This window comes from Trichosurus vulpecula, chromosome 2 (genome assembly GCF_011100635.1).
Source record: "Trichosurus vulpecula isolate mTriVul1 chromosome 2, mTriVul1.pri, whole genome shotgun sequence".
Lineage (NCBI taxonomy): Eukaryota > Metazoa > Chordata > Mammalia > Diprotodontia > Phalangeridae > Trichosurus > Trichosurus vulpecula.
This window is the reverse complement of record NC_050574.1, coordinates 329,404,277-329,548,455: the sequence shown is the minus strand read 5'-3', so window position 1 is coordinate 329,548,455 and position 144,179 is coordinate 329,404,277. Positions and strand designations below refer to the sequence as shown.

Genomic DNA, 144,179 nt, shown 5'->3' with positions numbered 1-144,179 from the left:
AAAGGTCACAAAGCTTTTGCTTTCAGCCTTCCAGGGACAGGAACCCTCTTCTTAAAGAGGCAGTTCCTCCACTTCTGCACAGCTCTTAAATGTTAGGAAGTTTTTCCTTACATCATGCTTCCTTTCCGTAGCTTTTACCCACCACTTCTAGTTTTGCCTACTAGGGACCCGGCACAGTAAGTATAAATCAGCTTTCACAAAGCAAATCTTCAAATACTTGAAGATGGTTACCATGTTAACCCTTAAGTCTTCTGTTCTCTAGACTCTTTCAAAACCAACTCAATCCTGGCTTTGTTTCCAAGATCCATACCATCTTGGTCCCCCCACCCCCACCCCCCATGTGTGGTTACTGATTATTTTGTCAATCGACAAGCATTTATTGCTGACTACGTAGCAAGCTCTGGCCTTAGTGCTGAGGATACAAAACAAAAGGTGCAACCATCTGCCCTTGAAAAGCTCCCATTCTGACAGGAAACAAGAAAATGTGTACATATATAAGTATATAGAGAATATAAATAATCATTTAACTTTATCCTGAGAGAATGTACTTTGTAAAAAGGGTTTGTGGCATGCATAGTAATACACAGGAGGCCCAGATGAGATGTGAGGAGGCAAAGGACAAGGGGATTATCCCCTTCCTAGTTTTGGTCACTAAGCTTCCATTAATTCAGCTGAAAATCCAGTCAGCTTTTGTACTAGTGTTCTCTGAGCCTGTGGGCCACTAAGAGCCATGCAGAGTGGGTGAACATTCATTACCTGTTGTCCATCCACACCTATTCCATTTGTTTGTGCACAATTTATCTATTTTAATACAAGCACAAAACTTTACATTTATCCTTATTCAACTTAATCTTATTTGATTCAGGTCATAGTTCCAGCTGGCCACGATTATTCTATTTTGCTCGAAAAATTTTTTTTGATACATTTTTGATATAACAGAAACTTCCTAACAAACTCTTTTTTAAAGTACACTCTCCAGGAAAAAATTAATTAAAAATATTAATACTGATTAATATTAATGTTATTAATATACACTTATATGTGTATATATGTGTAGCTATTTTCGTGTCTCCTGTCAGAATGTGAGCTTCTGAGGGCAGGGGTTATTTGATTTCTGTTTTGTATCCCTAGGACTTAACACAGTGCTTGGCACACAGTAAGCACTTAATAAGTGCTTACTGATTGACTAAATAAGAGACAACAAAATTCTTTAACTTGAGGAGTATGAAACAAATAGCGACCACTCGATGGTAATGATCACGGGAGAACCTGGCGTCCACCCTTAACCAGGTGGTTAACCACCCTTCCCGACTCTGTCATTTGAGAAGGATGCTCCGCTGATAACAAACTTTGAACAACACAGGGAGAAGGATACTTGTGACATCCTAATACAAGTACAATACGGCTTCTTCCCTAGCGGCAGCTAAGAGCATGAAGAGCTTCTTTACCCTCAGAGGCTCAACCTTCTATGGGAAGAGCTTCACGTCTTGTTTTTTAAAACTGTCTTGATAAGTATATTTTAACATAATTGGTTTCCATTTATAGAATTTTAACTTATACATTCAGAAACATTCTACAAAAAGATCCATAGGTTTTACTGGTCTGCCAAAGGGGATCATGACACAGGAAATATTAAGCAGCCCTGCTTCTAAAGGTTTGCTGGTCCATCCTACCTTCCTACTCTGTTTTCTGTTAACTCTGTCCTCCAACACAGATTAGCATCCTCTGTCTTTCTTTGAATTCTTTTTATTGTTTTCCCTTTAAAATACATACTTCCTAGAACTAAGATCTGTCAATCCTGCTAATACCTCTTGGGGATATCTCATGGGACTAACTGCTGTTGGAAAAATGTCTCCTTTTTCCCCCAGGAGGCTCCTTCATGAGCATTTATCCACAGTGGGTTTTCCTGCTTTTTTGTTTCCTGTGTCTTTTCCCAATCTTCTCTCATGAATTAACTGTTATTTAGTTGCTTTTCCTGATGCATAAGAATTTTAATTAGCATGTTTCTGAAAAAATCTGAAGGCAACCAAAAGTTATTGCCTGAGAAAAGTTCTTATGTAGAAATCCAAATTCTTGACAGTTCTCATTTCTTCTTCTTTCTCCATCTAGCTCTTAACATTAGCTACAGATTTCCCTCTCTCCATTCCAGTTCCACATCATAGCATCTTCTCTACTTTCCTCACAAGGCTGTTGTGAGGATAAAATGAGAAACTAAATATGAAGGTGTCTTGAAATGCCAAAGGTGTTAAATGTAAAGTAGTATTAAAATGTTTAGTAACTAAAATAAATATTCACATGTTCTAAATATATTAATAAAGCTACATCACTTGCCTGGTTGATTTTCCAATATTCTACAATCTGAACTGCGTTGAAATTCACCACTTATGTGCCAATTGAATTCTTGATTGAATGGACAGTAGTCAGCAATTTCCACGGAGCCCCCATAATAAGGCAAATCTTCCACAGGTATTCCATTGAGGGCATCAAAATACTACCAAAAAGGATAGAAAAGACAGAGGTGAGAGGAGCTTGTGAAGTCTTCTGTGTAAAACACTCAAAATGCAAAGCAAATTTGTGGCACCATGACCAGACAGTCATCCAACGTAAAAGTTTCCATGTACAAAGAAGTAAAGAAAGAGAGGTTTGCACAAAGAACTGCAAACCTTCCACAAACAGTTTGTTTGTTTGATTTAAAGTAGAGCACCTCAGATTTAACACAGAGCCCTCAGGCTGCCCTTTCTCTCTGGGCCTCCTTTTGAATCTTAAGGTGGACAATGAAGGCAGGTTCATTCTCATAGTGCTGCCCCAAAGAAGAAAACTGTTACCTGATACTCCTGGGGCAAAGGCTTGGGGAACTTCTGCAGGTTACACACAGCAACTGCTCTCCGGTCTTGCCTGCAGGTTAGCTGCAATGGATTACTTCTGAGTGTGTCACAATAGGGGGCTAGCACTTGTCTCCTGACCACAAAAAGAAGTACTGGGACTTAGAAAATGGCAGTTGTCTATCATGCCTCTTCCATAAAAACTCCAATACATTTACACAGTTTCAAAGGAATTAAATTCTAGAACTGGATCAAAACTTATTTTTCAAAATGCTCTAAATCACTACTGATTAGAGAAATGCAAATCAAAACAACTCTTAGGTACCACATCTCTCCTGTCAGATTGGCTAACATGATAAAACAGGAAAATCATAAATGCTGGAGAGGATGTGGGAAAATTGGAACACTGATGCATTGCTGGTGAAATCGTGAACTGATCCAACCATTCTGGAGAACAATTTGGAACTTTGCCCAAAGGGCTATAAAAATGTGCATACCCTTTGACACAGCAATACCATTTCTAGGGCTATATCCCAAATAAATCATACAAGTGGGGAAAGGACCCATTTGTTCAAAAATATTAATAGCAGCTCTTTCTGTGGTGGCAAAGAACTGGAAATCAATGGGATGCCCATCAATGCGGGAATGTTGTGATATATGAATGTAATGGAATACTACTGTGCTATAAGAAGTGAGGAGTAGACAGACTTCATAATAACCTGGAAAGACTTATATGATCTGATGCTGAGTGAGGGGAGCAGAACCAGGAGAACATTACACACGTTTACAAACACATGGTATCTCTGACACTAACTCTGATAGACTTGGCTCTTCTCAGCAATGCAAGGTTCTAACACAACTCCAAGAGACTCATGGTGAAAAAAAAAATTCACATCCAGATTAAGAATTACGGAGTCTGAATGCAGATTGAAGCAAACTATTTGCTCTCTTTTTTTTTGTTTGTTTTTGTTTCTGTTTTGTTTCTTCTTTCTCATGGTTCATTCCACTGGTTATAATTCCTCTTTACAGCTTGACTATTGTGAAAATATGTTTAGTGTGAAGGTATATGTAGAACCTATATTGGATTGCATGCCTTCTTGGGTGGGGAGGGGGAGGGGGAGAAAATTTGAAACTTAAAAACTTGAGGACCTGAATGTTGTAAACCAAAAATAAAAATAAATTAATAAAAAACTTCTTTTTTCAAAGAAAAAGGAGGCTTAATTAACAAGAAAAATGCCTCTTAGAATTGCAATTTATCACAACCTCCAGAAGCTAAGAGAAATCACAAAACTAATCATTTCTAGGAAGGACTGAGAGCACTCCACTTTACAAAATTCTTAGGGAAGAACAATGCATAATTTCCCACAGCAACATATTACAGTGTCTCAGATATTTAGTGTTAATAGTTCTTGCCTATAACTTAAATTTCTTATACTACAGTGTAAGAACTCATTCCTATGTTTCTCTGTCCTTGGTGAGAAGAATACAATTACTTTAGTTTGCTGATAAAAAATAACTTTTAGTTAAATATATAAAATGACTATGTAGGAATTAAGGTTAAGTTGTAAAAAAAAATTAATTCTAAAATTGTGAGGTCATAGAGTTTAGTATTTGTGGTTTATACTTCACCTTGGTTTTCAAATAAGCCAAATAGTGATTTAGAAGATAAAGAATTTTAGCTGTATTAAAAGACAAGCCAAATACACACACAGAGCAGTTTTTTCTGTGTGGAGATTCAGACAGCTAGGAGTGGACTTGGTCCTGCCTATTACCTTCTGTGCTTCCTAAGCTCAATTGACCTCTTCTCTCCATAAGTATTCCAAGCAGAAGGCCCTGTGAACAAGAGCAGTCACTACAGGTCAGATTCACAGAAGCCAATTATCTATACTTATGATACCCAGGACCCTGAAAAAAGCTTTAGGGCAGCAGCCAAAATGGTAGCTGGGAACTGACTTCTGTTTTACTGTTCCTAGCCTTAACTGCTCTACAAATAGAAGACTGAAAGGCTTAAAAGACAAGGGAAGAACTTCTTTGAAGGGGGACCCACAGTTTCAGGTTTTTGAAAAATAAGAAAAAGGAAATCCCCTTGTGCTGCTAATTGCAAATAATCTCAAAGTGTGATACTCAAAGCAGAAAAGTCTCTAAGAACCTCATATGATGACCTTGTTCTGAAGTACCCTCATGCTTCATTAGTAGTGAATTCACACCACTGGCTCAGTCACTGACTGCTGGCAAGACGAGAAGGCATGTGAAAAAACATTTTAACTGTAAAGCTGTATAGAAATGTCAACTGTTCTGATTATGTGGCATTTTGCATTATGAACACAATCCTATGCTAAAAGATCCAAAACAGTAATAAAAACCCATCACCTCAGATGTCTAACTACCAATACCAAATGTTTAGGCAACAAACAAAAGCAACTAGCAGTCGTGATGCAAAGGATTAATTAGCCCTCACAGGTGCCACTGAGATTGGATAGGATGAAGCCCATGACTGGACCACACCTCTTGAAGGGTGTACCTTACTCAAAATACACAGAATAGGTAAAGGGAGGAGGGGTAGCATCAAATATTAAAAAGACATATTTAAAGGAGGGAATCCAGCAATCAGAGAGGGAAAGAATCATGGGGAATATTTGGATAAAAAGTCAAAGAAAGGAGAAAAAATTATTTTTGTCAATGTGTACCAGTGGCCACCTGAAGAGACAGAGGAAGGAGATAAGGAGAGTGAAAAACAGATTACAAGCACAGCACAAAGAGGCATGACACAGCAGTGATAGGGCCATCAGCTGTCGTAAACATCTGCCAGCGCCCTCTGTCAAGAAGAGAGCAGCTAACAAATTCTGAACTTGTCTTGGTGATAATTTCATCTTTCAAATGATGAAGACGTGTGCGAAAATGCTATTCTGCCTCTGGTCCAGATCCAGGGAAAAACTGATTGTTGAGTGAGAATGATGGTAACCTTGAAGAGAAATGACCAGTCCATCCTAGAGTCTCTGACAGAGGAGAAGAAGTGTAAGAGGCAGTCTAACAAGCTCCTTACATTCTGGAAAAGTAGATTTCGAAGAGACCAGAGCAAAGATCGTTAGGATGCCATGGATGAAAATGTTTCATAGGAAGGTATCCTAGGAGGGATGGAAGATGCTCAAAAAATGAAATTATGAAAATACAAAGGAAAACAATTCCAGTGAGTAGGAAAAATGAGGTATACCAAAGAAGGTCAATGTGGATGCATAGGGTACTCACCCAAATGACAGATTTTAAAGAGAAATGTAGGGAAAACTGAAACAAGACCAGGAAAGAAAGAAATTACTGCAAGAAGATGACATGGTCTTAGAAAAATGACATTTAGGATGCTAAAGCTTAGAGTGCTGAAGGAAGCTAAGGACTCAAAAAGGGATCTTTGCTCTATATTAGGAGAAGAAGGAAGAGTGAGGAAGGAAGAAGACCTTTGCTTAGCTGGTTGGATTGGGATAATGATAACTAAAAACAGAAAGAAGGCAGAGCATTCCTAAATTCTTACCCATTTCTTTTTCTGCAAATGAGAACAACTTTTATGCTGGAAATGACAGAACATAACAGATCAACGGGAAGTTGACCCACAAGATTAAGTGAGGAATCAAAAAGAGAATACTTAGGTCCCCAGATGAATTCCAGTCATCTGCCTCAGATGAACTGCATCCTGAGCAACTAAAAGAGCTGACAGATATGACTGCTGAGCCATGGTCCGTGATCAGGAGAGATCACTGAAAATGGAAGCGGGACAAGGCAAGGCAAACATCTTAATCTACAAAAAAGGAAAGAGAACTGCAAACTACAGGCCAGTGGGCTTGACTTTGATTCCTGGGAAAACTATGGAAGGGATCATTAGAGAGCTGGTTGCTGAGTATTCAGAAAGGGAAGTGACCATTCCAAAGAGCCAGCAGAGCCGCAAGACGAGCAGCTTAGGCCAGGCTTAACTTCATTTCCTTTCTCGACAGAGTTACTGAACTAGCAGAGAAGGCCATGCATATGGTTTACCTAGTTTTTGGCAAAGATTTTGACAATGCTACAATTCTGGTGGAGAAAATGGAGAGACATGGATTAGACAATAATACCATTGGATAGATTCAGAATTCACTGGATGACTGGTTGTCAACAGTTTAATGTTAACAGAAGTCTCTAGTGGAGTGGCTCGGGGATCTAGGCTTGGCTCTGGGCAGTGTAACGTCTTACGGATGATCCAGACAAAGGCAGAAATGTTATTTTTTGCAGATGACACCCAGCTAAGAAGGAGAGCTAATACACTGGATGACAATCAGGATCCTGACAGACTAGAGCACTGAGCTGAATTTAAAGAAATAAACTAAGCAGGGATAAATGTAAAGCCTTGTGTCTGGGTATAAAAAAATCAAATTCACAATGTGAGATGAGGGAGGCATGGCGAGGAAGCAATCATTCTGAAAAAGACTGAGGTTTTTTAACGGACGATAAGCTCAATATGAATCATTAATAGCAGCGTGATATGGCAGCCAAAAATCCTAATATGACCTGGGGTTGCATCAAGAGGGATAGAGCTTCCAGGACTAGGGAGGCGATGGTCTCACTGCACTCTGCCCTGCTCAGGCCTCACGTTGAATATTATGCTCAGTCCACAGCACCCCAGTTTAAGGAGGACACTAACAGGCTGCAGAGTACCACAGGAAGTAACCAAGATAGCAAAGAACCTTGAGCCCATGACATTGGAGGACTGTTTGAAGGAACTATGTATGATCAACCGAAAGAAAAGAAGAATCAGAGGGGGAGATGGCAGTTGTCTCCAAGAACCTGAAGGACTATCATGTAATGAGGGATTAGGCTTGTTCTATTTGGTCCCAGAAGGAAGAACACGGTGTAAAAGTTGCAAAAAAGAAATATTCAGTCCTGATGCCAAGAAAACCTTTTTACCAAGCAGAGCTGCCCCAAAGTAGAGTGGGCTGCTTCAAAAAGTGGTGGATTCTCTCCTCTTGGGAGCCTTCAGTCAGGGACTGGATGACCCTGTGGTAGTTATGTTATAGCTGAGATTCCTTTTGTAAATGGGTTGGCCTAGATGGCTGTGCGGTCCCCTTCTAACTTTCCCATTTGTTCGATATGCTCAAATTTTACACACATATATGTTTTTGTATATCACATTAATCAAAAACAGAAATAACAAATCTGAATTCTACTCTATTTTCTCCCTATATTTAGTGCAAAGGCAAAATTACAGAAAACCTGTAGAACATTTATTTAAACATTCTAGATTTTATTAATCATTTTCACAGAACCTAACAGCTATACATTTGAAAAGATTTGTCATTTTAGGCTCAAGAAAATCAGAAATTAAATAAATAACCACATTCAGTTTAAGGAAAACACTTTCTTACTTTTGTCTTTGCTGATCAATCCAGAATTTACAACTCTTCATGACAAAGTCGCAGCCCTTACCACGGCCCCAGTCCAAGGTCTCAGCCATGCTGTAATTAGCTTTATACCAGCTGTGAAAATATTTTAAATAAGGTAACTGTCATTACTGTGGTTTTAGAAAATGTCTGCTACATCTAGCACAAATCTTAACAATGAAGTAAGTAATCAAGAACTGTTCTTAATTAAGTCAATAAACTTTGGTAAACTACCATGATTAGAAATCATTTACTGAGGACTATGTGGACGGCACTGTGTGCTACTTCAGTCTTGTGATCTGGATTCTCATAGTTACAACAAGAGACTTTTCCTACTGTGTAATACAAAAATAAATTTCTTGAGGGGAGAGGGGACAAGAGGATAGAGGTGCTAACTAGAAGTATTTTAGGAGAGAGAATTGTGGGACTAGGGGGAGAGAAGAAGAAAACAGAAAAGCACTGGTCATCTTGCTCCCCCTCCAAACTAACTCACTGTCCCATACCTTCTGTTCCAATGATCCTGACAACATCATGGTTATTTAAAGCTCCACAAGGAGACATCCCAGCTACCCTGATAATGCCTGCAAAAATTCAGAAACTGCAATGTCGCATTTAACACAAGAGACTGATGGCAAATAGAGCTGTAGTTGGAACTGTCATTCTTTGTAGAAGACTGCCATGTTGTCCAGATAGTTATACCTACCCTCTAAATATTACTGCTCATTAGCCCATTGACAATTACTTGGAGATCATCCTTTCCCCATTCACCCCCTGTTGCTCAACTGCTACTTCATGAACAGGACGTAACTTGAGATCCTAGGACTTCCTGCAGACAAACCTAAAAGCACTATTTTTTTATTTTGTGAATTATCATGTAGATAATAGGCTGATGAGAGTACCGAGCACACAATGCAAGCTGTTCACAAACTCAGTCTTCTTTTCTGGGGTTCCTTCTTCCTCTACAGTATAGGAGGTACTTGATTAAGAATAAAACATACTAGAAAAAAAGCTTTCTATAGAGTTTTCACGGGAAAAATATTATTTTCAGGTATTCCTCTTAGACACTCAGAAATACTCTTCTAATCCAGTGTGAAAAAAGCTATTTAAAAGCTCTGCCATTTCAGTGAATGAAATATTATAATGGACCACCACAGAGGCCTCTCACACAGTGCTTCTTCCTCTCCCCATTATTGGCGTCAAAAAGAGACATAAATATTTATAAAAGGGGAAAGGGCAGGTAGCTAGACAGGAGACAAGCACGGCTGCGAGGGCTACTCTGGATTGGACAGTTTGCTTCTTGAGTAGTGATAGCGAATAAATGCTGTAGTTTTCTCGTTGTTGTTTAGTCATTTCAGTCCTGACTCTTTGTGACCCCATTTAGAATTTTCTTGGAAGAGATACTGGAATGGTTTGCCATTTCCCCCTCCAGCTCATTTTATAGATGAGGAAACTGAGGCAAATAGGGTTAGGTGAATTGCTCAGAGTCACAAGGCTAAAAAGTGTCTGAGGCCAGATTTGAACTCAGGAAGATGAGTTTTTCTGACTCTAGGCCTAATGCTCCATCTACAACACCACCAAGGAATTATGAGGGGAAACAACATGTACAAAAATTAAAATGAACAAAATATGTAAAAAATAAACACAAGGTAAATTTTTTATGGGGAGTGCAATAGGAGTTGGGAAGATAAGGAAGGAATCCATGTAGAAAATGTCACTTAAGCAGTTTTGAAGGAAAGAGATGGTAGCAATGAAACAGGAATATATTCTTGGCATGGAAGATATATATGAAATACCATTAACTATTTAGTCTTAGGCAAAGCAGTGCTCACCAGGAGAGGACCATTAATTTTACAGCTATCCTGCCTCATTTCTATCTTTACTTAAGCATGGTTTGGAGTGGTCTCTGGTTTCATTCAAATTTCGAATATAGACCAATTTTAGGTTATCTGTTGGCTACACACACACACACACACACACACACACACACACACAAACACACACACGCACGCGTGCACACACACACACACAATATTTAAATGATTAATTCTGCTTCAAAGGTAATATTTCAATGTCAAATATATTCAAAGGTTCACCATATCACAATGTCTTGCCATAAATCCTGGTATACAGTTAACTCAAGAAACAACATCATGGCAGGATCTCATCTTACCCTGTGTCCTCCATTAATGCTAAGGTTATTCGAGAGAGGACTCGATTCTGTGTGTGAGAGCCGGTCATTGCTTCATTCTGAAAACCACAAGAAGTTTAGTAAGCCACAGAAAAGAAGTAGCACCAAGGTTGGCCAAGGTCTTACAGGAAACATTTAATTTTAATTGCCTTAAGTCAATTAACCTCTCAGGACCTAAGACTGTCATCTGTAAAATGAGGTGATTGGACTAAATGGTTTCTATGGCTTTTTCCAGGTCTAAAATTTCCTGAGATTATAATGATCATTATCTTTAAATTATGAGAGGAGGCAACTTACTTAAAAAAAGTGGGGAAAAAAACCCACAAATTTTCTAAAACAAAACAAAATAGAATCACTTAAAAGAAAGGAAGTCTATCTTCTTCCTCAAACCTTTTAAAACTTTTACCATGGACAGCTTCCCTAGAATGAAAAGCTAATGACATTTGCAATTATTTGAATCAAACACAAATGTAACTCTTTCAAAAAAAAAAGGAATACTTCTAAAAAAAGCTACAATAGATAAAGCTTTCTTTTGGCAAAGTAAAGCAAAAGACTGATCTAACTGAGGGGATGGGCCTCCCCCCCAAGATGTGTGCACAAGAAATGACATAAGGAAAAAGAGGGAAGTGAGGATTCACTTTGGTTTGAATTACTTGATTCATTTCTCAGCGACTCTCAACTCTGAGGAGCTGAGGTAACATACGGCAGCTAAAAACAGGAGCATTTTCTTGCTACAGCTCACAGTCGGGAGAAAGGAAGAAGCTGATGGAAACACCATGTCCTCAAGTTCTCTACCCCAGCATATAACTTTTATTTCTGCCAAATGGGCTAGCGCACTAAAAAGACTGACCTGAAAACCAAACCAAACCAAACCTGTTTTTAGGGAAAACACTCTTACTGCCGTACCTCAGGGATCCATAACTTCACTGGAATGGGATCCTTTCTACATACTACCATTGCCCTATGCCTTAGTAGATGGCCTTTGTGAATTACTGAGCCCTAACTAAATCATCACTTGTGGCCGATCTTCTAGCTCTAAAGCCATCTGTGCTCAGATGTACTGAGATCTCAGAAGAAGAAAAATAGCATTTTGCCAGGTCCCTATTCAAAGTTTTTCCAGCTTAGTTAAGGACTTGCAGAACTGGTGTTCTGCTGGTAGAACCTTCAAGAACCCACTGTTCTCCAAACCATGATGAGATATCAAAGCATGACTTTCATGGAATTTATGGGAAAAGAAGGCACAGGCAACTAAAAAGGCACATAATAACACTGGATGAAATGTTTCAATAATTTTCATAAGTTTCCTATCTCATCCTATTTAGGGGTTACACAGATTTTTAATTAGAAGCTTGATCTTGGTAAATATTAAACCTAATCTACAGTACTACAAACTCTGGTAATAACTTTTTAAAAAAAATTTTTGTTCATAAAAACTGACCTCTAATAACCGTTTTTCCCAGTGGTTCAGCTCAGTGCCTAGACCACCTTGATTTTCAAGTTCCATTCCTTCCAGAATTGGACAATTAAAATGTTTCCGAGCTTCTTCCTAAGAAACAAAACAAATATAAACCTCATTAAATTATTACAATATGTGATACACTTTTTATAATTTTATAAACAGCAAAAAGGATGCTGAATTTTTCATTGCAATGGAAAGCAATACTGAGGAAAAACAGTATTTAAAATAAATCTTCTATGCTGTCACAATCATCTTTAGTATTTTTCTTTTTCTACTTATTATATTGTGTCCCTGCCCATTTAAAGATTTTGGTTTGGGCCATATCAATTTCAAAAAGGTTACAAATTTGTCTGGATTGCAGTCTACTAATTAATGGTACTATTTTGGATAGTTTGTGTGTGTGTCTGCGTGTGTGTCTGTGTGTGTGTCTGTGTCTGTGTGTGCACGCGCGCGTGCGTCTGTGTCTGTGTCTGAGTCTGCATCTGTGTGTGTTGGGGATGGGGGAAGGTTTAAGGAATTTTGAGTTCTGGAATATCCAGATTTCCATTTACCCAGGCTACGGTACTATATTTACTTTATATTGTTTGTTCCACTAAAAACTATGGAGTAAGACTCCGAAGTTCAAAGAATATGCAACAATAATAGCAAAATAACTGGTGAGGGTGGTAGATAGTTCAAAGAATAAAAATACTTTAGCAATACTCACAACAACACGAGGTGTCACGAGAAGAAATACACTGTGCAGTATCATCTTACTACCCTGCACATCCCATAATCTGTCCAGTTTTCGAACCACCTTATCACTCCACTGATACAATCCAAGACTACAATTAAAATAAAACATTCAATTTTTCAAATTTACAGATATTTTAGGTACAAAAGTATGCATGAGAGTTAATCTAGGTTCCTTAGAAAATTATTGCTAACGGTCACTTGCACCAAATAGATGCCATTTCCTTTCTGGCAGGTACTTCTGACATACTACTTGTTCAGATTCATAGTCTATCTCTGTCTGGTCTGTTCTGTCTCTGACAGAAGCACCAAGAGAAACACCATGTAAAGGTCATGACTCTTCTCTTCAATATCAACTTTAAAGGTCAAGACCTTAGGGATACGCCCCCATTAAGAACACCTTCTCTTAGTAACTAACTTCGTTGTTCCTGTTCAGTTGTTTCAGTCTCAAACGACCCTCTTGTGATCCCATCTGAGGTTTTCTTGGTGAAGATACTGAAGCGGTTTGTCATTTCCTTCTCCAGCTCATTTCATAGATAAGGAACTGAGGCAAACAGAGTTAAGTGCCCAGGGTCACACAAGTAGTAAATGTTTGAGGCCAGATTTGAACTCTTGAAGATGAATATTACTGACTGCAGGCCCAGTGCTCTATCCACTATGCCAACTACCTGCCCCAAATAACGTATTTACTAGTAAGTATTTAGAGTAACTATTGTGGACCTAGCATGATTTCCTCATTTTCAGAATGTGAATAATTGCTGCACTACCTATTTTAAAGGTTTATTATGAGAATCAAATGAAATTAGGTTTGTAAAGTGCTTTGTAACGGCAAAGCACTATATAAATGTGAATTATTATTTTTATTAATCCTATCCAACGTTTTTGGATGAAAACACAGAGGGCTATGTTTATCGGAACTTCAGATAATAATAATAAAGAGGGGAAGGATACACTGCATATTGTCATCTCATCAATTAAAAAGTCAGCTCCAATGATGCAGACTGTAAACCATCCATGCCTGTCCATCCTGTGCAGTTCTTGTCTTGGTCCTCTTTAACTTCACCACAGGGAATCCACCCAATGTGCTGGAGGCCTTCCTTGCTTTCTCGTGACATTGCTGGTGCATCAGTGGAGCACTCTAGGGGCCCACCTATCATCACCTGGCCTTACCACATGATGAGCCCCTATCTTCCCTCTTTCATACAATTCCCTGATACTGTCATATACTCTTGTTCTTTAGAGGACCTCCCTGGTTAGGTCACATCTTGTTCACATGCACCACATGCCTCTCTACTACTCTCTGTGTGATATTCATTTTAAATTCTTCTGAGGAGGTTGTATTCCATGTCTCACTGTCATATAGAAACACAGGTCAAATAGGAGTTGGCCACAATGTCAGAGTACAGTCCAGGAACCAGTTGAATTCTCTCAACATTCCCCTCCAAGCAGTGTTAAAATAATGCCTCAAACCAAATCTTGGAGCGGTAGACCCAACAAAAGGTCAGAGAAGATATTTCCTAGCCTAAGACAACTTAGGAGGTCTATAGGAACTGCATATATATTCCCATAAGACTGTAAACAGTTTCATTCCATTGAGTCCTTCACAAGTATTCTTTCATGTTTACCTTTTACCTCCTATGAACCTAACAGAGGGATCAAAAAAAATTTTCTGAAGAAAGGTGGGATTTATAGCTAGGGCTTGAGGAAACTAGGGAAGCCTGGAGAAGGAAATGAGGAGGGAGAGCATTCCAGGCATGAATGACAGCCAGAAAAAACGCCCAGAATGGGGAAATGGAGGATCTTACATGAGGAGGACAGCAAGAAGACCAGTGTCACTGGATCAAAGATTACATAGAAGCGAATAAGAAGACTAAAAAGAAAGGAGGAGGCCAGGTTATAAGAGCTTTAAATATCAGAGCATCTTAGATGTGATCTTGGAGGTTATAGGGAGCCACTGAGGTTTACTGACAGGTCACGGTCAGACCTATGCTTTACAAAGATGAATCTGACAGCTGAGTGGGAGGATAAAGTGGGGAGGGGAGAGGCTTGAGACAGGGAGGCCAACCAACAGGCTACTGCAGTAGTGCAGACATGAGGTTCTGAGGGCCTACCAGAGCGGTGGAAGTATATCAGGAGAAGAAGAGGGCATACGTGAAAGAAATTACAAAGAAAAAGTCAATAATACCCGGCAACATTTTGGATATAGCGGGTTGAGAAAGAGGAGTAGAGAATGGCAATTAGGTTGTAAGCCTTGGTGACTGGGTACCCTGGACAGTATTGGGAAAGTCTGGAAGGGCAGAGGGCTCGGGGCGGGGTAAAGAAAATCAGTTCAGATTTGGACATGTTAAGTTTGAGATATCTACAGAACATCCCATTTAAGGTGTCCAACAGACAGTTGAAAATGCCAATCTAGAGGTTAGAAGAGAGGATAAATCGATCTGAGAACCATTATCACAGAAATGATAATTGAATCTACAGGAGTGGATGATATTAGCAAGTAAACTAGTATGGAGGAAGAAAATAAAAGGGTTCAGAACAGGGCCCTGAGTGACACCCACCATCAGCAGGCACAACCTGGGTGATGACCTAGTAAAGGAGACTGAGGAGTGGTCAGATACAGAAGGAAGAGAGTCAGGGGACAGTGGTGTCATAAACACCTAGAGAGAAGAGAGCATCAGAGAAGGGGACTGACAAGGTCAAAGGTTGTAGAGAGGTCAAGAAGGAAAAGGGCTGAGAAAAGATCGATTAGATTAGGCATTTAGGAGATCACTAGAGGGGCAGCTAGGTGGTGCAGTGAGTAGAGTCCCAGTCCTGAAGTCAAGAGGACCCGAGTTCAAATCTGGCCTCAGACACTTGACATTTACTGGCAAGTCACTTAACCCCTACTGCCTTTCAAAAAAAGAAAAAGAAAAAGAAGAAAGAGATGATTAGTAACTTTGGAGATAGTTTGGATTAAAGGATGAGGTTGGAAGTCAGACTGTAAGGAGTTAAGAAAGTGAAAAGAAAGGAGGTAGAGGCGCCTATTATCAACAGCCTTTGCAATATGGGATGATAGTTAGCAGGGACGAAAGGACCAAGTGAGAGTTTTCTGAGGATGAGAGAGATATGGGCATATTTGTAAGCAAAAGGGAAGGAGCCAGTAGACAGGGAGAGATAGAAAATAAGACAGAAGAGAGACGAGAAAGGGGGCAAACTGCTGGAAAGGATGGGATGGAAGGGGATCACTTGTGCATATGGACAGGTTTGCCCTGGCAAGGAGAAGGGCCACCTCTTCATGTGAGACAGGAGTGAAGGAGGAAACAGAGGCAGAAAGAATTTAGGTGCTGTGAGATAAGAAGGAAGGGACAAGAGGGAGCTCTAAGGGAATGGCCTCAATTTTTTCAGGGAAATACAAAGCAAGGTTCTAAGTAGAGAGGGTGTGGGGGAAGATGAAGCCATAGGAGGTTTAAAGAGGGGTGAAAAGTTTGCAAAAGGCTCTGTGGTGAACGGGACAGTGTGTTAATTAGGAATGAACAAGACTTAAATTCAAGCCTTTTCTTCTTCAAGCTAAACATCCCATTTTCTTAATTAATGCTTATAAGACATGATCTTGAGACTCTTCACCACCCTGACTCTAAACACTCTCTACTTTATCAATGTTCTCCCTAAAATATGGCTCCCAGAACTGAATACGACACCCAGTTATGGTCTAGCCCAGGCAAAGTACAAAAGGACTATCCCTTCCCTGGTCCCAACCACTATCCCACTTTTTGTTTTGTTCTGTTTTGTGTTGTTTTGACTGAGTCTTCCTATCTCAGCCAGGCTGGAAGTGCCGCGGCTTCTCATGGGCCTGAGCCCACTGCAGATCAGCACAGAGGCTTTAAGCTACGTCATTTCTGACTTGGGCCTGTTTGATCCTCCTTAGGCAGCCCTGTGGTCCCCTGCCTCTGAGAGCTTGCCATGCTGGTAACAAGATTTAGTGCAGAAACCCACTTAGCTTAATCTCCAAAAGTCAAGTGATCCACCAGTTTCAGCCTGACCATAGCAAGGATTACAAGCACCAGACCTGGCTCGCCTATCCCAACTTTAAATGCAGCCTACAATGACATTAGCTTTTATTGATTATCAGAACATAGGTACTGTTGACTTATACTCAAGTTTAAATCCATTACACTATCAGGTCTTCAGATGACTTCCTGTGTATCCATGCATCTCCCTCCTCTTATGCCTGTGAAATTGACAGTTTGAACCTCTATGGATTTTAAATTTATCCCCATTAAATTTCATCTTATTAGATGGCTTTGGATCCTTTCATGAAAATACAATAGCTATCCCTCTATGCCTTTATCCAAGTCACTGACAAAAAAAGTTAAGCCACACAGAGCCAAATGTAACTTCCAAGTCAACATCAAACCACTAATGGTTTGGCCATTTAACCAGTTCCAAATCCATTTAAATGCACTCATATAGCCCATACTTCTTGTCCACAAGAATAACATAGACCTTTTAAATGCTCTGCTAAAATCTAGGTATGTTATTGTATATGTCATCTGCATATCTCAGAGATGGATCTTTGACACAAAGTTAAACAGCTGAATGAAAAAGGGCTTATTCCTTTTTTTTTCAACACAAGTACCAGGAGAAGGGAGAAATAAAGTAGCAATACTCAATACTAAATGAAAGAGAATTATACTTAAGAATTATACCTAATTATACTTGAGAATTTGGTTGCTCTCAAAGTTTACTCTGAAAGTATTATTTATATTGATATTTATTTAATAAGTATTAGTTTAAATCTAACTTTCTAAAAATATTTTAATATAAAAGGTATGGAAATTTATGATTACAAGTTTATGACCAGTGTCATAGAAAATATGGAACTATTTACAATTGTTATTGGAATTTTTTATTTACTTTCCATACAATTGAACCTGAGCACCATGTTAATCTTTGTTCATGAAAATATTCCTGAATATATACTTAGGCTTAACATTTTTACCCAATGAAAGGAACAAAAATGAGAAAATAAATACCTGCTATTAAAAGGTGGTAAACCACTCGCATATCTTGAAGTCATAGGTTTTCCATCTTTATCATGGTAGAATGCAAAAAGCCCAGCAGAGAAACCCTAGGAAAAAAAAACCAACAACGACGAACCATGAAATACTTTAAAGAGACAATTATGTCAACTCTTGGATAAACATCAATTTATTACATACTAAGCTGTAATTGATACTGTAAAGAGCTAGTGAAGTATAGGACTATTTGCCATTACACTAAAAATGACTCAGCTATCCCTCTATCTTATAGTTCTCTGTTATCAGACTTTCAGTTTGGCAAAAGGGGATGTGAACATGGTAAAACTTTTTTTTGATTAAAGTAAATAGTTTAACCAGGGTCACAACTGTTCTCAGCAAGCTCCACTAATGCCTGTACCTCACTCAGGTGCTAATTGTGGAAACTAGTGCAAGCTGCCTTGGGGAAAAGCATGGTCTATAGAAGTCACAAGATTCAGGCCCCTTATGCACAGCTAGGCTTTGGTGCCCTGAGAGTTTCCATTTATACTCAGCATAATAACCATTTCACACAAGGGTATTCTTAGGTGCTTAAATTTCACCCTTGAAATATAGAAATCCCACAATGTTTTTAGTATCATAAAATATTTGATATGAAGGGTTATTTCCTATCAAGCACAAAACAAATCACTCTCTCACTATTACTTTATCATGACTCACTTTATACAACTAGAATGTGCAATAGCTAATATCCATAGTTGATGGATACTATTCATATAATTAACTTAATTCAACAAATTAATTAGGCAGCTCGTCTGTGCTGGCACTTTTGTTGTCAACCTATTTAACTATTGGTTCTTGTGTCATTAGGGACTTACACCCTAAATCTATCCAAGTAGTGTTTATTCTTTTGTTCCTACAACACTACTGGGTTTTTATATCGTTTTGATATGCTAAGACAACCTAATGCAAACTACTACAATGAGGAGAATTATAAAACTGAAAAAATAAATTTAAAACATGATTATGGTAGAGTTAAGAAAAAAACTACATTTAACTATATCCCTTTTAACAGACATTGAATACATATTCTGTCATCTTGTCAGGCTAAAAAATTCTACAAGCATTCAAAATTTTTACCAGTCAATCTCACATCCATACTGTGTTCAGTATATAAGTAATAGATGCGAGCATCAACAGCTTATATATATATATATAGATAGATAGATAGATAGATATGTATATATATATTTTTAAGATAGATATGTATATATATATTTTTAGGTCAGGAGACCTAAATTTGAAGCATGTCTCCAAATACAAAAGCTATGTGACTTAGATGTTACTTAAACTACTTGAACTAACTTCATCTGCCTTTTACTTGTGAGGAAAAAGATTCATAAACCTTAAAAGTACTGTATACTAGGATAGGAGAAATGCAACATGTCTATCACTTAGGAGATTTAGGGAGTTGCCTAAGGCATGGGGAGATCTGAACCTCAGGTCAGAGCTCAACACTCTATGTCCCCCTCAGGCTTCTCTAAAGTGCTACAGATAAAGGTATAGTCTTATAGTCTTACAATTAATAATGATAGTGATGATTTTAAAATGAATTGTCTACAGAATTGGTTTTTAAGAAATAAACCATTTTTTCCTAGGTTCTGAACCCCTCAGCATAGGCTTATTTGTAGAATTATTATTATGAAAAAACTATAACCAAATATTCCCTTTTGATCTTTTCTGCTTCTCAGCATAGTGAGTATAATACCACCTTCTTAGAATATTTTCCTTTTCTATGACTGGGAGATTCCGTTTCACTGGTTCACAAAATGAAAACATAATTTGACTCAGAATGACTTTATGGTGCAAATTCAGCACTTAGCTTAATTTGCTAAATCAAGGTAAAGTTTCATTTGGCTCAACTACATTTTTAATGATTAAACATTTTTAAAATTATGCAGATAGAGTATCAGAGTATATGTACAAGATACAGATTACGTAGGGAATATGGAGTAATAGAAAACATTAGTTTACAATTCATTAACATCTGTTTTCTAACCATGAGTTACAATAGAATAAGTGCCAGAACTGAGATTGTTTATTTTTTGTCTTTCCATCCTAGGCCTAGCACAGCACCTTTGCATATAATAGGTACTTAAGAAACACTCCTTAAATTGAAGTGAGTTAAGTCTATATATTCTTAAAGGGGAAAAATGCCAAAGATTCAAGAGTATTTTCTTTTAATTCCATGAGATTACTCCATTAAATATCATGTAAGATCTCCCTAATTATCCTCTAATTAGAAGGAAGTTATTTACAAATTACTGAAAAACCTGGAGCATAGGACACTCTGAAAGATTCTATTTTAACTGGGTATGGCAGTCTATAATCCCTATTACTGGGGAGGCTAAGGCTGGTAGAGTGCTTGAGCTCAGGAGTTGTGAGCTGCAGAACTAAGTCTGGCACCAATACAATGAGCTCATGGGAGATAAGAGCCACTAGGCTGCCTAAAGAGGGGTAAATAGGTCCACCTCAGAGACAGAGGAGGTCAAAGCTTTCGTGCTGATCAGCAGTGGGGTTGGCCCATGACTGGCTGCTGCACTTGCAGCCTTGGTGAGAGACCCAGTCTCAAAAATAAAATTTTTAAAAATACAGTTTTATTACCTTTAAGCCCCCCAAGTAACTATAAATAGACTATCAAAGTTTTGCCTTATCAAGGTCAGAAAGATGCTTGCTTAAATGAATACATACAAATTATGGAAAAGATAGGAAAACAGGTTTTTAAAAGTAATTAGACAGTTCCTTAGATCACAATTAAATTTTTCATTTTTTAAATATTTAAATCATTGATTTCTTAGCAAATACATTCCTTACAGATAATGCAAATGCACACGTGACCCCATCCTTGTCCTAATTATAAAGATTTTGAATGAGTAGAATCTTAATTAATAAAGTTTTATTATGGGACAGCTGGATGGCGCAATGGATAGAGCACTGGCTCTTGAATCAGGAAGACCTGAGTTCAAATTTGGCCTCAGACACAACACTTCTTAGTTGTGTGACCCTGACAACTCACCTAACCCCAATTCCCTCACCAAAACCCCCCCTCCCAAAATAGTTTTATTATATACAAATGTAAATGTAAAACCCCTTGGTTTCATATTAACAATAATTTATCAAGATGAAAGGGGAAGAGGTAAAGGATAAGAGAGGTAACCTTGACAAAGTGGCTAGAAAGTGGCTAGAAGACCCTCTGACTCATACTGGTTAATTAATGCTAGAGAAGTCACTTAATCTCTCAAATAATTCTCTAAGGCTACAAATTGCAGAACAAATGCCTACCTGCATTGGTAAAGGGAGTTTCCTCACTAATAGTTCTCAACATCAGAAAAATCACAAATACAATCTCTACCCCACCCTCACTCCCATCCCACAAAAAAGCAGGAGATAAGAGTATGAGGAAAAGAGCAACAGAATACATAATGTAACATATCTTCAAACAACAAAATTTACCAAGGCATGAATAATCTCATGTTTCACTGTTGACAACATTCCAATGAATTCCTGAGGTTGAGTAGAAATCATATTTGGACATAGGTTAGCATACCCTGCTACTGGCCTGTTAAAAAAGACAGTATGTTATGTGTTAAGCTGTAGAACAACATTAATTCATGATTTAACTATCTACAACTCAATTAGTGGCCACCATTTTGAGGCAAAAGAAGGCTGCTAAATATAAAACACACTTTTGTGCCAGAACATTTCTTACTGTCCCCTCCCTTAAGGAACAAGCTTTTATGTGCATGTTAATCACAATATCAACAATCAATAAATAATCAACACGCATCTATTAACTGCCTACCATGTATCAAGTGCTCAGAATGCAGATACAAAGAATAAAATAACCCCTACACTCAAGGAGAGAAAAATGCAGAAAGATATGAAGAGAACCAAGAGCAAGGACCTGGAATAGGGAGACCCTGGCACTTGGAAGAGCAGGAAAGGCTTCATGTGGAAGGTGGTGGTTGAAGTGCATCTTGAAGGATGTGAAGGATTCTGTGAGGCAGTGGTGAGGAGAGAGTGAACACAGGCATGAAATACAGCCAGTGAACAGAGATTGAAGATGGAATGCCATATATGAGGAACAGAAAGAAGGCCAGCATGGCTGGATCAGAGAGTTCAGGAGGGCAGGTAATGTCCAGAGATAGTGGAAAGGTAAGTTAAAACTAGGTTGCGAAGACTTTTAGAAGCTAAATTTGAGGAGGTGTTTAACAAATGCTAGTTGACACATTTGAGAAGCAATATGAAGCTGCTGGAGTTACTGAGTGGGACAGTGATACAATCAGATATGCATTTAAAGGAAAGTCACTTTGGCAGCTAAGTGGAGGGTGAATTGGAGTAGGGAAAGACTTGTAGCATGGCCTGAACTAGAATAACGGGTGTACAAATGGAGAGGTCAGATGCGAGTGATGTGGAAGTAGAAATGGTGAGATCTAGCAACTAACTGAATTTGTGAATAGCAAATGACGATGTCAAATTAGGAATCTGGAAGACTAGAAGGAATAGTGGTGCCTTCTGCAGAAATACCTACATTTGGAAGATAGGTGGGTTTGGGGGAAATATGAGTTCAGTATTAGACATGCTCAGTTTAAAATGTCTCTGGGACATTTACTTTGAAATATCCATTTAGGCCACTGGTGGGGAACGAAGCTAAGAGGACATAACAGGTTTGGATTTATAGATCTGGGAATCATCTGGGTAGAGCTGATAGTTAAAAACCATAGGAACTTATGAACTTACAAAGAGAAAAAGTGGAAGAGAAGGAAAAAAGGCCCAGGATAGCCTTGGGAACACTCACAAATAGGAAGTGTGATACAGATGATGAGTCAGCACAGGATACTGAGGAGTGGTCACACAGAGAGAAGAGCCAAGAGAGAATATTACCGTAAAAACCCCAATGTATCTAGGAGGAGAGAGTAATCAACAGCATCAAATGCAACAGAGGGGTCAAGAAGGATGAGACCTGAGGAAAGACTAATGATGTGGAAGTGAAAAGAAGGAAACACATGGGAAAACTGCTGTGGAAGTAAAATTGACATGGATTGGGTTGAGCCTAAGAAAGAGAGAAAAAAGTTAAAGACTCCTAGGTTTCAAGTCTAACTAACTAGAAAAAGTCGTATCCTCAACAGCCACAGGAAAATTCGGAAAGGACATGGTGGGAAGGGAACATCAGTTTTGGATGTTTTGAGATTGAGCATAATGGTGGCTACATCCAGAAGGCAGTGGAAATATAGGAATGGAGATCAGGAGAAGATTAGGTCTAGCCCTAAAGCTCTAGAAGTCATCTCCTCCGAGATAACTGAACCCATGGAAGGAAAGAAGAGTCCATGAAGCAGGAAGGGGGGAAAAAGAAGAGCATATGAAGTAATGACTGATGTGGAAAAAAGAAACTAACAAATACTACTTTAAAAAAAAAAAAGTCTGACATTGGTTCTCTCCTTCAGTCACACCACTGCTTCTAACCTGACAGCATGGCCCTGAAGGCAACAGAATAATGACCCACCTTGGAGAAGAAAGAAGTCTCTTTGATTACTTCAATAAACTGAAAATACCTCTCAGGTATACCTTTGACCAGTGACAAAGGAGAAATTTTGAAGGAAGTGGTCAAAGGGAGATTAAATGGTTTTAGGAAAATCTTCTCCAAGAGTCCTTGCCTTCCTAGCACAGAGTTAATGCAAATACTAAATAGTAACTGTTTCTCTTTTGGGCAGGGTCTTCCCCTGCCAGTTTGATTTTTTTTTTTGAGTTTTTGATTATACGGGCCATCCTTTGATTAACTTCTTAAAGAGGCCTATTCACTAAATGGGTGTTACCTCACTCAAAGTGAGAACCTGAAAACACCTTAGCCTGAAAGGGCCAGGGTCTCCCAATGCATCCTGGGCCATCTCTAGTCTTCCTGGTGAATATCTGGTCACTGGACCCCGATGGCTCTGGAGGAGAAAGTGAGGCTGGTGACCTTGCACAGCCCTCCCTCACTCAAATCAAAGGCAACTGCAAGTCATGTCATCAATTCCTCTTCAAGAATGAAGGACAAACACAACAACAACGAGACGTTGACATAAATGACTACTGTCCTGTTTGATGAAACAAACTATTAGACAAACTACTCTGAGACCCATAACTATATTTTATCAAATTGTGTAATCACATCTATTATTCAGGAATTCTGTAACTCTGACTCCAAAACAGCTTGGGTTGGAGAAAGGTTTTCAGAGTCAGTAGGTGGCTCTGTCCATCTTTAGTCCTCTCACTAAGCAGGAATTCTTAGATTAGAGCAATCTAAAATTAACAAGAATTGTTTCTGACAGGCTTATGCCCACAACCCAGAGTAAAGAATGTCCTTTCTCTGTGGGTAGTGATAGCAGTGCAAATAAATAAAGGAAAGAGCACCAATAAAACATATAAAATATACACAGAAGAATACAAAACAATTCAGAAAGAAACATAAATGGCAATTTTGTCACTACCTTGCTAAATTTAATATTATGAAACAAATTACATAGTATGCTCAAGGTATCATATACATCTCTTTTTTGTCATCTTTGTATACTAAAATATTGTTCATAGTAAAAAAAAGATTTTTTTTAAAGAAAGTAAAATTAGAAATAAAGTTTACCTGTCCATCTCTGCTTCTTGCTGGCAATAGGCTGCATAAGCAATAATATTTTCTTGGCTGCACCTCTCAGTGGTTAGAGCACTAACATACAGCACAAAGTCTGCATCCTTAATGCCCTCACTCTCTGGCAAGTCCGATGATCTACACAACCGTTCAGACTCACTACAACATTGCTGACCCAACAAAATTCAAGGGAAAACAAAAATAATGAAGCTGTTAGTTGACTCTTGAAAGCATACATAAAAACCCAAAATATAAATATGGTGCGGCTTTTCTATAACATGTCATTATCAAGGTTCCCATTTCATTGTATCACAGAATCTGAGCAGGAAATCTAGCCCCAGTCTCTTTTGTCTACTCATCTATCATGTCCCTAAATTTCCTAATGGATTTGTTTTACTTAAATCACTTGTTTCAATTACTAGAGTATTATTACTAGAGATTATATCTCTTTTAAGTCTCAACTAAAATATTACAAATGACTGGGATTCATGGAACATTGCAAGTGATCTTCAGAAAAGGGAGAAACAGAGACAAAACTTTAAATCAGATTGTTCCAAGATGATATTTAACAGAATCAATTAAAAAAAACCAACCAAACAATAGAGAGTCTATACCTGCATCAGTGGATGCTTTACTAAAAAGAGAATAGTAGATTTTCATTAAATTGCCTTAACAGAGCCTAGGATAATCTCCCAGAATATCTCTTAAGAAAAGGGATGGATGTTTGATTTTAATTCCACATTCTAAGACTTAAATCAAGCAATCTGACTGCATTTACATTGATGCGCAAATGCTAAAAAAAAGGCTTTTCTGAGGTCCAGCTGCAAGAAAATAATTATAAAATAAATGGTTTTTCATATACCACAGATATTTTGCCTAAGAAAGGAAGAGAGATTAAAACCCTTGCAAAGTAATTAGCAGTTATACTCTCTAAAATATGTTTTCCCATCTTGTTATTGAGAAATTCATATTAATTCTACTTTGTAATTTATTCCATATTGTATTGATTTTTATAATCGAGTCTGCATCTGCTTAAGTCCCCTTTCTGTGTCCTTGAATTGAGCTCAGGAATTTGGCTTTCCCTCTGAGTTAGCTTAAAAGTGTAATTAATGGGAAAAACTGTTATCCACTATGCCTTCAGCTCCTGGGATACTTCCAGGACATCAATTTGCTAACCTTCAAGCCCCACAAGTTAATTTAATACCTTCCCCAAAAGATATACCATCTGTCCTTGCGCGATTAGGGGAGTTTTTAGTTTGATCCCCTAGCAAAGCTTATAAGATGCAGATGGGTCCCATAAAGCAATTAACATTCCTAAATTGTCAGAAATGGGTGGCTAATAGCCCCCTGTGGGTGCTAGCCTGCTCTCCTTGATGTGATCAATCATGTTGTCTCCACCCCCATGATGCTCTCTACACTGTATTCCCCACCTACTCAACTCTGTTCTTTGCTCTCTTGTACTTCCCGAAACTATATAAAGGCAGGTAAGCTCTATCTCATGGTCTCCGGTCACGGGGGGCCACTGACCCATTCACTGGTCACTGCTAGCCTAACTAATAAACTGATAACACTCAGAACCTCGTCCCCCCTCACTTGAGCTCAATATTCAAATGCAACACTACCTGGGATGGGCATTATAATGGACAAAGATAAAGTGGCTCAGAGCTGAGGTTTTAACAGAAGGAAGAAAAACTCTGGCAAAAAGGAAAGAAATTCCACCTAACTTCATTATCACTGGAAAACTGATAAGAAGCCAATATTAGCTATTTCAATTGTAGTTTTAAAAAAAAATTATGAGAGGTATTTCTGATTCAAGCCATAGGGATTCAGGTCCCACTTCTGACACATCCCGGCTGTTTAACCCTGGGTAAGTCAGGGAACCTTCCCAGACTCTAAGTTCACAAAGTTCATAGATTATGAATGGCAGAGTTTTCACACTGTAACTTCCCTAACCCAATGAAATCATAGGTTCAGATAAAAAAAGAAGTTTAAAGCTTAAGAAAAGAATAAAGTTTTCCAGTGTTTAAAATCATATGAAAACATTACCCCATTAATAAGTGTAGGATGAAACTACCTGAAGATGCTCCTCAGGCACTCGGATGGGACCACACTTGGTATGCTCGGCACAAGAGTCTTTACAGTATCTGTGGGGGTCATTTCTCTTTCTTATATACTGGTTCGTTGCACATTGTCTTCAGTTCATTTGTACAGAAGTTATCATGAAAAGAAAAACAATTAAAAGAGTCATAACATTGGAAATCAAGTAGCTGCCCTATTGTGTCACTATTACTGCTCATTACTTTAGTAAGAAATATGAGTAATGTTACAAGTAAACCTTATAAATTCAACATTTAAAATATATGAGCTCTAATTCGTATAGCGAATATCAGGAAGCAAAAAAAGAAAAGAAAAGAAAAACGACCAATATCTCAGGCACTTTCTCTTGGCCTTATAATTGAGTTTCTAATTTGGAGCTTTTACACACACACACACACACACATACACACACACACACGTACATATACACACACACACACACATATATGTATACATACATATATATCATTACAACAGTATTGCCAGATTTCATTGTTTCTTGGGGTCTACAGCATCTACCTTCTGTGCTGAGGGAGAGGCACTACTCTACTACATTCATTCACAGTAGCTCATTAAATGCGTAACCTGTAGCCCAGTACCTGAAATTCTGGTTGTAGACAGATAGAATGGGCTCAGTCTCAGGAGATATCCCCCAAATCACTTTCTCTTTAGTTTATATTGGCCTCACCCAGAGTTGTCTCTGGGAAATCTCAGGATATATCCCAAATGGAATTCATGCTTCATGTCTATGTCCCCACAAATGTGGGTAAAGAGGTTCTCAGGGCCTGTATGAGCACCCAAGATAACACATTTACATAATCAGTACAGGATAGGTGTCATTTCTTTCCATACAAAATACAAAAAAAAAACAACCCTCAAACCATAAAGGACACATAAAAAATTAATGTAATTCTCCTACCTCTCTGGTGAATCTCATTTTCCCTAGTATCCTGCAGTCCTCCAGAATTATCACCCCACCCTGTGGTATGAACTCTTCCAGGAAGTGAAAATATTTGGAATTCTAAGAGTAGGTTAACCCCCAATATTCTGCCAAATCCTATTTTGTCCCAGAGATCCATACCAGCATTCAGTCTTACCATATCACACTTAGGGTTTGACTTATATAGAAGACAAAAACCCTTGGGGTTGCTAGATTGGTGATATTCTCCTCAAACTTGTATCATAACTGACAGCAACAGTGGAAGGCAAGGTCCAAGTCATTTGCTTCCCCTTCTTGTCACTAACATTTCCTTGCTGCTCATGCAGCTTCAGCGTACAGTCTTCTGTTCCGAGAGGCTGATGCTGCTGAAGAATTCCCCTTTCTCTCCAGAAAGCTGGATTCTCACTTTTGAAACTGAGGTTGCTAGAGAGAAACTTTGTGGCTGGTGCTACCCAGGAAGTTCTCTTCTCTTGCCAGAGGGCTGGATTCAAGGACTATAAAACCCGAGAACCATTCTCTTCTTTACCCAGAGGCTAGGGCCCAAGAATTCTCACCATTCGGAATATACTGTCCCACTTGCAACAGCTGCCTCAACTTGGGCTAGGAAGCTAAACCATTTCCTCTCAAAGGGTGAGGCCAAGAACTTGAGTTCCATTAACTCTCCTTCCATGCCAAGTGAGGGCATGTGCAACTACTATATTTCTTTGCCTCAAGGGAACATTAACATAGCCGGATGGGGGATCCTCTGTAACTCAGGACCCAGATCCAGGTCCAATGTTAGCTTCACTGTTCTCTGATCTGTCCTCCAAAAATGGAGAGAAAAGGAAAAGTCCAGGTCTGCAACTGAAGACTTCTTTTTATAGGCTAGCACAAAGGAGCATCTTCAGTCACAACAATTAAGCTGAATAATTCTCACTCATCACTGACACTTATTTCAATAAGATAACAAGGGGATGGAAGGTGTATCAAAGATACAATCAAAAGTCCCCTACAAATAGACTCATTATTTGGTATCATCATAGGATGAATTGGCTTGTTTATTTCCACTGGAACAGAATTTAATATGTTTTGCAAACTAAGGTTTGCAAATCTGGAAACATACTGGTTTGCTAGAAAGGGAAGCAAAGAGAATTATGAAAGACGTCATGGAAGACGTCTGGGCCTAAAAAAAAAGTAATATGCAAAGATCAAAAGCTGATGCTACCTAGAGAAGAAATCTGAATGAAGAGTGTTAGCAAAGACAAAGAGTAAGAAAATACACAGGATAACTTTAGCTAACAGTGAATAGAGCGTGCTTGGAATTTCAATGGCATATTTATATACTCGTTAATTTTTTATTTAATACCTGCTACATGTAAAAATTACTCGAATGTTCAGTTCAGTTGTTTTTCAGTCACGTCCAACTCTTTGTGACCCCATTTAGGGTTTTCTTGGCAGAGATACTGGAGGGGTTTGTCATTTCCTTCTCTGGCTCATTTTACAGATGAAGAACTAAGGCAAACAGGGTTAAGTTACTTGTCCAGGCTCACACAGCTAGGAAGTGTCTGAGGCCAGATCTGAACTCACGAAAATGAATCTTCCTGATTCCAAGCCCAGTACTCTATCCACTGTGCCACCTAGCTGCCCTACTTAAATGTAGTAGACATCTAATAAAATTTTAAATTGAATTGAATTACAAAACACTGCTAGGCACTAGTGAAGAAACTAAGATATGGTCTATATCCCTCAAAGAGTTAACATGAAAGGGTAATCGTGACAGAAAGGTAGAAAGGGTAGACAGGGTACAGAATCATGGAAGGTCTTAAAAACCATGTTAAGGAGTCTGAACTTTATACTATAGGCAACAGGGAAGCACTGAAGGCTCTTCAGATGTGGAGCTGTATGACCAGGGATATGAATACATTAGGAATATTAATCACAGTGGGCACCAAGAAGAAATGAGTCATCTAAATCAATAGAAAAAAAAAGAGAACCAGAATAAGATAGAATTGTGTAGGAGGGGAAAGGGATTCAAGAAAGTGGTAGTCAGTGTCAAATATTAAAGAAGCCATGGATGATGAAGACTATACTGAAGGCAAAGGGAAAAATAGTACAAACACTATGATCAAGATGCCTTAAAGATGTCACTAGGCCTGGTGGCACACACAACCATAATCCTTGCCACCAGAGAGGCTAGCGGACTACTTGAGTTTGGAACTTCTAAGCTACTGATTGGGCATCTCAATTCCGTATCAATATATTGAGCCTGCAGGAACCAGGAGATACCAAGACCTCGAGGGGCAAAGAAGCCAGGGCTGGAAACAGAGAAAGTCAGAACTTCTGTGCCAGTCAACAGTGAGATCAGGCCTATGAGTAGCTGCTACACATTCAGCCTGGGTGAGACTCAGTCTCTTAAAAAAAAATGAAAAAAGAAAGAAAAAAAACCAATCCACCCTATTAAATAATCAGTATTTATACAACATACCTGCTAAGCAAGATAGGGCCACCAGGTCTACGAACTCGAAATGTCTTCTCCAAATATGAAATAGCTTGTGGAAAAAGTTTATTCTAAATTAAAAACAAAAAACAAAAAGCCTTTATAATTCTAGTAGAAGAACACAGCAAATTTAAAGTGAAACCTAGGATAAATGACTGTGAAGTAAAGAGAAATTTTCTACTTCTGGAAATATAGAAGGCTAGGGAAGTAAAGAGTGAGGGGACAGAAAAGAAGTCCTCTAGGTATTTTCCTTGCTTTCCAGTTGAGTTTGAGATGAGATCATACCATTTGCAAATATAGTATGTTCACACTTTCTTCCACCTGCCCCCTATTTTAACTACAGAAGCAAAAAGTATAAGCCTTAAGCTTGTATATCTTAGTCAGGGACTGCAAGTGGAAATTCATGGAATACCATGGCCATGTCTATACCATTAAACAGGAAGAAATAATCAAAAGTCTCACACAAGAGACTCATCAGCTTTTAAGATTATATGTTGAAGTGATCTATTTGTTTCTATTTAGGGCAACACCCAGGTTTACAAACTAGGAATGAGCCGGTCCCACAACCAACTAAGAATATAAATATATTTTTTTCAATAATCTCAAGCAGCTAATCAGTTCATTAATACAAAAGCCTATCTCTTTAACACAAATATTCTCTCAGTGATGCCATGTCGCTATTAATCATGGCGTACCCAAAAATACAAACAGCCCCAAGGACAATGGAAAGATCATAGGATCACAGATTTAAGAGATAGAAGGGATCTTGAGGCCATCTAGTCTAACCCTCCAATTTTCCAGATAAGGAAACTGAAGCTCAGAGAGGTGGGTCAATAAACATTTATTAAGTGCCTATTATTATGTGCCAGATATGCGCCACTGGGATACAAATACAAAAAGAAGCTTATAATCCAACTGGAGAAGACAACACACAAAGGGAAGCTGACAAGGGGGTTGGGGAACTAGGGAAGGGAAAGTATGGGATGGAAAAGGCCAAAGGAGTGCAGCCAGATGGGAACTGCAGAGATAGCCACTTGGGCACCCTCCTTAAATGGAGGTTTGGGGAGATAGATCTCCACTCTCACCTCCACTCAGAGTGATCCCAGGGGCAGAGGGTACTGATAAGGTCTGGGTAACAACGCTGATGTGAACTTGCACGAGGTTTCTGAGGGCACGAGTGACTTGCCCATGGTCACACCACTAGTATCCAGGGCAAGAATGGAACCCAGGTCTCCCTGACTCTACATCTATCACTTCTGCCTCTATACCACACTGCGTCTTAATATGTGATGAGCACAAAGCAGCTGCCAATAATGACCTGTACGAAGGGAAGGAAAAAAAAGATGACTTCATGGATAAGTACAATTAGACAAGGAGGTAGGTAGTTCACATGATGAGTAAAACATAACAGAGAGGATGGCAGTGAGATGCTGCTGTGCCCAAGAAGCCTCTACCACACTGGGTAGGTCTATGCTGGAAGCACACAGCTAAAAGTCATAAAGACTAAGGAGAGGGGTGCTCTTACCTGCCCGTTAGGGCACTGAGCTTTCCATGTGGTATAGAGGGAACAGCTCTGGAACTGAAGCCAGGAATGACTGTCCCTGACAAATGCTAGCTGGGAGACCTCTTAGAGCTTCCTGAGAACAATGCTTTGACATTCCAAGTAACTGGTAAGGTCTTCTTCATCTTTCTGATGACTATTTAACTTTTTCCAACATTACAATGTTTGTTTAGAAGACTTAATTTACTTTAACTTCGCAACTTTTTTTTTCTTTTTTAAAATGTCTTTTTTTATTATGGATTTAGCAGTCATTAAACACATTTTGATAGATAAAGAGAAACAAAAAAAGAGGATCATTTATAAAACTGACTGCACCATTTACTGTGAATTATTGGCCTCAAATTAGAATACTGCTATTCTTCATAATAATGAAAGGAAAAGTTAGAAACCTGCAAAGACTGCTTCCCCGAGACTGCTCAGGACAGTTCAAGTCAGTGGACTAACCTCTTCCACAGAGTGCATCAGGAAAAATACTGGACTTAGACGGATGAGAAAACTATGTCCTACCTCTCACAACTGTGTGGGACCCTAAGGGAATCACTGAACTTCTCTGAACTTCAGAGTCAGCATCCTTAAAATAGGGACCATGATACCCTATATAGGAACTGACCTCATTAAGATTTTGTGAGTGCCCTACAAATGCTTTGCAAACCTTAAGGTATTACCCTAAATGTCTATTATGATTATTGCTGTAATGGTGTTCTCCAAGCACATCTTAGCAGAATTCCTTTCCATCCTTATCAGTATGGGCACACTCTGCTCCCATTAATTTAAAAAGAAACAGAATGCCAGTAAGAAAGCAGAAGCAATTATAGAGTATAAGAATTCATGAAAAAAATTAATAGATTATCAATAAAATTAGGTTCATTATTATTAACAATAATAATACCTTATATTTGTACGGCACATTATATAAATTAGAAAGTAATTTCATGTTATCTCATTTGATCCTTAAAACAACCATTTGAAGTCGATAAAGCAGATACTATCATCCCCATTTTATACAAAAAGAAACAAGATTTCCTGAGTGGAGAGAGGTATCCATTCTGGATTCATGTCTTGGTCTCTCTGGTAAGAATGATGAAATAGTGGCTTGCATCACTTTCCATTGTGATAATTTTCATATGTTTATATTTATCTGACAACAAGTTCTGCTACCAGAGTTTTTAGCTCTCTACTTGTCATATAAATACTACAACATAGTCTACATAGTCCACAAAGAGTCTCCTAAGCCTTCAAGAATTCTTCTAGAAAGTGATAACATTCTACAGGTCTCCAGCAGCCAAGCACAGTAATCCTGGTTAAGGATAAAGAAATAGCCAAGGCTTTAGACAGACAAGTCTAATAATATCCTAATCCTCCCTAATGAGATATTATAACCCTTTTAAAACGTCCTTGTTACTGAGATGTCAGGGGAAGTCCTGAAATTTCTCTTGTGCTACCTGATCCATATTCCACCAATACCTTTTGATCAGTTGTTCATGGAAAGGGCAACATGCATTACTTACCTTTACAAGGTGCCTTTTCTCTGAAAGCAACCTGAAAAAGAAGACATAAGAATATAAAAAAATCCCATATTGGAAATTAGCAGAGAAGAAAAAAATATGGCAACAGTCAACACTGGAGGGGTTTTAGATAGACAGGCCCACGCATATCCTGTTGGTGGAGCTGTGAATTTGTCCAACCATTTTGGAAAGCAATCTGGAATTATCAATCACTCAATCAATAAGCACTTATTAATCATCTACTCTGTGCCAAGCACTGGGCTAGCTGTTAGATATAAAGGAAAAAATGAAAAAGTTCCTCCCAACAAGCAGCTTGCAGGAGACAGCACGTACATATACAGAAATAAACAACACAGATACAAGGCAATTTTGGGAGAGATCATACTGGCATCCGGGAGGATCAAGAAAGGCTTCAAAAAGCACTTGAACTGAAGTAAGGTCTTAAAAGAAACTAGGAATTCCAAGAGAGAGAGGTGAGGGGAGAACACACTCCAGGCATAGGGGAGATGGCCATTCCAAAGGGTCAGAAATGGAGTGTCGTGTTCAGAAAAGTAAGAAGGCCATGCTGACTAAGGCATAGATTTCAGGCTCTTTTCACTAGAGATCCCATTGCTAGGCATCTATGTCCAAGAGGTCAATGATTAAAATAAAAATTCCAAACAAACCCTCCAAATTTTAGCACAGCAATTACTACAGTCTCCAAAAAAAGGGAAACAAAGTAGATGGTCATTGATTGGTGAAGACATTGAGGGGATCAGAACAGCAAGTGCTTAATTATGGGAATTGAGTGAACCATACTGACTCCATCTTGTGACTCAATTCTGGCACTAGCTTAGTTTCAATTCAGTAATGGATCTAGTCCAATTTCTGTCTTGTGAGAAAACTTTATTCAACTGTGGGAATTGGGAGAAAACCTTGTTGCATCATTTGAACCTAGCCCTGCATGGCTGGGAAACTGAACCACCGCTGCCTGCTGCTTAGAGACCCTTAACCAAGGACCTAGGTTATGCTAACCAGAAACTCAGTCAGATGCAAAGGTGAATGCAAGTTGTTTTTTCTCAAGCAATCTCAAGCAATACATGTACGTCTTATCTGAAAATTGGCCCCAAACTGATCAATCGGCTATTGTTTCCACATTCCTTTTAGATACACATGGGGAGAGTGGGACATGTTTTTTTCTAAATTCAGGAACTGCACCTGTTTGCTCTCCCCCTCCCAACTTGGAAAGTTCCTAATCTTTCATCCAATTAGAAACTGAATTACAAAATATTATATTGTTTTCTTTTAATTAATTGGCCTTATTTGATGATTGTTTTTAATGTATAAAAAGTATGTCTCCCCCAGTATTCTGGGTCCAGCCCTAAGCTGAGGAAGCAGCCTGGTCCTGATGTGCTAGGCAATTGACATGAACTGCTTAATACACTAATATGCTTGGAAGAGCAAACCCTTGTTTTCCTCAATCATTTCATCTTTCACCACTCATGGAGGAATGGATAGACAAATGGTGGCACACGAGAGTAATGCAATATGCATCATAACAATTAATGAACATGAAGAACATAAGCCTTATATGAGCTAATACAAAATAAAATAAGCAGAACTAAGAAAACAATATACATACTAACTACAGCAATGTAAATAGAAAGAAAAAAATCGAACTGAATTCTGTGAAATTATAATGTATAAATTCGGCCTCAAAGAAGATCTACAAGAAGGCCCCCTGCTCCCTCCTTTCTTTGTACTGATGTAGAACTATGAATGTAGAATGCTGCACGCAATGTCAGACGTGGTTGATATGCTAGTTTGTTTTGTTAAACTGTTTTGTGCTCTTTATTCTTTGTTATAAGGACATGCAGGTGATATTCAAAAAACCCCACTAAAACCTTTTTCTAATTAAAAAAAAAAGCACATTCTTTGGTATCACTAATGGTGTATCTCCAGTCCATCTCCTACAGTGCAAAAAAAGAGTATCAAATAACATGTCAACACCTGAGGCTTCCTCACCCTGGAACATTCATCTACACCTTTGGCCTTCCAAACTTGGGACATCGCTCTATGACGCTTGCCCTCTTTTCTCATTGGTGAGATCCACCTGGAGCCTTCATTCTGTGGAGGGGCCTAGGCCAGCCCTTGTTCTCCTTCTGGCCCAGTTACTTGCTTGCTTCCAGACTTCAAAACCATTCCCTTCCTCTGCCCCCAAAACCTGGGTACCAACCCTTCCTCTAATCTCCTTTTCAGTTTCCTTTATTGTCTTCCCCTTTAGAATATACCTTGAGGACAGAGACTGTCTTTGTATCTCCTTTCATTTGTATCCCCAGTACTTAGGACCCTGCACAGAGCAAGCAAGGAATAAACCTTGTACTCTTCCTTTCTTCCTGTTTTCCATATTTTTTAATCTCAAAAGCCTAGGGATAGACTCAAAACAACCTTAATTTCCATTAGCAACAAATGGTGGATATATTCTTAATTTATCTGGCTCCTTCAAACCATTTATATTTTTATTTTTTACCAGGGTAAAGAATCCTACAAGTTTATTCCCCAATGTATAAGTTAGTAACTCCTTTTATTTTTAACCCTGTAATACTATGTAATTCAAAAGATATGCCGCAGGTTGAATGTTCTGGGATTTAGCCAACAAATTCATGATCACTCCAGCGATGTATTTTATGATGTTAGACTTCAATAATACAATTTAGCTATCCGTTGTAAAGACTGGAGTATTTTATGCTTGTTTTCATCTGGAAGCTGCTCCATCCCCTTATTCTGCCTTTCTATACGTATTTTCACCCACTTTATGGTAATGTTTACATTCCTAATGTGTGGGATACAAGACTGTGAAAGCTTCCCTATGAATAAATCAGACAAGGTAATACTCAAATAGTACAAATTTAGTTAGGATGTAGACCTCACTAGGCCTAAGTTTTGTTTTCCTGTAAATCATATGATTTCGGGGAAATCAGGTGGTCTCCCCCTCTCCCCCTCCCCTAGCCTACTCACAAACCATCATCTTAACATTAAAATTTCCCTATAAGGTAATTCTGTAGTTTCTGTGCTAGTATTGGGTAAACGTATTCTGGGTTAGATTGTGAGGCCACCTGTCCCAGCAAATAGGGACAGGGGTTCAGCCTCTGGGGGTGGGATTTCTTAGAATTGTTTGTACAAGGTTATATATCCCCTTGCCTACCTTCTCCCCCTTGCCTCTCTTCACTACCATCTCCGCCCTGGTAGTGGGAGATGCCCAATTCTCGCGAGACTTGATCAAATAAAGCTTCTGTTTTGTTTCTACCTTGAGAAAACCGAGACACCTCTGTTTTTTTATTTGAGCCGGTGGTCTGTTGAACCACACAGTTTGGGGGCTCGTCCTGGGATTCCCCTAGATTGGGGGGGGGTTCTCACCAGGGAGCAGGATCCAGCGTGCACCACAAAGATTTATTCAGGGTTTCTGGTCCTGCTGTGGGGCTCCTCCCCATTGGGGGAAAATCCCGAAGAGAGGGACTCGGAGGAACAGAAGCTGTGCTAGGCTCCGACATTCCAAAGTAAGGGGAAAGAGAAAAAGTCCGGCCGGCCGGTGTGGTGTGTGTTGAAGTCATAAACAAGTACGCGTACTCTCTGGAGGTAAGCACTCGGAGGTCTGGGGGTTATCTGTTGAGTCTGAGACTCAGGGAGTTCGGTGATGGCTCTCAACCAAATTAGGGTGGGATACAACCCCAAGGTCAAGGACACTCTTGAGATTGCTTCACGGGGGACTTCAGGGGAGCGGGCGACCCTCCCTGGGGGAGGTGGGTGACCCTCCCCGTTCAGTTCAGCTAGGTTCTTCTGAACTTGGAGGGTACGGTGACGGCCCTCGTAAATTATGGGAAAAAAAAACAATCTGAGTCTGTGCAGTCAGAGCACAAGCATGAGGTACCTGTAGATAGTCCTTTAGGCAATCGATTGCAAAACTGGAATAAACAACAAAAGTATAAAAGGAAAGGGGAATTAAAACCCATTGCTTTGGAGCAAAATAGAAAGGAAAATGGCCATTGACAAGAGCTCTTAAAATATTTGACCTAGGTGGGTGGAATGGATTTTTCCTGGTGTTTTGAGGAAAGCTCTCCCAGGGAAAGTGAAAAAGCTTTTGGATTTCTGTATCTTTGTGTCTGTGTCTGTCTGTATCTGTGCTTCTGTGTGTGTGTGTAATCTGACACCCTGTAATGTCCACTATCTGGTTTTCTCTCCCTCCCTGACTCCAGTCTCTTCAGAGGAGCGGGAGGGCGGGGGAGAGAGAAAGAGAGAGAAAAATGTTTTCTTGTTTAAGTTATGTGATGGAAAAGGCAAGGTAAAGAGGAGTGTTAGGTCAGAATTAGAAAGAAATAAGGTATGTGCAGTTTTACAGGGGCTTTCATCAAAGTCCACCAGAAAGGGAAGGCAAGAAAGTTTAACCATGTAGGGAAGAGACATGTGAAGGAAGTTTAAGAAAGGCATAATCTATTTGCACAAACAGTGTGAATAGAGGTTTTGAGAGCACAAGGTGGAAACTTTTGGGAAGTTGTTAAAAAAAAAATGATATATATATGCTCTTTCTGTCTCCCTCCATCCCAGATCTGGCCAATTTGGAATGTGGAGAGATAAGAAAGAAAGCGGGAATTTTTCCCTTAAAGTGAAATGTGTTACTTCTAATTTGATGCTCAGAATTTATTATGCTATTTGGTACTAAGGCAAATTCAGAAAATGCATAGATATGAAAAAGAGACACTTTGAGCTCCCTAGTATGAGGAGAAAAGGAAAATCTAGAATGTGTACTACAATGCATTGTAATTATGGTTTCCCAATTTTCAGAATTAAGAACTTTAAGTAATGATCCTACAAATAGAATTGGAAAATATTTAATAATATAAAGGTATTAAATAAATCTATAGAGTTAGTAAGTACTTTTTTTACATACAACTACAGAGATCCTTATGTGCAATTTAGTGACCTTCGTTCCTATTTGAATTTGAGAGAAGAAAAAAAAAAGTGGCTTAAAGCTTCCAAAATAGAGAAATATGACCAGAGAATGAGAACCATCCGAACATATTTTACCCAAAAGACTGTTGCTTATTACATTCCTGAGAAACAAAAATACTTCCTAGAATAGGAATTAGCTCAATAGATATAGATATTTCTAATTTGCTGTGATTTTCCTAAGTTTGTTACTTGGAAAGTTTAAAAAGTGATTTGACTGTGGATATACAATAGAGAGTTGGCTCCTTTTCAAAAATAATTACCCCACTGACAACAGCTCTGGACCCCCGGGCACCCTGAAACCCACACTTCTAGGCAATTGCTCCCACACCACTGGAACCTGGAATTTTTGCTCCTAGTCTTCCAAACCCAACAAATAGAAAAACCTTGGGTCTGTTTGCTATCTTTTGCTGTTTCTCTGAGCACACTTATTCAAGGTCGAGGCTTTCTAAAAATCATAGAAAGGATTTTACAAAACTTTTTTCATAAAAAAAATCTCTCCTTCTCAGAAACAGCTCATAATTTATCCTGATATTATTATTAATTCCTAAGTGCTAAACAGTTCCCAAATTTTGATCACCAAACCTTTTCCACATAATTGAGAAAAAAACAAAACTAAACATACTCTGGTAAATATTATCTCTAAGCAATAACATCAACAGCTGAATTAACGATCTCACAAATTTCCCAAATGATAGCAAAACAATTAAAGACAAAATTTGGTAATTTAAGATTTCAATAATCCATGCTAATGGTCATCAATCTGGGCAGTCCTTCGAGGTTAGGGGTAACCGCCTTGCAGATGAGGAAGCACGGAAAATAGGAGCTATAGAATCTGAACTACCCGACCATTTGCTGGTACTAATTCCCTCTTTTCCTCCGAGTCTTCCTTCCCCAACCTTTACTACAGAAGAACAGAAGAAGGTGTCATCTTTAGGGGCCGAGGAGTGGGAAGGCCAATGGTATCTCCCAGATGGAAGAGAGGTACTGACCAAATCAGGTATGAGGCAAATCCTCCAACATTTACACCACGGCAGTCACTGGGATGTCCAGAACCTGTGCGATGCTGTTCTGAAGCAGTATGTGTCAACCGGCCTTTACACCCTAGCAAGACAATTGGTAGAGGGCTGCCTTGTTTGTCGAAGCACAAACAGGACTGCTTTGCGCCAAACCCCGATGGGTGGAAGGCCACCAGGTCTTCGGCCGTTTCAAAGCATACAGGTGGACTTTACTGAGCTGCCCCCCATAGGCTGTCTCAAATACCTGCTGGTCGTAGTGGACCATCTGACATCTTGGGTGGAGGCTTTTCCCTTGCCCCGGGCTACTGCCCCTATGGTATGTAAGATTTTGTTGGAACACATAATCCCTCGGTATGGGATGGTGGAACGAATTGACTCGGACCAGGGGACTCATTTTATGGGTAAGATCCTGCAGCTCCTTATGCAAGCCTTGGCTATTACATGGGAGTTTCATGCTCCTTGGCATCCTCCCTCATCAGGCAAGGTAGAAAGGATGAATCGGGAGACCAAGACACAGCTTATGAAGTTGATGTTAGAAACGCAGTTACCTTGGACTAAGTGTCTCCCCCTGGCCCTACTCAGAATACGTACTAAACCTCGAAGGCATGTGGGGTTGTCTCCTTATGAACTCCTATTTGGTCACCCTTACCTAGGAAGAGGAGAAACTTGGGATCCTATATATGAACAGAAAGATAGGTTTTTTAAGGGAATATGTATCTGCCTTGGCAAAACACCTCCGTATTTTACAGACTAAGGGGTTGATCGCTCAGACCCCACCTTTAGGCTTTCCGGTGCATAAATACCAACTAGGAGACTGGATCCTGATCCGGACGTGAAAGGAGGAAAAGCTTGCCCCAACCCGGGAGGGGCCTTTCCAAGTCTTGTTTTCATCGGATACTGCGGTGCGGACCACAGAGCAAGGCTGGACCCATCACTCCCAAGTGAAGACATCTACTAAGCTGCCCAGCGAATGGACTGTTGAACCCTCGTCCTAGGGGGACCCATTAAAAATACATCTGAGGCGTAAGCCTCCCACCAGCTGGATGCATGAACCCTGAACCCCTACTTGATCCATAAGGTTGCTAATAGCTATAAGTGGAGCTGTGCTTCTTCCAATTTGCCTCCTGTGTATGCTGCAATTGATTACCAGAATGAAAAAAAGGACTCTATCAAAGATGATTAAGTTAGAAGGTACAGCCAGTGGATCTATCAGACTGATGATCCTTAAGGGGGGGAATGGGAACCAGTTGAGCAGGAGGACCGACTAGATCCTGAAGAGAAGACCAACGAGTTAGATCATGCAGTTGAAGCAGTGTATAAGAATTGCATGGGAAGCTTTCAACTATGGAATAAGAGGGGGGATTTGTGTGGGATACAAGTTTGTGAAAGCTTCCCTATGAATAAATCAGACAAGGTAATATTCAAATAGTACAAATTTAGTTAGGATGTAGACCTCACTAGGCCTAAGTTTCGTTTTCCTGTAAATCATACGATTTCGGGGAAATCAGGTGGTCTCCCCCTCTCCCCCTCCCCTAGCCTACTCACAAACCATCATCTTAACATTAAAATTTCCCTATAAGGTAATTCTGTAGTTTCTGTGCTAGTATTGGGTAAACGTATTCTGGGTTAGATTGTGAGGCCACCTGTCCCAGCAAATAGGGACAGGGGTCCAGCCTCCGGGGGTGGGATTTCTTAGAATTGTTTGTACAAGGTTATATATCCCCTTGCCTGCCTTCTCCCCCTTGCCTCTCTGCACTACCATCTCCGCCCTGGTAGTGGGAGAAGCCCAATTCTCGCGAGACTTGATCAAATAAAGCTTCTGTTTTGTTTCTACCTTGAGAAAACCGAGACACCTCTGTTCTTTTATTTGAGCCGGTGGTCTGTTGTCCCACACAGTAATTAAAATATGATGAAATAATATCATACTTACTCTTCAACACTTTCATCGTAAACAATCTGAATTCTTAAATGCTGATCAACATCCCTCTTCAGGACATGATTTGTTTTAAGACGAACCTTGTACATAACCTGGAAACAAAAGGAATAAAATGAGTAACAGAGTAAGCCATACAGGGTAGCTGGATGAGTCCTACAACTTAAATTATTAAATTGAATTTATGGAGCAAAGGTCACATCATTCAAAATTAGAAGTAACCCCTCCAAGTTTCCCAAGTGCCAGAATTTCCCTTGCTAATGCTCTCTATCTTCAATGAGGCTGGTGAAACAAATTTGAAAAAGTTTCATAGGAATGAGCAAGTATGTACTCAAGATAGCAGCTGCTGACAATTTACCTACTGCTCAGTCCCAGTTCTGCCACCTACTACTTTTACCTGTGGACCTTTGGCAAGTCAGTTAACTTTTCTAGGCCTCACTTTTCTTATCTGTTAAAAGGACTAGATGGCCTTTTAAGGTCCTTCTAAGCTCTAAGCCCAGGATCCAGCATCCACCAGCTCAGTGCCACAGGCAATTCTCTAAGACTATAGGCTGCAGATGAGGTACTCCCCTGCATTGAGAGAGGAACCTCCCTCTGCAAGAAATTTCCTTTACCCAGGAAATCACAGGTCCCTACATGTAATTAAAAAACCCCCAACAAGCTATCATTCATTTGTTGACTTTATAGTTGTGCAGATTTCTAGTCTTGCTTCTTCTTATACACTTTAATCATGAAAGGAGTAAAAAATTTGGTAAATTAATTAAATAAGATAAATAATTGTCTTGCCCCAAAAGTATACACCTAGATTTTCTCAAATTTTCATTTAAATGAATTTTGCAAGGGGCAGGGAAGGTGACCAAGATAAGTCTTTGCATTATCATGGCTCTTTTTTAAAAAAAATTAGATTTTTTTATTTTTAGTTTACAACACTCAGTTCTGCATGTTTTTAAGCTCCAGATTTTCTTCCCCTCCCTTCCCTCTTCCCTCCCCCCCTCAAGATGGCACTGGAATCTGATATATCTTCTACATGAACCTTCACATTAAACTTATTTAGGCAACAGTCAAGTTATAAAGAAGAATTATGACCAATGGAATGAATCATGAGAAAGAAGAAACAAACCCCGCCTCCCCAAAAAAAAGAGGGAAAAAAAAGAAAAAAGGAGACAGCAAATAGTTTGCCTCAATCTGCATTCAGACTCCATAGCTCTTTCTCTGGATGTAGATAGCTCTTTCCATCATGAGTTCTTCAGAGTTGTCTTTGAACCTTGTGCTGCTGAGAAGAGCCAAGTCTATCGAAGTTAGTCATCAGAAAAGCAATGTATCTGTGGTTGTGTACAATATTCTCCTGGTTCTGCTCCACCCACTTAGCATCAGATCACATAAATCTTTCCAGGTTATTATGAAGTCTGAATCTTCTCCATTTCTTATAGCACAATAGTATTCCATCACATTCACATACCACAACTTGTTTAGCCATTCCCCAACTGATGGGCATCCCCTTGATTTTCAATTCTTTGCTACCACAAAAAAGAGCCACTATAAATATTTTTGTACATACGGGTCCATTTCTCCCTTGTGTGATCTCTTTGGGATACAGCCCTAGAAGTGATATTGCTTGGTCAAAGAGTATGCACATTTTTATAGCCCTTTTGGCCATAGTTCCAAATTGCTCTCCAGAATGGTTGGATCAGTTCACAACTCCACCAACAATGTAACAGTGTTCCAATTTTCCCACATCCTCTCCAGCATTTATCATTTTCCTGTTTTGTCATTTTAGCCAATCTGACAGGAGAGATGTGGTACCTAAGAGTTGTTTTGATTTGCATTTCTCTAATCTATAGTGATTTAGAGCATTTCTTCATATGCCTATAGATATCTTTAATTTCTTCCTCTGAAAACTGCCTGTTCATATCCTTTGACCATTTCTCAACTGGGAAATGACTTGTATTCCTATAAATTTGGCTCAGTTCCCTGTATATTTTGGAGATGAGGACTTTATCAGAGACAATGGTTATAAAGATTTTCTCCCAATTTTCTGCTTCCCTCCTAATCTTTGCTGTATTGGCTTTTTTTATACAAAAACTTTTCAATTTAACATAATCAAAATTATCAATTTTGTATTTTGTAACGTTCTCTATCTCTTGTTGTGTCATGAATTCTTTCCTTTCCCATAAATCTGATAGGTAAAATTATCATGACTTTTAAATAAATGTCTCACAGGAAACAAATCAGGAGACTAATTTCAAATGAGACAAATAAAATTTTCCCACACAATTCTTTCAATGCCTATGGATGGGATCCTATACCAAATACATTTTCACTGGGAAGCTTTAGGTATGCAAAATGAAGTAATCTTTATTATGTATAAGATCTATTCAGGATTACCTTGGCCAACCCTGAAATCAGCTTATCAGATTCTTTTTTATAACATTTTTGGAACTGGAAGGGATCTTAGAAATCTACTACCCTATCTTACAAATGAGGAAACTTGAGACTGAGTGGGGAATAGATGTATCTTCCTAATAAACCTAAGTGTTTATATTCTAATTCAGATCTCCTGAATTCTAACATAGTATTGTTAATACTACACCTCCCTGTCTCTATTTATGAATAGATTTCAGGTGTAAAAGACTACCCCTCCCAAAATTACATGAAATTAAGAATGTTGTTGCTTGTCCTTCCTTTCTAAGAGGACCAATGACATCATGGGATGATGTCTTAACTTGCAAAAGAATTGGATTTAAGTGAGGCAGAGTTACACACAGTCATCAGCCTCACTCTTCCAGAGTCACTGACGTTCAGTGGCAGGACAAAAGTCAAGGCGAGTGGTGATGGTCAGGATGCAGGGGATGACCTTGGCGTCTTCAATGTCTGACTAAGCTCTAAGCTCTCTACAGCACCTGCTCCAGCCACCTTCATGGCCGCTGGAACAAACTGTTTTTTTCTGCCCATTCCACTTGGGGACATCTTCACATGCTTGAGGTACATACCCCCCCCCAACTCACCCAGGTGTTTGTTGCCCACTGGTTACCCTCAACCTGATTTAGCCCATCTGCTGAGATGGTTAACCAGGCTGTGGCTGCTGCATATGCTACAGCTCCTTGGAGCCACAGGTGAGAGCTGGGTGGAGGTGGACACCAAAGGTGGATGTGTGGCGCTGAATGGGGCACAGCAAGCCCTCACACCAGAGGTTCTAGTTCTCCCTGAACACCCCATACACCCCACTGAGAATGCAGTGGATAATCATCTCACTTCCACCAGGACCTCTACAGGGGAGTCAAAAATATTTGTGTTAAATAAAAATGCAGGCACGTTTTTTAAAAGCCCTGAATAAGGACACTGTCAGAGAATATGAAGATCCAATTGGGGAGGGGGGAAATCCAAGGAGTCTTCTATCAGGCCAGATATGGCAAATCTCTAAGTACTGATATGGAAATAGCCATAGATTTGTTGATAGGTAGTGCTGCCAATCAAAACTATCAAGAGGCAGAGACTTAGAAGGTAAAACCCAGGTTTATCATATGCTTCTGCATAAGCAGAGAATTCTTAATCAACTCTGAGAAATGAACAGAGATTTCCTAAAGCTTATATGGTCTCCAGTTACATCAGAAAAAGGAAAAAAAAAGGAAAAAGGTACAGTTTTGGATTTATAGCTGCAGGAAAGAAAAAGGAATTTACAAGGACCAAAAGGAGAAAGTAAAGACTGACATTTCAAAGATAAATGGAGAAGAAAAATCTAGAAGGGTTAGACTGGGAAGGGCAGCTAGATGGCACTAGATAAGACTGCCAGGCCAGGAAGACCTGAGTTCAAATCTGGCCTTGAACACTTACTAACTGTGTGACCCTGGGCAAGTCACTTAACTCCATTTGCCTTAGTTCCTCTTCTATAAAATGAGATGGAAAAGGAAATGGCAAAGTACTCCAGCATCTTTGCCAAGAAAACCCTAAATGGGGTCATAAAGAGTCAGACATGACTGGATAGCAACAAGTCTGAGAAAATTCTTTTACTCATGTCTGGTTTCATATCTTGATAAAAAAAAATTGGAAATTTCTGCTAATTTAGCACAGGGAAAATCTCACTTGGTAACAGAGCCTAGAAAGAAGTTCAAGCCTCTCCTATCTTGAAAACTCAATCAACACGTATTTGTGCCTGTGTTCCAGGCACTGTGCTAAGAGCTGGAGAAACAAAGAGCCAAAAGGCAGTCTCTGCCCTCAAGGAACACGACATACAATAAATATGTAGAAAGCAAGCTATGTACAGGATAAATAAGAAATAATTAACAGACACTAGAAATATTAACAAGCACCAGAATTAAGAGGGGTTGAGAAAGGTTTCCTGTAAAAGATGAGATTTTTAGGTGGTATTTAAAAGGAAGCTAGGGAAGGCGGTAGGCAAAGTTGAGGAGGGAGAACATTCCAAGCATGGAGCACCACCAGAGAAAATTGTCAGAGCCAGAAATGGGGTGTCTTATTTGTGGAACAACCAAGAGGCCAGTGTCACTACATCAAAGAGTACCTGTCAGGGACGTGTTAAGAAGGCTGGAAAGGTAGAAGGGGGCTAGGTTATGAATGGCCTAGAGGCAAAAGGGAGCCATTTTAGTTTACGAAGTGGGGGGTTAGGGTAAGGGGTTAGAAGTGGTGACATGGTCAGACCAACACTAGGGAAAATCACTTTAGTGGCTGAAAGCAGGATAGATTGGAGTGGGGAGAGATTTGAAGCAGGTAGTCTCACCAGCAAGCTATTGCAGTAATCCAGGTATGAGGACCTATACCAGGGTGGTGGCAATGTTAAAGAAGAGAAGGGGGTGTATCTGAGGGATGTTGCAAAGGTGATATCGATAGGCCCTGGCAACAGATTAGACATGGATGAGGAGTCAAGGATAAGTCCTTGACTGTAAGCCTAAGGAACTGGGAAGATGGTATTACTCTCTATAGTCATAGGTAAGATAAAAGTGGAGGGGGGTTTAAGGCGTGGGTGGGGAGCCTGTCGCCTTGAGGCCACGTGTTGCCCTCCACATCCCCAAATATGGCCTTTTGAACAAATCTCCTTAATAAAAGGATTTGTTCCGTGAAGTTTGGATTCAGTCAAAGGATGACACCAAGGACCTAGAAGGCCGAAGGTTCCCCACCCCTGGACTTTAGGGGGAAAGATGAGTTCCCTTTTGTAAATACTGAGTTTAAAGAGTCGGACATGACTGAACAGCAACAAGTCTGGGAAAATTCTTGGACTTCCAATTCAGTGTCTGCAAGGTAGCTGGAGGTATGAGACCAGGGAGTAGCAGAGATTTTGGGGCAGGGCAAGTAGATTTGAGACCCATCAGCATAAAGATGGTAATTAAATCCATGGGAGCTCATGAATCACCAAGTGAAGTAGTAGAGAGAGAGAAGAGAAGCAGGCCCGGGACAAAAACTATCTTATTCATTAATTCTTATTTAGGTTCTTGAAATGGAAGATAATACAGAGGGCTGGCCTTCACAGTCAAAAGCATTAAGGGGCTCTAAAAGCTACAGTAACAAAAAAATGATTATAGCCAAGTGGCATTGAAAATTCATGCAGCTTTCTTAAAGTAGCAACTAAAAGCTCCTCTGTATGACATTGTGAGGATACTGTTTCTGTGGTGGTGTAAGGTAAGTGATCTTGCATCTTGGCTGGGATTTTCCTGTGTAACTCCATGGCCTCCGGATCATGTGGGTTTCAAGGCAAGGTGCCACAAAGGCCAATGACTTCTGGCTGACAGTTCCTTCAGATCAGCCAATGAAGCCAAGTTCTGACAGTCATTACTAGAGGCTGCTGCAGCACCCCATGGGTCCTTTTGAATGTTTTTAATCTTTCCTTATCTATTCATTGGATCCTTCCCTAAAACCTGGAAACATGGCCAGATGTCTCCCATCCTCTAAAAAAAATACTTTCATTCCTTTCTATTGTTCTGTCCAACTCTCAGTGACCCCATTTCGGGTTTTCTCAGCAAAGATACTGAAGTGCTTTGCCATTTCTTTCTCCAGCTCATTTTATACAAGAGGAAACTGAGGCAAACAGAGTTAAATGACTTGCTCAAGATCACACAGCTAGTGTCTGAAGCTGGGTTTAAACCCATGAGTCTTCCTGATTTCAGGCCCATTGTTCTATCTACTGCACCACCTTCATTCCTGCGCTTCATTCCTCCCAAACATTTTCTCTCCCCTTTTCACTGCCAAACTCCTTTAGTCACTGCCTCCACTTCCTCATCACCCACTTAGAGAATAACCCCTTACAATCTGTCTTCTGACCCCACCATTCAACTGAAACTGCTCTCTCCAAGGGCACCAACAATCTTTTAATGGCTCAAGGCAAAGGCCTTTCCTCAGACCTCATCTTTCTTGATCTCTCAGCAACATTTAACAGGGTTGACATCCCCCTCCTTCTGCATGGTCTCTTCCCTCGGTTTTTCTGACAGTTTTTTCCTGATTTCCTTTCTAACACTCTGAATGCTTCTTTACAAATCATCCTACTTGTATCTCATTCCCTTACTATGGGTGTACCCCAAGTATCCCATGCTGAGCCCTCTTCTCTCAGATCATAGATTCAGAACTGGAATAGACTTGAGAGGTCATCTAGTCCAACCCTATATTTTACTGATATGCAAACTGATGCCCAGAGAGGTTAAGTGACTTGTTCAAGGTCAAAAAGTCATTAAGGAACAGAGATGGAATCTGAACCCAGGTCTTTTTTCTAAATCCAGCAGCCTTTCTGCTATGCCACACCACATCTAATCAGTTTTCACAAGTTTAATTATTTTCTTTAAACAAATGATTCTCAAATCCACATAGCGGAAGGAACACTTAGCCCTGGATTTCACTGGTACAGAGAATTCCAAATGAGTAAATTCCCTTTACCAATGCAGGTTGCCACCTTCCCTGAAATTTATAGCTTTAGAGCAGGGGTTGGTTCTTAACCTGAGGTCAAGAACTTGTTTGTCTTTTTAACTATTTTGATAACTCTAACAAAGCAGCTTAGTGAAGTGGAAAAAGGACTGTTTAAAAGTCAAGACGTGCATCTGAATCCTGATTGCAACTTTCTATGAAATGAGGGGACTGATATGATTCTAAGGGACCAATGATGATCAGGCAACCTACCTCCTGGCAGAGGTGATGGGTTCAAGATGCAGAGTGAGACATATTTTAAAACATGGGCAATGTGAGAATTTGTTTTCCCTGACTCTATGCCCATTTGTTACACAGGTTTTGGGTTTTTTTCAGTGAAGTTTTATTTTTCTTTTTATTAACCATTTGTCTAATTCTGATTTTTAAGAAGCTATTTTCTTTGGTATTTTTTGTGCCCCCTTTACCAAACTGTTAAATTCTTTTTTCATAAATTTCTTGCATTTATCTCATTTCTTTCCCCAATTCTTCCTCTACTGCTCTTATGTTTTTCGGGGGAGGGAGAAGGAGAGAAAATAAATGCTTATTAATTGAAAAAAATTAAGAATAACATAAAACGAGTGGATTGGAGTAAATAGATGACTTCTAGGATCCCTTCCCAAATGAGATTTCTGATCCCATGAATGCATTTTTCCAGAATGATGTCCCATTATTCTGTTGTAGCCAAAACAGCATACTTGATGTTATGTGTACACCTCATTTTATGTCCCCCTTGTTTATCCTAATTTCTCTCTCCCTGAAACCTTTAATCCCTTCAAGGCTCAATTCGAGTGATCCCTCCTACTAGAGGCCCTTCCTGGTTCCCCCAACTGTTAATGCTCCCCCCCAAATTGGAAACAATCCAGGAGCCTGAATTCAAGAGCCTTGGGAATAGAATGTCCCGCCAAGACCAATGCCCAGGGGCCTCTTCAACCATCACTGAAGGGAGCATTCCTGGTGAAGAAGGAGCCTCCTATCCTCATGACTAACAACAGAACTGCTGAACGACCACCACTGAAGGGCCTGTAAGCCCAAGAGCCCTAGGAAGAGCAATCATCTCCCCAATCCCAACCTGCTTCCAGTCTAACTTCAGCAGCTACCATCCACGGAAGCAATGCTTGTGGGTGATGAACTCTTATAACTTGATTTATTATATGAAATAGAAAAGTCTGAGACACAAAACTTCTGAGTATAATGATTTATTTCCAAGGCTAGCAACTGCAATCAAATCAGGTCTACTGGTTTCTCATTAGTCATAAATAAATGGATGATTAACAGAGCTTATTTTTATTTTTTTTAAAAAGAGGAACTTATAGGTCATAGAAATTGGCAATAATCTTAAGAAACTAATTTTGAACATAATTCAATTGGACAAGGCAGGTCACTTAAGTGTACTTTCTTGGACTTTTTACGTGTACATTTGCTGCTATTGCCAAATTTCAGGGTATGAGTGTGTGGAGAACACAATGGGGAGTTTCCTCCAGACAACTATTAAATCTGTTATTTTGTTGGATTAGGATCTACATCTCTCATCCTGCTTGTCAAAGTGAAATTGCCTTAGAAATCTTATTCTGTAACCAGACATTTGTGGTTAGGAATACTACTTTTGTGACACACATGGATTGAATACTATAACTTTTGCAGCTGCTGGAAAGAGCAGCTTATTTCAGGGAGCTAAAGAAAGAGGAACTTACCAACTTAAACTAAAAGAGGCACTTAATTTTTATAGTTTTATAATATCCTCTTAACCCTATGATTATTTTATTCCTATAAAGATATATTTGCACTCTAAATTATCTATCAATAAATCATAGCTACGACCAGAGCCTTATCAATCTATTAGTTTCTTCACAACTTCTCTATGTTCTGAAGCCCTGGCCTCCTCAGAAGCCAAAACTACTGAAGACAAAGAAAAGAGGACCTGGACCTTGGCTCTGTCAATGGTTCAGAAATGAATACGGTTTTATCAGTGGAAATGATATTAAAGAAGATGCCTCTGTACCCTACAGACCATAAAACCTTCACATCTGACCTGCCACTGAAACCTCCTCTAAGTGTGGTCTCTCCCATCAGACTAGGGGCTGTTTTGCTTTTCTCTTTGCATCCCCAGAGCCAAGTGTGGGGCTTGGCACAGAGTAAGCACTTAACAAATGCTTTTTCATCATCATTCAGATTTTACTTATCTGTCTATATACTGTTTTCCTCACAGTAGAATATAAGCTCTTTGAGGATAAGGAATACTTAATTTTTGTCTTTGTATTTCTTAAACCTAGTACATTACATAGTAAGAGCTTAATATATGCTTTGTTTTAATTGAATGACATTATCCATTTCATGACGTGATTCATGTCATGCCTGCAGTACATCCTTACTAGGACAACCCCAGGCTAGTCTGCTAAAAGAACTCCAGGTACTGGGCCCTGACCAATTAAGGCAGAAAATGCCTAGGTGGAATTCTCCCTTCGGCAAAACTGATTATTTTAAAGTTGTAAAAGCAAAACGTATGTGACAATCCCTGAGCTTCAAATATGTATTTATCTACCTCAAACATCTCCACTAGAATGCTCCATCTGCACTTCCAATTTAACAAGTCCAAAATTGAACTCATCTCTGCCCTCCCATCCCACCCCCACCTCTACCAAATGTCCCTAATTTCATTAAAGGCACCACTATTCTCCCAATCACCCATACTTGAAATTTTGGAGTTAGGTTCAACCCTCCCTTTCCCCAAGACCTCTCATCTAACCTATTGCCAAAAGATGTCAATTCCACCTAAATAATATCTAGTCACATTTACTCCCTTCTCTCCAAGCATACTACTTTGGTCCAGCAAAACTGTACAAACAGCTATGTGGCTGCCTACTTCTAATCTTTCACACAGGCAGTTCCCCAGGCTTAAAAAGACCTCTCCCTCATTTCCAAATTGCAGGCTGGGCATGATTCTCGACAGTCTGGAGGTTCAGGTTCAGCTTCCAGATTGGAATGAAATAAAACAAACAACATCATTATCTTTCTCCTCCAGCCCTCTCTTCTCCCTTACTTTCCTAAAGTAATTTTATTTGTTTCTGTTTTGGCCTGAAACCCTGAGGGTCTTCCCCTCCTAGATAGATTTGTTTTTTATTAGGTAAAAGGGGCCATTCTTTGGCTCACTTCTTACCTAGCCTTAATCACTGAATGAGTATTGCCCCAGTCAAAGTGAAAACTCAGAAGGACCTTAGCTTAAAAATGCCAAGGTCTCCCACTGCACAGGAGCCATCTCCAGTCTTCCTGATTTATATCTTGCCACTGGACCCAGATGGCTCTGGAGGAGAGGGTGAAGCCCTTAAATTAAATTAAATCCAATTCACTTGCAAGTCATGGCATCACCTTCCTGATGTCATGGTCCTTTTTGAAAAGGAAGGACAAACAACTTTCCTATTACTGTGGGGGCTACCACTATACTCCTAGTCCCCTAAGGTCAAGAAAACCAAAATGTCATCCTCAGGTCTTCTCTCTCTTTCTCACTCCTAATATCCAATATGTAGTCAAGTCCTATTAAGACTACCTTTGTAATATCTCTTGCATACACTCCCTTCTTTCCTCTGATGCTGCCACCACTCTGGTGCTGGCTCTCATCACCTCTCACTTTGACTACTGCAATGGCCTAATTGGTTCCTCTGCCACGAGTGTCTCCCCACCACAATCCATCCTCCATACAGCTGCCAAAGTGATTTTCCTGATGCACAGGTCTTACCTTGTTAGTCCTCTATTCAACAAATTCCTGTAGCTCTCTATGGCATCTAAGATAAAATATAAACTCCTGTTTGCATTTAAAGCCCTTCATAACCTGGCCTCATCCTACCTTTCCAGCCTCATCATACACTACTCCTTTATCCCAGTTTATGGGTCAGTCCTGCCAAACTGGCCATCTTGCTGTTTTCTCACTCCAAGCCTGTGCACTTACTATCCCCTATGCCTGGAATGCACTTCCTCTTCATTTCTGCTTCTAAAATCCCTTAATCTTCAAGACTCAGTCATGGATATACAGATATAGCTATATCTATGGATATATACTCCCAAAATGTCTTCCCCTCCAAATTGCCTTGTATTTTATATAAATTCTGTATTTTATATATACATACTAACTCCGTCATTCAATCAATAAACATTTATTAAGCACCTACTATGTATTAGCAATGTAAACTCCTTAAGGACAGAGACTTGTTTTTCCAGAAACTACTACAGAGGATGGCACATAGTAGGCACTTTTAATGCTCCCTGGCAGACTGAAACCTTGTTTCAGAGGGAGAGATCCTGCCAAACTGGCCTCTCCATTCCCCACTGATGACACTGGCCATCACCTATGTTAAATTCTATCCTGTTCTGGATCTCTTGACCACCATCTCCCCAGCCCCCACTTATGCCTAGTCAGGATAGTAAGTAAATGTACAGGTAGCCAGAATAAATAGCAGGCAGTAAGATTGCAAAGGGGAACCTAGCAGTCACATTTTCAAACTGTATCATACTAACCAAATACCAAGTCCTGAAGATAGAGGCTAAATCAGGGGAAGTCTTCTAAGTCTTGTGGTTAGGGCCTTTTGGTCCTATGATTTGTAAATCCCAGATAAGTTTTAAAGATCTGCAGCAACACCAGCAGAACACCAAATGGAAAACTTTGAGATAATGTGGATATGATAATTTCAAAGTTTTACAGACAACTTTGAGATGACTTGGATACATTAATGAACTTACTCCAAGGTGGCAAGGATATAAATTAGTCAGTCCCTCATCAAACCCTCTAAAAATAAGACCTCAAAATCCTGCTCTCTTGCCCCTACCTTCACCCTCAGCACTCTTTCATCTGCTAAGGGTCCATGCTCCTCCAGTGCTCCCAACACCAATCCAGTCCCTGGTTACTTAAGTGACTTTCTTGATAACCATTCTCTTACACACAGTCTGCCTCCACCATCCCATCCCATCCCATCCCAGTCCCCAGCAATCTATCTCCTCGTCTTTTGTACCCATTTGTTTCTGTATTTTCTGTGCCCTTTGCCCCTACACCCTCTGTGCTTTATTAAAGTGTGATTGCAGCTCACTTCCGCCTGCCATCCTGGTCTTTCCGGAAAGTAGGTGTGTGCCTGCCCCATTTCGTAGTTGCACAAATTAATAAGCAATTCAATTCCCCACACCTAGAGTACACTTCCCCCTAACATCAGCCTTTCCCTTCAAGATGCTCAGGCATCATTTTCCCCATGGAGCATTTACTGATTCAGTCCTCTGACACCCAACAGCTAGCTTTCTCCCTCTCTAAGTCACCACAACCCTAAGGAGGTAGGTACAATTATTATCTGCGTTTTACAGATGAGGAAACCGAGACAAGCAGGGGGACGTGACTCCAGAAGAATCACAGCTAGTAAGGGTCTGACGGAGGATATGGACTCGAGTCTTTCTGACTCCAGATCCAGGGCTCTGTCCGCTGCACCACACAGCAGTCCGCCAGTCATTTGTTATCTTATATTAACTTTGTAGATATATTATTCATTTTATATTTATGCACATGATTTTGACACCTGTGCACTTCTCATCTCTCCCATTAGAATGTAACCTCATTGCAAGCAAGCAAACAAGCAGGGCTAGTTTCATTCTTTGCATCTGTATAGCTTCCGCACCTAGCACAGTCTGGCGTTTAATACTTGATGGATCGATCGATCGATCGATTGACTGGAATCCGGACCCGGCTGTTTTACCTTGCTGCCCTGACAAAATGGCACGCAACGAGGTTCTGTTCTTTCTTCCCTCCCCTTCTTCCTTTTTCCTTCCTTTCATTCTTTCTTCGGCCCTTCCTTTCGTTCTTCCTTTGATTCATTCATTCCCCCTTCCTTCCTCTCATTCAATCATCCTTCCTTCCTCTCATTCATTCTTCCGTCGATTCAGTTTTTCTCTCTCCCATCCTTTCTTCTTTCTTTCTTTTACAAGTCAAACCCTCCGGGTGTCCATCTGCCTGCCCTCTCTCGGGGCTGCCCCATCCTAAGGATGCCGGCACCTCCGTCTCTCACTGGGCAGTTCGGAGGAGAGCGCGAATGACTGTCGATTACCATCCCCAACACCCCGCAGCCTCCGAGAGGCAGCGAACCCACGGGTTGGGCCCCGTGGCCCGCTGCTCGGCTCTCGTTCCGACCCCGCCGGGCGCCTCGATGCCGAGCCCACTCCCCCCACCTCGGCCGGCCGCCCGCATCCCTACCTCATCAACGGAGGGGACGTGGTGGTGGCAGTGGGAGCCGCCGCTCAAGGAGATCGAAGAAGAGGCGGCGATGCTCGGCCGAAGGCTGGTCAGGAAGAGCAGCAGAGCCCAAAGAGGTCCGCTCGGACGCCGGCCGCCCGGGCCTCCGCCTCCTCCAGCCGCCATCTTTAAGTGCTGCCGAGCGCCGTTACCATGGAGTGCGTGACGCTATCGCACCGCGTACGTCTACGTGCACGCCATGACGTCACTGCCTCCCGGAGAAGGCGGTCTCTGATTGGCTCAGAGTCACGGGCTAGGAGGCTGACTCTTTTAGTGCTCTAATAGTATTATACAAATTCCTCCTCGAATTGTACGAATAAAACACAATTTTTTAAAAAGCCATATTGTACGTGCTTATCCGTGCTCTATGGCAGCAGAAAGCGAGCCACCATCTCCTGTGGAGAGCTGAGGATCACGCAGAGGACTTTGGAGAGGAACTTAACGGAAACCGTTATTAAAGATCAGAAGCAAAAAATGTCATTGAGCAAATGCATGACAGAGGGTTTATGTCAAGCGCGAGGGAACCAGCACAGAGCTCCACTGGTGCCCTTACCATGCTGAGAGAAAGCGAGGAAGGCTTGCAGCGTGTTGGGAATTTCTCCCTCCACCTCCACCTCCCCCTCGCCCCCATATGCCAGACTTCTGGGAGAACATGAACATCCATACACCCGTTAGCATGGACTGCGGTTGGCATACTTGGAAAGAACTCCCAAATTCCATTTCATTATCTCCCCAATGGAACGTATGCTCCCTGAGACCAAAGACTGGCTTTCATTATTTTTTTTTGTCTCCCCAGCATCTAGTAGGCGCTTGCTTAAAGATTATTAAACAGAATTGAAACTGAATGCTTTGCAATAATGACCAAACTTGGACCCACAGACCTATGAAATCGCACTTCTTTTTTAAGAGATGGGGGACTGTAGGTGAAGAATTCTCTATAAATGGTCAGCTTGGTTGATGTGTTGATTTGTTACTCTGAATTTTTAAAAAATTTGTTATTCATCTGTAAGGTAGTACACTTTTTTTGTGTGGACAAATTTTGTTTCCTAAAAGCAGAAAAATACATTTAGGCTTATTACATATGTATATTACATACTGCATATTTATATTACATATGCATAAGCGTGAGAAAGCAGCTTGAGGAGAATCACAATGCTTGAGGAAAGAGTTTTGAGAGTATTTTAGTATTTAACCTGAAGAACTCAGGGTAGGGGGACATTGTGGCTGTGTTTAAAGGCAAAAGCACGGATGGATGATAAGATAGCTGTAGTGCCTTGTTTCCCAGCAGCTAATATATGTTTTCAGTACTCACTGCTGGGAAACTCTGAATCAAAAAAATATTGAGACTATGGCAATATAAAGACAAAAGGAAAACAATCCCCCCCACTCAAGAAACTTACATTCTAACAATACATAACATGCACAAATACAGATAGATACAAACCATGCATGTAGATAGAAAATGCATACAACATATAAAGGGTAATCTTGAAGGAAAAAACTGAGGGGGGAGGGGAAGACCAGAAAAGGCCTCATTCAGAGAAGGAACTTGAGATGGATAGATAGAACTAGATTAAAATGTAATTGGGAGATGCTTAACAAAATAAATATACAATGTAGATAATGTTGATTGGTGGTTTTCTAAGTCAACATGTGGCTGCAGGACTCTTGAGGCAATTATATCATAGGGTTAAGTGACTTGCCCAGGGTCACACAGCTAGTAAGTGTTTGAGGCTGGATTTGAACTCAGGGTACCTTGACTCCACAGCCAGTGCTCTATCCACTTCACCACCTGGTTGCCCCAGGAATTCATTTTTATTTGAGTTTGACCCCACTGGCATAAAGCACCAAGATACAAATACAAGCAAGCAAGCTAGTCTCTGGTTTCATTCTAACATGGAAAAACAACACATTAAAAGGGGCTGGGAAAGAGGTAGGGGGAGGTGACATGATAGGACCAGGAAATTTCAACTGAGCCCAGGAGACTCCAAGGCTTTAAGAATCAGAGGTGAGGAAGGAGTGTATTTCCAGGCTTGAGAGACAGTCAGTACAAAAGCATAAATTCAAGAGATAGTGTTTTGTGTGACTTTCTATGGAGTACGTAGAAGGGATTAATGTTAGGAAGGATGGGACCAAATCTTGAAGACCTTAAGAAACACAGGATTTAATATTTGATTCTAAAGGTAGTAAGAAGCCACTAAGGTTTATCAAATAATACTGTAACTCACTTAGCACAGCGCCTGGCACATTGTTGTTCAATCATGCCTCTTTGTGACCCTGTGAACCACAGCACACCAATACTGTTTATGGGATTTTCTTGCTGGTTTGCAATTTCCTTCTCCTGTGGATTACCTCAAACAAAAAGTTAAGTGACTTGCCCAGGGTCACACAGCTATTACGTGCGTGAGGTCTTCAAACTCAGATCTTCCTCCTGATTCCAGGCCCAGCTCTCTATCCACTGAGCCATGTAGCTGCTTCTGGCACATACATAATAGGTGCTAGCTACCTTAAAATTGTCTTTATCTGTGTGGAATTGTTTTAAAATTACTATAAAATGAAATGCATTGCTTAGCTCAAATTTTTAACATGGCTCCAACATGTGTGGTGGAAGGGGAGATGAGAATATTTGTTCATTAATTGCTGTTTTGCATCAGGTACTGTGCTAGCTAGAGGTATAAAAACAAAAAGTCCCTACCCTCAACAAAATTACACTCCATTGGAGGAAACCAACATTAAGTGTTAGATAGATTTGGAACTGGTTGAATGTTTGTATTCAAAGAATAACCTTAATTCATAGTTAAGGTGACAAGATTTTTCCAATGGAGAGTCGCAGAGACTACTTGTATAGAAGTACAGATGGCCTTATCAAATCTCAAGATGACAGAAAGCTGGGAAAAGTGCGTAACACATGGGATGATACAATCCAAAAAATCTATGAACAGGCTAGCATATTAGGATGGAACTTATAAGATCAAATTCAATAAGGATAAAGTCTTACACTTGAATTTGAATTTTTTTTTTAGCAATCAGCTTGCAGGTACTGGATAGGGTAGGCATGTTTAGTCAACAATTTGTCTAGGGATCATAGGAGTTTCAATGAACAGAAACTCAACATGGCAGCAATGTAGTATGACAAAAAAGCTAACCATCGGGCTACATTAAAATTCTAAAAATGAGGAATAAGGTCCTCTGTATTCTGTCCTGATCAGACCACATCTTCAGAGGTCTCCAGTTCTGGGTCCAACAGTTTAGGAAGCATATTATCAATATTAATTGGAGAATACTGAAGGGCCCCAAGAACACCCCAACCTTGGCAATATTTAACCTGAAGAACTCAGGGTAGGGGAACATCATGGCTGTGTTAAAGTATTTGAAGAGTTGTCATGAGGAAGTGGCATTATTCTGTCTATACATTGCTTACTATGTGCCAATCACTCTAAGTACTGTTCAAAAGTAGAATGAACTCCCCCTGGAGTAAGTATGTCCTGTGAAACTTCTTTTTCTTTCTAGAACTACAATATTATGGCAAGGCCTTTATCTGAGGCCTATGGTCTCACTTGAATGAAAAACCTCTTCAAGTTTAATTAATGCAATGGAGACACTGTCCTCCTCTGAAAGTCTTAAGTTTAATTTTTATCCAAGACCTAATTAGCTGGTTTTTTGGTAAGAGAAGACTCAAACTGAGGAAAAAATTCAAGTCCTTGAAACTGGGGATAGTAACCAAAGAAACGGGAACCCCTTAAAACAATGAACAGCAACATTTTTAGTCACCCTTGACCAGCTGGTTTCAATACTGTAAGGGTATACAAACACTAACATCACAATAGTTCTGTACGGCTCCATTTGACTGTAATAATCAAGATACCTTAAAATTGTCTTTATCTCTGTGGAACTGTTTCAGAATTCCTATGAAATGAAAGGCATTGTTTAGCTCAGATTTCTAACAAGCAGGGGTTAACTGCCCATTTCACGCTCTCCAAGCAGGACCACTTCTGAGGTGGTAGAATCTCTTTTCACACCTGGGTTACTGCTATAACCTACTAGCTGGTCTGATTGCCACAAATCTCTTCTTACTCCACTCCCTTCTCCATTCAGCTGTCAGAAAGATCTCCCTTTAGGAAGCCCAGGTTTGACAATGTCACTCCACTAACCAGTAAACTCCAGTGACTCCCTATCCTCTCCAGGACCAAAACCAAAGCCATATTTAGTATTCTGAGCCCTTCATAACCTGGCCACCACCCTTCCCAAGTGTTCTCACACCTTCTGCCTTCCACAGCCATCGTCTGCAGTGCCACTGACCTTGTTGTTACACACACACCCACACCCCCCCCTCCCCCCCATGTTTCCCAATTGCATTTTCACTGGCCATCCTCCTGGCTTTAAGTCTCAGCTAAAATCTCACCCTCTACTGAAGCCTCTCCCTAATCCCTCTTATGTCTTCCTGTTAATTAATCCCAATTTATCTTGCATTATTTTTTATAAGTGTTTGCATGCATGTTGTCTGTCCTTTTAGATTTTGAGCTCAAGGGCAAGAATAGTCTTTTGCTTTTCTATCTACATCACTTGGCACAGTGTCTGGTAGACAGAAGGAGCTAAATAAATGTTGGCTGACTCATCGGAAGTTGAAGATGGGATGGCAACTTGCTGAGTGTTACAATGGAGATTTCTGTCACTTATGGGTTGGACTAGATAGTTGTTAAATTAATTTCAACTCTTAAAATTTAAGTAAACACAAAGTAATTTTCAGGGGAAGGTGCTGGCAACTAAGGGATTCAGGAGAGACCTCATGTGGATCTTAAAACTTTAAGCAAGGGATTCTGCAAAGTGACAGTAAGAACATTTCAGGCACTGAGTGACAGAATGCCATATGTGGGGAACTGCAAGCACGCCAGTTTGGCTAGAACGTAAAGGTTTTTAAATGTCAAACAGATGGCCTTCTGAAATTCAGTTTAATCATCAAGTAGTGTTATCTCCTTAGTTGAAAAATCACTAGACATCTGGGGAGAAATTATAATTTAATCTAACAATTACCATCATCTTTAAAAAAAAAAAAAGACTAGGGGTTCCTATTTTGCCCAGGCTACAAGCACAGGGCCCTATCAAACTGATCGGCATAGAAGTTTTGACCTTCCCTGTCTCTGAACGGGGCTGGTTCATTCCTTAGGTAACCTGGTGGCCCCTCCTGCCTTGGGGCTCACTGTGTTGATGTTGCATTTGGTTCTGCCATGGCACTCATTAAAGCACAGAACTCCTGAGCTCAAGGTATCTGCCAGCCTCAGAATCCCCAGCAGCCAAGACGTACAGCACTACGCCCACCTTAACAAAAGGGGACTGTTTCAGAAAAACTCAGTAAGGCCTATACGACAAGACACAAAGTGAAAATAGCAGAACCAGGAAAACATACACAATCACAACATAAATGGAAAGAACACTAACAAACTGAATGCTGTGAGGTTACGTTGATGTTTAGTTTCACAGTTTTTTTCATACTCTCACAAGGGATACCTCTCTGACAGGAGGTAGGGCAATAATAAAGTGGAAAATATAAGTGATATAAAAGAGATAATTATTTATTTAAAAAACCACCAACAAACAGATCATGAATAGGAAAAAGGCATTCAAAACAAAATATACCTTTGCAAAAAATGCGTAATTTTATTTAATCAGTTTTCATATTCTAGATTCTTGAGGGATAGAGCATCTGGAAGGAAAAAAAATAGGCAAGAGATGAGTAATAAATATACTTAATCTTATCTTTCAAAGGGATATAGGAACTAACAAATCACTTTTTTGGCAAGCAAAAGAGGCCTTATAAAAAGGCCATAAAGTAACAAAAAATCCCATTTTACCCATATATCAATAAGTGTGCATCACTGTACACAGAAGGGGTAAACTGCTGGTTTTTAACATTTCCTACAAAAAGCACGTTCAGTGCACACAGTTTACTTTCTCTCTTAATAATTATTAACAACCCGATGAGGCTGGACAGAAATTTATCATTTCCTTTTTACAAACGAGGGAAGAGAAGCTGAGAGAGTAAATAACTTGTCCAGAGTCATAATGCCCTTAGTATAGGGGCAGACTGAGACCAACTTAATACATAGCCCATTCTAATAGAGTAGCATTTGATAGGGCAAATAGAGCTATGCATATTATACATTCTACTATAATAATTTCATCTGAAGACGGTAAGATTTGACTTCTACAGGAACATTCGTAGAATAACAGTACATAAATAAACTTATTACAAATTATGATTGGCAGTATACCCAGAACAGATATGATTAAGGATTCATTTAATGATCAGATGCTATTGGTGACTTAGAAGCATGTTGCAAATTGTTGTATCCCTGCATGAACCAAAATACATCATGAAAAACCTCCCTGTCTGTTTTGAGCTAAATTATGAGCCTTGTTTTGGTGTCCTCTCATTCTAAGCTGATTAGTCCAAACAAAATCTGTAAAATTCCCCAAGAAATCATTTGGAGGTTGAGGGGCTAGTGAGAAAAGGCAAATTTAAAACAAACATGTAAGTAATTAAGCGCAGGTACTGTATATAAACTGCCTAACAAAAAGCATGAGCATTTCTAATCCTGAATTGTTTTTCTATACATGGCAGGGATAATTCTTGAATTTGGGTAGATTTCTTTTCAGAAAATCATAACTTCTAAGAATACCAAGGCTATTTCTATGACCCACCCTAATTTTTAACATAAGTTCAGATCTTTACCACCAACAACTTAATTCAATTAGGACTTGAACTCAGGTCTTCCTGATTCCAGGTCCAGCACTTTATTACAGACTACATCTTCTAGGTGCCTAACAAGAGATGTGTGACCACAGAAGGATGCTTTGTTCATTTGAATTACTCACCACTCGGATCCTGTGTCCAATGGCCTTGGCAGGAAGATTGCTTCTGAATTTGGCCCGAACCATTCCGCTATTTCCATGAGCCCGAGTAACTTTTCCCCAGATAACTCTTGTTCTGTTTGGTTTCCCACCAGGAGTCACTGTGTTGCTGATAGAGAAAAAATACCCAGAATCTTAACCAATAAAATCACAAATAATAACGCTCAAGGAAGCTCAAAGCAACCTTTGTACAAGTAGATCATCTCAAATTATAAGTTAGGAAAACTATTCCATTCCCAAAGCTACCATTCCAATGGAAACATTTCCAAACCTCAATTTAGTTCCCACATGCAATTTAAACTCATCGTAGCAACGATACAGAGTGAAGTGAGCAGGTGCACACAGTAACAGCGATATCGTGCAATGAACAACTCTAAATGACTTAACTGTTCTCAGCAACACAATGGTCAGACAACCAAAGGACTCATAATGAAAAATGCTAACCACCTCCCGACAAAAAACCAATGGCAGTTTGAATGCAGATTGAAGCAAACTATTTTTTAACTTTCTTTTTGGTTCAAGTTTTCATCTACAAAATGACTAACTAATGTATGACCTGTATCAGATTGCTAACCAACTGTCTCAGGGAGGGGAAGGTAAAAGAGAAAGGAGAGAACTTGGAACTCAAAATTTTTAAAAATGTTGAAATTTTTTTTTACATGTAACTGGGGGGAAATATTTAAAAAAAAAACCCTCATTCTGGCTATATCCTACTGATTTAAGGGGCTGTATTCAGGAACCTTCAGATTTAAGAATGGCTTCAGACCTCATTATTCAACAGAAACCAATCAATCTAAAGTTACCAATAACATCTTAATCACCAAATTTAATGACTGTTTCTCAATATTTATCCTTCTTGACCTGTCACTAATTATTAAACATTTATTAAGTACCTACCATTATACTACGCTCTTGGTTCTCCTAACTATCTGACCATTTCTCAGTCTAATTACTGATCTTCATAAGATAATGACTACTAAATTGTGAGCGTCCTACAGGGCTTTGTCCTTGGCCCTCCCTCTATACTATTTCATTTGATGATCTCATTAGCTCCCTGGATTCGAGTATTTCTGTTGCTGATTCTCAAATACAGGTGTCACCTTCAATTTCTCATTCTTTCTCACTGCCCTCTTCCCCCCATATCCAATCTATCGCCAATTCCTGCTGACTGCTTAACACCTCTTGCAGATGCCCCCTTTTTTTCCCTGAAGTTAAGTCTCTCAGTTTGTCTCCCTGTTCCTTTCCATCCTTCATCCAGCTGTCAGTGATCTTCCAAAAATGCAGGTCTAACCACATCAGTCCTTCTACTGAATAAACTCCAGTGATTCCCTATCAATTCCAGGATCAAATGAAAAAAAAAAAATCCTGTTCGGCGTGCGAGCTTTTCAAAACCTGTCCCCTCACTTTCCTCCCTCATTAGACTGAGTTCCATGAGAGGAAGGGCTGTCTTTTGCCTTTCTTTTTACTTAGCACCACAGTTGTTATATAGTGTGCACTTGAATATTTATTGACTGACATCATAATCCCTGAGGTACTAGTGTAGATCCAACAATATTTATATTCTTTTGTTTCACATTCACACTGATAGGAATCTATCTGTATACTGAACATAGTGGCACAAATGTCTTATTTACCCTTCCCTAAAATTAAATATCTGTATTTAAATTCTCTATTATCCTTGAGAGCCAGTCCCAAAAAAAGCACTTACTTTTTGGCTTTGTATACATAAGCACATCTCTTGCCCAAATAGAATTCAGTTTCATCCCGAGCATAGACTCCTTCAATTTTCAGAAGAGCTGTATGTTCCCTCTGGTTTCGTAGGCCTCGTTTGTAGCCGGCAAAAATGGCCTTGGACCACAGTCTAAGACGTAGAAATCACAAAGATAACCGTTGTCATTTGTGAAGTTTATGACGCATGAAGCCTACTAAAAATATCTTCATCTATATTGATTTTACCATTAAGAATAGAATATAGAAAATCTTGGAGAAAACAATATGAGAGAAAATAAAGAATAAGATAGTGAAATACACTTTCTTACCTTCCAGACATTTTGCTGTTCTAGAAGTCCTGTTTCCACCAAGCCTTAAACCAAGAGATACTCAGTTTAAATGATTGCAATATGATGCTATACATTATTTAAAACCTTAACGGATTTTTTCTGGCCTTGTTTCAATGGGGGTAAAAAATATTACCAAATCCTCCCAGATGTCTATTGATGGATGTATTCACTGCACATACATCTCAACTACACTTAAAAAGACATGAGAATTTGCCAGATACAACAAATATACAGCATGAACACATAAACGCCCTTAGCGTTAATCAAAGGAAAAACCAAAAAGGGTGGTGAGGAGGAGCTATAAAGCTAGCAGCTAAAGCTAAAAAGGTGGAAAGGAAATTGTATAAAGTATGCAGGGGGGTAATAGCATTAAACCCTTCTCCATTCCACAAAAGCACAGATGTGTGACCAGATCGGCCTATTTAAGATACAGACCATTCCTTCTGATCATGGCTTTTCCTCGTGCCTGGAATACTCTTTCACTTACATTCTTTGGAATACGGTAGCTACATTCAAGGCTCAGTTCCAGCGACTATTCCTATATGAAGGCCATTCCTGAATTTTATCTGTTTGCATTTCCTCCCTAGCAACATCATTTTGTATATGTTCTGCATTCGAATTGACTACTGTGTATACGTGTAATTTTTCTCCCAGGACAAAGTTAAGCTCTTAGAGATCGGCAGTTTTTTGCTTTTGTCTTTTTTTTTTCCTTAACATTCCTAGAAACTTAGCAGTGCTGGGCACGTAGTCCGCGCTTAATAAATGCTTCAGTGCTGGGAGGGATGAGGGAACGAGCAAACCTTCGAAAGAAAAAGCATAACTTCGAATAAAGCGCAGCAGCCGGCGCTGGGGATGAAGACTCGGCCCAACGTGCCCTAAAAGTCAGGCCCAAGGCCGGAGACGCTGCAAAACTGTTATCCCGACAGCCCCGGAACTCGCTCGCTGCTGGAAAAAGCCCTTTCCCCGGGCGGCCGGCGGGCCTTCCACCATCCACCCAGTATCTCTGCCATCCCCTAGCCTTCCACACTGGGAACCATCGTGATTATAAGCTGGGCCGGCGGCCGGCCAGCACTCGTAAGCAGTTGGGTGGCCGGCATAACCCCCTCCAAGTTATTTAACTCGAACGACGAGACAGGAGCACAAACACACTCACCTCTCAGACTCCAAGATGGAGGAAAAAGGAAGAACGGGCCCTTCCGTGCTGCCTTGTGGGATATACACTCTTCCGCCCCGCCTCCCATTTCAGGTGCCCTCCAAAATAGCCAGAAGAACCACTGTTAAAAAACCCTAAAATCCAAAATCCTACCTTCTGAAAAGAAACAAATAACTTCAAGGAACACAGCCACAGATGTTACATTAAAATCCTGCCGCTTTTCCTTATATGATGTACAACGCTTGGATTGTAAAGGAGGCATATCTTTAGACGACTAAAAGACGAGCAAAAGAAGCCCCTTCGGAAGCGTGCAGTTGCCAGGGGAACCGCGGGCCAGTAAGTTACCGCTATCTTGGGCGCTCGCTGGAAAGAGGTGGGGATGGAGGCTTTGGGCTGCCGGCAGGGTATGGGAGAGCAACTTTCCGTCCCTTTTCCGGCACTCAAGTTTTGATTCGGGATCTCATGGGGAGTTGCTAGGCTCGCTCCTTGCTTGCTCAGGAATTGAGTGCCGCCTCCACAGGCTGGCGGGCGGGCACCTCTCTTTCCATCCCCAACCCCCACACCTCTGCACTTTCCATTGCCCCCCGGGCCACGGGAAGAAAATTTCCCTATTTGCTAAATAGCACAATAGGGACCATCTAGATTCTAGAGGAAGGGTTCTTAACCATTTTTGTGTGTGTCCTGGAAGTCCTTGGGAAGTCCGGTGAAGCCTGTGGACCCCTTTCCCCAGAATAATGTTTTTAAATGCATAAAATAAAATAGGATTACAAAAGCAAGAAGGGAACAAACGTTTGTTAGGCGCCTACTGTGTGCTAGGCACTAAGTGCCTTACACATTCTCTCATTTGATCTTCACAACCACCCTAGGAAGGAGGTGCTATTAACTCCGTTTTACTATTGAAGAAACTGAGGCAGATGGAGGTTAAGTGGATTGCCCAGGGCCACACAACTAGCGTCTGAGGTTGGATTCACTCTCAGACTTCTTCACTCCGAGTCCAATGCTAGCTGACTCCAGGATTATAAAAGAAATCAATTATATTGAAATATAGTGTAAAAATATTTGTGAAAAAAGTTCATGGACCACTCCTCCAGGTGAAGAATTCCTGGTCTAGACCAGTTTAAAATTTTTTTTATTAGCAAAAAAATTTTCTCCTGCACTTCCCCAGATTTAGCCGATCTGCTCATTAAAAATAATTTAATTTTTTCCAATTAATTTTTTTTATTTTCTCTTGAACCTCTCCCCTCCCCCACTGAAAAAAGAAAAAACTCTTGTTAACAAATATGTATAGTCAGACAAAACAAAGTACGGCAGTAGCCATGTCCAAAAATGTATTTTAATGTGCAACCATGATCCATCATTTCTCTGTGGCAAGTCATTGTATTATCAGTGTTTAATTCTTTCAAAGCTGTTTTTATGGATGTTTTTGTTTTATACATTGCTGTTCTTGTTCTACTCACTTCTCTCTGCACCAATTCATACAAATCCTTCCGGGTTTCTCTAAAATTGTTCCTTTCGACATTTTTAGAGCTCAACAGTAGGGCTGCTAGATGGTGCAGTGGGCAGAGTGAAGGGCTTGGAATCAGGAAGACCGGAGTTCAAATTCAGCCTCAGACAGACACTGAGTGACCCTAAGCAAGTCATTTAACCCTATTTGCCTCAGTTTCTTCATCTGTAAAGTAAAATGAGCTAGAGAAAGAAATGGCAAACCACTCCAGTAGCTTTGTCAAGAAAACTTCAAATGGGGAAGATTTAGAAATGACTGAACAGCAAAAAAAAAAGTGCACAATAGTATTCCATCACATTTATTTACCATAATTTGTTTAGCCATCCCCTAATTCACGGGTATCCCATGAGTTTTCAGTTCTTTGCCGAGCTGCTATAAATATGTGTATATGAGTCCTTTTCATTTTTTAACCTCATTATTTAATCTTTTTTGTCAGCCCACCAGTAGTTTGAATGAATGGATGGATAAAGCCTGTATTAAAAGCTTACCATGTGCAAAACACTGTGCTGGGCTCTGGGGATACTGATAGAAAAGCGAGACAGTCTGCTCTCAAGGAGCAAGTTTTAGCTGCAAGTCAAATTGGAAGATCTCATGGTTCTTAGAGTACAGCTGTTAAATAGACGATAAACTATCTTCCTTAATGTTATGTCCAATGATAAAGCCATATTGTTTTCTGATGCTGAACCATTTGACTGTGCCAAAGACTGGTGGAAAAATTTTTCTTTTCTGAGTCATCAGTAGCTGTGGTCATAGCACTTGATGGAGCAATTGCCAGGCTACCTCTCCACAGGAGTTTCTTCCCCATGGAATATGATTGGCCAAGGACATTTGATTGGGAGCACTGTTACTGCCAGAGTTGTTGGGTTCGGCGTACTGAGCTGTCTCCATCTGAGTCTGAGGCGATGTGGTCAAGGTAGCTGTGGTCATGGTCTGATTTGCCTGGCACATGTTGCTTCCTGTTTCCCCCTCAGAGTCTCTTGCTGCTTTAGCTAGGCTGGCTTGCCTGCCTTGTGAGTGGCAGCTGGTGGGGATGCCTGGCCCCTTATCCCTTCTGGAGTTCTCTCCAGTGATGGCTCAGGGAGCTGTATTGGAAGCAGCATTAGTGGTCCTATGATCGCTGCGAGAGTTAGCCATGGTCTTGGAGGTTGGGGTGGGGTGGGGTGCTGCCATGCTCAGGGCACTTGTACCTATTGGTGGCAGTTAGCAGTTGCTGGTGGTGATGAGGAAGGTGGCCCCCTGTCTACAATGATTTCTCCCTTCAGTGATGGTTGGATTGGAAGCAAGTCTGGTGGTTTGGGGAGGGGGTGGGGGGGCGGGGCACTACTTTGCCAAGACTCTTAGGTTTAGGTTCCTGAGCTATTTCCATCAAGGTCTAAGGTTACCTGGTGGTCAAAGTGATGGTGATAGTTTGACTTGCCTGGCATTGCTTATCTCTCTCTTCAGAGTGCCTGCTCAGCCTTCCCTGTATACTGCAATAGAGGAGGAGCTGAGACACCTGGGCCATCCCCTGTATGTGGCAGATGATGGGAATGGCTGACTCCTACACAGGAGTTACTTCCCCCATCATGGCTTTGATGACACTTCAGTATTCCTGGGTCATAGAGCATGCACCAATTAGTGACTTCTGGTGATAGTTCTGTGTAGAATTGCCACTACAGAGTGAACTCACACTCTCCCATCCCCCTTTCCTAGGTGTACACACCAGCCCTCTTATAGGGTGGCTACAGTGTGTGCCAACCCAAGGTAGGAAAGGGCAGCTGCATGCATTTCGACCCCATTTTTAGAAATCAGTATCTACCTGGATTGTGCATTCCTCTCCGAGATAACGCTAGTACATTTCCTTGTCTTTTGAACAGTCATCCCTTCCACATCTCAGGGTTAGGGGCGCTGCGCCCTGGCAATCTGGAAAATCCACAAAGAAATTTTGACCCTTCCTTTATACCAGAGAAGAAATCTGAGTTATTATGGTATTAAAAGATAAAATGTATTGATATTATGCAATACTACACATCATCTTATGTATTTCTGAGTTTCTAAACTTTTTCTCTGCTGTCTGCAGGACTTCATATGTCCTCTGCAGCTTCCACAAAACTCCCCCCAAATTCCCATTTAATTCCTTATGCCAACCTGCAACATATGGAAACCTTGATGGGGAAAGTCACAATGTGGAAGAGATGACTGTATTACCAGCTAGCTAGCATAGAGCAGTCCATCCCCTCCTTCTATCTAATCTTATTTCCCCAAAATACTGCAATAGAGGAGGAGCTGAGACGCCTGGGCCATCCCCTTTTGGAGATGTTTACTCGTGCCCTTATTATGAAAAGTTGTTTGGAAAAGTGGTGGGGTTGAATCCATGGGCTTGGTCCCTCCCACCAATGTGTTTCAGCCTAGGTGTTTTCTTTAAATAAACTCCTCTTAATTTTCTCTACTTGACTTTTGTCTCTTTTATCAGGGCAAACGCCAGAACAACTATTACAAATCGCTTTCAAGACTAGCTGTTTTACAGATTAGGAAACTAAAGCCCCCAAAATGTTAAATGATTAGGATAGGTGTGGTAGCCAAACAAGGGTTTGAAGCTAGTTCCTCTGGGTCCAAATCCTGCTCTCTTTCCACCCCAGGAGATAACCCTTTAATCATCAGCTGAGATAACATGTAAACCTTGTGAGAAATAACTCCTTCAGGCTTGGGAGGGGTGAAGTTAAAAGCCAAGTTTATTATGCTACATGGGTGTCTCATAGAATAGACACACCCTATAGAAGCAAAAGAAAGCCCTATATACCTATGCCCACCCACGTAGTGCCTCCCCTGCTTCCCATTGGCTAGGTACTACCAGGGGCACAACTTCTTGGCACGCCTAGTATAAATTTTCCCTTGATATGTTCCCCACTCCTGCCATATACATGGCATGACCTTTAGTCCTCCCGGAGGAGGAGAAGTTAATATTCATGACCTTATTGCGTATGAGTATTCCAAGCAAAACTTAACTTTTACCCTATTTAATTGACTTCTAGCCTCAAAACAGGATAAAACGAGTTGGATCCTTCTTGGCCCATCATTACTCCTCCGTTATATCTCCCATTCTGCTGACTGTCATTCTGAATTTATGGAGACGAATTTCTCCATTATATCTCTCAATTTCCCCCTTCTTCTTCTAGAAGATAATCTAGTACTAATCTATGTTGGTTAAAGGCCTCATCCTTAATAGCCATTGGCAGAGAAATACTCTTAGCTTCATCTGGCCCTTATTGTTGACACGAGAGCCAGTTCCTGGGTTTATTTAGAGAACAAAGGATAAAATGTTTGCTCTTAGGTACGCTGATAAGCAGGTGTCCACATCTTGATGAGTGAAATGTTAATTGATGTCCCCACTATTTTGTGTGAATGTGTGAATCCTTAGGTTTCATAAGTCATCTATTACCTGATTTCTGTGGAAACAAAAGTTTTAATCATCCCTTACAACCTTAAATCACTGTATAAATGCTAATGTTGATGATGATGATGATGGCTCCTTCACTTTTCCACTTCCAGGGAGAATCAATGAGCCTCCTTTTTGTTTCACAAACCAATTCTTCAGAAGCTCAGGGAATGCCTGCCATGATGCCCCAGGCTTTATGTGACCTAGTAGCATTTGCTTCTTCTTAGCCTGAATTTATTTAGAGAGTAAAAGAATTGCCTCAGGAAAGGGGAATGAATCTCTATTATGAACAGCTTTGTTTTTTAAATGTAATAAATTCAGTGTGTAACTTTCTTCTTTTAAAAGCTTTTATTTAGTATTTTAGTTTCCCCCAGTTACATGTAAGACATTTTTAACATTCTTTTTTAAAACTTTGAATTCCAAATTTTCTCCCTCTCTCCACCCTCCCACCCCCCCACTGAGCAATTGCACGTGTGTTATACATGTGTACTCATGTAAAACATATTCATAATAGTCATGTTGTGAAAAGAGATATAGACAAGAAAAAAAAAGCTTGAGAAAAATAATCTTAAAAAATATGCTTCAATCTCTATTCAGACACCACCAGTTCTTTCTCTGGGGATGGATGGCATTTTTCATCATAAGACCTTCAGAGTTGCCTCGCATCATTATATTTATGTAACTTTCAAAGAGTTTGTTTCTTTCTGTTCTCATCTGTAATTTCTTAAAAAATGTTTTATTTGTTTAGCTCTGTCGGTTCAGAATGACAGAATTGTAGGCCCCCTTTTGGTCTGGGAATTCCTGTCCTAGTTATTCTTCTGCAGGTCGGGATAGATGCTGGCAATGAGATCCAGCCTGGGGTCTACACTGCTGCTGCTTGCTTTTGAACTGAACTTCTTTGTACTCTGGCCAGCACCTCCCTAACTGAGAACTGCCCTTGATTACAGGTTCTCTTCTCAGTCCACTTTGGATCTGTGGCCTGGAAGTGGGTAGCGGGTGACAAAGCTGCGAGATTGCAGCTGTCCCTTTCTCAGTGCCCCATTATGTATCTGGTTGTTCTTGGTATGTGTTGAGACCTTTTCTTGCCCTGATGCCCAGCCTCTCCCAGGGTGCTGGAATTCTTACATGGGGCATGCTCCTGGAACATCCCCAGCAGACTCCCTGTCTGTCTCCCTATGCCAAACTGGGCTGGACAAATGACTCACTGTGATTTTTTTTTTCCTGGATTTCCCAATCAGGATTTGGTCTGGTGCATTTTCTAGATTTGTTTGGAGGAGTTTTGTGGAGGGGATCTGACCACGCTGCTTCCTACCATTCTACCAACTTGGCTGTGCGTCTCTTCTTTGAGTTTTTGAAAAATGCTCATGAAACTCTTTTTCTTTTCTTTTATTTTGGCAACACTATTACTAACTTCTCTTTCCTCCCCAATGGGGAAAAAAAAATCTTTGTTACAAATAAGTGTAGTGAAGCAAAAGAAATCTATATATTTTCTATGTCTAAAAATGTATGTCTCATTCTGTACATTGAGTTAATTACTCTGTCAGGATGTGGGTAGCATGTTTCATCACTGGTCCTCTAGAGTATTGATTAGTCATTGTATTAATCAGAGTTAAGTCTTTTAGAGTTATTTTTTCTTGATGATATTGTTAACAGTATAAAATCTTCTGGTTCAGTTCAATTTCTTCTTCTTCCCAAGTTTATTTTTTAAATTTCTTTTTAAGCATTCATTTTTAAATTTTGAGTTCCAAATTCTCTCCTTTTCTGTAGTCCCTTCCCCACTCTTTGAGAAGGCAAAAAATGTAATCCTCATTATACATGTAAAGTCACACAAATTTCCGTGTAAGCCATGTTAGAAAAAAAGAAGCAAAGAAAAATAAAGTAAAAAAAAATTATGATTCCATGCACTCAGATCTGGTTCATCAGTTCTCTCTTTCTGGAGGTGGGGAGCATTTTTTCATCATGAGTCCTTTGGAAATGTCATGGATCATTGTCTTGATCAGAGTAGCTAAGTCTTCCACAGTCGATCATAGTTACAATATTGCCCTTACTATGTGCATTGTTCTGGTTCTGTTCACTTCACTTTTCATCAGTTCACATAAGTCTTCCCAGGTTTTTCTGAAACCATCCCCCTTTATTATTTCTTATAGCACAGTAATATTCTATCACCATCATATACTACAATTTGTTCAGCCATTCTCCATTTCATGGACATCCCCTCACTTTCCAACTCTTTGCCACCCTAGAAAGAGCGGCTATAAATATTTTTGTGTATTTAGGTCCTTTTCTCTTTTTCTTTGATTTCTGTGAGACAGACCTAGTGGAGCAGTTGCTGGATCAAAGGGTGTGTATGCACTGATATATAGTATAGCCCTTTGGGCATAGTTCCAAATTGTCCTTCAGGTGGATCAGTTCACAGCTTCACCCAGAATGCATTAGTGTACCTATTTCTCTGCATCCCCTCCAACGTTAGTCATGTTCTTTTCCTGTCCTGTTAGCCAGTCTGATAGTTGTGAGGTGGTACCAAGTTTCTTTAAAACTATCCCTTTTGTAATTTCATTTCTTATATGATTATATTGCATTACATTCAGAATGATATAATTTTTTTCAGGGACTCCTCAATTGACGATTGCCTATTTTATTATTGGTTCTTTGCTACATCAAAAAGATCTACTATAAATATTTTTGTACACATGGGTCCTTTTTCTATTTTTTTGACTTTTGGGGGCTGTAGGCCTACTGGTGGTATCACTGGGTCAAAGGGTATGTACAGTTTAGTGACCTCTTTTTAGTCATAGTTCCAAATTACCAGAATGACCAGACCAGCTCCCAATTGTACTGGCAGTGCATCAGTACATTAGTGTGTTTGTCTTAGTGTAGCCTCTGTCATGTTCCTATTACGTCAGCTTTGCCAATATGATAGGTGTGAAGTAGAACCTCAGAGTTATTTCAATTTGCATTTCTCAAAATAGTGATTTGGAATTTTTTTCCTTATCTGTATAGTATAAATATTTTTTTTTCCTTTGAGAACCACCTGTTCATTTCTTTGGGGCATTTATTTATTGGGGAATGGCTGTCTTTCTTATATGTTTGAAACAGTTTTTCACATGTCTGAATATCAGACCTTTATCAGAGAAATTTGTTGTAAAGATTTTTCCTTAGTTAACTATTATTTCCTTTTTAATTTTGAATGCATTGATTTTGTGCAAATTTTTTTCAATTTTATGTAAAGTGATCTGTTTTCTCGTCTATGATCCTTTTTAATCCCATGTTTTGTCATGATTTCTTTTCCTATACCTCACTGAAAAAAGTATTTTCTTCTTTGCTCCTTTAAGATGTGATCAAATGAGATAATGTTTGTAAAGGGCTTAGCATGGAGCCTGGCCCCCCAATAGGAGGGTAATAAATGCTTATCCTCTCTCTCTTTCCTCTCCCTCCCTCCTTTTTGTATCTAGGCAAGGTAGCTACTTAAAGATTATCTTGGCATATGATGTGAGATGTTCGTCTCAACCTAATTACTTCCAGAATGGTTTTTAGATTTCCAAGTAGTTTTTGTTGTATAGGGAGCCTTTAGACCAGAAGTTGAGGTCTTTGGGTTCACTGAACACTGTTACTATGTTATTTTCCTTCTATCTATTGTGCAGCATCGGTTCCCCTGACTTTTCTATTTTTAATATGAAATAGTTTTGATGATTACTGCTTTGTAGTACAGTTTAAGATCTGGACTACTAGGTCCCCTTCCTTCCCACTATTTCTTGTTATTTCCTTTGAGAATCTTGACTCGTTATTCCACCAGATGAAATTTCCTGGGGTTTTTCTCCCTAGCTTTAAAGTAATTCTTTGATAGTTTGATTGGTGTGATACTGAATAAGCAAATTAATTTGGATAGTATTCTCATTTTAACTATATTGGTATGGCCCAAATATGAGCAACTAATATCTCCTCACTTATTTAGTCTGTCTTTATCTGTGTAAAGTATGTTTTATAGTTGTATTTGTATGGTTCTTGTGTGTCTTAGAAAGTAGACTCCTAAATATTTTATAAATTCTGTAGTTATTTTATTTCTCCTTACTTTGTATTTATTTAAAAAGAACAAAAATATTTTCTGAGGAAGTGGGTTTTATTTCAAGAGACACATTTCCTCCTAGTTAAGCTCCCTGGACATCTGGAGGGAGTGAACTAAGTTATTTTCTGACACACCTTCCACTTATAATGTTCTATGAGGCAACATGGTATGATAGCAGAAGCTTTGGACTTGGCATCTCAGATGGGACACCGAAGCTGTGGGACCACAGGCCATTCACTTTACTTTTCTGAGCCTAAGTCTGTTTACTACCTATCTCACAGGCTTATTGTGGCTTCATGACAAACCATCTAAACAACAAAACAGATATTTTGAAAGGAACTATAGAATATTTTGATTTGCTTTTAGCCTTGTTTATTGGGTCGAATTGTTAGTAGACCGAACGGTTCTCATTATTCTTTTGGTTCTGGAATTTCACTATACAATGTGAAAAGAGAGAATATGTTAATTCAGGGGGAAAGCTGAAGCTTTTTTGATGACACCATAATATCTTCCTGGATAGGCAAGAACAATTTTAAACTCCTTTAATCCCTCTAGTAAACTAAACTTAATTTTGCTTTTCTATTTCAGCTTACTACATTTTTATGAAGAGTTGAAGCCCCAATGGAAAACACTAACTACATCTTAGTGATAAAGGAGTAAGTTCAAATTCCAAGTTTTAAAATCTTGTAGATGTTGTAGATGTTTTTATGTAATACATTAATAAGCATTTTTGCACAACAGATACATATACTTAAATTGTTATTTGATAGGGTAACGTAAAGTTTTTGAAGTTTGGTTCAAATCCATAGTAAGACAGACAAAGACGTTTACATATCTGTCTTAAAAGGTAAATGTTTTTTCTTCCTGACTCTTTTGCAAAGAAAGGGGGAAGGGTCCATGGGCATAGAACATTGCATGTATTGTCAAATTTTTTCAATTTATTGATTGGTTTTACTGATTTTAAAGCTTTTTTCTAAATTATTTAGCATTTTACTTTTTCCCAACTACATGCAAAGATAATTTTTAACATTCATTTTTAAAATTTTTGAGTTCCATATTCTCTCCCTTCCTACCCTCCTCATTGAGAGGGTAAGCATTTTGATAATAAGTTATATATTTGTAGTCATATAAAACACATTTCCTTATTAGTCATGTTGTAAAAGAAAACATAGACCAAAAAACCCAAAGAAAAATAAGTTTATTGATATATTTTTAAGTCTTTTGTTATAAAAGATAGCTTTTTAAGGTTGTGGAGGAGAAAGGATATAAAAGATATAAATAAAATTCATTTTTTAAAAAAAAGGTATTTGCATTCCAAGTAGAGTTGTTATTAGAGTTGTCCCAAATATTGCTTTAGGATATGCAAACAAAGCCATAGATTGTCCTTCAGCTCACAATATATTAGTTCTCTTCTTCATACAAATCAATGACTAACATGGACCCCATTTGGATCAAATTTGAGTTTCATCTTGCCTGTGTTTAGAGTTTGGACCAAGTCTAAAATTTGGGGAATTTTAAAACATTTCTGTAACATTTTCAACATATCTTACTTCAAACATTACTCAGACTAACTCATCTACTTTTCTTATTCCTATCAGGGAGGAGGAAGAGAAAAAGGAGGAGAAGGAGGAGGAAGAGGGGGCAACATACATTCCTTCAAAGATTTTGCATCCTCACGTGGTGGCGGTGACAGGATCTCCCCCTGGTGTTCATGTTCCTGATGTTTCTGATGCCACAGTCCCACCTGAAGAGTTACCAGTCATCCATGAAATAATCGATACCCTCCCTCTTCTGGATGTGCTGAGGATTTCTGCAGTTCTGGAGGATACCCTGGACCAGCTTTCAATCCTAAGCTATATCATGCCAGGTCCATTTGAAAGGAGGAGAGATAACATCCATGTATGTATTGCTATGATTACTGTTTACCTTCTATTCTTGCTTTTTGCTCCCCTTTCTTCTTCTTTGACTTTCACAGTTCATATTACTAAAGTTTAGTTCAAAGAACCACACCTTTATCTCAGATGATGACTACAATCCCATCATCCCTGTATTATTCATATGTGAAGGGAAATAGCCTCATTCCAGTGCATGCTCAATATGCTTTCCCTTTCTATTTATTGATATACAGACTAAGTAAAATTAATTGGAAAAATGTGTAATGCTGTTTCTTATTTCATTCTATTGTAAATGTTTGTAAATGTATTCTTTGCATTGCTGCTATATGACCACAAGAGACCACTTATAATTGGCACACTATTATTAGGAAAGATTCCACCCTTTGGTTTAGCATTCATGGTGTAAATGAAAGAGAATGAAGGATCCAAATATATAAAGAGTTGTTCAGAGAAGATATCACAGCACTGAAATATAGAAGTGTGCTCTTTGTATACATAAATGTTGCTCACTTCAAAATAATTTAAGCTCAAAGATACTTTTGTTCATAATAATGGTTTGAAGATGTCTTCACCAGTAAAATACAGTATCATTCACGGTCAGCTTTTTTTGTTCATTACATTTATTTTTTATTAACTAATTAATTTATTTTTAGTTTTCAACATTCACTTGCATAAGATTTTGAGTTCTAAAATTTCCCCTTCTCTTTCCCCAACACGGTGTGCAATCTGATATTGGCCCTATATATACATTCATATTAAACATTTTCACATTAGTCAGTTGTGAAGAAGAATTAGAACCAATGGGAGGAACCATGAGAAAGGAGAAATAAAAAAGAGAGGGCAAATAGTATGCTTCAATCTGCATTCAGACTCCATAGTTCTTTTTCTGGATGTGGACAGCATTTTCCATCATGAGTCTTTTGTGCTATCAGCTTTTAATTCAGCAAACATTTATATACTACCAGCTATGTTGAAGTGCTCAGTGCCATGAGGGAGCTCCCAGCAATCTCTCACCAAACCCCAGAGCTTTTTAGATGAAAATGACTTTAGATTAGAGTGTTTTCTTCCTTTTAAAAACTGTGGATCTCTTTTAAACTTTTGGCCTCATGGAGCTACAGTTAACATTATAATATATTTTGATGACATAAGACCAGAGTTCAGAGTCTGGTTCTCCAGTTTTTGACTTTTTGCTCTTGGGGCTCTCAGCTTCCTCATCCATGAAATGAGGGGGTTAGAACTAGATCTCCAAGATTTTATTTGATTTTAAATCTTATGATCAAATTTCATAAACCAAAATACTTAAAGGGCTGTCATTGGATCAGTGCTCTCTAAAAGGAACATCCTACCATCCATATGGGCAGATATAGACAGAGATGTAGAGTTCTGGGGATGGAGTGAGAAAGACTCATCTTCCTGAGTCCAAATCTGACCTCAGGTACTAATTTAATCCTGTTTGCCTCAATTTCCTCATCTGCAAAATGAGCTGGAATAAGGAAATGGGAAATTACTCTAGTACCTTTGCTGAGAAAACCCAACTGAACAACAAGATGTGTATATAATTTTTCCCTCCCAGACCACTGTCGCTCTGTTATCTCATTTTGCAGTTGGGGGTGGGGTGGTAAGTGGTTCATTTTTTTCCTTTTTAAAGATGAAACTAAATCTTTAGACAGAATAAGTTTTCTGATTGCAGTCAGACCATCCACTAATTAGAGTAAAGGGCAAAATCAACATCCAGTTTAAAAGAAGGATAAAGATGATACTGCAAAAGCTTCATGGTAATCTACTCAAATGAACTTCTATTATAGATACTGTGATAGCATTATGTTTAGTTTGTGGGTAAGTTGTTCTCGGCTGTAAACTATCTTCTTTACTTTTGGAAGATTGAGTTCCAAGTTCTCTGCTCCTTTGAAGTGGTGGCTGCCAAATCCTGTGTAATTCTGACTATGGCTCCTTGGTTTTTAAGTTTTTTCTTTTGTGTTTCTCACAGTAATTTTTCTTTTACCTGGAAGCTCTAGAATTTGGCTAGAACGTTCCTAGGAGTTTTCAGTTTGGGGTTTGTGACCAGCCAGTAGATTTTTTCTACTTCCACTTTGCCCTCTGGCTCTAAGAGAACTGGCTTCTCTCAAATTTCCGGGCTCCTCCAATCGATGCTTTCTTGGGGATTTTGAATGTTGCGTTATTACAGGATCTCAGGGATAGACTGGGGACCTGCAAGCTTTCACTGTTTCCAGAATGCTTTGTTCCAGGGCAAAGTCTAATTTCTGCTCTAAGCTCTGCAAGTTTCTGACTGGGGCTTGGGTCTGAGCAAGAGTACACTGTTGCCCGACTCAGCTACTACCAACCACCTTGAAAACTCTTTTGGTTCAGGGACAGAATGGTAGGCTCCCTTTTGGTCTGGGAGTCCTTTCTTGGTTTTTCCTCTGAAGGCTGGGCTAGACACTGCTCTGTGCCTGTCATCCCGACCATATCACAGCAGCTTATTGGGTTTTAACTTGCTCATTTCTTGGTACACTGCTCAGGGCCTCCCCACCTGGGAGTGCCACCTCTGTGCACATGTCTTTTTCTCAGTCTGCCCTAGATCTGTAACCCAAAACTGGTTAGTGGGAGACAAAGCTGTGAGTTGGCACCTGTCTCCACCATGGTGCTCTAGTATGGATCTGGTGGTACCCCCATAAAGTGTCTGGGACCTCCTCTCACCCTGATGTATAGCCTTTCCTTGAGCACTGGAGTGCTCCTCTTATGGTGCGACATGTTGCTGGTCCACAGACCTCTCTGTCTCTTTATGCCAACCTGAGCTGGACAAATGACTTTTTCTGGATTTTCCCATCAGGATTTGGTCTAGTACATTTTCTAGATCTGTTTAGAGGAGGTTTGGGGGCAGGGGAGGGGAGTTCACTGTAATGCTTCCTGCTACTCTACTATGTTGACTCTCTCTCAGAAGATGTCATATTTTCAGGCAAAATACTCTAGCTAAAATTTTGACAAGGAAGCTTTATGATTTCTCAGGAACTCACTTTCCAGTAATTTATTTTCTATGCCTGAAACTTTTGACTTATTCTACAGCTGTTTTCTTTATTAGTGGAGTTGGGATCACTCTCTCTCCCTCCACTTTTCCACCTTTCTCTTTTTAGTAATAGTTAATTCCTAAAACCTGTATGGCCTCAGCCATTCCTTGAAATAAACCTGAAATGTCCAATCTGTTTTTACTATATTTGGGTACCCTTTTAACAATCAGAGTCCCTGTTGGTTTCATTTTTCCTTCATTTTATGATGGATTTTCATGACCTTGGCTGACATGATTACGGAAAAGAAAAAATACCACATATTTTTATAGGTAGAGAAATATGGAACCAACTGCCTCTCACGACAGTGAGTTCTCCATTATTGTCCCCTCCATTCCATCTATCATATTGATGCAAGTTAGCTTCTAAAGTGCTTCCACAATGTCACCTGAACCCAACTTCTCTACTTAAAAACCTCCAGGGACTCCTCATTTTCTCTATCAAGTAAAGTCTAAACTACTTAATCTGTGCTTCTAAGCCAGCTACAACCCCCTAAACTATCTTCTTTTTAATAGTTTCACTTTTAAAATTTTTCAGTTAAGCATTTTTTCTCCCTCCCATCTTCCTCTCCTCTCCCCCAACTTGGTAAAAAGAAATGCAAAACTCTTGTAATAAATAAGCATATTCAGGTAAAACAGATTCCCACATTGGTGACATACAAAAATCTGTATCATCCAGATATTATTCCATTGCTTTTTTGCCATGAGGTGTGAAGTATTTTTTATCAGCAATCTTCTAGAATCATGATCATTTTATTGAGCAGAGTTCTTAAGTCTTTCAGAATTGTTCACTTATTATAATATTGAAGTATAAATTGTTCTTCTGGTTCTACTCACTTCACTCTGCTTTACTTCACCCAAAATTTTCTCAGGTTTCTTTGAAACTGTTTTCATTTCTTTAAGTTCAATAGAATTCCATTACATTGATATACCTTAGCTCATTCATCTCTAACTTAACTTATGGGCACCCCTTTCATTTCCAGCTCTTTGTCACTACAAAAAGAGCTTCTATAAATATTTTGTACCTATATATATACATACATATATATGTATATATTCTTTTCCTCTTTCTTTGGTATCTTTGCTATATAGCCCTAGTAGTAGTATTACTAGGTAAGTGTAGGGTAACAGTAATTGAGTAGCTTTTAGATCATAGTTCTAAATTGCTTTCCAGAATGGCTGGACCAATTCACAGCTTCATCAATATTACATCAATATGCCTTGCCTCCTTCCCCCCCTCCTTCCCCCCCCCCCCGCCACATCCCTGGTCCTCATAGCCCCTCCAACATTTGTCATTTTCATTTTTTGGTCAATTTTTCTGATGTGTATGAGGTAGAACCTCAGAGTTGCTTTAATTTGCATTTCTCTATTAGTGATTTAGAACATTTTTTCAAGGCTTTTGATAACTTGAATTTCTCTAGAGTTGCCTTTGTATATCCTTTAACCACTTATCAATTATGAAATGGCTTATTCTTATAAATTTGAATCAATTGCTTGTGTTATCTTAGAAATAAGACCTTTTATAAGAGAAATGCTGCAAAGTTGTTTTTTCTCCCAGTTAACCGTTTCCTTTCTAGTCTCAGCTGCATTGGATTTGTTTGTACAAAACCTTTTCGATTTTATGTAATAAAAATTGCCCATTTAATCTTGTATGATCCTCTCTATCCTCTGGTCATAAACTCTCCCCCAACTGAAAAGTAATTTCTTCCTTATTCCTCTAATTTGTTTATGATGTGACCTTTTATATCTAGGTCATGTATCACTTTGGAATTTATCTTAGTATATGGTGTAAGGTGTTGGTCTGTTCCTAGTTTTTGCCAGATTGCTATTCAGTTTTCTTATCGGTAATTGTTAAATAGCAAGATCTTACCTTGCAGTACTTGCAGTCTTTGGGTATATGGAAAACTATGTCACTATGTTTGCTTCTTTTTTGTTTACTATCTGTTGTACTGACTGACTTTTCTTGTTTTTTTTTTAACCAGTATCAAATTGTTTTGATGATTACTGCTTTGTAATATTGTTTGAGATCTGGTTACTCCTACCTGCCTCCTTCACACTTTTTTTTTTCATTATTTCTACTTGAGATTTTTTTTTGTTTGTTTCTCTAGATGTATTTCATTATTTTTTTCTAGTTCTATAAAATAATTCTTCGATCGTTAGTTTGGCATGTCACTAAAAAAGTAAATTAATTTAGATACCACTGTAATTTTTATTATATTGGCTTGGCCCTACTCATGAGCAATTAATATTTTCCCAATTATTTAGGTCTGCTTTATTTCCATAAATCTCCAGTTGATTTTAATCATTTCTCCAATGGCCTTTTATTTTATATTTTTTATTGCATTTTGGTTAGTAAAATGTGTTTAATATTATTGCTTTTTCTGCATTTGTTTGTAAGGCCTTTATTCCCTAATACATGGATTGATTTTTTTTAACTGCCATTCATAGCTATGAAATAAGTATACTCCTTTCTATTTCTCTTCAATAATTTCTAGAGACCTATCATATCTAATGTTTCTAAAATTTTATCCAATCTTCTAAAACTCAGATCTTTAACTTCTTTCTTAATAATTTTTTGGTTAGATTTCACTAGCTCTGAAGACCCTCACTACTGCAGTTTTACTGTATATTTCTTCCTGTAACTCATTTAGCTTTTTCTTGAAGTTTTTACCTGCTATTCCATTTGATGCATATATCTTAAGTATTGAAGTTCATTCATTTTTTTTTTTTTTGCTTTTTGGCAGGGCAATTGGGGTTAAGTGACTTGCCCAAGGTCACACAGCTAGTACAAGTGTCAAGTGTCTGAGGCCGGATTTGAACTCAGGTCCTCCTGACTCCAGGGCCGGTGCTCTACTCACTGTGCCACCTAGCTGCCCCCCTCATTCATTTTTTTTAATGGGACCTTTTTGGCAAAAATGTAATTTCCCTATTTATTTCTTTTGAGTCTATTTTTTGCTGTTAACTTGTCTGAAATTATAATTTCTAATCCTGTTTTTTTTTTAAAAATTCATTTGAGGCATAACAGATTTGCTCCAGCCTCTTATTTTAACTCTGTGCAAGCCTTTATGTTTTAAATGTGCTTATTGTGAACAACATATTGTTAGATTCTGCTTTCTAACATATTGTTAGATTCTGCTATCCTTTTTTTGTGTTATAGGTAAATTTATCCCATTCACATTCAAAGTCATAATTGTTGATTATGTATTTCTCTTTCTCCTGTTCTCTTATACTTTTTCCTGTCTTTACTCGTCTGCCTTTTCCTTATCACAGATTCTTACCCTTTCAAATCTCTTTTCATGATCCCCTGCTTAAAGCTTGGAGTTTCTTTTTCTTATGACTAACCCCTCCTTGAATCTGCCCTTCCTCTTACCCTTTCTCTTTTCTCTCTCTTTCCTCTTGTCTCCCTGGTGAATTGAATGTATTTTTAGACTAACCTCTTTATATATGCATGTGTGAGGGAGAGATCTACCCTCCTTTGACCAGTTTAAAGGAAAATGAGGTTCAAGTGGCATGAGCTTCCCCTGCTCCTTCCCCATTTGTGTGAACTTTTACTTGTGCAACCTTTTTATGGAGACAATAAATTCTCTCACCTCCTACATGCTCTCCTTTTTTCCTAGGGTATCCTTTTCTTATCTCTTTTCTTTCTTATTTCAGTATCATCAAAACATAATAAAAGCATTCCCAGGTCTTCTGTCTTGATTTGATTATCTCTGGTGACATTAGTGTTCTGAAAGGACTCTTGTATCATCTCCCCCCACCTCTACCTATTATAATGTAAGCAGTTCATCTTTATATAGTACCTTCTTTTGCTTATTTGTATTTAACTTTTTATGTTTCTCTTATCTGTTGATATTTCAAAGTTTCTATTCAGTTCCAATCATCTAATCAGAAATGCTTGAAAGTTTTCTATTTCATTGATGGTTCTTCTCTCCCCTCCTCCCCTCTCATTTTAGTATACTTGGTTTTATTGTGTAAGTTAGCCTATATCTTTTGCCTTTTGGAATATTACATTCTATGCTCTCTGCTTCTTAACACTGGTAACTGCTAAATCTTGTGTAATCTTTACTATGGTTTTTCAGTACTTTAATTCTTTCTCTCCATCTGCTTGAAGTATTTTTTCTTGGACCTCGAAGCTCTGGATTATGCCATCAAGTTCCTGGGAATTGTTTTGAGGTAGTTGTTGTTTCAGGAGGTGATTGGGAGATTCTTTCTGTTTTCCATTTGCTTGCAGGGCATTGTTTCACATATCTCAGCTCTGACCTTATAGATAGCTATATGACCTTAAGCCACTTCACCCAAAGTGAGAGGGCTAAAGAAAATGATCTTAAGTCTCTTTCTACTCTTAAATTTTATAATTCTAAATAAAGACATAATCCTAATAAAATTGACAAAATAATTTAGCTAAAGTGTTTAGAAACAGTATACTAAAACAGTCAATAAAATAGAGACAAGTCAGCCCTCTAATAATCCCTTCCACAATGTTAAATTTTGGGTCTAAAAATTTCTTTTGATTTTCCCCATGGTACCATCTAAACTATACCATTATGCATTACACCACTTGCTAGAATCTCCTTCTTGTTGTTACTGACACACATTCTATTTATTTTTAAGTCCAGTGTTAGTCTTTCTCTCTTCTCTTTTTTATGCAAAAATGCTATCTGTTGTTTCAGAAATCAAGCAAAGGCATGAATATCATCATCCAAAGCCTAGACCGATTGCAAACATCTATCATGCAACAGAGAAAATCTGGCACAGCAGCAGAATTAGAAGAAACCAAGTCAATACGTCAAGCCCCGCCTGAAAAACATGAAGACAAAATGGAAGATTTCATTGCTAAAAGGCCTGCAAGGCAAACCGTCCTGACTTTAGAAAATCTCAGGAAAGTTGAGTCTGATAGGTAAGAGAGAGAAAACATGTAATCACCTTAATAACTGGATGGCTGGCTGGCTGGCTGTATAGATGGATGGATAGGGAAAAAAAAGACCCAAGCATTTAAGTCCTCACTTTATGCCAGGCATTGGGCTAAGCACTAGGAGTATGAAGAAAGGCAAGAACAGTCTCTGCCCTCAAGGAGCTGACATTCGAATAGAGACAATAAAAAAGCTATAGAGCATGGAGTAGGTACAAGGCAATCTCAGAGGGGAAGGCAGTAGCAGCTGGGATAAAAGGAAAAGGTCTTTGAACAAAGGTGGAATTTGAATTGAGTCTTGAAGGAAATCAGGGAAACTAAAAGGTGAGGGGTGCAGACCACTCCAGGGATGGGGGACATCCAGTGCAAAGGCAACAAGAGGGAACAGCAAATAGGCCAATGTAGCTGGACTATTGAGTGGAGGGGGAGGGGGAGAAAAGTGTCAGAAGAATGGAAAAGCAGGAAAGGGCCAGGTTATCAAGAGTTTTTAAGGCCAAATATGTAAGTTATATTTGATCTTGGAGGAAGTAGGGAACCACTGGACTTAGACTTTAGGAAAATCAGTCAGGCAGCTGAGTGGTGAAAAGATGGGAGTAGACCAATTAGAAGGCAATTGCAGTAGTTCAGGTGAGGGTCGTAGAGACCTGCATTAGAGTAATGATTATGTGAGTGGCAGGTAGGAGACATACATAAGAAATGTTAGCAAAGTAGAAATGACAAGATTCGGCAACAGATTGAATCCATGGGATGAGTAAGAATGAGTCACGAGTGACAGTGGAGTTGTAAGCCTGGGTGATGGGGAACATGGCGGTGCCCTTGGCAGTAATGGAAAGTTTGGAAAATGGGAGGGTGAGCAGTGGGGAAGATGATGAATTCTTTTTTAAACATGGAGTTAGAGATGTTTATGAGACATCTGGTTCAAAATGTCCCAAAGGCAGCTGGTGGGGAGGGCCTGGAGCTCAGGAAAGAGGCTAGGGCTGGGTACAGAGATCCAGGAATCATCTGCATAGAGGTGATGATTGAACACATGAACTGGAGAAGTCACCAGGTGAGACACAAGAAAAGGTCCCAAGGCAGCGATTTGGCATGCACCCACAATCAGTGGGAATGTCATGAAGGATGACGATGGAGCAAGAGAGGCTGAGAAGGAGCAATTAGACACATAGGAGGAGACACAGGTGTCGGTATCAAACTTAGAGAGGAGAGAATGTCCTGGGAGAGAAGGTAGTCAACTGGCAGATACTGCAGCGAGGTTAGAAAGAGAGGATGGAGAAAAGGCCATTGGATCCGACAATTTAAAATCATTGCTGACTTTGGAGAGAGCAGGTTCAGTTTAGGTGACGAAGAGGGCAGAAGCCAGATTGCTGAGGGTTTAGAAGAGAGGGAAAGGAGAAACAGAAGTACCTAATGTAGACAGCTTTCTCAAGGAGTTTATTGGATAAGGGGAGGAGAAATACTATAGGGTGACAGCTAGTAGGAATAGTAGGATCTAGTGAGGATTTTTTTTTAAAAGAATGGGCGGGGGGCTATGCATCTATTTCTAGGAAGCAGGGACGGAATCAGTAGATAAGGAAAGATTGAATATTAGAGAGCAGGGATAACACTGGGGGGAAGATTGGAAAGAGGGGGATCAATGGTACGTTAGATGTGTTGTCATTGGCCAGGAAAAGGCTGGCTTCTTCATTCCAAGAACAGAGTGAAGGAGGAAATAGTGGGAAAGATGTATGAATGGTGTGAGATGAAGAGAGAATAAGAGGGAGCTAATGACTTCAATTTTTTTCAGTGAAGTCTGAGGAAAGGTCTTCTGATGAGGGGGTGGGAGATGGGGAGGGAAGCTTGAGGAGAAACAAGAAAGTTTAAAAGAGTCTCTGTGGAGAGTGAGATAGTAAAATCAACTACAATATGTCCATGAGAAACCGAATGGACAAGTAGCCACACTGACATTTATCAGTCAGTTGATCCTAAATGCCTCCTGGAGCTTCGTAGTATTGGTATAATATCTTTACTTAAAATGTGTCATAGCTTGATGTTAAATATGGGAAAGACAGTGCTATGTTGATTTCTGATATTTGTGTGACTTTTTTACTACTCCCTGTGACATAAGCGTATGGTGTAAGTATATGGGGAGTGTAAATGTGGGGTATAATATCTTTGGGTGGGGTAATATTCATTTGAAGTATTGGCTCATTTGGGCATCACCAAGGGGGAAAACAAACCCACCAAGGGGTTTGAATTAGCTCATAATGTAATATACTTGTTAGCCACTAGGTGGTGATCTACTCAGTTTGCCATGCATGTACATTGACTCTATCGCTTTTCACCTGGATGAACATTCTGAACAAGAGGCCACCTTTTCTCACCTGGTCCTGGGTGGTGACACTTTTTGTTTCATGGAGTTCATCGCTGTTGCCTGGATGGGCCCTGAGTTGGCTGTTCTTCGATCTCTGTTATGGCCCCGCTGCCTATGTCCTGACCCTCCATCGTGCTGTCTCTGCTCCAGAATTTTCAGTTGGAGGAAGAGAGAAGTGCGGTAGAGAAAGAAATCATGAAGAGCCCAAGGGGCTCCTGCTTGTGTTACAGAAAGGATCATCTTGGGTGGGGAGGGGTGGGGGTGGGGTGTGTGTGCAGAATATCCCCTTTTCTGTGCCAGTGTCTCAGAATCTGCTTTTGCTGCCTTGCTCTGAATGTCCCAGACCATGGAAAGAAGTTCAGAGAGGTAGTGAAGGCGAATCAGAGTTCTCTAGGGCTATGACTATTAATAGACAACAATGGATTTAACTTTATGCCCATTGCTTAAGGACCATCGATCATCAGTTTTCTCTGTCCCATGAGTTTACATAAGGTGTAGTTTTATAGCATGGATTTCTGGTAAATCAGAGTTTATAACAGTAACCATCTCTATCACAAAGGTCATGTCTCTTACTGTTTTAAATCTGGGCTGGATCCAGACCGATGACCGAAGGATCATCTGCTTGTAAATTCAGCCTGGTAATGAATGGCCCTTTTTCATTTTAGGTTTAATAGCTCATCTCCTTTCCAGTAGAGTAAGTGACCCAAGTTTAACAATTTCTAATCAGTCCAAAAGGAGCATTAGGTCACAGATGTAGAACTAATACATTTAAATACAACATAGATTTAGTATGTAGATACTTATATCCAATATCTAGCTCAGAATAGACTTCAAGGTATTATAAAATCTTGGGAGAATGTGCATCTTCAGCATCTATAAGCTGAGTGGAATGTAAAAGGATATCTGTGACCAACATTCTGCACTGCTACAGTTAACAATTCAGTGTAAAGTCAATGACTAGTAACAGTCTTTTTTCTCATTCTCCTTACTCTCACCGCCTATACAGAATACGTATACAGCCTCTCTTAAAGCCTTGAATTTAGAATATAAAATTCATTGTAGGTGTTTTATCAAAGTGTGTTATCCTCAAACAATACATAAAGGATGATTTTTTGTTGCTGTCGGAATCTCATGCTTCAGGTTCATGATGTTGCTGTATTTCAAATATCTTCTAGCCTTTTCCCCCTCTTATATCAATTTTCACAGTATTTGAGGCAAACAGTAAAATATTAAATGGAAACTGCTGCTAATAAGCCTAGCTCATGTCACTCACTGTGAGAAATAATATTGTATAGTTGAAAGATCTCTGGGTGAAACCAAAACAACTCCAAAGTTTCACCTCACACCCCACAAATTGGCAGAAATCACAAGAAATGGCAACAGTCAGTATTGGAGGGTTTGTGGGAAGATAAGCACTCTAATACGTTGTTGGAGAAGCTGTGAAATGATACAACCATTTTGGAAAGTGATTTGGAATTATGTAAATAAAGTGACTAAAATGTCCATACTCTTTGAACCTGTAACTCTGTAACTGGGCTTATATACCAAGAAAGCCATCGATAAGGGGAAAAAAAGCCCTCACATATTTCAAAATATTTGTAGCAGCACTTATATGTGATTGCTAGAGTTGGAAACAAAGTAGATGCCCATCAATTGGGAGGATTTGACCTGGTCCTGGTCCTGGTCCAAGCAAATTTTCGGTACATGAATGTAATGGAAGATCAGTGTGATTCAGGAAATGAAGTGTGTGATGAACACAGAGAAACATGGAAAGACCTATATGAACTGATGGAGAGTGAAGTAAGCAGAGCCGAGAAAACAATATACACAGTAACCACAACGATGTAAATGGAAAGAACAATCACACAACAAAAAAATCAAAAGTCAATGTAACAAAGTTATAAAGATCAAGCAAGACTTGAATGAAGAGAGATGAGAAGACATCCCCAGCCTACCCCTTGATGGAGGTGGGAGTTCCACAGGGGTTACACATTGTATATGTTTTTAGACTTTCTCAATGTATGGATCAGTTTTGCTGATTGCATTTTTCCTCTCTAAAAACAAACAAACAAACAAAAACCACTGTCTGCCATATAGGATGGCTCTTGGGGAAGGCGAAAGAAAAGATACCTGGGATACCATGGAGATATAAGAAACAGAAAACATCAATAAAAATTATTTTTTTAAAAAAAGAGCTCTGGACTTGGAGGGAGAAGACCTGGATTTGAGTCCTGGCTCTGTTACTTATTAGTGGCACAACTTTGGGCAAGTTCCTGAGCCCCTCTGGGTCTCAGTTTTCTCTACAATGGGGCTAATCCTACTTGGACTGTCTACTTTACAGGATGGTTCTGAGGAAGGTACTTTGTCAACTATGAAGTGCCATATAGAAATGAGCTACTATTATTTTCAAACTGCTTTTTCTGAACATTTTGCAATTTTTCTCCATGAAACAGAGAGCTAGTATGCTAGGGTGGAAACTGAAGTAGAAACCAAGAGATAGAGAGTTATTCCAATCAATCCCTTCTCTGGATCTCAATGTTCTCATGTGTAAAATGGGGGTTGGATAAGGTGAATTCCAGGGTGCTTTGCAGATCGTTCATTCTGTGATTAAGAAACAAGTTGTAGCCCTCTGTGGGGGCAGGGAAATAGGCATCACTAACCCTCAGTGTTTTGTCTTGTTCTCATTGGCAGAGAGTATGCCAGCGAAATACTTATGGACACTGTAAAGGAGATGCAGAAATTGGGAACATTCACCAGTCTTCTGAAAGCTTTGGACAAAGAGAAGGAAAAAAAAACAAATTTCTGTGAAATAATCGCCAGGTCAGAGTAATCCTAAGTATATCTGCTTTGGTGCATTTTAAGATTTTTAAAAATATTTATCAGAGTATCTGATTTCTGAAGCAAATTGACTCACACACTATGGCACTTACTATGGGTTTGCTTGTGCCTTCAAGTACCCTTTGCCCTTATGGAGACCATTGGAAATTCAGAACTGAAACAATGAGATACCTGCCAGGGCTTCATCATCATGATCCCCCAAATGCTAACATCTCTCTGTGGAAATTGGCCCCATAGCTCATCAAGGGCTGCCTCTCCAGTCAGCTGCCCCTGCCTGATCCTAGAACCCATCTCACTCATGCCCAATATGGAACCTAATCTTTATTCAGATGGCTTCACACCCATCCACCTCCTGTTCTGTCTTTCAGCAGCTAATGACCCATAGCATCTATAGAACATTAAGGTTTGCAAAATGCTCCATGTATCATCTCATTTAATTGGTCCTCACAACAGCCCTGTGAGGGGGGGTTGTTGTTCAGTTGTTTGTGTGTGACTCTTTGTGACCTCGTGGACCATACTGTCCATGAGGTTTTCTTGGCAAAGACTGGAGTGGTTTATCATTTCCTTCTCCAGTGGATTAGATGGGGTTAAGTGACTTACCTAGGGTCTCACAAATAAGAAGAGGAGAGATAACACACTGTATTGAAAAATAATAAATGGTATGAGATTCATTCTAAGAAGCAGGAAATGCTTATGCACTAAATGGCATGGTAAATGGTGTAGGTATAAAAGGTGGGGTCCTTGGCGTTCAAATGGGCATCTAGGTGGCATAGTGGCTAGGCCTGGAGTCAGGAAGACCCACCTTCATGAGTTTGAATCTGGCCTCTGACTCTTACTAGCTGTGTGACCCTGGGCAAGTCACTCAGTCCTATTTGCCTCAGTTTCCTCATCTGTAAAATGAGCTGGAAAAGGAAATGGCGAACCATTCCAATATTTTTGCCAAGAAAACCCCAAATGGGATCACAAAAAATTGGACATAACTGAAATGACGGAACAAAAACAACAACAAAAACGCAGTCCAAATTAATTTTCCTTAGAAATCAGAAAAAAAAATTCCACAACATGACAAATTCTGAGATTCTTTTTTTTTTAATGGACATAAAGTCCTGCATAAGGAAAATTACTCTAGCTAGGTTAGAATGGGGAGAGGGTGGCCGGGAGAACAGGTAAGAATTGAAGAGGGCTTGAATGAGTGCTTTGATCAGTAGCACTCTTCAAACTGTATTAGCTAGTTTGGGGGTGGGGTGGGGGTGTTAGGACACTTGATGCTAAAATAAAATCCTGCACACCAATTAGGTATATGCTTTGTAAATAAAGGTTTCCTTGCTCCCTAAAAATGTCAGAAGAAAGTAAATGTGCCTGTTTTGGCATAGAAGTTTAGCAAGAGTTTTTTTGACTGAGTGTAATGGAAACGTTTGAGGCAAGTAGAGCATGTGGTACTTGGGATGTATCTAGTACAACACTGATCAGAAGAGTTACATTTGCCAGTGAATCCCTAAGGTGAACCATAACTTCTGTTCTGGTACTTAATGCACTAACTGTTCCTTCTCCCTCTCTCATTTATTTTAGGGAGGAAACAAAGAGAAAACAGATAAGATCTCTCCAGAAAATGCTTCAGGATGTCAAAAATGAGAGGCAAGTAGAAACACAGGTAAGAATCCCTTTGTAACTGGAGTAGCACAGGCATCAATGGTTACTGATCTGACAGAAATATAAAGTAGGAATATTCCTTCTCCATATGAAGCTTTTATCTAGGAAGGGTTGTTATGGGTTCTCCAACGAAAAACTTCAGATGTATTTTGTTGTTGTGGAATCATTCCAATCGTGTCTGACTCTCTGTGACCTCACTTGGGGTTTTCTTGGCAAAAATACTGGAGTAGTTGCCATTTCCTAGGTGGCTCAGTGGATAGAGCACTGGACATGGAATTAGGAAGACTCATCTTCCTGACCTCAAATCTGGCCGCAGACGCTTTGTATTTTTTTCCCTGATTCCTAAAGTAATTGGGACCTGGAAGTGACTTAGAGGCTTAGTTCCCAGCAAAGCAAGGCCAAAGGGTTACCCATCTGGGATCAGAGAGATTCCAGGGGAAGAGTCCAAGGCTCTAGTGGGGGGAGGCTGGAGGGAAGTAGGGAACAAGCATGGTGGCTCCAGTGCAGGTGATGTGGTTTGGAAATGTGACTGGGAAGTGATATTCACAACAGTATATTCACAGCAGCACTTTTGTGGGAGCAGAGGATTAGAAACAAAGTAGAGACCCATTGACTGTGCTTGTTGTAGTAAAGAGAGGTATAATGGTATAGAACACTGGACTTGGAATCAGGAAGACCTGGCTTCAGAGTCTGCCTTGGACCCTTCCAACTCTGTAACCCCCGAGCAATTCACTGAATTTCTTGGATTTGAATGTTCTTATCTGTAGTATAAGGAGCTTGCTATAAACATTTTTGTTCATGTAAGTCCTTTTCCCTTTTTCTTTGATCTCTTAGGGTTACAGCCCTAGTAGTGGTATTGCTGGGTAAAAGGATATACACAGTTTTATAGCCCTTTGGGCGGAGTTCCAAATTGTTCTTCAGAATGGTTGGAACAGTTCACAACTCCACCAATAGTGCATTAATGTCCCAATTTTTCCACATCCTCCCAGTATTTATCACTTTCTTTTTCTCTCATGTTAGCCAGTCTGCCAAATGAATTTTGTTGTTACTTTGCTAAATCCGTAAAGAATCTCTGTGGTAATACGATTGGTAAAACACCAAATCCAAGAGTAATTTGGGTAAAATTGTCATGTTTACTATATTGATATTGCCAAATTATGAACATTGACTCTTACTCCAACATGGTACAAATTGTACATGTAAAATCATGTAAAACATTTCCATATTAACCATGTTGAAAAAAAAAGCAAGAAAAAGAAGTGAAAAAGAATACGTTTTAATCTGCAGAGTTCATCAGTCCTCTCTCTCTGGAGGAAGAGAGCTATTTATCCAATTGATGGGCATCCCTTCAATTTCCAGTTCTTTGCCACCACAAAAAGAGCCGCATTAAATATTTTTGTGGGTCAGATAGATGGCACAGTGGATAGAGAACCAGGCCTGGAGTCAGGAAGACTTGAGTTTAAATCTGACCTCAGATCCTTACTAGTTGTATGACCCTGGGCAGGTCATTCAACCCAATTGCTTCCCCCCCCAAAATATTTTTGTACATATGTGTCCTTTTCCTCCTCCTTTGATCTCTTTGGGACCCAGTAGTGGTACAAAGCATTTTATAACCCGTTAGGCATAATTCCAAATTGTTCTCCAGAACTCCATTGATTTTTGAGTGACCCATGACTGTACTTCTCAGACTATCATATTCTGTATTCACAGCAGTTTTTTCTTTCATTTCTTATTAATGGTGAATAATACTAGGCATAAGAACTGTTTCTTCCTTGCTACTTGTAATATTTTTCTCTGACATATGTGATCTGCAGCTTAGGAACCAGATTTTTGGTGGGTCAGATTTAAGGTTCCTCTTTAGCAGCAGTCTGTGGATTCTATTGACATGCATATCTTCGTCTGGTTCCGATACTATCGAACAATTGTCTATTATGATTTTCTGAAGTACGATATTCAGGTTTTTTGTTTGTTTCATCATGCTTTTCTGGGAAGCCAATGATTCTTAGATTCTCTTTTCAAATCCTGTTTTCTAGGTCAGTTCTTTTTTTTTTTATTGTAAATATCTCAAATGTTCTTCCAGTTTTGCTCTCTTTTGACTTCATTCTAACATCTCCTGTTATATCATTGAAATTTTGAATTCCCACGTCTTCACTTTTTCCCCACAGGGTGGCCCCTGTTTGGCTGCTGTTCTAAGCTATAGATTTTCCTTTCAACCCATTAAAGAGCTCTCATTTCACACTTTATCTTTTCCTTCCTGTTTTGTTAGACCTTCTAACCATTTTCTAGTTGTAGTTATTACAGATTTATTCATTCTTTCCGGCATTTTATTCTGACATTCTCTTATCCCATAGCATTTTTTCGTTGTATTAAAAGCAGTTCTCTACTTGCTCATTTCTAGTATAACTGCTATTGCTGCTACTCATGTCTTAGGTTATTTGGAGTGTTATCTAGCTGTTTTGTAGTAGTGAAGGGAATAGCTCAGGTAACATAGAGCCTCCCAATCATTTGTCCAGAAAATGTCCTCAGCCTCTCCCTCTTCCCACCTCTAACCCTACTTTCTCTTGGCTAATTACAAAGCAGCTTTTGGTGTTTGTCTTAGTACATAATTTACTCTCTCAACTCTTTGCTTTTGTTCTTCAAATACCACTTTAACTCTCTGGGAGTTTTCAGCAGCTTCACAGAAGCTGACTTGTACTCATATTTTCTCTTTGGTGAAAACCCCCTTCTTGGGTTTCCTTTCAGTCTTTGTCTGTATTACAAAACTCTTCTCCTCCCCCTACTTTTTCCATCACTATCTAACCTTTCTTGACTCTCTTTTACTACCTAATAACAGGAGATATTCATCTTTACCTCCCTTCTGGTTTCACAAAAAGAAAAACACAAACACTTCATTAAAGGAATTTTATATAGTTACAAGCAAGGCAAAGTAACTACATCTAAAGAAAATTTTCAAGATTTGGCATCCTCCCAGCTATTTCTTCCCTCTTAACTCTCTAGCCCCTTAAAAGCATGTTGACTATAGAGTCTTCTGAGCAACAACATCCACTCACTCTAGGTATAGATACGCTTGGCTCACATTCTTAGTGCATTTAGCCAGAGCAAAGAGTAAACAAGCTAACTGTTCAAAAAGCATAATGTCATTCTGAAACTACAGTGGTAGTGGACCACAGAGACTGTGTGGGAAATCAACACCGCCAGAACAAAGACAAAGCCAGGAACAAGAAGTATGTGGGAAATGTGGGAGTGAGATAGACCCAGGAATAATAATAGGTAGAGTTTTTATCACTTTAAAGTTTGCAGCATGCTTTACAAATATTATCTTATTTGGTCCTCACAACCACCCTGGGAGGTAGGTGCTGTTATTATCCTCATTTTACAGATAATCTGTACACTGAGATTTTTTTTTTTAGCAACTTACCCAGAATCATACAGCTACTAAGTGTCTGAGGCAGGATTTAAATTCAGGTCTTCCTGCCTCTAGAAGCTAGTGTTTGAGGAAGAGTGAGAAAGTAGGCAAGTAGTGAAGATTTCGGTCACGAGGAAACTTTGAAAATGAGGCAGTTCCTTTCCCAGACAAGAAACTTTTGACATGCTTTCTGCTTGAGGCATGAACCTGTTGGGTCCCACAGGTGAGCAACATTAGGTAAACGGTTAAATTGGCTGATGTGTTGAGCACAGGGTCAAAGATAAAGACAATTTCTTACGCAGACAATAGCCACAAAAAGCTGATTTAATGGCAAATCTTAGAAATGTTATCTTCAGAAAACTTCCATTTGCTCGAATGTCTTGAGCCTTCCATTAATTTAGCAGGCCTTACCCACAGTAGATATATAATAAATGTTTGTGTAATTAATACAAATTGCCGTATCATCTTGCTGTTATTTCTGAATGTTGTCATGGTTGCAATTTAATAAAAAGGTAAATTGAGGCAGGCTTCCCTGAGCAAAGTTATGGTTTATTAGTGGGGTGCTACCCACCAATAAAGTAAGTCTCTTGCACCCGTGAATAGCCAAAACACGTCAAATTGAGGGTGCAACACATTTTTTATAAGCATAGAACAAAAAACCACATCATTAGTTAATAGGATTGGTAACATTGTGGCATTAGGAAATTATGACTGGTTACAATAAGGAAGGTAGGCATAGGCACATGTAAACTGGGCCTACCTCTCTCTGTCTCTAAGATATGCTTTTGTGAAGTTATGGGGTCCAGCTGTGTTTTGAGAGTGTTGATATCAGACAGGTGCACCAATCTCAAAGGCACCTGGGCACAAGATAAAGCCACCTGAAATTATAAGGCTGGGGGCTTAGGATGGGGCATGGTCAACTTAGTCTGGTTCTCAAGGATGGCATATTGATATCATTCACTTTTTCGGAGACCGAAGTTATGTGAAATAACAAATTTCCCTTGCAGGAATGATTTGTAGGTGTTTCTGAAATAACAATTCCCATGCTCAGAGTTTCTCTTTAATTAACAGTGATTACAGGGGCTTGAGCTTATTCTTGTTCAGTCTGACTCTCTGAGACCCCATTTGGGGTTTTCTTGGCAAAGATACTGGAGTGGCTTACCATTTCTTTTTCCAGCTCATTTTACAGATGAAGAAACTGAGACAAACAAGGTTAAGTGACTTGCCTAGTAGGTCACACAGCTAATGAGCATCTGAGACTGGATTTGAACTCATGAAAATGAGTCTTCCTAACTCTAAGTCCTGGGGTGCAGCCTTTGAACTGAGTCCGAGTTTTACAGAACAAATCCTTTTAAGGATTTGTTCTGTGAAGTTTGGATTCAGTCAAAGGGCAGAAATTAAGGACTAGAGGGCCACATGTGGCCTTCAGGCTGTAGGTTTCCCACCCCTGGAGTCTTTATCCTTGGACTATGCTACCTTCTACATTGTAGCTATGTTGGCTTTTTCAATCTTGCCTTAGTTCCTGGCCCCAAGAAAGAGGAAGTACTTTCCCTTCTGGCCCCAAGAATTCCTCCTCTAAGCTTCAAGCTGTCCTAAACTCAACTCATAGTCTTCCTAGAGTTTTCTTTGGCTCTCAGAGAGCCATACTTTCAAATATGTTGTTTCTCTTTTTTTCTGTACAATTTGTCAGACTCATGTTTACTGTCAGGCAGGTAAGTTTGGTTTCTCCATTCAGTGAAACTCAGCTTTTCTCTTACAATTCTCAACTAGTTTCTGGCTTTAGTTTCACTAGCAGACTGATGTCACCTTCTAGGGATTAGTAAGTCAGTAAGTATTGTTTTCTTCCCTGGTGTTATCCCTTGAGAATAAAGTCTTGGGAATTTCAGAGCCTTACTCTTCAGAACAGCCAAGTTAACTTAGTCCAAAACTGGTTTTTATCACTCCAACAATCTCAGACCAGTTTCCATTTCCTTCCTGATCAAGACTGGTTAGGTCAATCCCCCTCCCCTTCACAAAGAAGGACAACTAGAGTAACTGAGGAACGTCCATGAGTTCAGTCCTTAACTCCAAATACAGTTACTGACTGGCTCCCCGTCATACAGGTTAATAATGTCTGAGGTATCTTTGATTCTTTCTTCAAATTCACTTCTCACATCTAATCAATTGTCAAATCTTGATTCTCAATGCAGAGAAGACCAAAAGTTGGTGGTAAATTATACATTCACTGCTAATGTATAGACAGACAGTACTGTGAGGATCTCAGGCATGGAATGTACATGTTTTACTACAAGATGTGCAAAGGGAAAAGCTATCCTGTACATGTACAGCACTATAGCAGATGCTGTCTGTGTCCTCTTTGGTCCAAGCTCCCTTTTTGAACTCCATGCAAGGAAGTACCCACACTAAACATGCTCACATCTCTTTCAGCCCCACTCTTGACTCTCTAGACTTTTCCAGTTCCACCCCAGATGCCCTCTTACCCTAGAGATACCTCTGCCCCAGTGTGCCTCAAACCTCCATTTGAAGAGCTTAGACCAGCCACACTCATATCTCTCCTGGGTCTGCTCATGATTCTTTGGTCTTTTATATCTTGCTTCCATGCAGGTATTTCTCCCTCCACTCCTCTCCCCTTCAGTTCCCTTGTATATGTGAACATCCCCTGCTAGAGTGTAAGATCCTTTAGGGTAGAGACTGTTTATCTGATTGCTTCTGTTTGTCTTCCCAGTGCTTAGCATACTGCCCAGCACATAATAATTGTTTAATAAAGAAATACATTCTCTATCTATATAATAAATAGATCTATATTCTCTATCTGTATAATATATCTATATAATAAATATATCCTCTAATATACAATATAATAATGTATAATATATAACATAATATTATACTAATATTTATTTAATATATAATAAATATATTCTCTATATAATCAATACATCTACATTCTTTATATAATATAAACAATATATCTATGTAATAAATACATCCTCTAATCTATAATTATAATTATGTATAATTATACTTAAAAATAAATAAATATATTCTCTAATCAATACATTTATGTTCTCTATCTATATAATATAAACAATATATCTATATAATAAATATATCCCCTAATATATAATTATCTATAATCATGCTTATATAGTAAATAAATATATTCTCTATCTATATAATAAATATGTTTACATTATATAAGTTTCACACTTATTTTTTCCATTGCTACATCTTAGTTAAGGCCCTCATCTCTTCTTGCTTAGATTATTATAAATCTTCTAACTTGTCTTCCTACTCGTAGTAGACCTTCTTGCCAATCACAGGATCAATATTTTGACATAGAAAGGACCTTTTAAGCCATCTAGTCCTACCCTTAAGTTCTACAGCTGAAGGAACTGATTGCTCAAGAGATCCAAGGTCATACAAGTGGTAAGTGGCAGAGCCAAGATTTGAAGGCACATCCTCAAAGGCCAGATTCAACACTTTTGACTATATCTTGCTACCATGTTCTTGATCTTACCATTCAAGGCATTGACATTCTGACTTTACTTACCTTTCCAGCTTTGTCTCTTCTAATTTACGTAAGTCACATGCTTTGTGTTCCAAGCAACTGGGTTATTCTATGTCTTGTATCCTAGTCCTGTCTTCCCCCATCTACATGACTTTTCCCTTGCTATCCCCCATACCCAAATGAACTCCCCCTTTCAATCAGTCAGTCAATCAAAAAGCATTTATTAAGCACCTACTAAATGCCAGATTCTGGAGATAGAAAGACATTAGAGAAACAGTTCTTGCACTCACAAAGCTTACATTATAATGGAGGAGAGAATATGCACACATATACAAAACAGATATAATGTAATCGTGAGAGGAAAACACTGGCATCTGGAGAGGACAGGGAAGGCTTCATGCAGAAGGTGGCACTTAATTTGAAGGAACCCAGGGATTCCAAGAGTTTAAGGTGAAGAAGAAGGACCTAGCATGCACAAGAGTCAGCCAGTGCAAGGAAATGGTAACAAGAGATGAAGGATTGCATAAGGGGATCAGTAAGAAGGCCAATAGGACATGGTATGTGGATGGCAGCAATGTGTAATAAGGCTGGGAAGGTATGATGATGTCAGTTTCTAAAGACTATCAAATGAGAAACACAGGAGTTTATATTTGATCATGGAAGAGCAACTGGAATTTATTGAGTCAGAGGGTGTCACACCTACACTTGAAAAAAAATCATTTTGGCAGCTGAGTGGAGGAGGGATTATTAGGAGAGAGGCCTGAGGCATGGAGACCAATTAGGGAGACTTAGCAAAAGTCCAGGCCCCAGATAGCCTGAAGTGTCCTGTGATCGTGTGAGTGGGGATAAGGGATTTGTGATGTATTGTGGAGGTAGAAACTAGAGGATTTGGCAACTGATTTCACAGTGCTTTCCCCATTATTATTTTGTTTGAGGGAGCTATTTTGAGTAAAATATCCATATATATTTGGCTATTTTTTATATTTCCTTAACAATTTTTGTGGATATTCCCAAGTGAAAATAAACTGAGTTCTCCTCATTAGTAAGTAGTTAGACTGCTTTCTAATCTACATGCCTTCAAGAGTGGGAGAATAGCTATTTCTGTTAGATCTGCTCTAAACTAAAACCAGAATTCTCAACAGATTTCAAAGAAGTGTTCTTCTCCTGGGGAGGTAAATTGATGGTCAGAAGGCATGAAGATCCACAAAACCAAAAGGGCAAAAAGCAAAAATAGATGGGGGTAGGAGAAGCAGGGGAGAAATCAAGAATGGTTTTTAAAGGGTAACCTTTTTTCTAATTCTAAAAAAAGAGCTTATAAGTCATAAAATTTATGTAAATATTACATGATAAAACTAAATATCAGGTAGGATAGAGATGGACTTGCAAACAGTAATATTTCTAATGTGTCACTTATGACCACCTACTCCAAATAGAAAGAATAGTTAGTAAGGTCATTTTTCTCACCATTCAACTTTTAGTTGAACTAATTAGGGCCCACCAGGCTTTTACTTCCTAATCACACTATTGTCACTCCTGAGTGTATTTCCCAATATAGATAGCTTTCCTTCTCCCATACCTGGAGAGCCATTCTTTATACCAAAGAATACAAAAAAGGGGAGGAGCAGGGACCACCTCACCTGAACTAAGAAATACATTTTTAAAAACTCTGACATTATATGCAGATTGAATACCAACAGTCTGTCAGATCTTCAAAGATATGAGGGAAATAACTTCTCCTATGTCTTCTTTGAGACCAAACTAGGTCATTATAATTTGGAAACATTGGATTTCACTTTTTGTTGGTATTCTTTTCCTTCTCATTGATACAGCCATTCCGAATATTGTTTTCCTGGTTCTACTCGCTATAAGTCTTCCCATGCTTCTCTAGGTCCCTCATATTTGTCATCTCTTACAGAATAATTGTATTACATTATATTTTTGTGCCACAATTTGTTTTGGCATTTCCAAGCCAATGGGCATCTACTTTGTTTCCAGTTCTTTGAAACTAAAAAAAGTATTGCTATAACCACTTGTAACAACAATGTTACTTGCAGCTATTGTGGCTATGTAAGACCAACAAGACCAACAACACCAGCACATAGGAGGGCTGCTAGCACAGATTCTTTGAACTGCTTTTCTAAGGAAAGCAACTTAAAGGGGTTTACAGTCTCACTTTAATTAAACATACATATATCATTCACTTAGTTCAGGGGAAAAAGTCAGCACCCTGAACGTCAGAGAAAACACAAACAAAAATTACAGGCAGAAATTATATAAACAGAGAAAATAACACAAATCAGTAGACAAAGCTTCTGTCTATCCATAGCAATACATATATACATAGTTACCAGTGAGAGAAGCACCAACATCTGGGTTTTCAAAGCCAGGGGGCTCTTTAATGGCTACCCAGAGTCTTATCTGGCCAAATCGCATGAACACTCTTCCAATGAGTGAGCCCCCCAAGCAAAATGCTAACCTCAGAGTACATATACACTTCTTCAGGGTCAGAGGGTGTCACAACCATGTGACTCAAATCCATGTGACTTAGGCTTTCTTGTGACTTAAGTAGGTCATCAAAGACTCTTGATTCTATCAAAGACTCTTGATTGAAACAAAGACAAGACTCAGAGGCACTTGATTGCCTAAGTGCTGAGAAGTACTTCAAAAGAAAAAAAAAACAGCAAAAAGCCCCACACTGCTTGCCATTATACCACTCCAACATTGTTACCAGGTTCTTGTAGCAAGATCTATTCTTTTAAAAAAATTTTGAAATTTAATAGTATTTTATTTTTTTCCCTAATTACATGTCAAGAAAAATTTTATCATTCATTTTTACAAGATTTTGAGTTCCAAATTTTTCTCCTTCCCTCTCAAGCTTTTCTGATATAGTAGGCAGTTTGTTATAGTTTATACATATGCTATCATGTAAAAAAAATTCCACATTAGTCACAGTTGTAAAAGAAGAAACAGATCAAAAGAAAAAAAAAACCCACAAGGAACAAAGTAAAAAAAAATTATGCTTCCATCTGCATTCAGAGTCCATCAGTTAGCAAGATCTATTCTTGATCAGCTAATGACTGGCTTTTAGTAATCACCACTTTCCAAATGATTACAAATTATTCTTTTTATAATATTTTCTAGAATTTTGGCCCACCCTCAAAGTTCTGCTCATGTCTAAGTTCTCTGTCTTTAAATATTTTGTTATTGCTAAAGACAACTTTCGTTTTTATCCCTTGGCTCTTCCCCATCCAGTGAGCCATCTTTTGTAACAAAGATTAGAAAAGAAAATGAAAAAAGTAGTCCAGCAAAACTGATTGGCGTATCAACTGCTTCTAAAAGTATATGCAGTATTCCAGATCCCATAGTCTCTGCACTTATACAATAAAGGGAAGGAGTTATTAGTTGTTCCAGGGGGTCTAGCTGGATCATTAGAATTACACTGTATTTGGCCATGGTGTCTATAAATGCAACAAGAAACACCATTTTATGACATACCTAGTCATCTTGTCTTTTAGCACTTAGAATGATCATATGCAAAAAAGCCAACATGAAAATAATTGCAGGTTATATATCAATATGCATTGTAGAAAATAAGACAATAGAAGAATTTCATGAAGAATTTGATAAGATCCCTTAAATTAAATCAATATATGCTGTAACATTATGTAACTTAAATGCAAAGATGGGCATTTGTGAGGGTAGTGAAAATTATTATGAAAAATATGTCTCAGGATCAAAATATGAGAGAAACCAACAGATCATGGATAGCATGCCTATATATCATGAATATTATATTTGATATAAAGTCAGAAGGTGTGGCTGGACTTAGGAAGCATGGCACAACATCACTAAGAATAAAATTGAGTATGTTTCAGTGAACAGGATGTGACTGGTTACTGATTGGGAGTCATTTTTTAATCAGCTGTCTAAGGATAGTCAGACAATTGACCCATTAGAACAAAGATAAAAATCAATGCTGAATTAGAAGAAATGGTAAAGATGAGAAAATGATATAACAATTAAAACATTTTATAAAGAGAGGTGGAAGATTATGAGCAATGTGACCTCAGAAAACATTGAGAATTGATGGAAGGAAAAATGGGTTTGTAGAAAGTGTGGCACAAGACCCAGTCTTCCCAAGATCACATAAGATCATCCCAACAACACTGAAGATTGAAAGTGAAGGGAAGCCAACAAATAGACAGAAGATGGAAAAGTGACTTCATTTCTTGGTCAATCTGTTTTCTACATTAATGACATCTTTGGACTTTTAACTTATCAGTCCCAATGTGTTGTATGCTGGAAATGACATTTAAGAAGACAAAGATGGGAAGAGCAGCTGGACCAACTGCTCCATGCTGGAGGCTGCACAGTTTTGAGGACACTGAGAAAGCAGTCTTCCAGCTGTCTGAAAGAGGAGATACCAAATGCTTGAAATACATCACAGAACAAAAGCAAAATCTCGTGGACTTGATTTTTATGCCTCAAAAAGAATCAAGGACATCAATAACTATTGATCCATATAGCTTTTTCCTTCATTGGAATCCAAGGGTAGAGGAAAGGGAGGGGGAAGGGAGGAAGGGAGAAAGAGAGACAGAAAGACACAGAGAGAAACAGACTCAGAGACAGATGCAGGGAGACAGAAAAGAAGGGGAGGGGAAGACAGGATTTTTTTAAGTGTTTTAAATTTTAAATAATTTTCTAGAATACATATGTTTAAATATATATTCATACATGCATACACTTAACCTTTTTCTCTTCTTTAGAATCTAGTATGAGAAAAGTTAACATTGGTAGGGCTTTTGGGAAGGGGGTTGGTGCAATTTATCTGACAGTCTTTTGGCTTTTGGGGCCGCATGCTTAGTGCCTATGGTTTCTAGCTCACCCTGAACCAGAAGGTATCTAGTCCCTGTGTTCTCAAGGTCCCTTGAACTAACTGAAGCCCATTTGAGGACACTTTCCCCAAGAGTAAACTAATATATAATGATAAGTCAAGTCAAGTATCTTTCACTAAGGATCCAAAGTTATGACTTCTTTTTTTCTCTCCCCCTCCCCAGCCCCACCCTCACATTATTTTATAGTCCCCTTTCTTTTTTTTTTTAACAAAGTTTTATTGACACTGTTTTCTTTTTTATCACATGCATTGAGCACCCACCCTCATCTTGAACCAAAGATGAATAAACAAAAAAGCATTTATTAATTACTTACTATGTGCAAAACACCATATTAAGTACTGAATATTCCAATAGAAAAAGTGAGTTAGTCCCCTCTCTAATTGGGGGAGACAAGTCTTGTAATTTTTACCTTCATACCATGTCTTGTATATAATATCCCTTTCTCTCTTCAAATGCTGCTACCCCTCTGGTGTAGGCCCTCATTACCTCACACTTGAATAACTGCAGTAACCTTCTGGTTGGTCTCCATGTCTCACTGCTACCCACTTTGATCCAACCTCTACTCAGCTGTCAAAGTGATTTTTCTGTTGTCTGACCATTCCCTTTTATCTCCAAGATCAAATATAAAATCTTCAAGCATTTAAAGCCCTTCACAACCTTCACAACTTTATTCCCTTCCACACATTCCATTATCCAGATACACTGACTGACTTGTAGCTGCTCAAACATGATTCACCATTTGCACTGGCTGTGTTCACGCTCCCCCTCCTCACCTTTGCCTCCTGGCTGTCCTGCAAGTCTCAGCTCAAATGCTGCCTTTTGCAAAAAGCCTTTCCCAGTCCTCCTTAATGCTAGTGTTTTCCCTCTGAGATTACCTTGCACCGATAATGTATAGATCTTGCATATACACTGGTTTTTTTGCATGTGTCTCCCACTAGAACGTGAGCCTCTTGAGGTCAGGGACTATGTTTTAGCCTTTCTTGGTACCTCCAGTGCTTAGCACAAGTAAGTGCTTAATAATTGCTTGTTAACTGACTTTTTCTTTGTCTTCTTATATTCCCCTGGGTGCCCACATTTTCTTCTTCCTTCTGCCTAACTATCTTCCTTTTCCTTCAATTCCCTTTTTTCCACCCTTGCCTTGGTTTTTCTTGTACCTTTCTTTGCTCTAGCTTAGGAGCACCTGTGCTATCTGGTATGGGGTAGAGTGAAGAGGTAAGTGTAATTCCTCCTGTCTTGCATAGGCCTCTTGAGGAATGAATTGACCCTAGGGTACAGGAAGAAGGCATATAGTTGGTGACAGTGTTGGCAGTAGGCAGGTTAATGGGGACTTTTCATGGTGATAAGGAAGTAGGTAGGGAGAGCAGCCCTTATTTAGTGCCTAAAGGCAAAAGCCATGGGTGAAAATGGAAGCTGAGCCAGAGGTTCAAAGGACCTGACTTCATTGGCCATATATCTCTTAGACAATGTCAATAATGGACTTTGATGAATCTAGAGACCATTCATAGAAAGCCACTATCCTTAACCACAGGCAGACAAGACAGGCAGATCTACACAAATATGATATAGGTGCTGGTTTACCTCAAAACAATATGCTTTTGTTTCCTGTGGCTTTCTCTGGAAAGGTTTCACCTAGCCCATCCCACACTGATTTTCTTTTTTTTCAACCAGTCTCAAAAGTAACCTAAAGAGAAATAGGACAGTAACAAATTTCTGTTCTTCCAACAACCTAGAGTTTCCTTACTGCCCAGCAACCAGCATCTTCGTCCTCCTCCAACTGTGAAAACAAACACTATCATTAGAAAGTCTTTGGCTCCCATTGTCATCCTTGCCATCAAAGCTTTATTAGCTGTGTTCAGTCAGCTGTCTCTTTCCGTGACTAAATACCTCCATTCTGAAGCCAAATAACAACCCAAGCTATAAGGCAATCTTGGGATTTGGAAATAAAACTTGGCTTGATGTGAAAACCCACATAAGAGCTGCATCATTCCAAGGACCTGGGCCAGCTCTCCAGACATTCTGGAAAACCAGGGTTAGTGGGCAGAGCAGAAGGTTTTTGAGTCAGCCTGTCCCTCTGACTTCTGAGAATTACTTTTAAAAGGAAACTTAGCCACACAACTCAACTTCATTGGCCTGTATAACCCAGTACTTTTAGGCTGGTTATTTTCTGTAGCCCATGTGCAGATTAAAGAAGGGCAGATGGCATTACAATTCCTCAGGCCCCTCTTTGTGTGCCTTGGTGGTATTTTGATTTTTACTTCACCAGCCTCTTGGTATTTCAGTTCCTCCCCCCAGTCTCAGTAATCTCATTGCTGAGGATCATAAAATAAGGCTGCCTGGAACAGCAACCAAACAGGAAGGAACTTGGGATAATTAAAGGCACATGGCAACAACTCTCAAAACAGATGCCTTTGGCTTGGCTCTGTCTAGCACCTGACCCGGCCTTTTAAATGCTCCTTTAAATGACCCTTTAAATCCTCAGCAGAGTGTAATGCTTTATGTTTTCCACATTACAGAAACTCTTCTAAAGAGTTTCACCTCTCAAACTTTTGATCTTCATGTTATTATTCTGAAAAGCTAGATTCAGCTAAAACAAATGGCTTGTTTTGGGGTTGTTGACACTATCTTATGACACACACAGCGATCAACAGCCTCACATGGAGCCAAGAAATGTGGATGAAGTATCTGCCGTGTTCACCACCCTGTGTCGGGTGCCCCCTGGGGATGCTGTGGGAGTTCAGAGAAGGTTGAGTGTAAGCAAGGAAAGGATTGTATGGTATAGAGCAAAGAGCACTGGACTTGAAATCAGAAGCAATAGATTTAAGTTCCTGCTCTGAGACTTCCTAAGCAGACCCTTAACCAGACACAATCTTTCTGAGCCTCAGTTTCCTTATATGTAAAATGTCAATAGGATTGTTGATATAGTAGACGTAAAGCACATAAAGAGACCCTATATATTAATATATAAATGCAACTGATTTGTATTCACATATAGACAGAGGTCTCACTGTAGCACCCAGCTGTTTGTGTCTTCTGCACCCTGTCACTTCCTACCAGAAAGAGACCTGGTTAAAAACAAAACAAAACAAAACAAAAAACCAGACCTCACAGATCATCTTGTCTTCTCCTCGTGGGCCAACTAAGGAAGGATTTTCTCTTCTACTTTCCTCCTCTCTCTCCCTTTTCCTTTCTCTCCCTCTGGCAACTAGAAGTGAAGAAGGGAGGGAAGAGAGAAACGATTAGCCCCCAGAGGCAGATTCTCCCAAAGGAGGTATACATGGTGATTACAACCAAAGGAAAGGAGAGACAGGACCATGATCTGATGGGCAGCTGGAAAGAAAGCTCCAGGTTCTGTTCAATTCTACCATTGAAGGTCTAACTATGAAACATATGTAGAATAAAGGATTCATTAAAATAGCCCTGGGTGATCCCTTTGACAATAAAGCCAGGATGTAGGGTCCTAGCTTGTATGTTCTGTGAAATATAAAGAAAATTTCCCCAGAGCTGCCCCCTGGCCTTGTAGCATCCTCTGATGACATTTGCAGTTATATTCAGCAAAACAATGCTGAACTGGCTCTTGGGTAAATGGAGGGAAGAGAGTCAGAAAGAAGACACCATCAGTTGCTTGTCTTCACAGCCAAGGAGTAAAAGTTCACTACTATGACACTCTTCTGGTTACTGGTGTCCCATCTGTGTGGTGGACATATGGCCTCCTGAAATAGTCTTTGCTTTCTTTCTACTCATTTCTTAGTGCTCCCAAACTCTGCTTTACAGCAAGATCTGTCCCAAAGCCTGCACAGCTGAAATCACCAACTCGCTCTCTTCAGCTATCTCATTGATTACTGAAAGTTTTTGACAGGGATTCCATGTAGAAGTGTTACTCAGGTTGGTCTTTGAAGTAGATGTAGGATATTGGTAAGCAGAAAGGAACAGGGGAGTGCATACCATCAGGAATTTTTTAAAGATGCATATTGATAGCTTTTGTTTTTATGTTTGTAACCCTGCTTTGCTATGCAAATAAAGAACTCACTATTTAGAAAGCGAGACTCCTAGGAAGTGCTTTGTATAGGTATGTAGGATTCTTCCCATAGAGTTTTTAAAAAAAGATATGGAAAAAGGAGTGACCCCAAATCTTATCTCCTTACTCATTTTTCAAACTCTTTGTCACAGAATTCTCTAAGAACAATGGCAGATACCTTCAGCTTCTCCCTCTATACTGTTTTGCTTGGTTTGTTTTGCATCAGCTCCCAGAGATTCCATTATCATTTCTGTGTGGATGATTGTCAGATTTATCTAGCCCTAGCCTCTCTCTTAACCTCTAAACTAGCATCACCATTTCAAACTGGATGTCCTATAGACATCTTGAACTCAACCTGTCCAAAATTGAGCTCCTTATCTTTCCCCTCAAAGTCCCTCGTTTCTATATTCCATTACTGTAGAGGGTATCCTTTCCACCATCCCCCTACTCACCCAGGCTCAAAACCTAAGTGTCATCCTTGATTTCTCTCTCTCTCTCTCTCTCTCTCTCTCTCTCTCTCTCTCTCTCTCTCTCTCTCTCTCTCTCTCTTTCACACACACACACACACACACACACACTCCCCACATATCCAATCTCTTGTCAAGCCCTGCTGATTCTACATTCACAATCTCTTCTAGATACCCCCTTCTCTCCTATGGCATTGTCCCATCCTGGTTCAGACCCTTATCATTTTCTGCCTGGACTATTGTAAAAGCTTTATGGTTGGTCTCTTTTCTTCAAGTCTCTCCCCATCCCAGGCCATCTTCCAATCAATCAATCAATAGACATTTATTAAGTGTCTACTGTGTGCCAAGCACTGTGCTGAGTTCTGGGAATACAAAAAAGAAGAAAGACAGTCACTGACTTCAAGAAACTCATAATCGAATGGGGGAAAACATGCAAACAATTATCTACAAAACAAGCTTTATGTAAGTTGAATAGGAGATAAATTAACAAATGGAAGGTACTAAAATAAGATGTGTTGGGGAAGGCTTTCCAGTGAAGTATGGGATTTTAGGAAGGCAGGGAATTCAGCAGTTGGAGCAGAGGAGAAAGAGTGTTCCAGGTATGGGGACAGCCAGAGAAAATGCCTGGAGCCAAGAGATGGGAGTGTTTTGTTCATGGAACAGCCAGCAGGCCGGTGTCATGGAATTGAAGAGTATGTGTTGAGGAATAAGGTATGAGAAGAGTAGAAAGGTAGGAGGGGATTTGGTTTTGAAGGACTTTGAATGTCAAACAGAGCATTTTGTATTTGATCCTGGAGGTGATAGGGAGCCACTGGAGTTTATTGAGTAGGGTATATGGTCAGATCATTTTAGTGGCTGAATGGAGGATGGATTGGAATGGGGAGAGACTTGAAGTACTTGTATCCCCCAACAGGAGGGAATGAATGTATGAGGAGATGAGGACCTAAACCTGAGCAATGACAGTGTTGGAAGAGAGAAGGGGGCATATTGGAGAGATGTTGCAAAGGTAAAATCAACAGGCTTTAATGTCAGCTTGGATATGGGGAGTGAGAGATAGTAAGGAATCTAGGATGGAGTCCTAGATTGTGAGCCTGAGGGACTGAGTGAATGGTGTTGCCCTCTACAATAATAGGAAAGGTAGGAGTAGGGGAGGGTTTAAGGTAAAAGACATTGAGTTCAGTTTTGGACAACTTGAACTTTAGATGTCCTCTGGATAGCTAGTTCAGTATCTGAAAGGCTATTGGTGAGGCGAGATTGGAGGTCAGAAGAGAGTTTGGGGTAGGAAAGGCAGATATGAGAATCATTGAGAATCATAGGTATAAAGATGGTAATTAAATCCATGGGAGCTGATGAGATTGCCAGTTGAAGTAGTATAGAGGGAGAAGAGGACCCACGACAGAACCCCAAGGGACACCTGTGGTTAGAGGGTGTGATCTAGAGGAGAATCCAGCAAAGGAGACAGAGAAGAAATGGTCAGATAGGTTGGAGGAGGACCAGGGGAGACTGATGTCCCAAAAACCTAGAGAGAAGAGAGTATCGAGGAGGAGTGATGAAAAGTGTCAAAGGCTTCAGAGTTGTCAAGGAGACTGAGGATTGAGAAAAAGCCATTGGATTTGACATCTAAGAGATCATTAGTAAATTTAGAGAGAGCATTTTCAGTGAAATAAAAAGACAGGAAACCAGACTGTAAGAGGTTAAGAAGAAAGTATGAGGAGAGAAAGTGGGGGAATTGGTTATAGATGGCCTTTTTTCAAGAGTTCAGCAACAAAGGGTAGAAGAGATAGAGGACAATAATTAGTAGGGATGGAAGGATCAGGTAAGGATGGGGAGACATAAGCATATTTTTAGGCAGTAGGGAATGAGCCAACAGACAGGGAGAGATTGAAAATAAATGAGGAAAATAAGTTGGAGGAGGCAGGATGGAATGAGGTTGCTTGAGCAAAAAGGAAGGGTTAGCCTTGGCAAGGAAGAAGGCCACCTCATCATGTGAAACAGGAATGAAGGAGGAGAAAGTGGCAGAAGGTATCTGAGTGATAGGAGATGAGGAAGAGGGAAGGAGAAGGAAGTCATAGTGAATGGATTCATTTTTTTTGTAGAGTATGAGGCAAAGTTCTCATCTGAGAGGGTGGGGGGAGGAGAGCTATGAGAGGTTTGAGGAGGGATGAAAGTTTGAAAGAGCTGATGTGGAGAGTGAAATGATAAGGGAGATATGTAAGGATTGCTGAGCAGCAGTGAGGGCCTAGTTGAGATTGTAGACCATAAATTTGTGGTAGACCAAGTAGAATGGTTCTGTGATTTTCTCTGTGTTTGTTCAGTAGCCTGTGTGTAGAAACAAAGGTGGCAAATAGTGGGAGTGATCCAAGAATGATGCTCACATGGGCATAATCAGCAATATGTTTATTAAAGGGCTAGGGATTCAAGAGAGGAGGGTAGCATAGAGCTGAATTGGTTCACCAAGGGGTCAAGATGAAGAAAAGAGGAGAGAGCTGATAGTGCAATATGTACATATATGTGTGTGTGTGTGTGCGCGCGTGCGCACGCGCGCACACAGGAAGTGATAATTTTGCTTCTTCTTGCTTACACTTACTCCTTCAATCTCTTTTTCTAGTCTTTGGCTCTGGCTTTTGCCATAGTAAGAACCACAGGAAGAAAGGTGAAACTGTCTAGGAATATTCTTAAGGACAGATATCAATACCAACATATCAGTAGTAGCTTGATAAGAATGGTTGTTGTTGTTTGTCCTTTGTTCTTGAAGAGGACCATGATGTCATAGAGGTGATGCCATGACATGCAAGTGAATTGGGTTTAAGTCAGGGAGGGCTGTGCAAAGTCACCAGCCTTACTTTCTCCAGAGCCATCTGGGTCCAGTGGCCAGATATAGATCAGGACAGCTGGAGATGGCCCAGGATGCAGTGGGAGACCTTGGCCTTTTCAAATTAAGGCCTTTAAGAGGTCTCAGTCTGTCTGAGGTAACACCCATTCAGTGATTAAGGCTAGGTAAAAAAAATGAGGCAAAGAATGGCCTCTTTAACCTAGTCAGAAAAAAAAAAATCAAACTGGGAGGAGAAGACCCCTAGGGTCTTGGAAAATGATATCAAAATCTAGCTAGTAGAAAATACCACATTACCTGATTACAGACAACAAAGAAGAAATAGTGCAATGCAATCTGGGAAACAAAAGTATATTGAATATTCAATTCAGTAAACATTTATCAAATGCCTACTATGTGCCAGGCATTTGTGCTGTGCTCTAGGGATACAAATAAGAAAGACAGTCTGTGCCCTCAAGGAGCTTACAACCTAGTGGGAGAAAACAACACATAAAAGGAACCTGGAAGTGGTGGCTGGGAGGGGGAAGAACACTGGGGGTACTCAGCTTAGAGTGGGCATCATGTTCTTGGGAGTTTAGACCAAGCAGAGCTGCAGATTTAAAGTGGACTGAACTTCAGTCCACATTCTGCCCTTGACTAAGGAAAGCTTTGGGAGGGGTTTAGTACTTCACATGCCAGCCTTCCAATCGGAGAGGAAGAAGGCTGAGGGGGATGGACAGGTGTCAAAATAGCCAAGGCAGAGTTAACACCTGAGGTGATGAGATTAGAGGTGATCAGCTTTATATCCTTCCTGATATTCTTAATAATATAAAATGAAAGCCATAAGATAAAGGTGGTAGCAGAAGTCAAAGTAGTTCAAGTAACAAAATAATTCATCAAAAGAACCCAACCCATATTATTATAGAGAGAGAGAACTCCCAAAGAAAGAAGATGATGAAGATTTCTGGATATCTATATCAGTGGTCATTCACCCATTATTAACAAAAAAATATTCTGGGGCATGTACCCTCTCTCCATTGGGACAGCTAGGTGGATAGAGATTCATCTTCCTGACTTCAAATTTATTAGCTGTGTGACCCGGGGCAAGTCACTTAATCCTGTTTGCCTCAGTTCCTCTTCTGTAAAATGAGCTGGAGAAGGAAATGGCAAACAACTCCAGTATCTTTGCCAAGAAAACCCCAAATAGGGCCACAAAGAGTCAGATATGACTGAAAATAACTGAACAACAAGAAAACAACTTCTGAATGTATGTATTTATTTATAAATTGTGTTCATGTACATAATTCTAAGTTTAGTTTACTTCATTACTTGGTTTTAATGGTTGTCTAAATTGAAAAAGTCACCTCAGAAAGGTAGCTTCAAGTGGAAAAATTCTATTGTTGGCTGCACTTTTCATCTTCCCCAATGTCAAAAAATTATTCTTGAATTTTTATATTTTTAACAAATTGGCTTAAAACTCATGGAAATTCTTCATTCAGAATATTTCTAAATAAGTTAGGAAATTATTTCCAAGCTTTTAAAATGTACGGATATGAGAGTTTTTACAGGTGACACACATAGCTTTTGGCAATAAAATCATGTACCATTTCATAAGATCATAAAGATAGGGCTGGAAAGGACCTCAAAAGTCTCAACCCCTCACTTTACAGCTGGTAAAACATTTCTAAACAGTTATTTTCAAAATTCTCTCTGCATAGCACAAGGTTGTTGGTTTTTTTTTCCAAAAAGCAGTCAGTTTCTCACATATTATTAAAACACTAACATTCTATCCGATATCCAAGATATCTCAAGAACTCAGCCAAATAACACCAAATGCCATTCTCCAAAAGATAAATGGTCAGAAGATATTAACAAACTTAACCAATAAGTAAATTATTAACATTATTAATTCTCAGTAAGTAAGCTATTAACAATCATACAAATTGCTTAAAATCACTAATGATAGGAGAAATGTGAATCATATAAACTCTGAGGTTTTACCCCACACCTAGAAAATTGACAAAAGATGATTAAGATTTAAAAAAAAAAATAGAACAAAGAGTTGTTCCTTAAAAAAAAAAAAAACAGGGCACAATCTTAGAAAAGGGGCTAATAATGATATATTAAAGTAAGGGTAAAAATGTGGCTACTTCAGGTGCTTTCTTTAGGACAGGGGTGGGGAACCTGCGCCCTAAAGGCCACATGTAGCATTCTAAATCCTGGGTGTAGCTTTTTGACTGAGTCCAAGTTTTACAGAACAAATCCTTTTTTAAAGGGGATTTGTTCTGTGAAGTTTGGATTCACTCAAAGGGCCTCACTTGAGGACCTAGAAGGCCATGGAGGCTGCAGGTTCCCCACCCCTGCTTTAGGATGTGCAAATAGGTCTCCTGAGTGAATTGGAAATGCTGCCACAAAAAGAACAGTCATTTACCCACCCTCTCCTTCCCTCCTCTGCACTCCCAGGCCGGTTACTTTTCAAAGTCAGTCGAGTCAGTCCAGGAGGAAATTGGGTTCAAAGAGGAATCTAGCTCCTGATGAGCTATACAGATGTAATCAATGCACAGAGCTGAGGAAGGGGAAACCATAAGCAGCCACAGGGACCTGGGAGAACTGAAGGCAGCCACCACAAAGGAAGGGATCAGAACCTAGGAACAAAGCTGTTAGGGCTTATCAGGCATGAGGATTGGCAGGACAAATGTTGTGTCCCTGGACACTCTGCCTCCTCTTCCTGCCCTCCACCCCCAAATATGGATCTTAAGCTGGTAACCTTGTACCTTCATTCCCTTTTGGGCTCCCTCATGGAAGCTTTAAATCTTTCCCTCTGAGCACAGTGCAAGTGTGTTTATGTTTCTTTGTTTTAAACATTTACTTTATACGGTGTTTGCTAGTCTGAGTGCACTTACAGGAAATCCAGTTGAAAGGAGGCAGTGGAGTGGGGACCATACCCAAAAAAGAGAAAGAGATCGAACTAACTGGGGATCCAAAGCTAAAAAAGATAGAGAAAATGACAGGTTCTTTGATACAGCTTCTATCGATCTGTCAAAGTATTTCCCAACTAAAAATTCTTTCTCTCCTTCAGGGTCGGAATGAATATATCGCAAATCTCAAGGACCAGCTGCAGGAGTTGAAGGCAAAGACTAATATGGAGAGCCGATATGTAAAGAAAAACACTGACCTTCAGATTTCCCAGACCCAGAAAAAATGCAGCAAAAATGAAGAGGCCTTGCTGGAAGAGATCGAGGTAAGTTGTGTGTCTGCATAAGCCAATTCGAGTTAAGCAGCCACTCACTCACTCACTGACTCAGCCCACAAGCAGGTGGAAGGTTGATGTGCTGTTGGACACTACTCCCTCCCTCCAGCACCGCAGGTACCTGAGGACAGAAGGAGGCTTCGGGCTGCAAACTTTAGAGCAGAGATGCTGGTGGACTATTGCCAGAATATCCTGCTCCTCTCTAAGGATGTTGGAAGTTGGTTTATTTATATTTAGTCATTTTTACCTTATTTTATAAAACCATGCCTTTGACTCCTTATAAAGGAATAAGGACAGAGCAGGGTATTCCATGACCACATTTGTGTTGATTCTTAGAACACCCAGACAAGGGGCAGCTAGGTGATAGAGCACTGGCCCTGGAGTCAGGAGGACCTGAGTTCAAATTTGGCCACAGATGTGTACTAGCTGTGTGACCCTGGGCAAGTCATTTAACCCCTATGGCCTAAAAAAAAAAAAAAACCACCCACAAAGGAGTTCTTATAACTTCTGTTATAAGGTTCACAGGGCTGCTTCTGCATTTGCATGGACAGGAACTCAAGATGTAAGCCATGGTAGTGATTGTTGGTCCTTCATTTTGAAGAGGACCAATGACATCATGGGTGATGTTTTGACTTGCTGTTGGATTGGATTTAAGTCAAGCAGAGCTGCACAAGGTCGTCAGCCTTATTCTCTCTTTCAGAGTCATTGAAGTCCAGTCATAACCCATGTACAGAAATAACCAAAGGGAAAGTCCACAGTGTTGAAGAGAAGACAATGATTAGCTGGGATTGGGTTAATTTCATTTGAAAATCTGTAGCATAAGAATGTGGCCCCTCTGAAGAGAGTGAAATCTAGTTGTAGGTATCCTAACTTAGGTATTACTGCTTCCCTGATATTTGATTTTCCAAGATGATGGGCATATCCCTTTGCTCTGGACTTTCACATTTACTTCTGCAGCTTGCACACTGGTATCAAAGCTTTAATCCCCCCTCTGCTTGACTCAGACTGGCATGGTATCCTCACCAATTGATATAGCTTTCCTACTCCTTCCATTTTTTTCTTTCCATGTCAACAAAGCTACTATCCCTTTTTTTTTCCTCAAGAGCCATTCCAGCATCTGTTGGTGAGTTTTTGGGATTACATGACTGAAAGATGAGAAGCATACATATATCACCTACCTATCCCCCCTTGTCCCAACTAAAGCTTGTAATTTGCCATTGAAAACCTCAGGCATCTCCATGTCTATTCTACTCACAGAAATTGAGACTTAAAACTGATGAAGAGACTCGGGTCCACCTAGATATTGAAAGCTTCCTCAAGAAAGAACAACAGGTAGGTAGCTCAAATGATTTAAATTAGCCCTTAAGAACACTAATTACAAACCAAGCAAGGCCTTTTAATATTTTCTGAAACTAGAAGCTTATGTGATCAAACCAGCAGGGGTATTTCAAGAGGCTTCATTTGGATAATTATAGAGCAAACAACTGGGTTTATTGACATATAGCTCAATCCTGTCTATCTGTGGGAAAGACCCTTTCCAGTACAAGGTCTAGAAATTGAAGAGTAACTGAGGAAATTGAGAAGAGTTTTGGAGGATGTTTCTCAGGAAGAGAAACACAGAATCTCAGAGTTATTAGGGACCTCAGGCTAATGTGTACCTGTACAAGAATAACCTCTAAAAATGGCTTGAGAGCCCAGGACCTCCCAAGGCAGCTCATTCCATATTTGGGGCATCTCTGTTAGGAAGTTTTCCCTGAGGCGAGTTACTGGATGTCTCTGGGCCTTCATTTCCTTAGCCAGAATTAGGAAGTTAGACTAGATCATTTTGCAGAAAATCCCTTCCATTTCTAAATATATGATCCTACGATTCTTACAGTGATCCTCAATCTGCCTCTCTGTGATTGCTTTTGGTTCTGACTTCTGAGGCCAAGAAGAAGTGTTACTTACCCCTCTTCCAAAAGTGATAACCCTACCCATACATAAACATAGCTATCATTTCCACTCTCTCCCCTGAATAAGTCTTCTCTTTTCAAAAGTACACCCAGTTTTATCAACTGATTCTCATATAGCATAATCTTAAAAGTCTCTCTCCTCTGGATTTTCTCAGCTGAGGCAGATAGCGTACTGGATCTGAAGTCAGGAAGACTCACCTCTCTGAGTTCAAATCTGACCTCAGACACTTACTAACTGTGTGACCCTGGGCAAGTCACTTGAGAGAGATTAGTAAAAGTTAGGTTTCCACAGAAGAGTTAATTAAGTTCCACAGAATACTTAATGAAGTGTCAGCTTGAACAAAGAAGGGAATAAAAATTAACTAAGGTAGATGGATCCAGCCAATGAGAGAATAGCTAGTGGTTTTCGGAAAACCACAGATTCAGGATGTTAGGAAAACTGGTCTAAACTGGCCAGGTAACAGTCAGGGTTGAAGAGAAAACTGGGTCAAACGGCTACCACACATGCTTAATTGGCTAATTGAATATTACCTTACATACCCACAGGGAGGAATTTTCCGCCATTTTTAAACATGGGACGTATGATGAGGGGAGGGGGACATGCTTACACATATCAAGGAGAGAACATATGAAGAAGTGTATCAGGAAGAGTGGAGCCCACTAATCCGTTCTCTGACGGGGGGTACTGAGCTGATGGTGCATCAATCTGTGTCAGTCTAACACTATAAAGCTGATCTCATTTTTGTAAGCAGTACTCCCTCTTCCTAAAGAAGGGTGGACTCCGCTCCTAGCCAGGAACGTTTCCAATTCCTTTGGATTCCTCAATAATAATAAATTGCCCTTGATACCTGAATTTCAGTGTCAAGCATATTTCTAACATCACTTAACCCTGTTTGTCTCAGTTTCCTTCTCTGTAAAATGAGCTAGAGAAGGAAATGGCAAATTACTCCAGTATCTTTGCCAAGAAAACCCCAAATGGGCTCATTGAAAGTCAGATACAACTCAACAACAAAAAAGGTCCTTCAAGGTCATCTAATCCAACTTCCTCATTTTATAGATGAGAAAACTGAAGTGTAGATAAATGAAGTGACTTGCCCAACAAAGTCACACAGGTAGGAATAGGGCCAAGATTCAAATCCAGATTCTATAATCCCCAATCTTTTAATCCTCCAGAATTTTTTGCCCCAAGTGAACTGTCATCTAGCTATGCCTCCCTCATCTTATAAAGTTAGCTTTCTAAACTCACCTGTAAGACTTTTAAATATCACATCAAGATCTTTTTTTATATCACGGCTCCAACATCTAATGTGTTACTGATCCCTCCTAGCTTTGTGTCATCTGAAAATTTGATAAATATATCAACTAAGTTCCTATTCAGCTCACTGAAGAAAATGGCCAATAGCAGAGAAACAAGCCCAAACACAGATCTCTGGAGCACACTGTCCATTAGTGAAAGGCCTCCTGTCAAGCCGACATTGGGACGTTAATGACTGTCCATGCAAACAGTTTTGAATACATGTTTCAAAATTTCAAAACTGTCTATTTCTAGGACCTATTGTCTTGTGGATTCCATAGTGAAATAGTCTCTTCATATTTGTTTCAGTTAACAAGCACTCGTTTTCACTCTCTCCCACATCATATGCTCGAAACCCTTGTAACAAATATGCATAGTCAAGCCAAACAAATCCCCACATAACTGGACTCTTGTCTGGCCTACTTCTCTTTATCTTTTCCTCAAGAATAGCATGAGAGACTTTGTCCAATTTTTTCCTGCAATCTAGGGGTAATCCACAGGGTGTTCCTGAAGTCTGGACGAATAGGCAAAAATACATATTTCCAAGAAATGAAATGAATGAAATTTTCAACCACATTTTATTTAATTAGAATATTAACAAATAACATCTTAAATATGATTTCCATCATTTGTGATGCAAAGGTTGATGCACTTTGCAAGATTCACTTGAACTCAATGCAATAACTCCACATTGCCATCAATTTTCCCATGTATCCAGACTTTAGGGACACCCTGTATATCTAAAGTATTTTCCTGGTCTACCAATGTCTAACCTTGTCAAAGAGAGGAAATAAAGTCACCCTGTCATGACAGTTTTGGATTAAGCCATGTGGGCTCTTTGTATGCACCATTTCCTCTTCCTTTAATAGCAGGTCTAGTATTTTGCCAGGAATTAAGTCAAGGTTATTGCTCTGTCATTTGGAGCCTCTAGTCTCTTACTTTGAAGGCTGGAACATTTCTCTTGCTCCAGTCCTGTGGTAGCTTTCCTCATCTCTATGATCCTTCAGAGATGAATGGCAGTACAGTAATTCATCTGCTCGTTTTTTCTATAACCTTTGATGTAGTCCTGCTGGGCCCATTAACTGCAAGGAATCCAAGAAGGCCAAGGGCTCTGGTACTATCTTCTTACTTAAATCTTAGGTTTCAACTCAGGGTTAGTCACTTTTCTTCTTTCCTTCTCCGCCCAAAGCTTAAGCAGCTATTCCTTCTCTGTTATTTGTTATCCCATCTGCCCTAAGGAGTGGTCATATCTCTTCCTTGACCCTTTTCCTTTCTTTTCTTCTTTTTTTTTTTAAAAAGCCCAAAACCTTTTTTGCTCTTCTCAGATTCCTTACCAGCTTTAGATTCTCGCGGCAATTTTGTAATCATTCTGAAGGAATTAGGTTTTGGAATCTTGTACCCAGAGAGTTCTAGAATTCAAGATCCATCTCAACAGGTATTTTCTCCAGACATTTAGCCAGCTCCTCTTTTGATTGCTTTATGAAAATAAAGCTCCTTTTTCCTTTTTCTTTTTTTTTAAGCAATAGTATAAGTGACTTGCTCAGGGTCACACAGCTAGCAAGTGTCTGAGGTCATATTTGAACTCAGGTTCTCCTGACTCCAGGGCCAGTGCTCTATCCACAGTGTAGCCACCAAGCTGTCCCTTTCCCTCTTCCTTAATGACCCTCTCCAAACCCTCTTGTCACATGTCTCTTTGTCATTATAATTTCTCAAACTCCTTTTCTTCCTTCTTTCAAAACTCACTGGAAAATTGAGCAAATTGAAAGGCATCTATCTCCCTATGTTGTTTGTCCTTCATTCTGGAAGAGGACCAATGACATTAGGAAAGTGATGTCTTGACTTGCAAGTGAATTGGATTTAAGTGAGAGAGGGCAATGCAAAGTTACCAGCTTCATTCTCTCTTCAGGAGCCATCTGGATCCAGTGGCAAGATATAAATCAGGATGACTGGAGATGGCTCCTGTCTCCCTGTGGCCCTTGGGCCACCACATCTAGCCCAATTTGTGGGAATCAATTCCTTTGGCTTAAAAGGACATGATACAGTACTGGTTACTCCAGTCTATATGAGTAAGGCAAAATTCATGACCTTGAAGAGGACCATGAGCATGCCTGAATGGTTTGGAATCTCAGAATACAATAAATTCTCTAGGTAGAAGGCAGAAGAAGTATAACATTTATTTAGATTCCAAAGGATCAGACCTAAGGACCAATGCCCCCAATTCAATATCTTGGCAACAACATTCCAAAACCAATAAGCCCACTTCACTGTAATAACAAGGAGGTTACAACAAAATATTACAGCAGCAAGCCAGACCATACTTGTGCTTCCTCTCAATGCTAGGGCCCTCCTATAGGAAGATCACTCACAAGTCCTAAGTCCCTGCTCAGCAATCTCTCCTACGGCTCAAGTGCTGAAACTCTCCTTTGTGTTCAGCAGTCTCCGATTGGCAGGCTCTGGAACCTGGCCCTCAGCTCCTGAATCCTGCTGCTCTCCGTTTCTTGGTTTCTTCAGCTTCTCACTTTTATTCCTCCATTTCTCAGTTTCTATAGCTTCTGCTCCTCTGTTTCTAGGCTTCTTCAGCTTCTGCCCTTTCCAAGCTCTGTTCTCTTTTTTTATACAGTCCTTAGCTGTCATGTGATTGACTAGAGCTTAGGCACATACTGTTGGCTCTGGTCTTAGCAACTCCCCTTAGGGACCTGAGGGCTTCCTGCCTCTCTCAAACTAGTGAACTAGTTTGTTAACCAGCCTGCGGCCTCACACTTAATTAGTGAAAGGGTGTGGGCCTGTCTCTAATCAGACCTCCCTTTGTTGGCCCTGTATTATGAAGGCAGAATTTATGATTTCAAAGAGAATCTCGTATGTGCCTAAAAGGTCTGGAACCGCAGGATATAAGGAATTCTCTAGGCAGAAGGCAGGAGAACTAAAGCATGTATTTACACTCCACAGTAACAAGCCCACAAACCAGCATCCCCATTTTGATATTTTCATCAAAAGCTTCCAGGCCCAATAAGTCCGCCTCACAAGGGTAACCAGGAGGCCACAGAGAAGCATGATGGTATAAAGCAAAATCGTGTACATGCTTCCCCTCTACGGTAAGAAGATTACCCACTGGCCTCTAGTCCTTGCTCAGCACTCCTCGCTCCACGTGGGTCAGCTCTGCTACCGGCAGCTCCTGCATCAGCTTCGTCAGCTTCGGCTGTAGGCGTCTCTGGCTCCAACCGGAAAAGGAAAAGGAGTCTTCAAGCCGTCTTCTCCCCTCTTATAGAGTTTTTGACATCATCAAGCGCCGCCTGAATGACCGGGCCAATTGGTTCTTGAGTTGGCCCCTTCCCCTAGGTTAACACCCAGAGCATGGCTCTGGAGTCAACACCTCCCCTCAGCCAGCCCCATGACTCATCACACAGGAAGTTCTCTGCTCGCAGGCATGAGTCGCTGGGCTTCCTGCCCCAGAAGAGGTCACACAGGAAGTTTTCTGCTCCCAGGCATGGCCCAGCAAAGCTCAATGAGATAAACTGAGTCACTCAAAGAAAACAAAGGCCACTCTGGCCACAGGCCCCCACCTGAAGCCTATTCAATGAGCTGGTATGATCTTTTCACTTACTGATTGGCTTTACACAATCCTAACATCCCTCCTTCCCCAAACAACAGGCTGGTAATGACATTTCTTCTTAGGTCATTGGCTTGCTACATATTTAACCCAAGGAAATAGGACTGAACCATATGGTTGAAGCTTCTCAGCAATGATCTAAAACTTTGATGTTAAAGTAGGGAGCAAGAAGGGTGTTTCCAGCACTGACCAGATTTTTAAAAAAATATATTTTAAATATATTAATATATATTTAATATTTAATATATATTAAATATTTTCCAATATTTTGAGTTCTAAATTTTCTCCCTCCTTCTCCTCCTCTCCCCTCTTCCCCCTCCCTCAGAAGGCAAGCAATTTTATATCATTTATATGTGTGAAATCACATAAAACATATTTCCATATCAGCTAAACTACAAAAGAAAGCATGGACAAAAAAGCACCCAAGAAAAATTAAGAAAGTAAAAAAACTGTATGCTTCATTCTGCATTCACAGTTCATCAGTTCTCTCTCTGGAGATAGATAGCATTTTTCATCAAGAGTCCTTTGGATTTCTCTCAAATCATCATCTTGATCAGAGTGGCTAAATCTTTTACAGTTTGATCAAATTTCTTCATATAATTTTGGACCAAAGATTTTTTTTTCTGAAGCCATTTTGAATATCTTGGAAACCCTACCCTGATACTGACTGAAATTCAAGAGATTTGAACCAGAGTAACCTCAGGACTGTTTTGTACTTGGTTTGTTTTCATGCCATATTTCCAATTTTCTATTACTTTCCTTCCTCAGAATCTGCATTTTCTTCACTGGTTGTTCTTTTATTTTTTTTCCCAAACAGAAACTGGAAGAGAAGTTAGAGTACTGGATGGAGAAGTATGATAAAGACACGGAAATGAAACAAAATGAATTGAATAGTCTTAAGGCCGCAAAGGCCAGTGACTTGGCGGCCTTGCAGGATCTTGCAAAACAGGTAAGGAGGGAACAAAAGGTGTCCAGAAATGCTCACAGGCCATCATGCCAACTCACAGCAGGCAGCCTAAAAAGAGAAGCAGCTTCAGCTGGAATACAGTCTTCTGTATTGGGATCAAAGTCACCCATTTCCTGGGAGTATTTACATTGACAAAGATTTGTTCTTGCTCCTTGTGCCCAATAGGGGGAATATCCCTATGCTTTTCTATTCAGGACAGAGAAGGGACGACAAATAAGCTTTTTCCGGCTGTAGTCATGCCTTTATCTTTTTTTGCAGACTCATGCAAGACCTTGGAGCCCTTCACTTGAATAGAGCATCTTGGGAGTGGGGAAACCTGTTAGTTCTGGAGTGCTCTCTTGTGGTGGAGAGCTGTGGGAAGGGGTGGATAAGGAATCTAGGGGCTTTCTGCCACCTCACAGGTTATGGATCAGTTACGTTTGCTTCACATGGGATGAATGGGACCAAAAAGAAAAGTCCTGCTTAATAACACATAGTCTTGGGGCAGCTGGGTGATGCAGTGAGTAGAGCACCAGCCCTGGAGTCAGGAGGACCTGAGTTCCAATCCAACCTCAGACACTTGACACACTTACTAGCTGTGTGACCTTGGGCAAGTCACTTAATCCCAATTGCCCTGCCTTCCCACCTCCAAAAACACAAAAACAATAACATATCGTCCTGCATTTGTTGTGAAGCCAAGATAAGGACATGCCCAAGTTAAGGACAGAGGCTCCACCACTTGAAATATTTATTTGATTCAGATACTGTTTTGATGTTCTGGTTTTGTTTCAGTTCATTCATTTTTGTTTTTGTTTTTGAAAGGTTTAGGCCCAAACACCAGTCTCAACTGATAGCCTAGATCAGGGCTGTCCAAAGGGCAGCCTGCGGCCAGTGCCCACAATGTGGTTTTATGTGGCCTGCCCTTGTTTACTACGGGCAGCATGGAAATTGGCATAAATGCTTCAGTTAAAGCATTTGTGTTGATTTCTGTGCTTGTGGTGGACACAGGTGGGCTGCATGGGGGTGCATGGCCCATGTTTTGGACAGCCCTGCCCTAGATAATTTTCATTTTAGAAAACTCCAACAAACACGAACAGCCAGACACTGATATCCATTTGTAAGATTTAGTGATTGAAGGGATAGATTTAAAATAACCTTTAATAGAAAATTAATAAAAAACAGGTACCAAGCCACTGTGGGATGGTGTCAAGAGCCCTGGAGTGGCATGAGGAAGGCCCACATTCTCTCTCTTGTTCTGTCTCGTATTGGTTGTAGGACCTTAAATGAAGGAGTTTTTAAAAAATTCTTAAGTATTTCCTATGTGCCAAGTCCTGTGCTGAGTGTTGAGGATACAAATGGAAAAAAATGAGACAGTCTGTGCTCCCAAGGAGATCATCATAGTCTAATTGGGGGAGACAACAGACAAAGGACAGTTCATCTGCTGAAGGCAGCTGGCAAGGCCTGGAAGACCTTCATTTACTGATGAAGTGGTGGGCAGGTGGCAAGGCCCTGGGGTGGGAGTGGGAGGGCACCTTTCTCTGGACATTTAACTTCTCTGAGCCTTACTTTTCTTATCTGTATATGGAAATTCGAATACTTGCCAAGCCTGCCTCATAGAGGAGCAGTAAGGATTAAATGAAATAATGGACGTAAAAGTACCTTGTAAATTGTGAAATACAATGAAACTAAATGGTTCTATTTATAAAACTTTATTGAATAACTGCAATAAACAATAATACATACCTAAATTTCATACTATGGTTAACTAAAGGGGAATTATTCCAAATACAAGTACACATTTTCTCCTCTGCTGAATTTCTATAGAATCGTGCCTCTCTTGGGCAGCCAGGTGGCGAAGTGAATAGAGAGCACTGAGCTTCGCATCAGGAAGAGCCAAGTTCAAATCCAACCTCAGACACTTATTAGCCTTGTGACCCTGGCAAGTCACTTCGCCTCTGTTTGCCTCAGTTTCTTCATCTGTAAAATGGGGATAATAACGCACCTCCCTTGCAGGGTTGTTGTGAGGACAGTTTCTGGCACAGAGTAAGCACTATATGAAAGTGATTGGCTTTATTATTATTGTTAAACCCAGAAGAGGCTTCAGAATCATAGCTAGAATTGATATGGTACTTTAAAGTTTGCAAAGCACTTTACCGATATTTCATTTTATCCTCATAACAACCCTGGGAGACAGACACTATTATTATCTTTATTTTAAAGATGCGGAAAAAGAGGCAGACAGGGTTAAGTGACTTGCCCAAGGTCACACAGCTGGTAAGTGTCTGAGGCAGGATTTGAACTCGGGTCTTTCCCACTCGAGGTCCAGTGCTCTATCCATTGCCTACCTTACCACCATGTAGTCAGATGCCCACATTTTACAGATGAGGAAACTGAGGTCTAGAACCATGAAGTAAATTGACAAAAATTACACAGCTAGGAAATGACAGAGCTAGAATGCAAACTCAGGTCTTTTGACCTCAAATACAGTGTTCTGTCACATTAGTGTACAGATAGGTGGCTGGGTGGTAGAGTCGATAGAGCACCAGGCCTGGAGGCAGGAAGACTCATCTTCAGGAGCTCAAATCTGGCCTCAGATACTCACTAGTGGTGTGACCCTGGGCAAGTCACTTAACCCTGTCTGCCTGTTTCCTCATGCGTAAAATGAGCTGGAGAAGGCAATAACAAACCACTCCAGTGTCTTTGCCAAGAAAACCCCACATGGGGTCCCAGAGAGTCAGACACAGCTGAAATACAACTGAACAGAATATACAAATCAAAAAATTTCATGGATCCCCATATGAGAGTAGTTGGACTGTTAGTTTCCATCCTCTGAGAAAATACACAAACAGAAAGCTACAATGAATTCCATAATGCTTTAAGTGAACTTATATTTTATTAATCAGAACAGTTAGCATACTGTAGTCAATGGAGAGCTGTTCTTGGATCCAGGAAGACATGGGTTCAAGTACTGTCTTTGCCATATAAAGACTGGGTGACTTTGGGTAAGTCACTTAATCTTTCACTGATGCTGATGACTACCTAAGCCTGAGGTGCAGAGAAGGAGCCAGTGTGTAATGGAAAAGGAAAAGCTTCACCAGGACTGATGACATCAGAGGTCTGGTCAGAGAAAACCCAATCAACCAGGATCTACATACATTTGAAAAGAAATTAAATATTTAGGTGTTGAAGACATTATTTACTCAGGCCAGAGAAACTGCATTTTGTTGTACTTCTGCATATTTTGTTGTGATTGACGATCAGAATGACAAGGCCGGATGTTCCTGCGCGATCCATAGCTCCGTGGCTGGCCTACAGGCCGAGAGACCCACCCTATGGTCCGCTGCCACGTGTTTGGTTTCTTTGGTGTGTGGTAGAGCAGAATTGCCCTTTCCTAAACATTTTTGAAGTGTATGTTTAGCTCTGTTACTGCCTGTGAACAATGATAAAAGTAACATGAAAATAAACAAACAAAACATGGGCAAGGATGTAGTCGTTTCCTGCCTTGGGTGGTAAGTTAGATTAGAGGCCTCCAAGGTCTCTTCGGACTCCTGTGGCCTAGAAAATCTCAAAACATCCTTTCCAGTTCTGCTGCTTCTAGTCATTGGTAGAAAGAAGAGATTACCATCACCAGAGCTAAAAAGAGAATAACTCTTATTGTTCTGTTCTGACTTCAGGAAAATGCAAAGAAACTTCTTTAATTCTTCTTCTAAATTTATGTATGATGTGTATGTATGTGACAGGACCACAATGTAAGTCAAGTCAAGCATTTATTAAATGCCTCTTATGTGTCAGGCACTGGGCTAGGTGCTGGGATACAAAGAAAGGCCCTAAGGAGCTTACAATCTAATGGGGCAGACAACGTGCAAACAAATATATACAAAGCAAGCTGTACACCAGATAAACTGGAGATAATGAATCAAGGAAGGCACTAATATTAAGGAGGACTGAGAAGGGCTTCTTGCAGAACGAGGCAGAGATGAGGAGGGAGAGAGTCCCAGCCAGGAGGGTGAGTCAGTAAAAATACCTAGGGTTGGGAGATGGAGCTTTGGGCTTAAGGAGCAGCCAGGAGGCCAGTGTTGCTGGACCATAGAGTGCAGGGAGAGGAGTAAGGTATAAGACTGGCGAGGTTGGAGGGGGCCAGCTTGTGAAGTGCTTGAAAAGAGATCCTGGAGGAGCTGGGGAACCACTGGAGCTTACTGAATGGGGTTGGGGGAGTGACCTGAGAAATGATTAAAAAAAACAAACAAATGTACTAAAATTTTTGCTCCCCAGATGAGCATTGGCTCTCTGAAAGTCATCACCTTGGGAACTGTATTCTTTCAAAAATCATATTGTCATTACTCCAAATATTTGGGGACCTCGTCCTTTGGAAGCGCCTTCACAGCATGCTTCACTCAGGATCACAGACTGAGAGCTGCAAGATACCCTTGCACGTCTCCTAGTCCAACTTCTTCTGTTTATAAAGTTTTGCAAGTGAAGTGTTCTGTGATTTAATGCCACACAAGGCAGTAATGGGCAGAACCAGGATTTGAACTCAGGCCTTCTGATACCAAAACATCATTTAAAGATAGAATTAATTTTTGGAAGGATCCAAATTCCGAGCTATACTTGGTCAAAAAGGTAGGTGATAAAACTAATAATGTTTTTAGTTTTTACAGATGAGGTTTAACTAGAATACAGTGAGGCTTTTTCCTCATGTGACTAAGAATTTGGCTCTGAAGACATTTGCCAAAAAGAATTCAGAAATGTTTAGAGTAATGTCAGCATAGGTATCATAAGTGTATGGCCTGCCCAGGTGGCTGCCATGAAGGACAACACTCGGTTGCATAAGTTCTACTATCTTTGTTAAGTCATTTTTATTGCTTTATAAATAGCTGTGTTTGTTGCCATTTCATTTGTTTACAAGTGATCTTAAATTTTTAAATCAATCGACAGTCATTTATTAAGTGCCATGTGCCAAGCATTAAAAACTCATATTGAAAAGTTTTAAAAATTAATTCAGTGAGAAAAACTTTAGTTTTTATGCTATCCGCAGTTCAGTCTTTTCTGGGCAGTTCCAATCAAAGATTAATGACTTGGGTTGAATTCAGTAAGCATCTGTAAGCAAAGAATTGTGCATGGTGCTAGAGACACAAAGACAGATATGACCCTGAACCTGTTCTCTAGGAATCTGTGGCCTAGGGAGGCAGGAAAAATAAATATGTATTCCAAAACACTATGCTACAGAGGGCAAGACAAGTGTAAAGGACAGGCCAGTCAAAGTCATATGAGAAACTTGAAGAGGGAGGGATCGCGTTGAATTGGTAAGATCAGGAAGAGCTTCATGGAGGAGGTAACCTTTGAGCTGGACCTAGAAGCTGCAGAGACTTCCACAGTTGGCTGTGGAGGGAAGGAGAGGAAAGAGGCCAGGGAGAAGGGGAAGGCCTCCTTTGGCTAGAACACAGAGTAGCAGAGTATTCTAGCAGGGCTAGAATGGTGAGTAGAATTCAGGTTGTAGGGGGCCTCGAATGGAGGGTCAGTAATTTATACTTTATTTGGTCAGCCATGAGAAGCCACTGGAGGTTTCTTAAATAGATGAGCGTATTCATTAGGAAGATTGTTCAGATAGCCTTGTGAATAGTTTGGAGAGGGAACAGCCTCATGCTAGGGAGGCCAGGAAATGACTGCAATATTGTAATAGTGATAAATAGTGCTAAAGAACATTATAAGGAACTGAACTAGCCTGGTTGCCTTGGCAATGGAAATGAAGGAACACACGGGAGAGATGTTGCTGAAAACGATTCAGAAGGACTTAGAACTGAATAGATGTGAGGGCTGAGGGACAGACAAGAGTCAGATGGCTCTGAAGTTGCCATCCTGGGTGATGAGGAAATTATGGCTTAATTTAAACGTAAACAAAAATAGAAGAGAGGGACAGATTTCGAGAAAGAAGAGGATGCGTTCAGTTTTGGACATTTTGCCATGAGGAACCAGTGGAATATCCAGGAGGTAGTACAGACCTAGATTTGGGAGGAAACTGAAAATGGTCATGTGAACTGGTAATGACTGAGGCTGGAGAAGCCTTCAGGGTCGCTGAGGGGGAGGGCAGAGGAGAGACGGGGGCCAAGGACAGAACTCGGGGCAACAGCCCCATCTAAGCAGTAAGGAGAGGATGAGGAGCGAGCAGAGGAAGGAGAGAGGAGCAGTCGGTCAGGAGGGCACAGTGTTTCAGGGACCCAGAGAGGAGGGGGGTGACTATCGACCATACCAAATGCTTCAGAAAGGTTGAAAGGGAGGGGGACAGGAAAAAAACTCCATCAGCCATTGGAATTGGTGATTATGATCCCATCCTTGTCCTTGGGGAGAGCAGTAGTAGTGATAGTGGTGGTGGCGGTGGTAGTAGTGATGATAGTAATAGTGGTAGTAGTAGTGGTAGTGGTGGTGGTGGTGGTGGTGATGGTAGTAGTAGTAGTGGTGGTAGTAATGGTAGTAGTAGTGATGGTGGTAGTAGTAGTGGTGGTGCTGGTAGTGATGGTGGTAGTAGTGGTAGTGGTGATAGTGGTAGTGGTGGTGGTGGTAGTAATGGTAGTAGTACTGATGATGGTAGTAGTAGTAGTAGTGATAGTAGTAATTGTAGTGATGATGGTGGTAGCAGTAGTGGTGGTAGTAGTAGTGGTAGTGGTGGTGGTGATGGTGGTAGTAGTAGTAGTGGTGGTGGTTGGTAGTAGTAGTAGTGGTGGTGGTGGTAGTAGTGATGGTGGTAGTAGGAAGCTAGGTGGCACAGTGGATAGAGTACTGGACTTGGAAGACTCCTCTTCCTGGGTTCAAATCTGGCATCAGATACTTCCTAGCTGAGTGACCCTGGGCAAGTCACTTAACCCTCTTTGCCTCGCTTTCCTCATCTGTAAAATGAACTGGAGAAGGAAATGGCAAACTGCTCCAGGATCTTTGCTAAAAAAATCTCAAATGGGGTCATGAAGAGGCGGACACAACTAAATAACAACAAAGCAGTGGTAGTGGAATGATGGGCATGGACAGAGATGGTGAGGGTGGGAGAGTGATTGGGTGGGACGTGGAGGATGGGAGCAGACCCCCTAGGTTCAGTTCAGCTTCGCTGGGCTGGCTTTTAGGTTAAACATGGAGGACTGTGGTGTGGCCAACAATGCTGTAACATCTGATGAACATGTGTCTTTGCAGTTAAGGGAGTTTGAGCAGGTCATCATTGAGGATCGACTAGAAAAGGAGAAGGCCAGGAAGAAGATAGAACAGGACGCCCTGGAGCTGAAGAGCATCATAAAGGTACAAAGTGAAACGTTTTTAACGTGTGTAATAATGGCCTTTTAATAAGAAGTCATAGCTAGCCCAATGGCTGAGTAATGTAATTGTTACCAGTGGGCTCAGGCCCAAGGAGCAACACACAAAGTTCACCCTGAGCGGATCTCACTCCAAATAAGGGGGAGGGGGAGTGCCCTTACACTCTGTCTCTTTATGACTTGCTATGTCCTTACCCAAAAGCAAACCTGCAGGACATCTTGAAAATGAACTTAGGGTTCCTTAAAGGAAAATCTCCATATCTAAGCCATGGCTAAGATCTCCCCCAAATGCAAGTTAGAAGGTCTCTTCTAGAAAAAGGTGTTTAATATACAATATATCAGGTAGAAGACAGCAGTTAATTTTTTCCGCCACAGAAAGAATCCTTTGCTTATGACGTAAAAGACTCAGAGATGCATCCAAAGAAATACAAAAAACACGAAACGCTCATTTAGCCCATTACACTCGTTATACTCCTCAGGAAAAATAGAAAACAAACAAACAAAACAAAAGCAAATGAAGGAAAACCCTTAATGGGGCTGCTGAACAGAGATGTAGTTAGGATACTTCACATTCACTTCCATTCTGCTCTCGGCAGAGGAGGGGGCAGAGGTGGGACGGCCTGATGCAGACCAGCACCATTTTAGTTCAGGTTTGATATTATTCAACAGTTAACGAAAAGAGTTTTCCTTAACTGAGCTATATGAAGGATATTCAGTGAGGATACCACACCACTCAGCCTGGGTAGATGTCTCCCCAGCCCCATCCCTTCGGATCTCCTGATGCCTGGTCAGCAGGGTAGGGTGGTAGGATGTGGTGATTTGCTTGGTTTTTGCACATCCTCCAAATTTCAGAAGGACCTAGACCTCATGTGGGTGGGCCTTTTTATGCCCTTAAGTGAACAGGAAGCCACCTCAGTATAACCAGAGGTTTAGAGAGATATCGCTTGAGCCTTGGCTAATCTCATTCTGGGAAAATTTGTTTCCTTTTAAAGAAACCAACCTAACCTATGCTGGGGGCTGGGGGGAAGGTTATACTCTGGCCTATTATACCTGCACGGTCTGAGCAGCTTCCAAGATAGGGATCTCTGGCTAGCCAGAGCTGGTCAACTAACTACAGGATGATCTGATGGTGGCCATCTTCTCCAGAAAGCTTTTGACTGGTGGGCATCTGATTTTGGAGCTCTGGAACTCTTGACTCATGGAGGCTCTTTCCAACACTAGAAATATCCATTTTGCAAGAATACTGCTTACTGACTTGTACTCCAGGAAGAGGGTGGCAAATGGAACAAGGCAGCAGGGATTTAGGTTCATCCGGACAAACATACATGGTCCTTCTGCCACGGACTTGTAGCCATGATTGCTGATTGTAGGGGGTGGGGAGAGAAATGTCCTCCCCACCCATTTATTGGAAGTCAGAGAAGTAGAAGATTCCCAAAGGGAAGGGTTCCCAGAAGAGAGAGAAGTAGAAACTTCTTGCTTCACTTATGGCCCACAGACTAGATGACTTCTCTTCAGCCAGTCAACAATTCTCTTTTATATAACACTCCCCCATACAGCACCCAGTCATGGGGACCAGGGCATCCGTCTGGAATCGCTTTGTCAGCCCAGCCACACAAAGCATCCGTCCCTCAGCAAAAGAGGCCCTCCCCACTACAGAGAACAAACATTCTTCATGAGAAAGATACTGGTTTGCCACAGAGCAGGAAATACATAAAGATGTGTTGTAAATGATATTGAAACTCAATGCTATTTTCCTCCACAATCCAACTGCTTATACCAAATCATTGTGGAAGACAAGGGAAGTCACTGTAGAGGAAAAGAAAGAGGTGATTAGAGGTTGTAGTGGAAGGTTATAACAATAGAAGAGGTCTGTGTTCGTTGTAGTTGGCTACCTGGATGATCTTTGCTGATTTCTGCCCTACAACTCCTTACCACTTCAAAAATATTTAATATGTATGAAAACTTGTGCTGAATTCCCTTCTTTTACTGGATTTAGCATTGAGTTCAAAAGATTTTGACATATTTTCTATAATTCTTCATCATGAGACCACACTTTTGTCACATTGGATATTAAGTGTACCTTTGACAAATAGTCCATTTTTCCAAATCTAGCTTAGATTGAAGCCCATGGTTTTTCAATGAAGTTTACACCAAGCGAGTTCCCAAGCTCTTTGAGCATGTTTATCTTCATCTTTTGTATAATCTTTTTTAACCTTTTGTGATGAATACTATGCCGTAAGGAGGCAGTTAGGTGGCTCAGTGGATAGAGCGCTGGGCCTGGAGTCAGGAAGACCTGAGTTCAAATCTAATCTTAGAAACTTACTAGCTGTGTGACCCTGGCCAAGTCACTTAACTTCCACTGGAGAAGGAAATGGCAAACCACTCCAGTATCTTTGCCAAGAAAACCCCATGGACAATGTGGTTGGTCCATGGGAGGGTCACAAAAAGTCAGACACAACTGAATGACCGACCAACAAAAACACCATCAGGCTGTAAGGTCATGTTATAGTGTTCCCCCCCATCTAGAAATTTCTGTAACTTTTGAACAATTCTGCATCTTAGTATAAATCCCTAGGTTTATAAGCCCCGGAAGTCCTTATCCTGACTCCTGGTCAGCAGAGAGAGGCTGGCTACATCTCCCCCTCAGGGTTCTAGGAGTACTTCTGAGGGTGACTGTTGGCTCAAGCCCCTATTCCAGAGTGTCCTCCCCAACATCAATCGCCAGTTACAATTATATATCATTGACCCAGTGATTAGCATCCCATTGTCATTTAGCCAATTAACATCAGTTACCTCTTACAAAAGGATATTTCCTGATAAAATATAGCAAGAACAGAAGTACAATCATTCCTCCCACTACCAAGGAGCACTTGGTCCTGAGGGAGAGTGAACTCAAAGCAGTTGCTACAACACACTCACCTCTACCAGGTTCAATTCTGAATTTGACACAGCCAATGGAAGAGTTACTCCCACTTTGCCACCTACCTTCCACTATTACACAAGGTCAAGCAGGTCACTTCATTCCTCACTGGGCTTCATAGCCCAAACACTCTGGTATGGACTTCAGGTCTTGGACGCTGGGTGCTTTTCCACAGTGAGACCCCACAAAGGCAAAGGGTCCAATGTTTATTCCAGATGAGGCCCCACATGAAGCCCATCTAAGACTTTGAGAGTCCTTATCCCAACTCCCACTTGCACTGGTCCCCAGAGTAAAGTTGGTTGTAGACTCTCTGGTTCTTCATCACAACTCCCACTTGTATTGGCAAGTCAGGTTCTACAAGACTCCCTCTCCCCTCAGGGTTCTAGGGCTACCCCTGAGGTGTTGAGTTCAGAAAGGAAGCCACTTCCCTCATCCTCCTTTAGGAGGGAGGATAGCACTTGTTTATTCTCACAAGCTTAGCTTCTTCTACAAATGCCAGTTACACAAAAGACCATCAAGAAGACCAGACAGAGACTAAACCCATGTATCCAAGCAGAACAACAAAAAGAAATCAGAGAAGTTCTACAGATTGGAATATACCAAAGAAAACATCAGCGTGAATGAAGTCTTCAGCTGGGAGTGAGATACGATTTCAGGTCAAATCAAGAGAGAGAAAATTATTTCACCCAAGGGAGATGGAGTCTCAACAATCTCTACAGTTACAAGCCCTGGAGGTCAAAGGCCGAGATGGGGCCAGCTTTCCGCAGCTGTCCATGGCTTGGAGGATTCCAGGTTGCCATTCAAAAGTGTGCATCTCTGTGTGTCTCTTCTTGCCTTCCCTGCCATCTCTTGGCCAGGAGCACACTGGCATAGAGAATGCCAGTGCAGGGAGGGACTGGGCATTAGGGTAAAAGGAACACAGAGGGGCTCACGCTTGTGCAAAGTGCAGGAACAGGTAGTGCTTTCCTTGCCCAGTTCCGAGTCACAGATCCAAGGCAAACTGAGGAAGAAAGCCACAGCAAGGGGTAGCATGATATAGTGAGGAGCCATTGTAGGCCGCAGGCTGTGTAATGATGGAGGAACACGTTTAGGAGGTAGCAGCTACTGTCTGACTCAGACCCCAGGACTGGAGCAGGGTGTCAACTCCAGCCTCCAGCCCAGCCTGTAGCCTGCAAGGGAATGACCAGGCCAGAAATGGGGAGCCTGCAGTTGTATTCCTGAGCTGGCTGATAGGGGCTGAGTACAGCAGCAGCCTCTACTGAAGCTCGAGCCCCGGATGTGGATTTGGGTTTATTGCTCAGACCCCAGTGAACGTCAGGAACTTGCATATCTTAGTCCAGGGGGTCAATAATCAGACTTTGCCTTGGATCAGCACTGAACACTTGCAAGTCCCCACTCCATACTCTCCCTGAGTTTCTGGAATAATACAACAAGAGGACAAGCCCAGACATTGCCTCCAGAAGTATGCAGAGTCCAGCCCTAACATCAAGTCAAAAATCAGGAAGTAGGCTGGAAGAATGAGTAAACAGACAAACAAAAAGAATCCCACCAAAAATGCTATTATGACAACAGGGATGCTGAATAAATCCAAAAGGCAATGACTCTAAAACATCTACAAGCAAAGCCTCAAACTAAAACACAGCTTGAGCACAAATTCACCTAGAATTCCTGGGAGAGATGAAGTAAAGGTTTTAAAAATAGTTGAAATGTTTTTATACATGAGTTGAAAGCAACAAAGGAAAAAATTGTAAAAGAAATGAGAGTTAAGGAAGAAAGAATTGGAAAAGAAATGCCCAAGCAACAAACTCCCTAAAAATTAGAATAGACTAAGTAGAAACCAATGACTCCATGAGACAAGAAATATTAAAATAAAGTCAAAAGTCTGAAAAGAATAGAAGAAAATGTAAAGTATCTCACAGCAAAAATAACTGCCTAGAAAACAGATTGAAGAAAAAAATTAAGAATCATTAAACTACCTAAAAGTCATGACTAAAAAAACTAGACATGAGAAATCTTTTTTTTTTTTTTTTGAGGCAGTTGAGGTTAAGCTGCTGCTCAGCTAGTAAGTGCCTGCGGCCAGCTTTGAACTCACATCTTCCTTACTTCAGAATTGGTGTTCTATCTACTGCATCATCACCCAGCTGTACCTACATTAGAAATCTTAAAAGAAAACTGTTTGGATCTCTTAGAACCATAGGGCAAAGTGGAAATAGAATCCAGCAGCCATCTCCTGAAAGAAAGCCCCAAATGCATAGCTTCCAGGCCAAAGAAGGAGAACATGGCCAATAGCAGTAGGAATGTGCTCTCCAGAGAGCAGGCCTGGGGAGTCCAGCACAGCAATCAGCCTGGGCATTCACTACATCTCACCCAGCAAGAGAGAGTGCAGGGTACATTCATGCCAAGAGGACACGGTGGCGAGGGGGCAGCCCTGAAGCTTAGGAGGTAGGACTTTCCCATCCAATCTTTGCTCCCTCTCCTCAGTGGTGGTATGTGTACACACCCTAAGTTTACTGGGGGAGGATGTTTTGTTCTAAATCTTCTTGCTTTGCTGTTTGAGGAAATGCCTTTGATTTGCATAGGGAAAAAAGCAAATGCTCCTGAGCCATAGCTGTGGATGTGGGAACCCACAGATTACCTTGAGTTTGGGGTAGCTGTCTTCTGGAGAGCTCACCCTGTGAATGTAGGGTGGCCAGATGAGGGGCACACCAGAATTTGGGTTTCTGACCACTGTGCAGTACTGATATAAAACTAGAACAGAGAGCCTTTAAAAGGCAAACCCTAGAGACCAAAACCAGGCAGATGCCCCTTGCCCAGGCGACGCCAGCCTCTGCCTCAGCACAGAGCTTCAGTGGAGCACCTGCACTCGGGTGCCCACAATAATTATTTCTCCAAGCAGCCATGCCTTTCCAGCCAAGATGGGGCGGATGGGGCATTCAGGGAGGACTAGCTCCTCTGGTATGGGGGCTGCCAAGCCCTTTTCAGGCATGCTCATCCTCCTTTGGTGTCCACCCAATTCACCCAACTGTCATCTGTGGCTCTAAGAAGCTGAAGCATGCTTAGCGGCTGCACTGTTTCTCCAAGTAGCCATGACTCTACAATCAAGACAAGTAAGCTAGAGGAAGACAAGTTTTATCTTTTTGTATTGGTGGGTCTACCTTCTGCCTTTTCCCTTTTTTTGTGTTTTATTTGATCTTGGAGGATCAGAGGGAACAACTCTATTTAGACCAGTGGGATCAAGAGTCCAAGATAAAAGAAAAGACTCCCCGGGCACGAGAGACTACAGGTGACACACTGGAGTCTCTAAACCTGGCCACATTCCTGGGCCTGATAGTGAAAAGTGAAAGCCGATTTGGGGAACAAACGGATCTGATCTTTGCAGTCTTAGCTAGCCAGTCAGTTATGCAGGTTTGGGGACAGCTGGTTACAAAACAAAGTAAGACAAATTCATGCTTCAAAAGGCAAGAGGGGAAAAAAAAAAGGCAAGAGGAAAAAAACTGGCCTATTCAAAGTTCTGAAAATCTGACCAGAAAGTCTAAAGCTGAGTCCCTGTATAACACATGACTCAAGGCACAGGGTCATATTCCACCCCACCCTGGCACATATGTTTATATTCAAATAATAGCTTATATTCAAATAATAACATTCAGATAATAGTAATTTTCCCAGGAATAATCCCTGGTCATGAAAAATGATGCTGCTTGTTGGGGACATGACAGACACCCCCTCACCACCTCTTCTTCTCTCCTCCACTTTCTAGCTTCAGTCCTGGTGGAGAGGTACCATGATACGCAGAGAACTGGGCGGTTTCAAGATGCCCAAGAAGGAAAAAGATGATGGCAAGGGGGTAAAAGGCAAAGGGAAGAAGCCCATACAGAAGAGGAGATGATTGGGCTCTTTCAGGCTCCTTTTCTGTTCTTTCGGGGGTTGGGAAGTAGAAAAGAGGAATTAAAAGAGGCAAAACCCTTGCCAGCTGGATGTTATTTCTTATCTAAACAACCGCCTGGGGAGGGCTAGGATTGAACTGGGATCCTTGATGACTTCACATTGTTCTTTTGAAATTAAGTCCTGAGACAAGATGATTTATTTTACTGGAGGTTAGGACAAAGTTTGGATTTCTCTGTCGATTTAGTGCCTTATAATAATCTGACCTTCTATTGAGAAGAACCTTTTCCAGGGGCTCTAGGGAGACTTCTCTCTCTTTTGACACCAGTACAACTAGAACTAACAAGTTCTGTGTCCATTTACAGTGAAATTGCTTCATGATGATGCACTAAAAGGACTGGAGTTGATATTGTGTCTGTGTCTAACTTTATTCCAACTCACCTATAGGGAAGAAAAATTCTTCCAGTAGTTTAACCTAACAATACACAACAAGAATGAGTTTAGGGGATACAACCCACAGCCCATAAATCTATATGTTTGCTCTTCTTGTCATTATGGTATAGTGTGTGTTTCAGTCTCTTTTTGTTAAATCCCCCTTCTCCTATTTCTCCTTCCCCCAAAGCTTCCTCCACTGAAGCCTGTCTCATGGTTCCTCCTTCTCCTGTCTCTGCTCCCTGAACTTCTTTCCCCAAAGGGTGACATTTCCTCAAGAATACCATTAAACTCTCTCACCCTGTGCTCATGGTATTCGTCTCAACTGTGTTCACTCTTGCGCTTGTCCTTCTTAGAGATGAGGGAAGTACTGGTAGCAGGCATGTCTGCTGTGGCCAAATGCATTCCCCGCTGTCCCCCAAAGAGCTACCAGGGGTGTCTTCAGAGAGATTGTTGAAAGTGCATTGTCACATTGGGTCAGTCTGACCTATGCCCTCTTTATCCACTGATGTGGGTCCTCTGCTGGCTGGACGGAAGTGGGCAGCGTGGTATGCCCCTAGGCAAATAAAGAAGATAGGATTTGGGGGTTTATAAAGTGCAGTTATTACACTGTGTTTTGATGGGGTCTCTAATTCTGGAAAACAGAGTGGATTATTTTATGGTTGAGGAGAAAGCTGGGGCCTGGTATAGAGCAATAAGTGGTTAAGATTTTGCACAGGGCACACCACCTCTTGCTCATGCTTATTGTAAGACAGGCTTCCAGATGCCTGGACATAACCACGCGGCAGGCAAGAGGAGCGCCAGAACCTTGGGGGTCAAGCTGCCTTCTTGAATGGACCTCACTATTACTCTGCCTAAACTCACTCCCCAGCTGGTTAGTGCACTCCCATCCCTCCCATGTCTCCTCATACCAGGATGCTGAATCTTTGACTATTAGAAGAACAATTGCCCTTCCCTAACTCCAGCTGTCCGCTCCCTCATTGTCATCCACCCCCAGCCCTAACCACTATAATTGGCCAGCTTGACTCAAGCCGTTCCTCTGGCAGTTTAGGTTCTATGTTGGAATAAAAGACCTGTAGGTCATTCCAGACTTAACAAAAGTAGGTCAAGTTTACTTAAAGGCTACACAGCAAAACTACAGTACTTGATTTTTGCCCCGAGGCAGGATAACAGGGACCATTTGCCTTTTGGGGTAGGTTGCAGGCCATGTGGACCATTTGGTATAAGGAGCTGATTGGGCAGAGAAGTAGCCACCTGTCCTTAAGTTAGGTGGATTCCCAACACAATATGACATTATGACTCCCATGGCCAAATTGACAATGGATCCATTCCCTCCTGCCCTTATTATAGGGTATCAGTCTATTTATTCAGTTCAACAGAGGGCATGCAATATCTCTAACAAGCTGCCTCATAAACAACTCTATGTAGGAGGAGTGTCAACAAAACTCCTCCACTGGTTTCATTTATTTATTTATTTATTTTGGGTTTACAACATTCAGTTCCACAGGTTTTTGGGTTCCAGATTTTCTCTCCCTCCCTCCTTCTCCTTCCCCCTCCCCGCAAGACGGCATGTAATCCAATGTACGTTCTACATTTACCTTCACATTGAACTTATTTACACAATAGTCCAGTTGTAAGGAAGAATTATAACCAATAGAATGAATCATGAGAACAGAGAAACGAAACCAAAAAAGGAAAAAAAAGAGAGCGAATAGTTTGCCTCCATCTGCATTCAGACTCCGTAATTCTTTCTCCAGATGTGCACAGCTTTTTCCATCACGAGTCTTCTGGAGCTGTCTTTGAACCTTGCATTGATGAGAGGAGTCAAGTCTATCAAAGTATCATGTATTATGTTCTCCTGGTGCTGCTCCCCTCACTCAGCATCAGATCATATAAGCCTTTCCAGGTTGTAATGAAGTCCATCTGTTCCTCATTTCTTATTGCACAAGAGTATTCCATTACATTCATGTACCACAATTTGTTTAGCCATTCGCCAGTTGTTGGGCATCCCCTTGATTTCTAATTCTCTGTCACCACAAAAAGAGCTGCTATAAATATTTTTGTACACATGGATCCAATTCTCCCTTGTGTGATCTCTTTGGGATATAGCCCTAGGAGTGGTATTGCTGGGTCAAAGGCTATGCACATTTTTATAACCCTTTGGGCATAGTTCCAAATTGCTCTCCAGAATGGCTGGATCAGTTCACAACTCCACCAGCAATGTAGCAACGTTCCAATTTTCCCACATCCTCTCCAGCATTTATCATTTTCCTGTTTTGTCATGTTAGCCAATCTGACAGGAGAGATGTTCCTCCACTGGTTTTGACCCCAAAGGGGGAGAGAGCCTTTGATCATCCAGTTCTGTTCTCCCCAGACTCCAGGTCATTGACTAGGCCCATAGCCACTGCCCAGGAATCAGTTTATATGAAGTTAAGTCAAGCATTCGTTAAGCACCTTTTATGTGAAAGACAGCTAGATGGTGCAGTGGATAGAGCAATGCACTAGGAATCGGGCAGACTCAACTTCCCGAGTTCAAATGTGGCCTCAGACATGTACTGGCTGTGCGACCCTGGGCAAGTCACTTAACTTGGTTTGCCTTAATTTTCTCACCTATAAAATGATCTGGAGGAGGAAATGTCAAACCACTTCAGTATCTTTGCCAAGAGAACCCCAAATGCAGATCACAGAGAGTCAGAGATGACTGAAATTACTCAACAACAAACATGTGAAAGACACTGTACCAAATGATAACAATACAGAGAGATGAAAAAGAGTTCCTGCCATGAAGATGCTTACTGTGTAATGGGTAGGGGTGGGGAGGGGTAAGGGAGAGACTGTGTACAAACAAGATTGTTGTTGTTATGTTTGTCCTTTGTTCTCGCAGAGGACCATGGCATCAGGGAAATGATTGTGAGAAACGTGGTTTTGGGGGGTGTCACCAGACTTCCTGGGCAGGGCCAGGGCCTGAGGAAGAACCACATGATAACCCCTAAGGAAAGCTGTGCAGACCGCAGGACTCCCAGAGGAAGACCAAGTGGTAGCCCCCTTCTAACTGTGGGGATCACAGGGCATCCTAGTGGTTAGACCCTGAGAAAGGCCCAAGTGACGGCCCCTTAAGAAGGCTGTGCAGACCATAGGGTTCCCTGGGTAAGTCCCAAGTGGTAGCCCCCTTAACACTGCAGTAGGGATCACAGGACTCCCCAAGGCAGGGCCAGGAAGTTAGGCCGAGACGTGCTTCTGCAGTTCATTACTTTCCTGGTAGCATAACCTTAGAAAGATCCATGTGATTTGCCCATTCTCACTCAAAGAACTTAGGACCAGAGTGGGCAGAGGAAGGCATTTATTACACTCCTTGAGAGAGCAGGTGTAGTGCTCACTGGGAACACTCATACTGATACAGAAGCAGGAGTGAGGGTTACCAGCTCCTCCACTCCTGTCTGAGCTATGGTTAGTTTACATTCTTTACTTTTTTACATATTTTTCTTAACTTACACAGTTTACACAGGCAGGATAGTAAGGATACAGAAGCAAAAGTGAAGTTAATTAGTTCTATCTTCCTTGTCTGAGTTAGGACTAGTCTACATTCTTAACCACCTTAAGTCAGGAAGCTCCATTTGAATCCCAATGGGCTTTATCAAAGCCTGATTTTTCAGAGCTCTAGTTCAAGAAATTTATATTCCTTTGGGCAGAACACTCACATATAAGTATATGATTCCCCATGGGAAGGAAGAGAAAAGGGAAGAAGGGAGGAAAGGAGGAAGAGAAGGAATGAAGGAAGGAACAAGCAGCATTGCCCAACTGGAACTGGCCAGCTGCAGTTGGGTCCCCAGTGGGGCAGCTACACCATGGTTAGCAAGTGTGACCTGGATGAAGATCCAGCAAATAAGACTGAAGAGTAGTGGGCAGACAGGTAGGAGAACCAGGGCACTTGAGCAGTTAAAAAAACAAAACAGAGAAAAAAGGGTATCAAAGAGGAGAGGATAATCAACAGTGTTCGGGGCTGCAGATCATGAAGGAGGAAAATTGAGAAAAGATCCTTAGATTTGGTTAAAGAGAACACTTTCAATTTAGGATAGAAGCTAGACTGCAGTTAAGGAAAAAGTGAGAGGAAAAGAAGTGGAGGCACAAACTGTAGATGGCTTCAAGGAGGTTAGCATGAAAAGGAGAAGAGATACAGGATAGGGAGTAAGGATGGATGGATCAAGTGAGGTCTAGCATAGGAAGTACATAGGTATGTTGGTAGAGTGCTGTATAACAAGTTTTAGACACAAGTTTCCAGGTAATTAATCATTTTATTAATCATGCTAGCATATAATTAATAAAAGGGGTCAGTGACATTCTCAAATGCTGAAGACCTCTCATGGAACCTTCTCAATACTTATATGTTCTTGGAAGAGTGGGTGTTCCTAAGGGTGGCAATGAACTCTGATTGGTTAACAAATAATGAGAAAATGAATATTATAATGAGAGATGGGCTTATTCTAATGAGGCTGGGGGTGTGTGACTCTGATCAAAGTCAAAGAGACTTATCTCTTATCTAGACTACCCCTGCCTAGGGCAATCTAGCTAAAAGGGGATTCACCTCTGCTCAGATGTGGCTGAGTGGGCCGGAATTCACCTTAGATTGTAGGGTTCTTTAGTTGGATGGGGCAAGAAACTCCCACCTGAGATGGAAAGGCGTATACCCTGGGGATTTTGGCAATCTCAGCCATCACCAAGGTCATCTAGACGCTGGCTTGGCCTAGTAGAGAATGAGGATCTAGGAAGGGAAAAAAACCTGGATCTCCCCAATAACTGGTTATTTAATAATCATTTTCCTCAGTAGGCGGCAGGGAAGCAGCCACTGGAGAGGGAGAGACTGAAGATGAGTGAGAGAGTGGGGATGAGAGAGGAGCATCGTGTTGGAGAAGACAAGAGAGAATAGGATCTCTTATGCATGTAGAGAGGTTGGCATTGATGAGGAAAAGCGCCACCTCTTCATTTGATATAGAAGCAAAGGAGAAGAGGGTAGAGGAAGGAATGTGAGTGGTGTGAAATTAGGAGGAGGGAGAAGGAGGAGGTCTCTGTGAATGACCTCAGTTACTTTTAGTGAAATGAGGGGTCACATGAAAATTCCATTTGCCCCATTCCTTAAGGTTCTTTCTCATATCAGTCAGGTGGACTGTATGCAGCCTCAGGACCCTTATCTCCTGGGGGCATATCTCTTTACCTAATTAAAGTGGAAGTTCAATTGTATATGTCTCTCTTATAGTGAGCAGAGCTATCTGTAAGCCAGGCCAACCTGCATTCCTTAGGAACCAGGGCCTCCCTCGTAGTCAAGGGCCCACTGGGCTAGCAGAGAAGGTGGGTCTTAAGGCTTAGACTGAAGGCCTTAGCCCTGCTTGTGAAGGGCACTAACACCCCAAACATTTGGGCAATGGTACAATTTCCATTTAACAACTGAGATGTCTTGTACTCTACTCACCTTGTTAGAAACTGTCTTGTATCATCCAACTCATAAAAGGCAGCTCTGGGTGGAGACAGATGGTATGACCCTGTGGCATTTGTTCTATGGCCATTAGTGACTCTGAGCAGGAAATAACTTTTTTGAAAGTGATAGGAGTGGCTGTTTTGAGGAATTTGTAGCTCCAGAAACCTAGTGGTCATTTGATCTGGCCACCTCCGGGTGCCTTCTTAAGGCTCTGTTCAGACACTAGACACTAGATAGGGCTTTATGGACAGAGACCACTAAAAACATGGACCCCACGTGGTAATGGGTCAGGAAAAAGATTTCTAGATGGCTCACTTCAGGTCTTTCAGGACTGTAGCCTGTTATAGGCCTCACTTCAGAGGTAACTTGTAGGTAATCAGTAAGTGGGGGCCATCAGGCTACCCAAGTAGGAAATGTGGGTTCTCCAAAACCCAGAGTCCAAAATAAGCCTCTGGGCTTCCTTTTGTAAAATGTGGGAAAGCAAGAATCATTGGCTCCCTATCCCCTACTTCCCTAAAACCTAACTGAGCAGAATAGATCTTATGTGATGTTGGCGTCCAATTTCCTATCCTTTGTCCCTCATGTACACCAACATTCAGTTGAGGACCATTGCCACAATGGTGCCTTTTGTCCCATCAACATCATGCCATCAGTTGAGTGGCCTATGATGCTCCCAGGAAAGGGAGGCATCTTTTAGATTTCTGCCCATCTTATTGTAGCAGGATGAGGGAGAATGAGTAGCTCTGGGGAACGATAGTGAAAGTTTCCTGGACTTCTTCCCAAATGATATCAAATAGTTACTGACTAGCCTCAGCCACAGGAATAAAACAAACCTTGCCTAATATAACTCCCATAGAAATTGCTGAAAAGGTACAGATCAGTAATGAAACTCAAGAGCTCATGATGCCCCTTTCCTTACTGGTCTGCATTCTAAGAACCACTATGGAAAATTGGGTGCCTTGATGGGCTGCTGGGGGTTTCTGGCATAAGAATAGCTTGGCTGAGAGAGGTTCCTGGGAGGCAAAATGGACAATTCTGATTGCATAAAATTAAATTTTTGTCCAAACAAAACTAATGCAGATAGAAGAGAAGAAATTGGGGAAAAGTCTTTGTGGTAAGTTGCTAGCTTTTAATGTTATTTTCTGCACCCTTCTCTAAAAATTTTTTTTTCACTCATTTTCTTCATTATTTCTCTTCCCCTTCTATTTTAGACTTTGGTTCTTTGATTTGTTTATTCCTTCTTTAGTCTTTGTATTCCCCATGGCATTGAAGTTTCTAGGGTATCTATTCTGAGTTCCCTCTTCTAAAGAGCTTCTCTGGGGTTGTCTTGTAGCTCTTGCCCTCCCCCTTCTCTGTTATGCCTCACTCTAATTCCTGTAGAGGTTAGAAGTATTACTCTATGGTAGTAATATTCTGTAGTTCATTACTCCTTGTCCTCTTCATGATCATTTTCCCCCCATTTGTCATAAAATCTCTTTCTAGGTCCAGGTCAATTGCTCCCCAAATCTCTGATGCTTCTTCTCCTGACCCAAGATGCCGTCCCTGGAGGAACAATACTCTTTCATAGGTAGCATCACATCCTTGCAAATTTTGCCTATTGTAAGGGTCTTATATCCCATTATAGGATCTCTCCCCTTCCCTCCTCCATGGGGGCATTCTTCAGTGGGAGCCCCTCCCACACTGAATCTAGATTTCTCTAATTCTTTCCCCAGTTTCACTCCTCCCCTTTGCCACCTCACCCGTTCTCTTCTTGTAGGCCCTATTCCTCTTCAGATACTACAGTGGTTATTTTCCTTTCATTGTTAACTATTGGCTTCAATAGTGTACATCTAATTTTTTCTTCCCTTCTCCCTTTTTAAGTACCCTCTCGGTCTGAAATCTAGTCCCACAAAAACATTGATTCATCTGTAGGTGGTGTGGTGTGTGGTTTAGGCTATGATGTTTCAGACCTATTCCGTCACTCTCACTTATTAGAGCTCCACTTTCGCTCCTGTCTCCTCAGGCGCTAGAAAGAACTCTCTTAATGGTCCTCTGTTGTTATTTCATTGTGGTGGTGATGGTGGCTGTTAACCTCAGAGGTATCTTTTTCTTTGTAGTTTTTCCCTTTCTTCTTTCTTAGGGTAAGTTATATCATTACTTGCACCTTCCTTGGTCGCTTTCTTGCATTTCTGTTGTCGGAGGTGCTCTTCTCATGTCTGGTTTTCATCCTCCAGGTTGTGCTTATATTATACTGTACTAGTTACACATCTTCCCTAGTTTTCTGAACTCGTAGCCATCCTTTCTGGGATTTGCCATTACATTCATGCGCCACAATTTTTTCAGCCATTTCTCAACTGACAGGTCCCTGTTAGCACTGTACACACAAACACACACACACACACACACACACACACACACACACACACAAAATACTGCTATAAATATTTTGGTACATATGGGGCCTATTTTTTACCTCCTTCAGATTTATGCCCAGTAGTGCCATCTCTGAGTCAAAATATGAACAATTTGACCCTTTTCTTGTAGAACTCAAAATTATTCCCCAGAAGGGGAGGTCAAAGGGTCACACTTAAAGGACTTAGGGGGCCACATGTTGCCTTGAGGCTGCAGGTTCCCCGACCCTGGGTTGGACCAATCCATGGCTCCACAATCAGTCAATGTTCCTGCTTTCTTATAGCCCTTTTGGCATTATTTCCATCTTTTATCATCATTGCCAATTTGCTGGATGTGAGGTAAAACTTCAGATTTGCTTTAATGAGCATTTCTGTTAATATAGTGATTTTATCTCCTTGCTGTGGTTTTAACTACTACAGATTTGTGGCATATCTATTTTGAGGTTACAGGGTGAAAAAATAATACACAAAAAAGCTTGACCAACCACATGATCTTCCTCCAAAATCTCTATAAATGAAGATCCCAAAAGGTAATTCAAATTTAATGGCCAGGGGGCATGATGGGACTTGCTTAAAGCAATTTTCTGTACCTGCATAGAGTAGAATGGATTCAAAGAGTGAGACAGAACATAAATTAAAAGGACAATTAAATGCCTAAACGTTTCCCTGGTAGGCTATGGCTGTATGTCTGAATCACAAAAAGGCCTGATATGACCCCCTTCTTCAAACTACCATATCTGGTCATCCTAAACACCAGCAAATAGCCAGGTGGCAGAGAAAACAGACCAATAGAGGGATTCAGAATTAAGAAGGCAGCTCACAGCATGATGACATCACTAGAGCTGAAGATTCAATGGCTCTACAGGGAAAGAAGTCTCTAAAACATTAGAGGCAGAGAAGCCTGCCAGTGGGATACCATTAGAGTATGTCATCTGGGCCATGTATACTCTCTAAACCAGTGGTATAGTATCTTGTGGGAGAGTACACTGCTCTGTTTACGAGGGAGGGGACAGTTGGGGCGGGATTTTCCTTGTCATGTATTTTACTGAGCTACTTAAATGTATTTTTGCTTTGAATTAGTGGTTATAACGTCTGGTAAAATATTTGTGAGGGCTCCTAATCTCTGGTTTGGAATGGATTCTGATCAAGACTGTGCCAAAAAGCTCTCAGGGTGTCCCACAGTTGAAGGAGGTTCAATGTTCTATAAAAACAAGTATTTGATGAGCACTTTGTGGTGAGCACTGTGTTAGGTGCTTTAAATGGTGACATTAGGGACATAATTTACATATTGAAGCTATACCAATAAAACCAGTGGTGGGATTCAGCTAGTTCGCCCCGGTGCAGTAGAAGTGGTACCTAATTTTAGGTTTAGTTCCGCGAACTGGCTGTTAGCGGAGCCAAGCCTGTGCCCACCATGTCAGTGGCGGAGCGGGGTGGGGGTTGGGGGGGCGGTGCCTCAGCTCTCCTCTGAGAACAGGCTGTTAATTCATTTGATTCCACTACTGAATCAAACTACTGGAAGAGCAAAAGGCAAAGAATCTAAGGAGAAATAATGAAAAAAGTAGCAACGAAGGAGACTTAGTAGTATAGGATCTCAATTATTCTATAAAGCATTCAAGCAATTTGGTACTGGCTAAAAAACAGAAGTGTATAGTACAGCTACAGTACAGATTAAGGATAAACCTAAAAGCCATAAAGCATAGTACTAGATTCTGATAAACCCGAGGATGCCAACTATTGAGGTAAGGAGTCCCTATTTGATAAAAATTGCTGGGAAAACTGGAAAGCAATCTGGCAAAAATTATTTCATCTGGAATTTTTCATAGTATATGATAAGGTGCAAACACTTTGTCATATAAGAAATAGCAAATGAATTAAATAAAAGGTCAAA

The 144,179-nt window shown here is 40.4% G+C and overlaps 3 protein-coding genes across 3 annotated transcripts in view; 1 reads left to right on the top strand and 2 right to left on the bottom strand.

Moving 5' to 3' along the window:
• LMLN (leishmanolysin like peptidase) overlaps positions 1-43,706 on the bottom strand; it is a 52,118-nt gene extending 8,412 nt beyond the window's left edge. Inside the window, exons 1-14 of the mRNA XM_036744092.1 lie at positions 43,683-43,706; positions 40,785-40,882; positions 32,856-32,886; positions 29,775-29,857; positions 26,348-26,465; positions 24,271-24,443; positions 21,108-21,213; positions 17,613-17,707; positions 12,575-12,692; positions 11,848-11,955; positions 10,392-10,468; positions 8,207-8,317; positions 2,826-2,958; positions 2,332-2,491 (exon numbers count right to left, since the gene is read on the bottom strand). Coding sequence (XP_036599987.1) covers positions 2,332-2,491; positions 2,826-2,958; positions 8,207-8,317; positions 10,392-10,468; positions 11,848-11,955; positions 12,575-12,692; positions 17,613-17,707; positions 21,108-21,213; positions 24,271-24,443; positions 26,348-26,465; positions 29,775-29,857; positions 32,856-32,886; positions 40,785-40,882; positions 43,683-43,706 — 1,435 coding nt within the window. The remainder of the gene's footprint in view (positions 1-2,331; positions 2,492-2,825; positions 2,959-8,206; positions 8,318-10,391; positions 10,469-11,847; positions 11,956-12,574; positions 12,693-17,612; positions 17,708-21,107; positions 21,214-24,270; positions 24,444-26,347; positions 26,466-29,774; positions 29,858-32,855; positions 32,887-40,784; positions 40,883-43,682) is intronic.
• A 15,786-nt stretch (positions 43,707-59,492) lies between these two features.
• Positions 59,493-64,106, bottom strand: RPL35A (ribosomal protein L35a). Its single transcript, XM_036747331.1, has 5 exons — positions 64,066-64,106; positions 62,892-62,935; positions 62,561-62,713; positions 60,817-60,961; positions 59,493-59,644 (listed from the first exon to the last, which is right to left on the bottom strand). The coding sequence occupies exons 2-5, from the start codon at positions 62,900-62,902 to the stop codon at positions 59,621-59,623; spliced, it is 333 nt and encodes a 110-aa protein (XP_036603226.1). The 5' UTR covers positions 62,903-62,935; positions 64,066-64,106; the 3' UTR covers positions 59,493-59,620.
• Positions 64,107-73,635: 9,529 nt separating this feature from the next.
• On the top strand, positions 73,636-134,734 carry IQCG (IQ motif containing G). Its single transcript, XM_036747330.1, has 10 exons — positions 73,636-73,703; positions 74,646-74,946; positions 82,674-82,900; positions 87,954-88,082; positions 89,670-89,751; positions 111,933-112,094; positions 113,361-113,435; positions 119,774-119,905; positions 127,079-127,180; positions 133,872-134,734. The coding sequence occupies exons 1-10, from the start codon at positions 73,669-73,671 to the stop codon at positions 133,998-134,000; spliced, it is 1,374 nt and encodes a 457-aa protein (XP_036603225.1). The 5' UTR covers positions 73,636-73,668; the 3' UTR covers positions 134,001-134,734.
• The last annotated feature ends 9,445 nt before the right edge of the window (positions 134,735-144,179 follow it).

Bases quoted from the DNA above. Each gene is read 5' to 3' on its own strand.
- IQCG (XM_036747330.1), top strand. From the start codon at position 73,669: ATGGAAAACACTAACTACATCTTAGTGATAAAGGA. The intron at 89,752-111,932 runs GTAAGAATCCCT...TCTCTCCTTCAG, and splicing joins AGAGGCAAGTAGAAACACAG to GGTCGGAATGAATATATCGC. The intron at 127,181-133,871 runs GTACAAAGTGAA...TCCACTTTCTAG, and splicing joins AGCTGAAGAGCATCATAAAG to CTTCAGTCCTGGTGGAGAGG.
- RPL35A (XM_036747331.1), bottom strand. The intron at 60,962-62,560 runs GTAAGTGCTTTT...TTTCTCTATCAG, and splicing joins TATGTATACAAAGCCAAAAA to CAACACAGTGACTCCTGGTG. The intron at 59,645-60,816 runs GTGAGTAATTCA...TTTTCCTTCCAG, and splicing joins TTGGACACAGGATCCGAGTG to ATGCTCTATCCCTCAAGAAT.